Raw genomic sequence first — 103,007 nt, forward strand, 5'->3', positions numbered from 1 at the left:
CTCGGTTTAGTTACTGTCAATGCACGCATTTCTGGCTGTCCATGCAAGATGTTCAGATCCTCGGCTGCTGAGCTGTAACTTTGGTCATACTGCTAAAGGATTCCAAAACAATCCTTGAGATAGCAGACATAAAAATTTGAGAGCTCCGAATCAGCCGTTTTACCTGATGGTTACTTACAAAGGCAATATTGTGAGCATTTTGTCCAGACAAATAGATGAAACCCTAGCCTTGTAGGCAGAATGAGCAATAAAAGCTTCTTCATTCCAGTAAAAAGCTCAGTAGCTGTTACGAGGATCTTTTTGCGTAACTCAACAACTAAGCTGAGCAAATGGGTTATTGCAGCTCACATACACTGCATTTAGAAAGACCTCTGAGACCTCTTTTCCATCCATACATTGACTCCAATAAGGTGCCATTTTGTGAAGAGTAACTGTATGTCTGAAGTGTTCCCCTGACTGCCTGATTACTCTGAAATTCAGTATCTAAATTATGGCCCAACATAGAAGATTTAAGCTCTAAACTCCCCTTTTCCATGTTGTGAAACAGCTGCAAAACAGTAACAGTGCTGTTCCAAATTGTTCAGCACCCTATTGCCTTCTGTGTCTGTTGCATAGTTTGCAACAAAGCAAGGTCCACAGTGTCTGCAGTAGCCGTTCCACGTGATTTATTTTTAAAAGCTTTGGGAAGTACATTTTTCATAGCACAGTTGAGAAGAATGACATGACTGGTTTTGAAAGCGTACTCCAAATAGCTTTTCCAAGCAGGGCTATCTAGAAGATGAAGTTTACCGTTAGCTATGCAAAAAAGCCTCTAAGGTAGGAAAATTCCAGTCCATGACGTCTTTCTTCTTGGCCTTTACAGAAAATAGCTCACTAACCTTTTTTAATATTTGACTTTCCTACTCCAGTTTCAAATGCTTATAGCTTCTGTTTATGCAAAACACTCTCAAGTGTTTGTCACAGCTTGCTTTTTACTTGAAATTCGCAGGAACATTACATGGTGTACAAAACAATCAAGCTGCTGCTTTCATGAAAGATCCCCTTTGGATATTTTTTGCTCGTGTGCTTAACATTGGCATTTGGCACTTTGCATAGATATTCTTAGGTGCTTCTCTTAGACTATGTTGTGTGCTCCTGTGGATCCACAGGCCATTGGCTGAAAAAAATCACGTAGCCATACAACAGTATTATCATGTGATAATCTAATTAATTATAAAAAAAAGTAGTGAAGTGCTTTTTTTGTACTTACTTCGTGTACTTTTTTTTACTCATATCTTTTCTAATATATTTGCAAAATTCCACAGAATTTCTCCAATTTTTTTTGTTTTCCTGTGGTTGGGAGGCAGGAGGCTAGTTGTCATGTTGAAGCTGTAGATTTAGGTATTTGTTTTCCCAGTTTTATTACTCCTTATTTTACAGTCTGCCAGACACGATCACCAGGGCTGAATGTGTAGTCCCCCACACAGTAAGGTTTCACAGCAATTAAGAAGGGCCTCCTCTATCCAACTCAGAAAGATGGCACTTGACGTATTATATGATGAGACTTATGTTTTCTTGTCAGACATAAAAAGAGAAATTGCATATACTTAGGCTCACTGCTACCCACTTTTATGTTTCAGACACTGCTGAAATATGTAAAGAGTTAATGAGATATGGATCCAGGGGCATTTTCATATCCTGTCCAGGTAGGACCATAAGATTTTTGAAACTTTGGACTGTGGCTACTCAGCCTTTCCCAAACAGGGGACTAATTGTAGTGGTCTTAATTTCTCTAGCACAGATATATTGGGTTTGGGTAAGTTTTTAAATAAATTTTAGTATTCTGTGGAATTACTTTATAGGCTGAGTTGTTATAAAAGCACCTTCTGTGTGAGTTGTGTGGATGAGTTGTATAGGTACCTGCCTATGGGTGTGGATGGAGAAATGTTACCAAAAAGCAGGCTGAAGAAAGAAATAGCACATGCTGAGAGATAGCGTGTGAAGATCCCCCAAGAACTGATAAGCTTTAGAGACCAGCAGACCTGTTGAATTCACAAGAACAGATAAACTCAGTGCACCAAGGGTCTGCCAAATCCATACAAGGCCACCGGCACGCACAAGCACCAACAGGTTGTGTCACTTGGACCACAAGCAAAAAGCGGTGGCTATGGCTGCTAAATACCAATGAAGCCAACAGGGCTATGCATACAGCTGCTGATAAAAGAGGAGCCCTTCAAAGACTTTCTGAGCACCCTAGTAAGCAGGTGGGGTTGGCCTCCCAGCTGTTGCACAAGCGAAGTAACTTAGCGCGTGTGTGCGTAATCGAACCATGTGAATGCATAGTGTGGGTAGTTACCTGCTGTTAGCAGTAAAAACGTGATTCTGTGGATGAGAACAGCTTAAATAATACGCGGTGTCTTCAATACTGGTTGTGATTCGTGTCTTCCCTGACTTGAAAAGCCAATTTGGAAGTGACGGTACCGCTGTCAGATGCCACTAGGTGGCAACACCGACCTGTACTCGCCTGCGGCCAGCTGCGGGAGTCCTGACTTCAAGGTGATGCGGCAGCCTCTGTACTATTCAATACGAACCCTGCTCAGTCTTAAAACTGATTTGATCGAGAACAAGAGAAAAAAATATGTATATATAAGATTTGTAAACCATCTTTTACCTGCTGTTGTTTAATTACTTCTAGAAATGTATCATGTACATTCAGTATCTTCTCCCAGAAAGGCAAAAGTGTCTTCTTAAGAAGGGCCTTGGGCAGGTAGTATCCTCTGCGTTTGGGATCTGTTCAATCCCTTGTGCACATTCAGGAGGCTCTCCATTAAATGCCATAGTCCAAGATCCACATCTACTATGCTAGTCATTTCTAGCTTAAATGTACTAGCAATGAACTTAAACCACAACTGTGTAAAACATGTTAGCTGTAAGCAATAAACAGCTTTATAGCTCAGAAATAAACAGGATCTGGGAGTAACAAAAGTGCTCTCTCTGAGGTGTTTGTGAGTTGACTTGCATAGTTGCCACCTTTATCTCTGTAGCTACATTAGCCTAGCCCAAGTGTGAGCAACCACAGTGCGCTAACTACACGTTACCCTGACTGCAGTGTTACAATCTTGCTTAAAATGCTTATATCAAGTGTTGCTATTTAAATATTGCTTATATTAAATACTTGTCTTTTCATCTCGGTTGTTAACTGGTTCAGAGTTTCTCAGTTGCCTTGGTTAAAAGGACATCAGTGACAGGGCTGAGGAACCAAGTGTTCAGGGCCCTGGCCACCCTCCCTGCCCGTGGGGGCGAGGAGCCCCCGCTAAGCTCAGCCCTGGGCCTTCAGGGCATGTCTGAGCTGACTCCCAGGGCACAGCAAGGACCAGCTGCTCCCTGAAGGACAGGGAGACAAACACAGTAGCATGGCCACAGGGCAGGGGCCTCACCAGCTACTGTCCAGCCCCACAGCACCTGAGCGAGGAGGGCAGGTCTAGAAATGGTAGCCAGGCTCCACCGACGGTCCAGATCATCAAGTGAGTTTCTGGTAACAAAGCAGATTCGAGGTCAAGGCAATCCACAGGTCAGAATCACATCTGGTGAGGGCAACCAGGATCAGGCACAGTCTAGTGATCAGCAGGCAGGTCCAATATTAAGCTGAGCTGAACACCAGTCCTTCTACAGCACAACTCAGGCAGGGACTGAAGGTCCAGGGCTGAGCCCAAATGGGGCTCCTGGACCTATGGGCAGGGAGTGTGAGTAAAGGCCCCAGGTGACGCTGGCCAGGATTATTAAGGCCTATTAGTGCACTCAGGATGCTAGCAAAATCATACATCTCTTAACACAGCAGAAAATAGGCAATATTTTCCTTGTATTTCAAGCATCTTCCAGACAGTACCGCTCTCAAACAGCTCTCCCTAGGCTTTTTCTGGTGTCATGCAGGGTCCTATGAACGTGTCAGGGGTTTCCTTGTATCTTCTTTGTCTTGTTTCATGGTGTTTCTGCCTCTTACATCTCTTCCAAAATGTAGTTTACAACACAGCCTGTGCAAGAAAGAAATGCCATTCATCTTAACGCAAGGTGAACAATACCAGCAAGGCTGACCCAGCAGAAAACTAATTCCCGTCTTTTATAATTTTCCTACTGCTTTAATGCTCTAAACAGACTTGCTATATGGTCATAAAAATGCCAGAAGTGATAGAAGGAAAGCAATGGGAGGAGTTCATAGCTAGGGGCAGGAAGAAGAGCGAGGCCTCCCTTCCAGCAACAGCCGGCTGCTGGGATGTGAGTAAACCCGGACTAAGTTCACACCCTGGCATATAATCAAACTCCATCTACCACCACTATCTCTGTCTCTTGGTTCTCAAGTCAACTCACAAGGTGAAAACCTTCTGCCACACATTTCTTGATCAGTTTTGCTTATGGCCTGTGGTTTAATATGTGCCTCCTATTATTTAAGTTGTCTTAAGCATTTGCCTGCTCCCTCATTTGGCCTAAGCTAAAGGAGAACATTGTACGGAGAAGCTGTTTTCCACATCTCCTAAGAGGGACTTCTTTCAGTGAAGAAATGACTGTTGTTTCTGTGAAGCCTGCTGCCTGGTTGGAGTGGCTTGTTTGGCAGAGAAACTGTCTCTGCCGGTTTCCATTATTACGTCTTCCGTTGCTGAGAATTCAGAAATGCCACCTCCGTTCATACGTCAGTGGTTATGTCCTTACAAGTAACTTTGGTTATGTCCAGCGCCACGATTCTGTGCATTCTTGCACTTACCTGTGTAGCCCTGTTTCATTCAGATCCTTATTTTATAGGTTCCCTCCCAAGATTTATCCACTTTAGGGTTCCAGATTTTTTCCTTCCTCATAGGGTTAGAAAGAAACCTAGGCCTCCTCCTCTAGAGCTTACAATATAGAAACTACTTCTAAAATCACCTCTTGGTTTATGTGTCGCTCATTTGTAACCCAGGTTTTGCGGAAGATGTCATTTCCAAGGATGTCCCTTGCTGCAGAGCTTTGTGGCCGTTGAGCGGGTAAGAGCAGTCCAGCCCCTGCATGACGCAGCTCATGGCTACAACCAACAAGTGATTACCTGATTCTGCCTCGGTTACGGGCACAAGCCCATCCCAGCAACGTACTCTAAGAGGCTTGACATTAAATATTCTTATAGAAAGAGGATTTTTTTTTTTTTTTTTTTTTTTTTGTGGTGCAGGCTTCATATTCGTGCATCAAGTTTCTGTATTGAGTTTTCATTTTACTCAACAGTCTCTGGAGTTGCCAATAGGGTTTGCAAATACAAGACCTAATTCAGCATTGGAAACTATAACAAAATAGCTAATGTATCCTTTGTATCTGGTTCAAAGAGCTGATAGCTGTACAGATACTCATTGGTTTTTCCCATATTGTTTGCAATATTGCATTTTAATTCCAGGTGTTAGCTGTACTGCAATACTGCAAAGGCTTCTAATATGGCTGTATTTCCCAACCACACAGGTTTTTTGCTAAACCTTTTTTCACTTGGTATCCACTTTTTTTTGGCTGTGTATTCATTTTCTCAGTGGGAGAGCCAGAAACTTTCACAGTTTGGTAAATTACGAAAGTGAGAAGACTGTCATCTCTTCATGGATGTGATGAGCCAGGTTTATGCGATCACATTAGAATGTGTTAATTTACTGAACCTCATCAGGAACTTATTGCAAAGATACCTTAATTGCCTATATGGATACCTTTAGTCCTTTGCAACTTCGAACTTAAACCTAGCGGCTCCTTCCCCCCACACCATGTTTCTGTGTTCCTGACCCCTTGCACTGTTACTGGTGTTTCTGCAGGGGAGCGGTGGGTTAGTTCAAGGTTCTAAAAAGCCAAAATTGAGCCCAGCAAAGAGAGTTACCAGTTTTTTCTCAGATCAGCACAGCAAAACAACTCAACTGCCCACACACACAAGGGCCAGTGCCAAGGCAGCAGCGAAACAGATACATGGCAAGATGGAGGGTGGGATTGCAGCCACGCTAATTTGTATCAGTTTAAGCTACCATAAACCAGACTTTAATAAACAATGTTACAATTGTGTATTCTGTCATTAACTCCAGGTTTTGCCCACCTACAAGCAATGATGTCATGCAGATTGAATAGTGATCAGGGACTCCTTTGGAGGTCATACAATAATTCCTGATGTAATAAGCTACGGCTTTGCCAAAACGTGAAGTGTTGTGTCAGAAGAGCCCCTGACAGGAAGAGAGTAGTTTTGTTGAAAGTGAAAGGCATTTTAAAAGTGATTTTAGATCAAAGCAAAAGCTGTCAAAAGAGGTTTTTCCAACTGAAATAAATCTGAAGAATACTTTGCTGCTTACTGCAATGGCATCCTTTTCTCCCCTAACCTATGCAGTAGTTTTGCAATATTGAAAACCTGTAAATAACCTGCCCATAACAGAGACAGAATCTTACGAAATTTTGAATATTTGTGGGTATCCAGCAAGCAGGCCAGTGCAGTATAGCCTTTAACTCTCTTTAATGATGGTTGAAATTCTTTCTTCACAAATCCTCTCTTCACAAATTCTCTGCCCAAAATAAATTATCTCTTTCTTAAGCAAAAGCCTGTTTCTGTGGGTTTGATTTCACACTGTTATCCCTAAGCTGATCACAGACTATTTGTAAATGTAACAGTTCTTGTTCAAAGGTTTGAGCATGCACCAGGATTTCCTTTAAATACAGGAAATGTGCAGAAGGATGCTGTAAAGTGCTGCCTCCGTTAGCCTTGCAAACATGGCAGATGCATTGCATAAGCCAAAAGCCATCACTTCAGTTGCCACAGGCTTTATCCTGATGTGAAAATACTTTTAATCCCATCCTTTTTATCCATTTTTACTTCCCAACATTCATTCACTGTGGAAAACTAGACTGAACCTGTTATATTTTCCAGAGTACTATCCATTTCTGCTGAAGGATCTGTTAAACTAGAGTGGCTAGTTTTGGTTTATCCTAGTGCACATAGAATCTGTTTCTGCCTCTCCCCTCGCTCCCCCATTTTTTTGCTGTTTTGCTCCCCTGACTGCCTGGGCCTTCTTTCTTCCTCATCCTGTAATGATTCTTCCTTTTTTGTAACAGCCTTAAACACACAGCTGCCATCAAAACAATTCTTCCTTTCCTGCATTTACATTCTTCACACAGTGCAACCTTTTACACATGTAGTTCAGAAATCTGGTCTGTTTGATGTAATACCCTCTACTCAATCATAATTAAATGAAGTAGTATTTCTTTTTTCCTTCAGTTACCTAGAAGGGGAGGGTTTCTGTTTCACCCACTGTTTTGCCGTCTGCATGAAAATTTCTCACAAATCACAGTGTGAGAGGTAGGGCTCCTATAACTCTCAGTAACACATTTTGGGGCAATATAGAGAACAGAGGCAGACAGTGTCCCGCGTTAATTTTCCTGTGTTAATTTCCTCATCGCTCTGGAGTGTCCTCTGGTCTCAGCAAGAATATCTTAGGGAAGCCGAGACCCATCCTGCACTTCATGACGAGCCTTCTACATTTGTGAGTCTGAAAATAGCTAGGTAGATTTTTTTCTCTTAAACATAAAAGTACAGACTTTTTTTTCCATCTGTTTCTGCAGGCCTTCCTGAGACCTTTCTTTAAGCTTCACATCCAAACTTCAGGCTGCTCCGGATAGTTTGGAGTAAACAGGATTCAGCAAATCCTTGTTTTCAGGAGATTAAAATTAAAATTTAATAATAATTTGCTATTTCTGATCTGGAAGAGGCATGTCATAATCTCAATGTCAAATAGATTATTTTGGATTTCTGGCTGTTACAGATGTGACTGTCTCATATCACCAGAATCCATCCACTGTGCGCAGGTAAATTCCTCCAAATTGCCATATAAAGTTACTCAGTAGACCCTCTCATATGTGGGCTGAGTAGTATTCATCATTGTTATATATGAAAAAGGAAATAGATTTTTCTTAGCTTCTAAAAGTAATTAAGACAATTAGAAAATAAATTTTGGCTCTTTAAAAAAGCCATCTTCTCTAGTCCCGTATCTCCTCCCTCAGCCACAAGGATTATTGGCTGACCTTGAGGGACCATTGATAAAATCACCCCACAAGGAAATCCTCAGAAAAGGGTTGGCACTGATGCATATGTAGAGAGTAACAGCCATGACTTGCTTGACTGGCTACGTAGACATCATAAGATTTTTTGCTAGTCTGCAAACAGAAGCTGAAATCTAGCAAAAGGGCAATTTTTATTGTGTGCTACCATGGATGACAGAGAAGAGAGAAACCTGTCTTCTGGCAAAAGTGCCAGACCAGAGGTTTCTCCCAAAGTGGGGCTCTGTTTGTTACCACCCCCACTTTAGAAAAAGGCAGCTGTACATTTGCAAATAAATACGCTATTCAGTAGAACGCCGGCTCTTCCACCAGTTACTTTCCTGAACGGGAGACTTTCCTATGAGATGCTGGATGTCTGCTGCTCTTGCCCGAAGGAGATTAGTGCCAGAGGGCGTTGGTCTGTTTTCTGAAAGGGATTGACAGAGTTCTCCCTATGTGTCATGAGAGCTTTTGGTAAAATTAGATTCTGCCCTGTCCATAACAATAAAGGCCGTACCCACATGCAGCTTACATAGTTCATATACTTCCTGGAGCAAAACCACAGCAACGTTCAACTGTCTTGTTTTCTTTTTTTATTTTCACAATGGCTTCTGCTTCGAAAGCAGGTATCTGACCGTTGGGTCCCGCTGCCGCTGAGAGCCTGGGGGTGACCGCGTGCGCAGCAGGGTTCAGGCAGAATATATTCCTCAGTGTAGTGCAGACAGGTTCGGCATCGTTCTGTGCCAGTGGTCAGGCTCCAATTTTTGTCGTTAAGTGTTTAAGCAACACCAAATGATGGTGCTCTGATGATCTGCGCGCTTTCCTCTATTAGACCTGATTTGTGTTGTGAGGACAGGCTACTGAAAGGAAGAGCAGGGGTTGAATTATCCCCTGTGACTTTGCTGAATTTGTCCTTGTGAATGGAAAGAGAGTGAAATGTTTGTCTGCAGGGGGGAGTAGAGTGGTAACTGTCAGGAACAGCTGGAACATATATACTGTGTCATGTCTTTTTGTGATACTGGGCTTTTCTGCTTGCTGTGGGAATGCTGCAGAGGCATGTTAGCATTTTGCTGAGTAAGTGTGGTGCGAGCTCCATATGTAAACAGGGATCAGTCACTAGATGAGAGAAAAGGGCTGTTCTCCCAGGGCTGTGGCTGTCTCTTGCATGCACCTCAACCTTCACAACCCCTGCAGGGTTTTGTAAATTAAATGTGGGGCTAGATTCTGGGAAAAATATATGCTTGTGGAAATGTCAGTCTAGATAACTCCAGTGTCTCTTCCTGCTTTGATACCTACAAATTTGTGAACAAAATAAATCCTCTGGATTCTTCCCATCCTCTCCATCCCAATTATTCTTCTGTTCACAGGGGAGCAAGGACTTTCACTGCTCTCAATATCAGTAATAACACCACCAGTTGCTCTGCAACATGGAAATGGGCAAGCTTAAACAGCACACTTACTTCTTTAAATCAGTTGCCTGTAGGGTCATGAAGGAATTTCCCATCAAATGCAATTAGCCAATTTGTTCTTTTCTGTTTTATTAGTAGTCAAGTGTAGTTTTTCTCTGAAAGATCATTAGCCTAAGTTAGGAAAGGAGGGGAGCAGACCAGTACTTTCATGATGAGCAGAGAATTCCTTTTAGGTATCTGGCTGATGTGAATTGCACAGACATTCAGGGTCAAATTGCTCACGCCTACTCTGAGCTTTGCTAATGGCACACATGAGGTTAGTCTGGTGAGGACAAACACTCCGACATGATCCAAATAAAGACAGATTCCTGAAGTTGGATTGAGACGTATCAGAACATGAGTGACCTGTACAATTTGCGTAGAATAGAGAATGATTTTACCTTCTGGGGTTTCAATTTTATGTTTTACATTTTATTTATTTTTACTTTCTCTGTAATCATGTCTACAGTTCATATCTGTGAAGGCTTCTCAGCTTATGACTTTATTCTAGGAAGTGTCACATCAAGAAAAAACTCTCTCTTGTCAGGCTTTGAAGATTTGCTAAGACTGGCTCTGATCTCATATAGAAAGAAAGAGAATTTTATCCTAACTGCGAGTCATTTTGGTTTGGGTTTTTTCAGTGGTCAGTCATTTTTGAGAACATCCCTGTAACTCTGCCTACAGCAGATTTGGAGAGGCAGGCACCACTGGCTGATGTTATTGTTACCAAGCAAAACCTGATCTCCTTCAAGGTAACTATGTGATATGTATAAAATAAAAGCTTAAAAAGTGAGGCAAATAAACCTAAGTGAACATATGTAATTCTACACTTCCAAAACCTTTTGGCGTTGCAATAATATTTACAAAATAATTTTTGTTTTTAAACTTTTTAAATTGGGTTTTGCCAGTGATTTCAGCATATATATTCAAAACATACTTGAAGTCCGAAACTAAATGCTAATGGATAAATGCAAAAGCTGGAACTAAAATAGAACACCCCAAGGGTTTCGCAGAAATGTTCAGCCAAAATTAATTTTTCTTTGCTCTTCTTTCCCTTTACTTTTGATTCTGTTTCCAGCTTCAGCTCACTCTCTACCTATGTCTTCAACTGCAAGATTTTTAAAACAAAGACCCTGTCATTCACCATCATAATGAAGGACTTAAGCAAAGAATTTTATAATTTAAAAGTGGTTGAAAAATTTGTGCATGGAGCAGGACAAAAGTGAAATCCCACTTCTTCCATCAGGGCTAAATACCATTCATTTTTAAGCCTGCTATTGTCAAACACATACTTGAGTGACACATTATCGGCACAATGAAAATCATTAGAGTAAGAAAATAACTTTATTTGCTCTTTTAATGTTTGGAGCACAAATAGCAAGAAGGCACAGCAGCTTTCATAACAAACATGTTAACCCCCACATGCTCTGCTTAATTATGATTTCTGGCTTCCTGTCTTTCCCCTCAGGCTACTGGCACCATAAGTAAACTGGCACAGATTTTATTTATTCTGAATACGCTGAGCTGCAACGTGCATGTATTTCAGCAGGTGCTTCACAAGCAAGTGAGCCGTTCCAGCAGTGAGGACAGGAGCGGTCTGACAGATGAGGGACACAGCGAGCAGGGAACAGAATCGATGTACCCCTCCCTGTCACCATGGCTACCACTCAGCAGGCGTTTTTTGGGCAGAAGTGCCAATTTAAGCAACTGCTGATTTCTTATTACTGCCCCTGCATCACCCCCTCCGTTGGTCAGGTACGAGTGTGTAGTAGGCCACAGCATTTATCTGGTCAGGAAACTAGTCCTGATCCAGCTGGAAAATAATCTCTTTTTTTTTCCGACTCATTCTTTTCCAAACAGTCAGTTTTCTGATTCAATTCATCCTGTAGCCACACAAATATAACGTGCCTGTGTAATGGAGGAGAGGGCAGAAGGGCAGGGACAAGTGGCTAAAGAGATGGGGACTACAGGTGCAGTAAAAAATGGGTATTGTTATGACACTGCAGGGGTAACACATGAAGTATATCACAATTCATTGTATTTTGGCAGACTAATGTTTTAAAGCCTTCAGGTTTAAGGCTACCAAATCTGTCAGTGTGACACAGCCAAGTCACATGTGGAAGGAAAGTGTGACTTTCCTTCCCCAAATAAGTTCCATGGCTGGATGCATCTCTCCAAGGAGAAGTGTTGCAAAGCCTTGTTCACAAACCTGCTATTAAACATGTGAAGTTGTTAAAACATCACTGTGGATAAGGGATATACGGAGCTGAGTGAAGGTGGTAGTAGAATGTCAGGTTGGGAATTAAATAATATTACAAGGCTGCATGAAAGTCACTTACGCTGAAACAAAAACCTGTCTAGAGAAGTCAGAGCACATTTGAAATAAATTGTTTGTAGTTTCTTCATGGCAGTTTTCATTTATTCTAAGATTCTTTTAAGACCAGTGATAAAGGAAAGCACTAGCAACAGGGATGCTATGAGTTTATACAGATTTATTTAGATGGCTATGTAAATGTACATATATATTATACACCATTTATAGTACATATTGTATTAAATACGATAAATACATATTGCTACAACGTTTTTGCTTAAAATCTTGAAAAAAAACAAGGATGGTTTCCAGTTTGTCAGAGTCCAGCAGTGACGCTGCAAGCTGTTGTCAGCCTGCCCTGCCGAAGAGCTGTGAAAAATTCCGTGAAAACGTTGAACTCCTCAGCCAGGCCTGACGCCGCTGACCACACCTGGCAGAGTCGGGCTCCACCGCCGGTGCTGTGCCTAGGCAGAGGCGGAGGGGACTCTTCGGAAATTAGAGGCTCCTAAAACCCAGTGAGGAATCACTGCGTCCACTTTAAATCTAAGTCAAAGTTACAAGCAACTTCTTAAAAGTGAGCACAAGCTGCCCTGTCCTTGAAAAGCCAGGAGTTTCCCATCCCGGAGAGAGGCACTAACTCAAGGACATCAGCAATGTTACGCGCTCGGCGGTCATGTATCTTAGCGGTGACAGTGGAACGGCAACCTGTCTCCCTGAAGTCACTTCTGAAAGAGGCTGTTTCTAAAAAGTCGGCAGCGATGCGACCAGACAAATCCCGTTTATTCGTGGTAAATTCATACAGGGGACCAAATGGCGCTGCAAAAGCCTTTAAGTCCGCAAGCCGAAGGAGTTTGGCGGCGGCGGAGCGGGCGGGCGCGGCTGAAGCGGCCGCGGCGGTGCGGGCAGGCCGAAGCCCTCCTCCGGCCGCGGCGGCCGGCCCCGCCGCGGGCACCGCCGCAGCCTCCGCTCCCCCCGGGGCTGCCGGAGCTCGGCCGCCGCGCTCGCTCGTACCCCGCTCCCCGGGGCGGCGGCTGCCCGCGTCCGCGGGGCGCGGAGCCGCGGCGGTGCCGCAGCCGCGGGCTGCGTGGCGGCGAGCCCCGGCCGCCCGTCACGTGCTCGGTGTGTTGCATTGTGTTTGCGGCGGAGGGAGGGCTGGCCGTGTCAGTGATCAATGTCATGACTTCCTCCTCGGGCTGGAGCAGTATCAGAGCACAGCTGAAGGAAGCTGATTACTGCTGGTTTCAAATTGGCTGGGAACAATACACACACACACGCACACCCGCACACAGGCACGGGCACACGCAGGCACACACGCACACGCAGCCCGCACCCTGGCTCCCGCGTCGCCGCTCCGCGCCGGGGGGGGAAGATGAGCTCAGGGGACGTGGTTTGCACTGGATGGCTCATTAAATCACCCCCCGAGAAGAAACTCAAGAGATACGTAAGTGCAGAGGCTCTGCCGATATTTTTTTTTTTTTTTTCTCGCTAAACGGATTTCGGCATGTGCTCGGTGTCTTACTCTTCCCTTGAAATGTCTCGCCTGCTTCGGCTTCGCCTCGGACCAAAACAAAAAGATTTACAAGTCCATGCGCTTATGGAGTGTTTTAGTTTTCACCGATATTCTTGTGCCCTTTGGAATTAACCTTTCCCGGCTCGTAAGATTATAATACTTCAGTTGTTATGCAACATATCTTAGCTTAAAAACCACATTTCGGTTTCAGTTAATGTTGCCGTAACTAACAGAATTGTTGTAACAGAATTTCAGATGTCACTTTTCCAGGGAAGGGCAAGAACCTCCCGAAAAAAAAAAAACAACCACTAATGCTTTAAATTCTAAGGCTCTGCTTTGTTAAGATGCTCTGTAATTCCTATGACACTTGCTAAAGGCAACATCTGCAATAGTTTTATTTACCAATTTAATACGCCAGATGCCGTTGCTAGCAGAAAGCTTTACTTTTTGTCTGTGATAAGGAGGTGCTAGAAGATGCCATGCTGTAAAGTTCCTGATAGCTGGAAGGTGAAGGGGGCTGGCGAGGAGAAGCGAGCACTGCATGCATGGAGAGCTGCAACTGCATTATGTGTAAAGGGGGCCCCTTGTTTCGTTCTGTATCTGCCTGCCTGTTTTTCTGAAAAAAAAAAAAAAAAAAAAAAAAGGGTGTGTGTTGCAAACATAGGAAACTGTATCATTGCAGGGCTGCGAGGAAGGCACTCCGGGGAGAAAGAAATGACCCTTAAAAAATTGCTTGGGACAGCATTAAAAATGTAAGCCCATCGTGGGCCGTTTTGCATACTCATTTGTGATGGTTCTTCATCAGGCATGTTGTTACTGTTGTTACACTTTTGGAATCGGTAATACTCGTTTGAGTCACGCACTTCTAACCTAACTTACCCCAGAGCACTGCGCTGTACGAGGAGGATGCCACCATATGGGTCTGTCACACTCCCGAGCCATATACACAGCTTACATCATTTGTCGTATTCACTTCTGGTTATCAGCATTTTTTCTGGACTGCTGATGTTAGCTTTCTCTAGTAATATGAGGAATAACTGTCTCGTGAAGAATGTGGTAGATATCATTTGGTAGTGTCTTTTTCCTTTGCACTAAAAACTAGGAGAAAGGACAATTTACTGATGTTAGAATTTACTTTTAACTTATTCTAAGCCAGAGTTTATTCTTTTAGATCACAGTGTTGCATTGACATGGCTGAATATTTGCTTTGTTCAGTTAGCATTTTCCAGTTCTAAAATAACCACTATGATGTGTCTCAAGGGAGCTGCAAATAAAATATGGGTATCTAATTTTTGTTATATTTTGTAACGAGTGTACTAATAGCACTGTATAGCAGGCACTAGACAATGTAACAGCCACTGATTCACCCAGCTGGTATCATTAGTAACTCTGTCAGTGAAGCTATTTTTGATGACTCAATATTCATAAAAGGGCAAAGTAGAGAAAACAATGTGATAAAGCTGCGATTTGAAAGCCCCCATTATACAGCCAAGATAATAGTCACAACAGGGGCTCTGATCAGCTCACAAGACTAGTTGCAGTCTGCTCTGCTCAGATTTTGCACTACAAAACCTAGGGAAATTGGGTCTATGTTATTCTTCAAACGTCAGCCACTAGATTAGCCAGATCTTTGCAGATTAGGCTTTGTTTTCTAGTTAGGAGGATAAACTACTCCTTTGTCCATAATAAAGCAGAAAGAAATCTGCTGTAAGTACAGCAAAGATTAATGTCCTTTCTCGTGCGACTGGTTACACAGTGGATGCTACAAACCAAGTGGAAATTGTCTCCTACCCGCTGTAAACTATTTTTTTCCCCACTTTTTACATAGTTTCACCAGCATGGTAGCTTGTGCATCTTGCACTGGGGTGGCGGATAGCTCAGGCTGAACCACAGTGACTGCTTAAAAACAACACAAGCTTTAAAACAATGACTGTTTAAACTGACTTCAGTAGGTGTCAAGTGTCAACCGCTTCCACGAGAATGGTGTTGGCTCTGGTTCTGAACTGACAACATACAGAAATTCCCAAGCTTTACACCCCGCTTTGTGTTCAGCTGGCGAAACCCATGGTCTGAGCTGAAGCTTCCAGGGGGCTTCCAGTGCGGGTTTGGTCCGCTGCTCCTTGGGACCTCTCTTACACTGGAGCGACTCGGTTGCTCTCACGGGGCTGTCTCCCAGTTTACATTTTCCCGAGTTCAGCATCCGGCCTTTGTAAGGTCTGGCCTGAGGGTCTCGTGTTTTACACACGGATAAATTCTTAATCCTCAATCTATTACAATCACTAATAAAATCCAATTAATTTCAGTGGAATCTGTAGTTAAGAGACCAGACAAGGTGATGAATTCAGGTTGTGAGTCTGGGAACTGCAGATAGTCCCACTGAAGCCACTGAGAATATTTACAGCATTTATAAAATTAAACAAATACATCTTTGCGAGATTGGAGCCTAAAGACCAAAGTATACCTTAATTTATGCTTGCTCTCTGATGAAAGCAATTAGGTTGGCTATGCATAAACAAGTCAGAATTTGGCTCTAGGTAAGCAGAACGCTATTTTCAAAAGTTTGAAAAGCGAAAAGCAGGTGTTAAGAGTCTATATTTTTCCTGTAATGTCTTACAAAGCTGATGCTCTTAGTAGCACTATTCTTAGAAGTGTCTTATCATTCCCTAACAAAGGCTGCTCTCTTACATGTGCAGGAAACGAACATGAGATTAATTACCCAAGTGTAACTTTCTGTAAAAACAGAGAGCTTAATGCTAAATGCAGAGAATTCATTAGAAAGCACGGGGAGCTTCACTTCAGCAGGCAAATACTCTAATAGCGGCTTAGTAGCATGTACAATGCTTTTCCCTCTGATACTTGAACCATGAATCCACCACGTCAGCCTACCTAAAGAGGCAGTTGTGCAAGGAGTCTCCCGGGAGAGCATTTGGTGTGTGTTGCAGTTCTTTGTCCCCTAAGTGTGACCTGAAAGCTGTGCTGCTCTCATTTCCCCACTTGGTTCCAGCTTTTCCCACCGGTCGGGGCTGTGTGGGTCTGAGGGGTGCCGGGGAACCCCAAAGCTGTGGCAGAGCTGGGCATGGGGCAGGGGCGAGAGAGGAAGAAGCTGCTACCAAAAACTAGGAAGTGGTGGTGGTGGAGGTGAAGTCCATCATCCTCTAAACCAAAAATGCTAAGTTTCAGGCAGAGCTTGACACTCAGCCCCAGGGGAGGAAAACCTGGCCCCACTGGAGATTTTTGGTATTGATATTAGTGGATCATGAGTACCAGCCTCTGTAGGAAATTAGATGTCATGGGAGAATCTGCTCCAGGTCTGATGGGTTTCGCAGTGCCTTATATTAGTGCTGAATACATCCAACCAGGGATTTCAATAAGGCATTCAGAGCCGCAATGGAAAAGAGTGTTTATGTTTGTTAAAAAAAATGTAAAAATTCAGAAAGCTCCGGGTGATGTTGTTCACGTATCCCAATTCTGTAATGTCAGCCTTGAACAGCCGTCTTTTTGATACTTTTCATATGGAAAATGGCTCACTGACTGGTAATATTTATTTTCTGTTTATTGGAGAGGGGAGAGAATGGTTTCATGGCCTAGAAAACAAAGGAATTACTACAGCCAGTGCAAAAAGTCACTATGAGGGGAAAAAAGACATGGAAGAAGGCACAGAGGATGTCTAATGGAATAAGAGACTAGTGCCACTGAAAAGACACATTGTTCATGTGCTGATAAGGAGAAGGAGATAGGATTTTTAACAGGCAGCTGATTTCAACCTGTCCTCAAACCGCTGTCCTGTAGTTTGTCACACCTGTGAGGAGCAGCAGCGGTAGTAGCCAGCCTGCCCGCCAGCGCGGGTGAATGCCACGCCAGTATTTACTTACTGTTAGCGTTAAGTTACGTGGTTTGCAATAGTAAAGGGCTATATACAGATGCTTGCTTGTTGTGAGTCAGTGCAGCTCCATTTAAGTCAATGCTGCACAGCTGTACCCCAGCTGAAGAGCTATTTTTAACCTTCAGTACTATACAAATTGATGAGGGAAGACCACTTGCTCAAAAAAAAGAAAGTTTCCCACTGTACTTGAGTGACTGGTTTCTTCAAACATTATTGAAAATCAAAATTCCTTGTCAGCATCTCTAGAACAAGAGTCCAAAATGGACCCCGTGTTAGAAAATTTAGCCTTGCACTTCTTACCACACTTCTTCTTGGAGTGTCTGGTCTGGGAGGACAAACAGAGGTGTACATTAATGTACCAGATGCAAAAAGCTAGTAAAGCAGTGTCCGTTCCCGCTGTCTCTGGGCGAGGGGTAGTGAGTGCTGTCAGAAGGCCACAGCAGCAAGTAGCTGCAGACGGACGTCTCTGACTGTTGGGATCTGCCAAACTCGACCACAGCACACCGTTGCTAGGGTTTTACAAGATAAGAGAATCTAGACGACTTCTCCATTTTTAGCTGAAGTTCTGGTATTTATCAGGAGACCAAATGGGAAGTTACTGGCCACTAAGAAGAAAAAGTAAAGTAGAATTATGGAAGAGTGTGCTCAAGTAATAGGAACAAGAGTCCCACAGCTCTGCTAAGGGTGGGTGGGATATAGAGCGTCTGCTCTCTGATATAGCATTGGGCTGGTGTCAGCAGAGGACACTGCCACCCTCGCCTAAAAGAAATCCCCAAGTGCTGTGTGAGGTCAAGTACTTCTCTGCTGGTTTGGGATTTGGGGGAAGTTTCTGAAAAATAACTATCAAAGAGAAATCTGAACTTAATTTTTGTCCATAAGCCCTTTTATTTCCAAATGCTTCCTACGAAGGCTCACCTCTTGAGCTCTGTCCCCTCTGAATAGAGAGTTACGGCCACCTTTCATACCCTGCTGGAATCAGCATCCTGAACTCTCATTGAAATAACTGAGCTTATTTAACAAATTTGTGCAGGTTTTGTAACTCTAGTTTAGAGGCTGGGTAGGAATAGGGGTCCCGTGTGATGGAGAAAGTTGACAGAGTCTTTTAGCTGGTTCTAGTTGTAAGTTTTGTACCTACGTTTTTCTTGCTGTTACTTTATCGTAAAATCCAGCATATATTCTGTCTGGTTTGTATGTTAAGGAAGAGCTCAATAGTGAGAAAATGAAGACTTTCATACAGAAACTCCTGTGCTGCAGACTGCATGTTCCCTTCTCTGTGAAATCCTGAACCAATTGATCTCACTGGTAAAATAACAGCAGAAAATTTATTTTAGGGAGGAGTTTCCATCACTGGAGTTAAACATTTGTAATTAGCTAAGTGCAAATCAGACCATTTTCCACCACTTAACCTTGTTTTGGTAGGTTAAGTGCGGTGTTTATTCTAGACCATTTTCTTCCATTTTAACCATGTTTTGGTAGTTTAAATGCAGTGTTTAATGAGATAGGCTGACTTCTAAGAAAAAAATAATTTCTAAAAAACATTGCTGTTCTTGGCAACCTGTGTATCAGAATGTTAAGCAGAATAATTTCCCTTGGACTATTTATTTGGGTGGAGCCGTCATAGCCCTGAAGCCCCAGTTTAATCTTTGACTACATGTTTTCAGTGCACAAGAATGTCCAGCTATTGCTTTCTATTCAAAACAGAAACCTGCAAGTTATCAGGTCTTTGCATTCAAAAATAGAGACTTAAAAAAAAACATGCTAGTTTGAAATACAGAAGGAAATGTTAACTTGAGTGGTAATTAAACTAGTGATGCAATCAAACATGTCTTAGAGGAAAAAGCATTACAAGTAGTACTTTGGTGAACTCTTGGTTGTAGCATGAAAACTATAATATGGATAAACACATTACTTCTACCAATAAGGCATTAATATGCTATGAACGTGTATTATGCCAATTTGATAGGTTTTTAGGGAAAGGGACAAGTTTACTCCTATAATGTTACTCAGCAGAGAAACAGTCATTTTATTTGCTTTCTTGTCCTTTTCATTTGAGTTGGAAATGAATTAGTAATGTGATAAGACAAGGAAAAAATGCCATCTTTGAAATGAAATTTGCATGTCAAAACATTACATCCAGCCAGATAAAATAGATTTTCCTCTTTCTCACTTAATTGTTGAATAAAATGCAATACTTCAACTTTTTATTTTTTCTGCTTTACAATAATATCTTGACTTGTTTCAGGTTGTGTTGCATCAGAAAAAAAAAAAAAAAAAAAACACAACAAACATATAGCCATGCAAAACTCAGTTTTAAAATCGGCTGCAATTTGGTATTTGTTAAAAATAAACCAAAACTGATGTCTAGTCTTCATGGCAGGAAAATACTCCCTTTCTGAGGCTAACTCACTTGTAGCTTTGTAATTGTTAGAATGAGACAACTGCTCTTAGAGATTTTGTTATTCCCTTCCCTTGCGATGCCAGAAACCCCACCTGACCCCCGCAGTCAAAACTGCTTTGTAGCTTTCCCCAGAAGCCTTGAACGGCACATTTCAGTTATTCAGTATCCTTTCCCATAGAGCATTTTACAGAAAGGCAGTGAAATGTCATTATTAGTATGAATTGAAAATTACTTAAATGAAGGTGTTAATTTAAATGGAACTTAGATTGTCATCTGCAAGTTTTTGACTCGTTTTTGACAACGCTTTTGAAATGGCAATAGTTTCTGTGAGCCCTGTTAGTGACAAATATTATTCATCCTGTGACTCCCAAGTCTCGAGGACCATGGCTTATGTATCAATATTTCTGTTGGACAGAATAATGGCCATAATGGGACCCTGTCTAAATTTGCAACTGTTGGAATCTCAGCAGAGCGCAGAGTTTGTGAACAATCTGTTTTTACATACCAGACTTGGAAACTGTTTGTAGAAGTTCAAGGATTTCACAGTTGTGAAGCCATTTTTTTCAAGCTGACATGAGCTGGTCGTGCCAAGGAGAAGCCAATAGTTCGGAACAAGCGTGAACCATGTTTTACTTGCAGACCTTACAAATTGTGCAGTAAAGCCACTAAGTTTACAGAAGTATTGAGTTTATAAACGCTGGGAAAGCCGAACGTGTATGCCTGCTGTAAAGCTGCGCTTCCAAGATCTGTTGCCTATTCCACAGAAAAGCCACCGGCATTCAGAGGTGACTGTGTGCTGATCAAATCACTATGAGATGAGAAAGAGCATCTGAAGAGATGCCAGCTGAGTTTACAGTAGCAGTGAAGAAACAGTTTCACGAAGTCATACACTGCTTCATGAAGTGCTCACTGCAATTCCAGCTACTACATCCGTATTGTTTACTAATATTTATAGTGGAGCTTTGCAAGCTTAAGAAGTTTTATTTTTAATAAGTTCAACATTTTGAACGCATCCTAAGAAAATGATTGAGATCTCATTGAGGCCTTAGGTTTAAAAATAAGAAGCACTTACATAGCTCAGGGAATTGCTTTTTTGAGATACTTAGGCACGTTGCTCCCACTGAAATAGGATTTGCAAAATGTTTTCACTGGGTACTCCTCTGACTCCAGGGCTGTTTTTAATGGTCTTCAGTGGCTAACTTTCCTTGTAAAACAGTGGGATTTGGACTGTCAGCTGAAAAGGGGACTGTTACTGTTTCAACTTCACTTTCCACTTTTTAAAATGTTCCTTTTTGACAGATAGATAACTCTGAGCGTCATATCACCCTTGAGCAATGGATTATAAAATAATGGTGAACTGTTTTTGTGAAGTGAGGGAAAACCACCAGATAAATCCCATCATTATTTCAGTATCCTCCCCAAACTCCCGCTTTCGTCTGTGCTGAGCCTGAGAAATATTCAAGCTGAAACATCACTAAGACAAACAAACAAAAAGGTTAGGGGACAGCCTGACTGCCATAGGAAGAACAGGCTTCGTGACGGTGACGCTGCTTTGGTTCCCCCTGTGCATCCCTCTGCATTGGCTTTGCAGACTGGAAACCTAATAATACTGGCTTGTAAAGGGAAAAATAGAAGCATTTATTGAAGTGTTACTAGACTGCAATGCTTTAACAGTTTTCTTATGAAAAATAGGTTCTTTTCTTTTTTTCATATTCACAACTGAAAGTACTGTTGCTATGTTACTGTAATGGTGTGTAGGCTGCTAAATAAATAGAGGGAGTTCAGTCCATGCCAGAAATAGAAAGCCAGGTCAGAGGTGACATTTGGGACATGTTGAGAAAAAAGAGAATATATAATTATTTCTTTCCTTGCTATCATTCTTTTCAGTCTCATTAGCCCCAGACTACTTAGGAGGAAATTAGAACAGAATTTCTGGACATGCGAGAGTACTAAAAATTGACACTTCGGGAGTTCTGCTAAGTCTTTTGGCTTTGTTTTTTTTTGCAAGATCAAATTTGCAAGGGAAACTGATAAAGCCGTGGCACCTCACACACTTACTAATTCAATAGCTTCGAGGTATCACAGGGCATGGGAACTGTTGAAAATTCACTCTGCAAAGGTGTGCTCAGAAGGGAAAATCTGACAGAGGGAACAAACTTGGAGAAAATGTGCTCCTGTGAAGCCAGAAACAGGAAATTTGAGTCCATTGTCCTTTTTGGGATAGTCTGGCAGGTTACCAAGGACCAGATATACAAAAACGTGCTTAGGCTCTTGTGCGAGTAGCCCTGGGCACCTGCTTGCACCTCCAGCTGCCTAAACATCGCTGTGAGCCCGGCTTGTCAATGTGCATGAGTGCCTCGTTTGTACAGCAGGGTCATTTTTATCCCTCCTCTGCTGCCTGCAAATGCTCCTCATGTACAGACCTCGGCACAACGAGCTCTCGTTTAAGCTCCAGCGGCTGATTCAGTAAATGGTGGGAACTGCAAGCTGCTAATGTGAGGATGAGAGCCCAGTCCTCCCTCCACCCGTGTCAGTCGGAGCAGAAGCAGCCCTTCTCCTAGGAACGAGCACTGCAGCCTCCTTACTTGCAGGCAGCGGCCTCTGACTTTATTTCCAAACTGCTACCGCAGATGCTGGATGCTCTGGGCTGTGCTCCCCTAGCCACAGCCCCCTCCCGGCCCCTTGCGGGCGTCGCTGCGGGCGTGCACAGCACCCCGCTGCTCCGGTCCTGCCTTGCCCTTGGCCCCACGGCTCTCGTGTGAGCATCGCAGCCCTGGGCCCACAGCAGAGCAGCTGTGAGCTGTCAGACCTTCCCGCTAGCAGGAGGTGGGACACAGAAACGCGGACCAAGCTTGCTCATGTGCGAGTTAATTTAGCAGATTTGTAATTAATCTGGAAAATCTTCTCTTTAAATATATATGTTTACTTGTAAACAGATTATTAATGTGACACAATACGAGGCATCTAATTTCTTTGTGTATTAGGGAAGAAGCCCACAGCCATAACCTAAACCAGTTCAGTGCATGCAATCCCGTAGAGATTTCTTTGTGGTATTTTTGTAGTTCCACAAATCTGTTACTTTCCTACAAAGAAACAATGTAAATGTGCCCCCTACCCAAGAGACCTTTGGATCTGAGGCATTCCAGAAAATCCCACATTTACCATAAAACTTATAGAGAAGGATTAAATTAGAGGGTACAACAAGAGCCAGTGATGCTAAGTACAGTTATTCTTGTTCCTAAATTGCAGGGTTTTTAAAATTTTCTTTTTATTTGTTAACACTCCTTGAATGGAGGGCTGGAATTTGAATGGCTAGGAGTATTTCCTAACGTGATGGATGTGAATAGCTGGTTTGATATGAAACTTTCCTGATTTTCAGCCACAAGCCAAGCCCTAGTGCCTTAGACCTCGAGACATGTCCGCAGAATGTCTGAGGTTCTGTGTCAGAAAATGAACGACTAGTTTAGGATCCATCAGGGCTGTTTATTTACTCACATTAGGAGTTTGCTGCTGCTGCAATTGGAGACATTTCTTGTTCTCTAGCACAACCAGTATTCAGCCTCAGATTGAAGGAGAGGGTGTTAGAGGCTTTTTTGTCCCCTGTGGAGTTCAAACCCTCGTTTGGGCTCTGTCAAATCCTTTACTCTTGCCAGAGACTGCATTTATCTCAGACCCTAAAGAGCAATTATTATGATTTAGCTGTCTTCAGAGTGAATAAGATTTTACCAGGCACTTTCTACACAGAAATCTCCAGCCGGGAGAAGTGCAACCTACAGCCTGTCCTTTGCAGGGCTTTGTTGCCCATGCTCAGCAAATTGCCCAGTTTTAACCATCAGCAGCAGCATTGCTAAATGGAAAGGAGGATGAATTATACCCTCTGCAGTTCTGTTATGTTATCCTCCTAAAGGACCTATTTGTCTTTCATTATATTTCCAGGTCCTTTGTGCTTGAAATGATCTTCTAAACTTTATAAGGAAACTTGGTTTGCTGGCTGGTAAATTAAAGCTGTTTACCCATTAGAGTATTCCAAGTAGGCTGCAATGACTTTTGCCTGTGCTCTTTGTTGGGGCGAACAGCTTGACTGTTAAAACTGAATGAAATTATGTCGAGGCAGAAGATGGCAGACATGGCCAGGTTTCAGATAAGCTATAGTTAGCTAGGTGAAGATTAAATATCTTTACACTGCTGCTTTAAATCCCTAAGGACTCCCCTCACCGTGGCACTTACCTTGTCATGAGTTCGGAGATGCTTCAGTGAAACTTGCCATTCGAGAGCGGGCGATACACGTTCGGGAGGCGAAGAGCCAGAGCGAGCTTGCACAAAGCGGTAGCTGTGCAGTCCTTTCCAGAATACAGTGATGGAGAGGGATAGTCATAGAGATGCACCCCAGTGATATGTCTCAGGAACATTTCCAAGCAAATGATTTGCATGTAGTTTAGCAACCTGAGCTATGTGAAGATTTCAGCAGCGGTGGCCCTGATTCTCATATGCTCAGAACTTACTGTGCACCCACAAGCAGGTTTCAGTTTGACTCGTTCCTCGGGTTTACTGGATTTGGAAATGGAACTGGGATCTCTATATGAGCATATCGTTGTAGATTTTAGTTCAGAGATTTTTTTTTTTTTAAGAAAGCAACCATTTTATGTGCCATCTATGCGTAGGAATAAAAGATAAGGAGCAGAGGAAAGCACTCAGATACAAGACCTTGTACTATTAATGGTCATAAGGCCTAGGATCATTTTGTTGCAGGGCAGCTGGTCACTTCTGACTTGCACCTAGGGTTGCTGTGGTCAAGGTACCCGCTCTGAGTGGAAACATGGTCATGCAGAATCATTCCAGATCTAGTTCATGGTGCCAGTTCAGGGCAGGATCTTCATGGTTCCTTGCTGGGACTGACAAGAAAAGGCATATGACCCTATGGATACAGTAACAGTGGCAAGTAAGGATGGCGATGTAGCGCAACTAAGTCTATACCATCAAGCAGGAAACTTTTCCCTTCCAAAATAAAATATACCCACAATGGACAGAAAGGCCAAGTAGATATGGGCTTTAACAAGCTACTGGAATTGGGCAGGTGTGCAGTCAAACTGGAAGGTTAGATCTTTGGCTTAGAAGCTTTCATTTGCATTTGTCAGTTTGCACAAATCTGCTTGGAATACCTCTTCGTCCTCTCTGAAAAGATTTCAGATATAACATACTTAGACTCATCAGAAAAAAACAGCCTGAAATAGAAATGGCACCTCATGTTCTCTAGCAATATAGGAGCTTAAGGAGAAACCAGAAGCCAAAAAAATGCAGTCTCAAATTCTAACCCATTATGACCATATTTATGGGGAGCATTTAAATAATCTGAGCTGTTTCCCCTACATATTCCTTACTACTAACAACAGTACCTTATGACTGGTGATAGCTCGTCTTCCATAAAAACACTGAACTTGAATATCAGAGTTCAGCTTCAGGCTTCTCTCTTTAGCTTTTGTGTCAATTGGCTGGATGCAGATCAAGCACAGCGCCATGGTCCTCAGCAACAAGGGAATGGGGAGAGAAAAGCAGATAGATAGGAGGATTTTGCCTCCCAGTGGAAATCCCCAGGTCTGCCAATATCAGAGCTCCTGATAGCTCCAGTGTAACTGGGAGAGGTGGTATGTAGTATGGGAACTGCAGCATTTACCAGCTTGTAATTGGAAACTGAAGACAATGAATGGATAAGAATATGTTAAAATGCACAATTTCACATTATTTTGTGTAACATCTTTCACACAAAACTTTCCACTCAAAGAGATTACAGCCAGATAGAATTATGGCAAAAAATAAAAGCAGAGTTGCAGAGAAATTGGTAACTTCTTAAAAAGAGTAAACTGTCACTGAAAAATCTCACTTTCTATTTGAGAAAGAAAATCTATGCATGGTGCAGCCATTTTTGCTTTGCCTGGCATAAGATTTGCATGACTCACAGCCAGCAACATGCTGAGGACCTAGAAATACATAATACAAAAGCAGATGCTGGCTGCTGGCCACTGGCTGGGGAATTCCCGTACCATCTTTGAAACGATGATCCTGTTTGATGGGGCAACACACAGAGCGCGAGGCAAGTGCATATGATGTTTCTCCCCTAGGTGAGGTTATTAATCTGAAGGGTGAGAGACAGTGTGAAGGCTGCTAAACACCTACTATCGTAGCAGTCAGTCCCAGCTGGTGAGGATGGGTGATGTAATGGATCAAGCAGGAGGAGAAAGTTTTCAAATGGGAGGGTGTAAAATTTGAAAGGCTGCACGTAGGAATGAAGAGTCACAGTCCTAATTCGAGTACACAGGCAGCTCAGCAGATGGCCCAGCAGATGAGTTGCTATGCACCACGGTATGTGTGAGAACATGAGAGTAATGGCGAGGCTCCATGCAGAAACGTAGCCCTGCCCTGGGCATGGTACGGGGTAGCATCAGATGCCATGTTCCTTACCCCAGCTGGGCCCTCCGTCCACCATCAGGGCACTTTGTTGGCTTGCACACCGAGCTTTCCACAACAGTATTTCATATTGCTGTTCTGCATTACAGCAATTTCCTCCCCCGTGCTTCGCTTTCCCTCTCCAAACAGAGCAAGAGCCATCCCCAGAAGTGTAGGTCCTTCCCAGTCATGCTAACACCAACGTTACATCGCTAACTTCTCCTGCCTTAGGCTGCAGCTCTCAGGCTGAGCTGGCACGTCTCTCGGGGTGGAAAACCTCCCGCTTCGGGCCATAGAACAGCCTCGCTGGGATGTTTTGGGTTTTTTTCCTATAATTCCAGTTCCTCCAGCAGTAAAGTCCAATGGCCAGAGAGATTTCATCTGCATCCTATGTGACTTCCACCTTCCCTAATAACTGCAGCTCTTTGGGACTTTTAGGAAAATTCAGAATTCAGAAAATCTCTAAAAATCTGTTCTTTGTTGAAGAACTGACCAGTTTGCATCTGACTTTCTCCAAGAGATCTGTTTTGCAGCTTATTGTTTGTGAGGCTTTTGGGCTCCATTTGCAAATCACCCATGCACTTATAGCTAGATCCTGGAAAAAGCATCTTTACCACTAATAGCTTAGAGCAGCCATTGACACCTCACATTTATGTTGTGCTGCCGCTCAGCATAACGGTGTTAGGAGCTTTGGTTTTTTCAGTGGTTTTCTAACAAACCTCTGTTAATCCAGAGAATATATTCATATGGGAAATTCCAATAATCCATGTTTTGTGATACAGCAAAAATCTGTCTCGCTAGCCTGAGTTCATGTGTAACGTTGATGAAATGACTACTACAAGTTGTTTCAAGAAGCTCCATTTCCAGTGCAATCTACAGGAAAATTACATAGGTGTATAATGATGCATGAATTCAAATCACTATAATTATGCTGATAAACATCTTCTCAGATGTTCTTGGGATGAGTGACATCTTTTTCCTTTATCTTAAACCACTTCTGAAGCAATATAAACTAAACTGGGAACAATGTTCTTTTTTTCCAGTAGCAGAGTGTTCCCATGGCATACTTCGCCAGCAGATACATGGCAGCTCAGCTATGCTAGCAAAACTGCAGACAAGCCCTTAGATTCAAGCAGCAACGACACAAGCAGTGGTAATCCCTGCTTTCCCCCACGCTATCCTGTCAGATTCCTTTTATCATCTTGCAGTCTTAACAGCATAGTTCAGGCTTTGTGTCTCCTTTGTCCTTGGTATATTTACTTGAATTGCAAACAAAGAGATTCTTTAATCCCTCCTATTTTTGTTATGGCATTAAGACTACCAAACGCGCTGAGCTCGCCCAAGGGTAGGCTGTCATTCCCATCATGGGCTGGCCAGTCATTGGGGTGACAGTAATTCTGTGAGCCCCCAATGAAGGTTGTTTGGACCAGGTGGTAGACTAGGATACACGGTTGAGGATATTTCACTATTGGACCTTTAAAGTGTGTTTAGCAAGGAGAATGTTCTGATCTTCTATAATTAAATTCTGTATGTACAGCAGCAGACAAACAACAACAAAAAAAATCCAGGTCTGTATTCACTGTTTGTAAAATAAAACTCTCTGAAGTGTCTCTCAGCATAAGGACTGTGAGTCAAAGTGGAAGATTTTATGTTAGTAAAGGAAAAATTAAACATCATCATCTGTCTTATTGTAAAGAAGCAGAAGGATGTTAAAAACTATGTTATGCTGGCTCATATTTTTTCTACATAAATGAATTTTTTGGGCATCATACATGCTTACAGTAAAACAGTTAAATAGGAAATAGTGAAATCCACTATGATTTTTACATAACTTTTTCTTTCATAACATACTTGTGCAATAGAGCAGTCAGAATGCAATTATCAAACTATGTTTTTTCCATGCTTGAACATTAGTGGCCGTCTGGAAAACTGCATGCTACCTATATTCAGTGAATTGGCTGAGCGAGGAAGCCACCTCCAAGGACACTAAAATTAGTTCTATGTGTTTGGGTAAGTAAGTTGACTTTTGCCAGAAAGAAACATAGAGAGGACAAAAAAAACCTTGTTTGCCACCATTCCTCCTTGGAAATGGTGTCAGTCGGCACCAGGGTGCTAACGCTGCTCTCGGACCCGGCCCGCAGCCGCCTGCCTTGTCCAGAGACTGTCCTCACATAGGAACGGTGGCAACAGGCCCGACGTGTTTCTGGTAAAGACACTGGCAGAGCCTCCAGAGCAGCAAAGAGAGATGCTCAAGTGCTGGAAAAACCCTTAACCTTTTGTAGGAAGCACTGGCCACTTCTGACAATGGCTCTGCCATTGCAGATACCCTTTCTGCCTGTAGCACTTACAATTGTAGAGTAGCAACTTATTTGAAAAACTTTGGCTGAAACGGCCAGTTATCACTCTGCTAGCGCAGGGTGTTGCCTCTTTTCTTCCCAGTAAAAATGCTGAGCCGCAGACGGGGTCTGTTCTGGGAACGGGCTACAGGCGCTCTCATTAGTCAGCAAATACCAGAGCCCCAGGGCAGGGAGTCAGCAGCAGGGAACAGGGAGGGGGGGACACATCCAACGCCTGTTGATAATCCAGTTATTAAAAATAAATCTTGACTTGATGAACTTCTAACCAAAAAAACTGTTATGTCAGAAGGGGACACTTCCAATGCTCAGCTCCTAAGGTCAGGGGTGTAACTGTGATAAGGCTGGGGACATCTCAGCTGGGTGGAAAGAAGAGTTGAGCTATCCAGATAGTTACCTGACTACATGAGGCCTCAGCAGCTTTGACCCCTGTTCTTTTGAAACCCATGTCTGTCAATGTTACATATTTGGCTTACTATTATTACTGGATTTGCTCATTTTTTTGGTGAAAATGTCATTAATTACTGATTTAGTTCAGTGAAGAAAGAGTCCAGCTGTGTATGTGTAGTGCATTTAGTGGGTTCCATCCTTAGCTTATAATTGCTCTTTCCTGAATATGATGCTGTTGGTGTCATATTTTCACAGTGTCAAGCCATTAGTTAATCAAGGACCAAACCAGAAGCAGAGCACTGTGGAGAAGATTCTTAGGTATCGAAAGTCACTGATAGTAAACCTCTGTGGAAATGGTGCCTGGCTGCGGTTGGGGAACTTGCCTTCCAGTTACGCATTCCCCTGGCTGCAAACGCAGTGCTGCTGCTTTTTCCCTGCGCAAAGACAAGGCCCAGCCACCGAATGAGTCATGGATCTGCGCTCAGCTGTGTCTGACACATGAAACTCTGGAACAGGACAGAGGCAGCAGCTTTGTGGTGTGGGAATGCAAGACACACACACACACACAAAAAAAAAAAGGGTCTTATGCTCAGTGCAGCCCAAGACTTGAAGGACTCTTTTGAGGCCTTTGGCTTTGCTGCTTTTGACTGTATCCAGCCAGCCCCACCGCTCCCGCATTCTTCCTTCTGGTGGTTTTCATGGCTAACCCTCAGCATCCATACAAGTACCTCCCTGGCCTCCTTGGGTGGCTGTGACCCGTGCTAGCCCACAGAAAACCAAAGTAGCCTCAGGCTTAGGAAATGGCAAACAAACAGAAAGATCTCTCGTTGCTGTTTCTCTCCCTTGAACTGCAGCTTCTTTCATCACACATTGCAAAATGGCTTGTGGAGCGGGGTCGTTTTGCCTGTGAGTAAGGCTGTGGTCCTGCAGCTCTGGAGGAGCAGAGCTGCTTCTCTCAGAAGGTGTTTCTAACACAGAACACGAGGCATCTATCACGTAACACCATGACAAAACGGTGCTTCTAACACAGAGTTGAAGCAATTTGTGAAGTGAAATTAATTATAGGTATATGTCATGGTTATTGATTTAAATGTGGATTAGAAAGTATGTCTAGCAACAGTCTATTTTGAAAGACGTTGATTCTTTACTGCGAATGAGTGAAAGTGAAAACATCCTGAAAAACAATAAAACAAAGAGTACTGTAGCTCTGGCTCTGCAAAAATACAAACATTTCTTATTGGATGCAAGAAGTGGTATGGGGAAGGGGCATGGGATTATTTTAGTGCTTCCTTCAGCTTCAGCTTCAGTTGTATGTTATGGGTCTGATTTTGTGCCTGATTTTGAAAATCCTGAGTTCCCCTTTTAGCTGTCAAATAGGAATGAACACAGAATCAGCCATGGAGAAGGAGTCTTGGATTAAACAAATGCAAAGTCCTAATCCAGCTCTCTTTCAAGGCAATTGGATTACTCTGCTTTATTTTAGTAAGAATTGACATAAACTATAATGGAGAGGAGACTCAGGTTACAGGAACAAGGAGATGAACAAAGATGTCCTATGGCATATTTAAAACACCAGCAGGATAGTCTTCTTTATTGAAAGATAAGTACCCAAATATCCCCAAATTCCTAGATAGGCTTAAAACTCTGTCTTCATTTTTTTCAATAAATCATTGTGTAAATTATGTATATTGTAACTTCATGACAGTAGCAGTGTAATAATATTAGTAAGCACTGTAATTCTCAACTTTCCTTAAGTAATAAGAAAGTCACAGAATAGAATATGAACATATGTGATAGGTTTAAAAAAAAGAATTCAAACAATCAGTAAGACCAGAAGCTCTGCAAGTGCCAAATTATTGTTGCAGAAGTATTCTTTTTATCTATGGGTCATGATTTCCAAGAAACGAGTGAAAAATGTAAACACTTCCAAGCATTTGTCCCTTTGGGCACAGGGTGTATTAAACAACAACAACAAAAAATTCTTCATGGACAGAAAAGAATTGTTGGCCAGGGCATTTTAGACAGAAGCCAATAACGCCTAACTTGGTGACCAAGTAAGAAAAAAAACTTGCAAATGGTTTTATCACCTGATTCATGGAAGTTCTCCGTTCACCTGAGTTTTAAAATGAAGTCTTCTTCAAGTTTAGAGAAACAAACTGGAAACCTTTTTCTGCAGTAGAATTCAAAGCAGGAGATGGTTGTGGTGATTACTGGCAAGCAAATAGTAAATATTCTCAGAGGTGAAAACCACAGAGCTGGAAATCATGCCTCTGCTAAGCTGGGTCAGATTCTGTGCTTGATTACACTGCATGAATAAATTATTGGAAGACACATTTCAAGCTCTTTTTCCAGAAGTGAAAAAATAATCCGAATTCTTACTTGGCAGAGCAGGGCAGCAATATGCAGAAGAGCGTGGCATCATTACTTTGCTGCATTATTGGTTTAGAGGTGCCCTTCTGAGTAATACAGGTACAAATATGCCATTGCTCCCAGGCTAGATTGCAAGATTTCTAAGATTGTATAAGTTATTTAAGCATATAAATCCATTTTGTTTCCTATGTCAGCTCTTTGATGTTGGTTTGATCGCACAATAAAAAGTTAATCGGTGTATCAAAGATAGGCTGAGAATGCATGCTGATAGGGTGAATGAAAGTCAGCGGCACCCAGTCTTGATACGAACATTAAATAATGGCGCTAGGAGTGTTTCATCTAAAACAAGAAGCACATTGGAATGCTATAAAAATCAGTAAGGTCGCTTTTCTTTAAAATCTCCTGGAACCCAGCTGAGCAAATATTGTCACTTTTGGAGCTGCTGGCTGGCAATAGTAATGCTTCGTGTTTCACCTCAAGTCTTCGTCTGTCCAACTTCTGCTCTGATTGCACACAAAAATAGCTATGGCAGTGCCACAAGAAGGATGAAAGTCAGAGCAAAATTCTTTCAGTTGTACCTGGTATAGACCAAGACCATCAGAAACCACAGATTTCAGGCAGTGTTGAGTGCAAAACCAGAAAGTGGACGAGGCTTTTCTGGCTGTTGCAATCCTTGAAATTTCCCCAACAAAATACAGTTTGCTGGGCAAAGAGTCACGCTGTAAAAATCCCCCTTGCCTTCTTTGGAAGCTTTTTCAGTTTTCCTCCACATCTTACAGTCAATCCACCAGCTTTCTGGAAACTAGTTTTCAGCATACTTCTATAGTTTGAGACATTACATTGTATCGCTTATCTTTATCGTGCACAGTACGCATGGGTTTTGTATGTGTCTGATTATGCTCGTGACCTGCTGAAATCAGAAAAGGAATTTTTCCCCTTGTTTCACTAAGGCCAGGATGCCAGTCGTCATCTTCCAGTGTGATACTGTTTTCTCCCTCTACAGTCTTCCCTCTAAATCAGAGTCTTTGGGAAGAGAAGAGGCACTTCCCTTGGCATACCCCTGGGAAACAGCTCCCTGGTATTTTGCAATGACTTCTAACACAAACATCAAGGCAGCATCACCATATGATTCTTCCTGGGCTTTGTAAACTATTAATAAAAAATATTTTCTACTTAGGAATGGCTTTTCTATATGCAGAAGGATTAGACCAATTGTTAAACTTTCTCACGAGTTCACACGTATGCTTGCCTTTTACTGTCTCTCTCAGCCTGTCTTTTAAAAACCTCCTAAAAACATCAGCACCACGTCCATCTCCTCTGAACAGCCCGCATCTATGCTACAGCCACACTTACTCTTTGGCTGAAAAACATCCATAAGCTTGTATTTTAGAATCCACTTACTTCTGGCTGATTTAGTAATGTGTGCTTTTGTGACACAAATCTTTGTCCTGACCAGGGGGTATTTTACCTCCCAGTTGGCTTCATTTACATCTAGCAGTTAGATTTAACATTTTAGTAACCGCATCAGCAAGACGCAGCCTGGTTGGGTTACTGACTGCGGCATGCATGTTACTTTCTACACTGCATCCTAAAGAGTCACATTTACAAACTGCTTCTCTGAAAAACATGATAAGAAAGAGTCATAAGCGAAGGAGAAGAGTAGGAGTAATTCCGCATTCAGATCTAAATTTGTGTCAAGTGTGGGATGAAGTTTAAAATAAGAAAAGATAATAGTTGGGGTTCTGTTGTTTCTTTCCACCTCTTTGAAAAGCCATTTTTGATCATACTCTTTACCTCTTTAAAAATGTAAATTGCAGTGATGGACCTTTGCTAAAGTGTTTCATGAATTAAAATTAACCTTGAAAGTTAGCAGGAGGTGTTACTTGCTCTGCATTTATTTCTACTGTATTTTTTCGTTTCTGACCAGAAATGGGTAGCATGCAAATGTCTTTGTGGTTTAAACAAATAAGCCATGAAGTCTAAAAAAGGAAAGCAGTTACTGCTTTCTGTGTACAACCACTGCTTTCAGATGTCTCTTTTGTATCTGCTAATGCCTGTGACTATGGCTCCATTTTTACTCAAAAATATTCTGTGTTGTTGAGGCACGAGGGATCCGAGGAAGGGATTTTACTAGTTTGGTTTTCTCCTTGAAGGGAACTCCTGCAGTATCTCTCCCCTGGGAATCAGCAAGGACCTGGGGAATCACATGAGGATGAACACTGTCTTTCCCTACAGAACACGAAAGATTTGTTATTCAAAATGTCAGTTAATCCACAGTAGAAAACTAAAGGTTCCAAACACGGTGCCCATCCCCAAATGCCCCTGACAACATCCGTGGTTTTACAGACACCGTTGCTGTGTGTAACACCCAGACAGAAAGGGCAACACCTTAAAAGAAAATCTCTCTTCTCATTCGGGGCCACCCTTTTGGGGCAGCATGTGCAGGAATTATCTCAGCCTTCACAGGACAGAATTTCTCTCCCCTGTGCAACTCTGGCTTCAAGTCTGTAGACAGCACTTTGCATTGGTATGTTTTAATGAAAGCCAGAAGAAAGCAATAACTTCATTACATTTTTCCTTTTCCTCTTTAGTGTATTAGTTTATTTTTGTCAGCTTCAAGCTTTTGGATTTAATTTATCTTAGATCATTTTCAGTTAAGATGAGGCACATGGCTTTAGCAAACTGTGAGCTCTCACCAAGTGAGCTTTGCTGCTCCTGTTAGACATTTTCTTGGTCCTTGCTCTGCTGGAAGGTTTGATGCTTCCAGACCAGTGTTTTTCTCTCATGGTTTATTAGTGAATCATACAGGTCTTGCTCCACTGTATTCTGATCTGTTTTATTTACTGATGATACATACTTCATGGCCCTCTAGTTTAGCAAAATTGTTTTTATAGAGAATAAAACAGGAACACAACTGAAGGATCAATGACCGTTCTCTTTGTTTAAAGAATATATTATCCTCTATATTCAGAGTTGTTAGGCATTCCCTGCACTTTTACAGGTCTCCAGAGATTGGGTCAGACATTTATATAATTAAGAGTTAAGCATTCTAAAGTTCAAACCGCTTTGTTCTTCATTATTTGTGATGAATCTGGTTTCTCACATTGCACTTCAGCCTTTGGTTTACGTACTTGGAAAGTGTTTGGTTACTGAGCTGCCTTTTTTTATAATACCATAAAAAATCAAAACATATGGTAAATTTTGACTTTTTTTAGAGAGGGAGAAGAGTTGAAGAAACCCATTGTGCTGAAGCAGCAACACAATGAAGTCTTGCATAAGCAAATGTATTTTGGTTAAAAATAAAAGGTAAAGTTTTTGAGACACAAGGTAATTAATTTGACTGCATTCTGGCTTCTTCTAGAAGAGCCTACCCCTTCCAACTTGAAGTTTGTAATTACTGACACAGCTGATTGATAGTGAACTGACCGCTGCTGCAGGCATAGGAAGCCTGAAAGTGTAAAGGAGGTCTAGAGCTTGAACAAAATCTTTCCCATAACTTAAGAACATAGTAGTGAGAAACCCTGTAAAGAGCTCTCTGAAACATACGGATTATGAATACACAGAAGAAGAAAGATCAGTTCACAACATTCATACAGTCCATTAGCCTCAAGTGGATTTACAAAGTGCGTCTGGTGATATTCTGGTTGGGGGCTGCCTGTTATTCAAGGGGGCTGTGCAGGACCCACCCCTCCGCTAGCATCTCCCGTCAAACAGCATCTGCGCTGAGCTTGTCTGGCTGAGCATCTTCTAGGTAGCTGGGAAATGTACTGCCTTGTTGTCCAGACTTAAATTCCTTTTCATAACTATAGGTAAAAAATAAGTGTGTGATTCAGAGTTTGGCTTCAGCTGACCCATGGGTCGAGCTGCTGTTGTTTGTTGTTGTAATTTCTATAGTTACACTGGAAGCACTCTGGGCACTTAGGTATTTTGACTGCCGAAAGCCAGAAATAACTAGTTGGAATAAAAGTGTTAATAGTCTGATGGCTGCGTGTGAGTCATAGCCACAGTGGCCTTTGAGACAAAAGAGAGATTGCTCTGAGTACAGCAGTGGAGAAAGCCCTTCCTCTGAGCAGCCTTACACACTCATTGCAGGTCAAATTTAAACTTCCTTACTCAGAGCACAAACAGCTCTTCTATTTATACAGTCCGAGCTCCCATACCCCAAGATCCCTGTGTCATAGAATCATAGAATCATTTAGGTTGGAAAAGACCCTTAAGATCATCGAGTCCAACCGTTAACCTAGCACTGCCAAGTCCACCACTAAACCATGTCCCTAAGCACCACATCTACCCGTCTTTTAAATACCTCCAGGGATGGGGACTCAACCACTTCCAAATAAACACTTAAGGGACCATTGCAAGGTTTGCAAAAGCAAACCTTGCCTCACTCTTCGCTGCTGAACCCCAGGAAGACTTCTTCCCAGGCAGCTCCCGGACAGGGAGAGGTTAATCGTGCCTGCTGGTTTTGCATGGCCCACTTGCAAATCAAAATTAGTGGGCATCCAATGTTCAACACCCAAGATTTCCATGTACCTCCCATGCACACATTCATGTGTGGCGCTTACTTGCCTCTCCTCTTGCATGGCTTTTGCATTAGAAGAGGAAGTGTCCTCTCAGTTTCAGGCTATACACAGCGTGTATGTCTCAAAAACAAACTGTGAAATAGCATTTTTCAGAAAGAAAACCTTCACTGTCTTTGAAGTGAGAAGATAGTTAAATAGGAGCACATCACTTAGTTGGAGTCAAGATTCTCACTCCATCTTGCCAGGCACTGCTCAGACTGTGGGCAGTGAAAACGGCAGGGAAAACTTGGACTATAGGCCAAAAAAATGCAGGCTCAATTCCTTAAAGTATTTTACTTTAAATGAGGTCAAAGACTATTCCTGAGCTTGCATGCGCTCAAGTACTTTCTGGAACTGGGATCTAAACTTGGACAGCAAATGATTCGGTTATAAACGATTCGGCTTTTTTTGGTATCCTTAGGAAAGAGCCTGCAACAGAAGAGGTTCTGTCAGGTTGGATTTGGGAGGTTAAATCTCATCCTTTTGGACTTGAGAGATAGGGTCTTTTCTAATTGTGCTAACCATGCTGAAGTCTCAGGATCAAAGTGCTCTACGGTGTTTGTTTGTTGGCTCTGTGCTCAAACAGCCCTTATCTCACATCACTTTTTGTGGCGTTCAGTTAGCAAAACCAGCGACTGTGAACTTCACGCTTCTGCTTACAGCTCCTGGCAGGATCGTTGCTCTGTAGACAGAGCAGATCGTGTTGAGTGCCGTTGTCAATGTGAAGATGCAGTACCAGGGGCTTCGGCATTACAGCAGCACAGCTTCCTGCTCTGTGGGCAAGCCTGGAACTGGGTCAAACAACAAAAGCAAATCATTGTTCAAGTAGTAGAAGATGTCTGTCTTCAAGGAATGGGGCAGGAGGCTCTCAGCTCTGTAGCCAACCTGTAGACCATTTTTTGCAAAGACTTCCAGGAACTTCATGAGAATGCACGTAGAAGTTGGGGATAATCTAACATTTTTGCTGACATGAAATTTGTCTGTTACCATGAGAGAGCATTTCGATGCGGAAGGACCGCACAACGCCATGGTGTGGGACGCCTGTCTGGGTTTGTGTCGCAGTGCGGCGTGCCTATCTGGGTTTGTGTCAGAGGCCCAAGAGCTCTGGATGGAAAAATGAACAAACCCTGGGATGCCTCCTGATGAGGAGCGAAACCGTGCAGAAAAAGAGCTAAAGTCTGAAGCAAGTCTGAGTAACAGGCTCTCTCTTCTGGGGATTTGTTTTTCTGGTATAGTACAGAAACAGCCTAAGTCTACAGGGAGCTGAGCTGCAGTGTTTTGCATCTTTTTTTTGGTGTTGCTTATTTTGGGGATTTGTTGTTGGTTTTGGTATGGTAAGACTGCTCTCACACCTACACACTGAATTATATTATGCCTAGATAGACATCCTCATCGCTGGCCTACTTTACACTTGCTCACCAAAGTGTGAACTATTACATATATACCATGACCTGGTCTTTTTAATGATAAAGTGATATCAGGCATATTTGCATATTTGTTCCTAAATAAAATTCTAGATGTGTCTGAATTGTGACTTTAGTCACCAGCTCAGAGTCTGCTAACAGCGAGAGCAGTGGGGAAAACCCACGCGTATGAGAAGCTCAAAAGAATGCATTATTCTCTTGGTCCTTGTGAAGATGTGTGGTGGCTTCTTACTGTACAGTAAGCAAAACTGTTGGGCTGAATTCTTGGAATTAAGGTATGGTGAGAAAGACAAACTACTCAGCCCTCAGATACCTTTTAAACTGTGGGTGAATAGATGCCCCGTGCTGTGACAGTCCCTCACTGCATTTTTGATGGATGTGATTGAGGGTAGAAAAAGAGCATTGCATGCAACACCGTTGATCGCAGGCTACAAGTTTTTTTCAGTCTGGGAATACTAGTAGTTTTATTTTTATTTTCAACGGCTCCCCTCGTGATACTTCCTCAAACGAGTCCAATCACCTTGAGGAAGTTTTCCTACATAAAGCATTAATTTGCGTAGAGCAGTGATATCACTGATTTTTAGAATAATTTAAATGAGAAGGTAGAAATCTTTGAATTAAATTATAGTTTCTTAATCTTATTTTTTTTCCACAGGTACTTTTTCATTTATTTCCTTGAAATACACTTTCATTAGTTGCTGTCTAATGATTTACCACTAAATGGAGTTTTTAGAATAAGTGTGGCACTTATTTTTGCTAACAGGGATACTCTATATCCGTCCATAAATATCTAGGCATTTGTGTAGCTTAATATACAATTAGTCATGTTCTTGATGTTATAATTTTGCTATTAAAGAGGTACCATTGCTTTCCCCCAGCAGCGATTACTTTATGTGATTTGAAACAAGCTGCATTTGAATGGAATTGGAATTCAGCAAAAATGCACAAAAGCATTTTAAAACTTTTTAAAAGGATTTAAAATTAATTAATTATGTGAAATTACCTACAAATAAGCTAGGTGGGGTTTTTTTGTGGTAAATTTTCCACTCTGTTTTGATTGCAGGGGTTTTATTTTGTAAAAACATATTCAAATACAAAATTTCAATGTCTTTGACACTACCTATGTAGAAAGCAGTAAGTGAAATACATGTAGGAGTCAGAACTTTAATGCAAACTGATAAACTGCACAGTCCACTGCCACTTCCTTCTGCTAGTTAAGAGAACTGCTGTGCGCTGAAGCTTAAAGGTGTGATGTTACCCTTCTTACCATATTATACAATTATATGATAAATCACATATGCTGATACATATCAATAACACACCCAAATTCCCCTGAAGCTGAAAACCTGTGAACGGTGTCCATGCATAGAAGCGTTAAGTATGTTGAACGTGTGTGTTAGTGCTTATTTGCAACAGAAATGTGACTTGGCTTTGGGACAGCTCTGCTGGGCAGGAAGAGCCGAATCTTTTATTTCTTACCCACTATGAAACACACTCATGATCAGAAACAGCACAGATACAACCACCAGCTGCAGAGGTGGGGAGAGCTGTTGTCCCAGTCCTGTCCAAGCGGTGCCAAGCAGGGAGGGCCGATGCCAGCAGCAAATATCTGCAGAGAGCCAACCGGGGAGGAGATGGGGCTTACAGCTGGGCTGGCCTGGATATGGCCTGAGTATTGCCCAGTGCCAGGGGATCCCCAGCTGGCACTGCTTGGAGCTTGTTGGACAGAAGAGTACAAAATTACCCTTTTCAGCCAAGGATCCTGCCCACCAGGTGATAGATGTTCAGTTGTTCAAAGGAATATCAGTACAAGGCCAAGATCATTCCTACTCCAAATTTTAAGAGCTGGAAGTAGCCAGTCCGCGGGTGAGTCACACAGGAAAACACTAGCCCACATGACTTGTACATAGTGATTTTGCCTACTGATGAGTAAAACACAAGAAACAACTAAAAGCTTGCTTTGAAAAGCCTTTGTTTGAAGTACATGTTTCCTTAATTCTTTGGGAGCTCCCAACAGCTCTGCTGAACGACAAGAGACCATCTAGGTTAGTTCCTACCTTGCCTTTACCAGCAGTGGCACCGTGTCAGAGCTGGTGTGTGGAAGGACGGTAATGACAGCTCGAGTGCTGAACAGTTATGTGAAAGCTTCATCTGGGGCTTACGATGGAGCATGGCCTGGTTGTGCAGGCTGGCACTTATTTACCTGGGAGAAACTGGAGCTCTTGCAAGTGCCATTACAAATTCCAGTGCACTAGTTGCGATTGTCAACTCCTTGGATCAAAACCCATCTTTTTTTGGGTTTAATGTTTTTGTCTAGTGCAACAGGGTCATGGATGAAGGCCATGAAGGAGTATTACAATACCATGTCTGCATCTAGCCCTTTTTTGGATTCCCAGGGATGCACGGGTTTGTCAGACAGTAGCTATCACCTTCTTTCACGGTTGGGAAGAGAGCGGTGCAGTGCCTATCTCCACGTGTCCTGCCACCCCAGCCAGTGCCGGAGCCTCAGCCTAGCAAAGGCAATGAGGCTCCTCCTCCTCTTCAGCCAAACAGTTGTGCTGAAAACATCCGACCTGGCAATGTCACTTTTAAAGGCTGCTAAAAGTCAGTTAAAGGTGTAACGAAAAAGATGCAGAAAACTGTTAAAGATGCAGGGAAAGCAGAGCAGTCCTCCCTCACCTCAGCCGCGGCGTCTGCCCAGCATCACTGACTGTGCTGGCTGCATTTACAGGCAGAGGAAAGCTGGAGGAGGAGGGGAAAGCTTGCACAACTATTACTTGCTCTCATCATCCCAAAGGATCAATTTTCAGACCATTACCTACTTTCCCACACATGCAGACACACATACTTCACTGATCTGGAGAGGATTTATAAGTTAGCATCTGAGGAATAACTATCAATATACAGACACCATTTGCTTTAGGGGTTGTTAGCAGTTCTCCAGTAATGGCTAATGCTGAAACCCAGAAGCAGCCCAGGCCCAGTTGTCCTACTGCAGACAATGTACGGTGCTATCAGCTTATTTTTCTCTAAGGCACATGTGGTGTCTTTGGGATCTTTTAAATCTGTCTTCAGCTTAGTCACAGAGCAGAGGCTTTCTTCGTTCCTAAGCCAGCTCGACAGACACAGCTATCTAGCAAGCCAGACTAGCCCTCTCCAGCACAATCGCAGGAAGTTATTCCAAGCCTCAGACAAATCCCATTTCTATCTCTGGAAGAGTAAAAGGTCAAAAAACACCAGGCTGTAGCTCTGCCAGCAATAGCAGCCCCAGCCGTCGCAGCGCCACGGCGGGGCTGAGCGGAGGGGAGCGCGAGCCCAGCGGCCGCGTCCCGCCACGGCTCTGCCCTCCTGGCAGGCCTGGTGGATCCTGCCCACACGTCTCCAGGAGGAGGTGGAGGTGCGTGAGGCTCCAAAGGGGCTTCACAGGCTGCATCAGTCCACAAGAAACCCCCCAACAGGGAAGAAGGAAAGCCTAACTACCACGTTTCCAAAGCAGACTTTCTCTGGGAGTCAGCGGAGCCCTCTGATCCCGCCTACCACAGTACTGGTGGCGTCCAGCCACATCCCCATCCTCTCCCAGCAATAGGCAGCTTAATTAGCACGAGCCCTGATTAGCTCTTGCCCTCTGCTTGCAGTGTACTAGCAAAACAGGCTCTCTGCAATTGTTTAGCAGCAGCCAGGTGCTCCAGAGCCAGCTCTCCAAGCTGCCTTGCCCTGGCCATGCCTGCCACACAGTGCTTTGGACACTTTGCTGTTGCAGTGGCTGCTCCTGCAATCAAAGCAGGGACGTGAGGCGTAGTCTTTCATCATTCCTCACTGTTCTCGTAGGATTTCAGTAACAGCCTCTTCCCTCCTGTTGCTTCACTGGCTTTTCTGCTTGGCTTTAGCAAAGAAGATACCTCATAACAATGCATACAATGGCCAGCCCACGGCCTGATGATTCAGAGCATGATGGGGCTACTCCACCCATAGTAAAAACTTGGGTGTGATTTTGAGAAACCCTTGCCTAAGGAGCTGGGAAGACTGCCGTGCCGGCCATGCCTCCCTCATCCCGGGGCAGGAGTCTGCTATCAGCGCTCTGTGGGTCGTGGTGGTGTGAACCGCTGGGGAAGGAGCTGCTCCTCGCTGAGGTTCTTCCTGCTGGGCTGAAGAGCCCAGTCCTTTCTCTGCATGATCCCCGCAGTTCCTTTATTTGCCCTTTTTCCTTCAGCTTTCCTGCTCCTCCCATTCCTGTCCTTCCCATTTTCTTGCCCATTTGGGGCTCCCCTACTCTCCCTTTGTAGCTCTCACTTTAACTCTCCCTTTGAAAACACTTATTACTGCTCTACTGTTGCTTTGCTCCTAGGACATAAACACTTGTGAAATGACCCCTGTTTAAACACAGCCCTCATCCCTTCTCCCGTCGCTACCTGCAAGCACCAACAGGCCTGTGATACCCACGTGCTGTCACTCCTAAATTAACCAGGCCGGAGTCTAAGTGACAGAACCAGGGAGCAAAACATTGCCTGCCAAAACAGAAGCGGATTTGAGACCTGTTAAAAAGAGAGACCTGTAGTGACCTATAGCTCCTGTGTGCATGTGCAGAGCTACAGAGAATAGCACTTAAAAACAATGGTGGCTAAGGGCTGCATTGGTGCCAATGCAGCCGCGAGCTGCGCTGTCCTCGCTGCTGTGGCACGCTGGCACCTGCTGGCACCCAGGTACCTCGTTTGGCCTGGAAATGTGTTTTAGTCACTTGCTGAAAAACCTTGCAGCTCTGCTCCCCACCAGTGCCGGACAGCTTACTCTCCTCCAGGATACGGTATTCTTTATAAATAGGGCTGAACTGATCCACATGACTCCCAAACACCACATTTCAACTGAGGGCAGCAACAGGGAAAGTCGTCTTTGTTTTTCTCTAATAGACTGAAGACTGTGGGTTCAGCCCGGAGCCGAGGATGTTTCATATGGTTTCTTTGTTGTAAATCTGTCTGTCTCCACACCCTCCCTAAGACAAATGCTCTGAGCAGCGGTTTCTTTGCTAGTGCAAAGGCACTGACTGTCAAGAACTGCAGTCTTTGAAGCAAGCTGAAAGCAAATTGTTGGGCACAAAGCTGCAGTAATTTAACCATTCGGCGGCTGGGGCATCGCTGGTGGGAAGAGGAGGAGACTTTGGCATCGACTGGGAAGGGAGTGTAGTGCCCTCCGCACAGGCAGGAGAGCTCTGTGGATTAACTCCACTTGCACATTCAGCTGATTAGGAAATGGCTCTATCTGTGGAGAGTTTGGAGTTTTTATGTGTCTGCTTTGTGCTTTGAGCAGATCTCGGTGTATAAGGCTGTCTTGGCATTTCTGCTGTTAGTTTTTCTGTCTTCATTGGTCTCTCCCATGGGATTAGAAGCAATAAAGCCCACTTAAAAACTGAAAATGAGGTTATATGATTTCAAAAATCAGCAGAGGAACTCCAAGGCAGCCTGAATTTCACTTCAGCTCCTCTTTTGCAGTTCAAGTTGACGGTGTCATGTTAGCATTAGCATCAGCCACGTTTACATTCGTTTCCTTCTGAAGCATGTGCAAGTACTGCAGACTATGCAGAGGACTGTACGCTTTCAGTTTTGAAGATTTATGAAATTTGGGGTGGGTGAGGTATGGTTTTAAGACCAATTAACAAACTCTTCCCATCAGAGGAAAGCAGAACGCAGACTTCGTGGTCATTACCAAGGTCAAGAGGGGGCCCTCTGCCCCGACGCAGCGCGTGGCCTCACCAACTGGTTGGGATTGCGTCATCCCGGGGAGCCCTGCAGCCTCACCAGGGCTAGAGCCAGATGTGCTTCAGGTGCCCCAGATGTGCTTCACGTGCTCCCCCCTGTTTCAGAGCACAGGGGGAGCAAACGTCCAAGTATTTACACAAGGGCAGAAGGCATGTAGGTGGCCGTTGCACAGAGCTGGTGGCATTGACCTGCCGTGACCGGCTATGAGGGGCTGCCCAAGGCACAGGGGGCTGTGAAGGCATCGTCACTCGCAGGCGTTCAGGTGAGGCAGGGTAACAGGGAGGAAAGGGGAAGGCCAAGGAGCTAGTGGAGCTCTTTGTATTCCCCACTTTCTTGCAGCCTTGACATAGGAGAGGGAGGCTGGGTGGAGGCGTGACAGGCCCTCCCAGCCTCATGCTTGCAGGACACAGCAGCCTGGGTCCAGAGGATCCCTCATTTCTTTAGCTGCAGACATTGGGAGGGCGTGGGGAGTAGCTTCTCCCTGCAACATCCCATTTACCGCTGGGGAGCACCGACGCCGTGTGTCTCTCCAATGCCGGTTCATTTAGTGCCAGCAGCAGAGGTGGTGGGACATCCCCACACAGCAGCAGGCCAGTCTCCAAGCCTTCTCCTCCTCCCCGGTCCTTTCCCTCGCCGCCTCCAGGGAGCCCTGGTGCTCCCGCCCTGACCGGGGCGTGCAGCAGGGAGGCAGCCGGCAGAAAATGATGCAGTCACAGACTGCATCCACGTCCTTACTGCTCCGTGGTGACCTCATTTTCTGGGTGTAGCTCAGAGTGCAAAAACCACAAAAAAAGGGGATAGGGAAGGGAGAAGAGAGAGAGAAGAAGTTGCAGAAAAGCAGAAATAAATGCTGTAGTTTTGAAAATTACTGTGGAAAAACCCAGCTGGCTCATTATCCTCACTTTTGTAACAGTAACATTGATCCTATTTCACCATCCCACAAGCACATACTCTTCTGATAGTTTTACGGTTTAAAAAAGATTAAGATCCGGATAAGCTGCACAACACCACTGCCTTCAACCGCGTCTACCAGTTTACATTTACTAAGAATCTGGCTTTTGGTGTTTCATAGATTAGTGTTCTGACAGGCTGAAAAATGATAGAAAGGGAGCTATTACCCTTCTCCCACATTGCTCATATTTAAGATATTGCTGAGCACATTAATTGCACGTTGTTCCCAATAGATCAAGCTGAACTTTCATTTCTGAAATCTGTTTTTACTCCCAAACTGTTCCACTATTTGTGGAGTTTGGCAGAGAGTTTTACTCCTGCTGTACTCGCAAAAAATCTGCATTACAAAATACTGACAACTGGCCGAACGTAACCCCAAAGAGAAGGCACCTGCTCAGGAAAGCTGGCTCATCCTTTTGCAAGCTGCAGCTTCGCAGAGGAACTGGCACATTTTGGCCGTGCCTGAGGAGGCAGGCAGCGCGCGAGGGCTGGCTTGCCAGCTCCCTCCAGCCTGGGCTGCTCTGGGGCAAGCCACACCACTCGAGCCGCTCATGAGGCTGATACCACAGAAGCGTCATCGTGCCATCAGTCACCTCATAGCAAGGAACTGCTCTGGATGTGAAATCCATGGGGTTCTGCAGAAATGAGCGCTTCTTTTCTCTTTTTCTCTCCGTTCCATTCGGAAAGCACCCGTTGCCCTCCCTGGCACCCAGCAGCCCTCTCAGGATTTCACGCAGATGGGACCTGGCTCTTCACGGCGCAGGGAGGACTGCGGCCAGCTGGTGAGGAGCAGCCCCGCTCCTGCCCTTCCCTTTCCCCATGGCCGGAGTGGGGAAGTTCAGGCGCTCACTCCAGCGCGGGGTCAGGGTGGATAGCGGGGAGGCAGAGGCGGATACACAGCCAGGCAGGGCAACGCAGTGCATCGCACCTCACCATTTTAGTGCCACGTTGAATTTGGGCTTTCTACACCACAGAGACAGCAGGACACCACCCAGTACTAGGTGAGGCACATTCCTGAGCGACACCGATCTGCTGCCCGCAGGCCAGCAGGTAGGAAACTGGTTTGGGCATCCTGAACTTGCTGCCTAGGTTGTGCACTGCTGTGGCCACCTGAAATCCAGGCTGTCCAGGCAAAGCTGGTGTTTGGCAAGTCCAGGGGATTTCCTAGGAAATAAATCATGGCACACAGTTGTTTTTAATGCTGCTGTGATCAGAGTGCAAGCTGGTAAATATGAAGGGATACCAGACTTTGGAGTGTTAAGGATAAAGCGTGCAATGTGCCAAATGTAATTGTTTTCCTTCTGCAGCCCGTTATATTCAGATGTTGAGGAAATGATTTAATATTTCTGAACATGTTGTGATTTCATCGTTTGGTTCAGCAAGGGAAGTTTGAGAAGTCATGCAAATTAAGATAAACATTAAATGTGCTGCTAGTACTTTATTTGCCATGCTGATGTTTTTCTATAGCAGTGCTATACAGGGTACACCAGCCCAGGGCACATAGATGTCTTCACATCGAGATAAAAGTTGCAGCAGTAACAAGGGACTGAAAAAACTTAACCGATATGTGACTCGCGATTGGAAGGACCCGTCTCAGGCGGTGAAAAGAGAAAGGACTGAGGATGAGTGATGCAGCTCGGGACCCGGGCACCGAGTCCGGAGCCTGTGCCAGAGGCCACTGGGTTTGCGCCCTGGTGCTCATTCCCAGCTCCGCTGGAGCGTTGCGCTCCGCAGGCCGGTGTGAACTGGGCAGAGCACGAAACGATACACTGAGAAAAAAAGCGCAGGTCTGCAGAATTTCACAGGCAGCACTGCCTTCCCACAGCGGAGCGGTGAAACGTGCAGTTATCTCCTAAGCATGGGAAGTTTACATGACGAATGTTTGGATACTCGAGCTGACTTTAACCAGCTGACTTTGTGAAATGCACCTAAACCGTGAAGGAAAGCGGAGCTCGCAGGGTGTTATTTCTTTAAACCCTTAGCCCCAAAACCCCTGTTTTCTCGAACGAGACGCAAGGTGCAACAGCAACAAAAAAAAATTCTGAAAAGTCAGAGAGAATTCTTAAACAAACAAAAGAAAATCTGGCACAGGGAGCATTGTTTATATATTTCCTAGCACTTATTTATTTTAAAATAAAAAATGACAGGCAGTGGATGCTGTATATTATGAGCCATATGAGTGATGACCACTTTTCCACAAACTAAGTAGAATGAAAAAATAATTCTAAAAATGTTTAAAAACCAGCTCAGCCTCATGTGAATTGTAAAGCAGAGATTAAGACAGCTTTTAAAGAAGAAGAAAACCCAGTTCTGGAAATGTAACACTGCCTAGCAGAATACTTAAGGGTAAAACAACACAATTTAGTTGATGAGAAGACAGCTGAAAACAGCAGAACTGCAATCAAAATATATTTTTAAATTCCTTAGTGTAGCTGATTTTCTAATATCGTACTTTGAAATGAGCAAATGGGTGTAAAACCAGCTATTGAGCACTTAGAGCCTCCTTCAGTGTTGTTGAGGCTCAGCTCAGCCTCCTCTAGAGGTAGCATGAGCCGCCTAAGATACCCCCGTAACACACATTTGTGCTTGCGTACGGGCGATATAGGAACAGACTTCATCCAACGCGTTTCACCATGTGTTTTAGTTTGTGTCTTACCCACACTCTTAGTGTGCTCTTTAATGCAATTATGATATTTACTAAATAGGTCTGACAAATAACTCTTAGTTTATAATCTGGTTTGTTTTCTGTAAATATTCAGTGAGGGAATCTGGCCGGCGATGACTGGCTTCGGCTGAGCATCTGAATCACCCAGCACCGCTTCCAGTTTGAGACTGGCGAGACCCAATTACTTGAATTGCGTTTCTGTGACAAATACAAACCTTTCCAAATTCCAGCTTATTTCATCATAATTCATTTGTTTGCTGGTCGTATTCTGACAGCTCTCGCAACGTGCCAGACACTCTCGGCTCCCGCAGGAGACCTGGCACCCTGCCCATGGCACCCAGCCTCGCCTGAGCCGAAACCCCGGCTGGCTCTGCCCCGCGTTGCTGGAGGAGCCGGTGGGTGTTTGCGCTGCGTGCTGCCTGCCCTGGCCAGGCATGGCCAGGCTAACAGCTATGGGGGCAGCCTGCCTTCCCCCAAAATGAGGTCTTTTACCATGCCTGAAGCCACCAGTAGATGTTTGCTCTCTGGCTGGAGAAAATTCAGTGTTGAGGGCAGCCCGTGTGTAACCCACAAAAACCAGGCTAGACCCATGGAGGGAGAGTTCATCTTCTGATGTGGTTGATGATAGAAAAGCTCCTCGTCAGTCCAGAGGCAGATTTTCTTTATTCAGATAATTCCTTCATACCGTGTTTCCATTTTGGGGAATCTCTGCGTTTCTCAGAGCTTCCTGTCAAGAGGAGGACCTGGCTCCCTCAGAGCAAATGGGAGCTTTGCCATTTGCATCAGTGGAGTTTAAATGTCACTGCAAAGGCCGGGTGGTTCCCGTGGGACTGATTTCAGGCCAATACATAGATCCCAGCAGAGATCTTCAGAGTCTGTATAGCTAGGAGCGTGCAGTGAAATCAGTGCCCCCCTTCCACGTGCCTAAATACAGAGCTCGTCTGGATACTAGATAGTTGCTATTGTGATATTGGACCTATTTCTATTTTTCTTTCTATCTTTGTACATATGTCCAGAAAGGTTGGTTCTTATTTTCAACAAATGTGACCTGCTCTCTAAGACAAGTCCTCCCACACACGTGTGCCTCCTCCCTGTTTTTCTGCTTGCCTCCTGCACACTTCCTTTCTCCAGGCAATTTTAGGATTGAAATGAAGTGCAAAGGTCAAAGCCTTTGCAGCACGTAGCCGTGAATTCACTAAGGATGTAAAAAAGAACAGTCCAGATTTGGCCCAAAGTGGATGTGGAGGATACGTCTTTTTACTCCTGCGCGCACCAAGCTGGGAGATCGGCGGAGCTGCTGAGCAAAACCCTGAGCGCGGGTTCATTTCCCTCCATCGAACCACATTGTTATGATCAGGCAAAAGTGTCACAGCGTAAACATTTGCGGCTTTTATTCTGATCCTACTCTGGTTTTCTTCATTAGGTCTGACAGCGTGTTGTTGAAGGATTTAGTTTGTTTTGTTTTTTTTTTTAAAAAAAGCGGTATTGTGGTCCCCTACTAAAAGAGTCACTTTGCCCAATTTCCTGTTTATGTTCCTTCTCTTCGGAGCTGTCGCATCATGTGAGCGCAGACAGTTATAGATAGGCTGCGTGACTGTTGCTGACCTCACACCACATGTTCAGTTAACAAGGTGAAACAGCAAAATTTGTTCTGTTTGTGTAAAGAATACTGAGAAAACTGCCAGTTCCAAGTAAAAGAGAGGGAGAGGGACTCCCGATAGCCGGAGGCAGGGCGCAATCTCCAGGCAGTTCTTTCTGGTCTTTAACTGCTTTGCACATCTGTATTTACATCGTGCTTGCAAGTTACAAGAAAGGGGATTAGCCCCAGCTCTATTTCTTTCCTTAGCGAAACAGGTTTGGAGTCCTTCCATAAAAGCTATTAGTTTAGCAAATTTGCTCAGAATTTGTCCAAACTTCAGTCCTTTTGGTATATACATTTTCCTATACTTGCTTTCAAAAATGACTGAAAACGCCTGTGACTTAGCTAGCTTCAGTCATCCAGCAGATGATTATACCCAGCATTTGTGTTTCAGAGCTCTCGTTCTTTAAACAACCTGGGAGCAAACCTAATTTTTATTAAGATCTCAAGGATCTGTGCAGACCCTTGCAAAAACCCTTTAAGATTATGCAAGACTTTCATATTAAAGCTATTCTAAGAAATCAAAAATTACCACTATTCAAGATGATATCGTATTACTATGTTGGTATTAAAGAATTGATTGTGAACGAGTCAGAAAGATCTTATCGGTTTCCAGGCCATTTTACACAAGTAGTTTTCATGTAACAGTAGGAATCCCTATCATGTGGCGTGAGGTCTCAGTGGCACTTTTCCCACTAGCAGAAAATGAAGTTATGTTCTTAAATCTAGGAAGACCTGTGTCAGTGTGTTAGTTTCCCCTTTCTCCCTGTTTTCAACTCGTTTCTGTAAAAAGCCCAATCCTCCACCCTGAGAAATCGGAATTTTATTTTCTAACTGACCAGAGGAGTGGCACTGAGCCAGAGCAGCGGTTTTCTGTCCATCAACCTCTGCCACCTTAAACAGGTAAATAGGATTCCAGACGGGAAAGTTGCACCATCGATTGGTGGAAGCCAAACGCACAGACGTGAGTGTGTACCTGCGGGTGTACGGGTGAGCATCCTGATTATCAGGAACGCAGCGTAACTTCAGAGGCAGGTGTATCCCTGTGGCAGGTGAATGAATCACAACATCTGCGGCGTGTAATGAGCATGTACCCGTTGTCAAGTGCTTTAGGATTTAAAGGTGAAAAAAAGCACTCCAGAAATTTAAGCTGCGTTCAGGATGATAATAATAATGTCATTTTAGATACTACACATAAACATGCTGTGAGGGAATATGGAACTAAAACTCTTGGCTAGCTGGTGAGGCTGTAAACATCCTCATGTAAAGAGTCCTGCCTGTAAGTCTTCACTGTCAGGGAGCTTAAATGCCTGCAAAAATGTAGCAGCAGTCAGAAGGTGTCATTTGGGGGGCAGCTTAAAGGAATTAATGTTTCACTGTGCCTGCCCTCAGGAAGGAAAAAACGTGCCAGAAGAGAGGAGGGCTCGGGGTGGGAGGAGATCCTTGAATGACTTTAATCACTTTAGTGCTGTCTTCAGCTGCTGGGACCTCTACTCTGAGCCGTGACCTACTTTACATCCCCATTAAAAGTGAAAAAGACAGACAAAATGAAACAGAAAGGAGAGCATGAGGATGCTCATGATCAGAGTCAATGCCCCTGGCTGCCCCAGCAGTTTGATACCCCCCACCCGGCGTCACGGCTGCTCGGGCCGCAGCATGCAGGGATCCAGGCGGGATGGGGTCCGCCTGTCTGCCTGCCCTGGGTAAGGGCAAGGCCAGCTGGCCAAAATCAGTTTCCCTCCACCCAGGGCTTTTGCTCACTCAGTACAGGTTCATTTTGATGGGAGCTGGTGGCCCAGTGGAAGCTCGGGCAGCCCAGGCAGCGGGTGGCCAGCCCGGGGCCGAGGCTGTACCAAGAGCATTGTGGCTGCCTGGGGTCTGCCCCACCTGGAGGCTTCCCGAGCTTGTGTGGATCTCACACCGCAGCTGGCTTTCTTTTCCTTAGCTTGATTTTTCATCAGTTCTCCAGATCCCTTTGGGTGCTGCCTTATAATGATGCCAAGTCACAAAAATTTCGGTTGCTTCCTGAAAGCATGTGAGACTCTCTTTACCGTCTCGCTAGTCCCAATGAAACAGAGCCAAGTGCAGTGGGGGGAGTTTATTTATTTATTTATTAGTACCAACTGTGTCTTTTCACTGGCGCCCTGCAGATGCTGTCGAGATTGCTGGCTGGCCCTGGTCGCTGGGTGCTTCTCACAAACCCCACTCGGCCACAAGCCTCTCCCTGGGAGATGCAGCCCTCCAGGGCACGGCTGGATTTCTGCCCTGTGGTGGCAGTTAGCTGTAATTTCATAATGAATGATCCTTATGCTTTCTATAAATGAGCTCAAAGGGGCCTGCACATATTTGCAGGGCAGCTGTTAACAAGAAAAGCTCCAAGCTTTCAGCACCACTGCTGTCAAAATAGGAGGAAGAATAGGGAAGTCATGCCCTGGGCTGACAATGGGGCGGGTGGCTTATTTACTTCATGCCTGGGGCAGGATTTCACTGTTAAATGAATCCACTGAAAGAGGATCACCATCCTGCCATTCCTTCTTCGGTGTTTCGTTGCTATGGATTTCACAGGTAAGGCTTTATCCGCCCGGACGCATTTCCATAGCCGCGGGACACCAGGAAGCAGTGAGCTCTGCAAAGCATTGGCGGGAACAGTCGGATCCTGCCTGCACCATCTGCCCCAGCGCAGGGCAGGCAGGCAGCCCTTCGAAGCCATTTGACACATTTCAGTCCCCCCAGGCGGCATGGAGCCACGGGGGTTTTTCTGGTGTGCTAGGGTTTGTTGTAGCCTAGATCAAAGCTGGTGAATTCTTCCCCGCAGCAAGATCTTGTGGGATGAGATGCCCCATCAGCATCTTCCCTTGCAAAGCTCGGGGACCCATCCAGGGGGCATGACCACAGCACCGGCATTTCTTTCTGCGGGAGAGCCCCTTGAGACCCACCTGCCGGGAGCCATGGGGAAAGCGAGGAGAGGACAGCAGCACTGCTCCCCCTCAGCCAGCAGCGTCTTGTCGAGCAACTCCTACTTGCATGAGGAGCTAGGGGATGCTCTGTCACCTTGCCAGCATCCTCGGAGGAAACCTCTAATCGAAATGTTCGTGAGAAGCACAGTTCTCGTTTCTTTACTGCTCTTACTAAAGGATGGAGGACATGAGTGAAATGATGTTTCTTCATCCAAGCGTCTGCCTCCTTCCTCCCTCCTCAAAATGCAGTGGTGTTATTATTAATTTTACTTTCAGAACTTGTTTTCTTATCTTCCACAAGGTTTTTAAGAACTTAGAACTCCCAAGATCTTGGGTCGCTATGACTTTGACCCTTCATGCCCAAACGAACCCATTAGCTTTACAAAGAATCTGCATGTTTATTAAATAGCAGTGACTCATTCTGTTGCAGATGTTTGTATATGTAAAGCACCATAAATATTATGGATTAGGATGTAGACCAGGCAATGGGAATGTGTGTAGGTTAGCAGGCAACATACACTCTGGGACTTTTTTTCCGTTTTTTTTAGTGTGTGTCATTTTTTCTTCACAAACCACGGGTTTCTTTTTGTGAGAAACAGAAACTAAGGAAACCTCTCTGCTTCTACAGGACGTCATCTTAGATGCTTTATGACAAAGCTTTTATTGCACTTACAGCACAGGAAATTTTTTGGTTAGTGTTTTTAGTCAATTAATGTATCTGTATCACCTTCAAAGGAAGAAGGTATTTCCCCTTCCACTATGCACCTGTTGCATCTCCTCCGAGGAAGACTCATGCTGACTTTCTTGAAACAAGATTCATTTAGTCATACTGAAACTACCGCAATCAGAAAGACAAGTCACTCGATAAATGACTCACGACTTAGCAGATTGAAATACAGTCTTAGGCTGTAGTCTATCCTGAACACATTGTGTGTTGGTCCTTTGCACAGGATGAGCCAGACCATTTGCGCTAGTCTGTGTTGAAAGTTGTTTTGTATGGGAACACTGGTTAGCTCAGAGCTTTTTCCCACCATAGCTGAGCCCTAACCTTGAGAAAACAGAGCTGTAGGGGGTATGAACAGGCAGGGGGAGGGAGAGCTGATGCCTTTCCAGCACCCACAGGAATGCACCTCAGCTTCCAGGCACCCAAGCAAAGGGAGACAAACTACTGCAGAAAACTTCTCCTATTCTCTAGGTTAATAGAATTACATGCCTGTGGAGGCAGAGGAAGGCCCTAAGGGAGGAGTATTCCTCTCTGAAATTGAATATTTATTGATTTTTCTTTCCCAGCCATAAACCATGACTTTCAGTCTCTCACTGCTGAAGACCTTCATGAGATCTGAGTAGAAAGTAAGGGAAACCAGACAGCAAGGGAGACAAAATCCAAGAGAAACGTTAAACCAGTGGGTGATGGGCAATGAGCTCAGCTGCTCCCAGAGCGCTGCACGGGGACACACTGGAAGGGACAAGCAGGCAGCCTCATTAGGGAGAGATTTATTATGCAGAGCTGATGGGAGCTGCAGACCAACAGCCACAACTGAAATAGCAAAGCCATAACTCCAGCTGTGGACAGGCTGGGTGGTTTAAGAGGTCTTTTTCATCTCAGATTTCTGCAAGTGAGTTAATCGAGCACTGTCACTGAGCAATGCAGGCTACAGAGTAGAAGGCATGAGCCCTTCTGCAAGGGTCTCGCAGTCCAAGGAGGGTGAGCTGCATGGGGCTGGCCCTTTTCTCTTGAAAGCGTGGCACGAAGAAGAGCTCCCAACAATGTCCTCGGTTCTTTGAGCACGAGGATGCTTGCTGGGAACTGGGCCTGACTCCTTCTTCCCGATGCACAGGTCCCTCTTGCAGGGACCGTACTCTGCGGTTCCAACACCTCCCGCTCTGTGCAGGCAGGGGAAACTCTCTTAACTTATATGCTCTTAATAGGCTTAGACATCAGCTGCTTACAAACCTGTCTACATATGTATTTGAACTTCCTCTTTTAAGTCATTTATAGGAAATGCTATAAAGTTCCGCCTAATTTTTTTCCCTAAAAATATGTTTAAAAAATGTTCTTTAAAAAAAAGACAAGCTTTGAAAACTTGCGTCTCAAGTGCTGGCACTCTGTGGGACTATTATCCTGCAGCTCTGCTAGTTTTCTAGCCCCGCGGATGCCTTGCAGCTCAAGGCAGCAGAACCGCAGTGAGTACATAGGCACACAGGCGCTTCCAGCCCTCAGCCAGCCGTGGGGAGGGAAGCCACGCCAGACCCTTCTCTTGTGGGATTTGCTGCTTTCTTTTTCCAAGGGAGTTTGCAGGATGAGAGCAATCCCAAATGTCAAACCTTTCACAGTCCTCCCCATCACTGAGCTCTTCTTCACAGCAGGCCTGGGGACGAGCACATGTCCTTTGCCCAGAAGCACGGCTGCAAGGCCGCCAGGCAGGCGAGGAATCAGTACACATCTGCTGTTCGTTCTGCTTCCCCTTGCCATCCCCTGTGCTGCATTCTGTAAAATGAAGATTATCCTCATGGGGGAGTCGTGAGCATTAATTTAGCTGGTAAAGAATTTCAAGTTTGTTGGCTATTCTGTGTTTTGTTATTAAAACCAGAAAAAATCAAAACCCACAGGACAAATTATATTTCAGGCCAATTTACCTCATTTAGCATGTATGTGCTCTAATTAATTATTTAGATCTCAGATACTGGATATTTTGTACATACAAATGAGAACATGGTCCTCAGACAGAAGGTAAATGATGAAGGTCCTTGGCTAAACCTTTCCCACGCAGGCGCTCAGCTCCCATTCTGGCCTCATTTACCAGCTAGCTGTTTTTTCAGCACATAATACGTTTGCTTGTGGCCTGTTTTATCTGACACAGCCAGGGCAGAGCAAACACTTGCGTGTAATAGCAGCCCTTTTTAAACCTCACACCACTTATTCAGCAGAAGCAGAGACATCAGATTGTGGAAGTAGTGATCGCTTTCATAGAAACCCTACTGAAATGGAAACAGAGCTATTCCTCTTTCCTTCAGAAGTGGCTCTGGAGTTCCCAAAGTGAAAAATTCAGGAGCAAGAAGAAAACACTGATAGCTTGTGTTGCACAGAGCAACGTGCTGGCATCTGACCAACGCTGCTGCAAATTCTTTCTTCCTTTTGGCACCAAACTATTCCACTTGCGAAGGGGCAGATGAAAATTGTTCTAGATTTATGTTGGCTCTTGTCTGACTGTAGTTGTGCTTTTCTGATAAAGCCTTCTCTCTAATGCCAGTGAAGCTTTGGAGGACATGTAAACATATCATCATTGTATCATTCCTTCATCAAGAAGGAACTAATTTCAAAAGGCCCCCAAATAAATGTAATATTTCTTCCGGATGCGTAGATCCTTTCCATAGTGTAAGTGAGGGGCCTAGGCTGAATCCCAGGAATCATCTCCTATTTAAGTATATAGGCTACTTCATCTCAACCAGGGAGTGCAATCTTTCACCCTTAAATTGATCCAAATTCTCTTGAAAATTTGGCAGCGTGTGCAGCTCCAGACTAAATATTGTCAGGTATTATTGGCTTTGATCAGCTGAAATAAATCCCTCCTCGCCACAGCCCCGCCACTCTGGCCCCGCTGGCTCCTCGGGTGCCCCCGCCGGCCTCGAGCCGCTGCGGCGGCTCAAAGGTGCTCTCTGGCCTGCTACCGGCACCCCGCAGCAAACACCGAAACTGGTGTCCTCTGGGGACAGGCTCACGGTAATAGCGACTGTGCCTTACAAACCGTGAGGAGGCAGGTATTGCAGCAGCACGGGGTGCAGGCTGATTGTGCACACAGGGCCTGCGACTGGAGGGAGCAGGGAGCAGAGCTTCTTGCTGTACCACGGGTTGCTGGCACAGCCACCCTTCCCCAGCGAGGGGTCCGCGAGCCGTGGGGAGCCCCCTCCAGCCCCGGGCAGGTGCTCAGTGCCTTGCGGCGTGGTGCCGGCACGGGCACAGCTTCTCGTTTGGGTGAGTGATGGGGAAGGGGAGGAAGGCACACACCACACCACACTGCGTACTGGTCTGGGGGCGAAGGTCTCGCTGCAGACACAAAACCAGGGATGGTGGGAAGAGTAACAGGGGAAGGAGGAGGCAGCCTTGTGACTGGTAAATGGTAAAAAGAAAACTACCAAGAGCGTACAACTATGTAAAACCCCACCACGCTCTGCCATGGGGCCAGGGCTGGGGTGGGCACTGGAGAGGAGGTGCCATGGGGCACAACTGCCTGCCTTGCAGGGCCGGGGCTGGGAGGTGCCAGGCATCTTCTGCGCCTCTGGCCCGGGGCTGCACTCCAGCAGAGTGGACTGCGTAGTACACGAGCTGCCTGGGTCCCTGCGAGCTAAAAGCTGCTGCTGCCGTCTTGTCTGGCCAAGGCCTGCCACAGCTGGGCTCCCAGCAACTCCAGTGTGCTGCATCCCCTTCCCCTGGGGAAACAAGACATGTAGCTCATTGCAGGCAAATGCGAGGAAAATGAGGAGAGGATATTTGACTCTTGGAGATAAAAGCATCATGCTGAAAGGTGTGCCAAAACCCCTGCTTTGCCTACGCCACGGAGCAGGGCGAGTCCTGTGTATTTGCAATGGCAAACCTGCTCGCGTTTGTTTGCAGGCAAGCTGCGAGTGTCTCAAAAACTCAGCGCATTGTACACTCAGCATTGTAGGATACGCAAAAATGTTTTTGTGAGTAAAGGCACATATCGATGAAAGTTTCAGAATGGAAATGAGCCATTGGGGGGAGACAGGGATGGCACTGGATATGTCAAATGGGAGAAGAGGTGCAAAAGATGGTCCTTCAACCCTACCCATGCAGGTAGCTATGTCGGTAGCCGATGCCATTTTCCTCCTAGAGAGTGGAAGAAAAAAAAGGAGCTCGGAGAGGCGAGATGCAAGTGCATTGTGTGTGTGCGGATGCAGTCTGATGGTACAACGAACGTGATGTTAAGAGCGAGCACCCAGGGAAGAGCTGGTCCCATCCCCTCCCACCCTCCTACCCCCTTCCTGGTGATGGCCTGCCTGCGCCCAGGCAAGGCTGGGTGCTGGGGCACCAGGCTGGCAGCGTTCCCATTTCCCAGTGTAGGATGAGGCATTTTCCACTCCTTTTGCTCCCCAAGACGGCTCCCTTTGGTGGCAGGCAAGGAGCAGCCCTGGCACGTGGCAGCAGGCGAGCTCACCGGGCAGCACTGGCAAACTCCCCATCGGCCAGGCTGCGCCATCGCCCTGTGCCACTGCCACCCTGCTGTGGCACCCGCACTGATTTCAAGAGAGGTTGAGTGCTTAAACGTCTTTGAAGATCTGAGCCTGCGAGTGCTGATTCACCCATGCTGCTGACTCAGGCTGCGCCTATATAAAAGCTGCCGTCCCTCGGCACCTCTGCCTCCCCTCGGCTCCAGGTCCAGCAGCGGCTGAGCACCCGCAGGGTATTTGCTCCGGTCTCTGCAGCTCACAGTGAGATACCACCATCGGTTTCAGAGCACTTTAATGTCTGGGGCAATGAATGGCAGCAGCCAAGGGCTGTTAGCTTGTCCAAACTTGTGATATCACCAAAGGACAGTTCCCCTGTCCCTCTCCGCCCCCGACCTTCCTGCATGATTCCAACAGCTCACATGTTGCCCCCACAAGAAGAAATTACCCTGCTTTCAGCCAGACCGGGTGCTGGCTGGCTGCACGGGCCCTGCCGCGAGCCTGGGGAAGGCAGTGAGATGGAGAGGGGAGGTCCACCCTTCTTAAGGGCAGTGCAGATTTGGGCAGCTATCTGGCATTATTTCCCCTCAGCCCTGTTTTCACGGCTGCCCAGCTATGATAGCCAGTGTTTTCTCACACAGCCTCGGCCCTGCTCTCCTCTCCCATCATAAGCTGCACTGACCGGGCACCTCTCCATCTCCACTCTCACAGTGCCAGCCAGACGATAAGCCTGATCAAATTGTGTATCTGCAGGGAAACAGGTTATCAGGCAGCTTCTTGGCTAGTACAAAACCAAAAACAGCAGAGCCACAGCCACTCGCACCACACCGAAGCCAACCTTCACCTCCAAAGGGAGGGACCGTGAGCTTTTCTGCAAAGCACAGCTGCAGTTTTCTCTTTCCTCTCACCAGCTGCCTGGATTGTGCTGACACTACAGACTCCTTTAGACTCATGGAAATTAAAATGCTAAGGAAATGGGGACAGGTACGGGGCCATCCTGCCTAAGGGTGCTGTACCAGCACCAGCAGGTAGCCCTGAGCTGGCCCCAGCCTCAGGGCTGACGTCCCACCTCCCCACAGCTGCGTGGGTGCCAGCTAGGCAGGGTGTCCCCAACTGCTCTCCCATCCCATCCCATCCCATCCCATCCCTCCTCATCTTGCTCATATGCAGGTGATTTCCATCCAATATCCATCAGAAGGAGCCAGGTGTATTTAAGCTGCAGGGCTGGCAGCCTTGGGAGAGGAGTGAGAAGTGGTTTTAAAAGAGATCTGATGGCTCCTTCCTCTCTTTGCCTTAGCAGCCTGCTTTTCTAGGAGGCAAAGGAGCAGGTCTCGTTTGGCTTTACCTCCTGAAGTATTTCTCTTTTGTTGTTTAGGGATGAGAGTGTGTTAGGGGATGTGACCTTTCTGTCCTGATGCATCTGTGGGGTGTGCGTTAAGCCTGTGTGGCACTGGGATTGCTGGTGGCAGAGATGTGGACTCTTTCTGGGACTGTACGTGTGAGATACCTGCTGGGCTGTGTTCTACTGTTGAAGCTTGCTAGTCAGGAAAGTGTTTTCTCCATTAAAGATTTTTCCTTTGTTTCTATTTCCTTTGGGGGGGGTGGTGGTGTTCTTTTTTCCTGGCTCCCACAAAATTAGACTTGTCTGAGATATCTCAGTAATCTGTTATCTCTAGCTACGTTCAACAGAGAGCAAATGTCTTTCAAACCTCAACAGGTCATGAGGGCAAGACTTAATTTTCTTTGTGCAATACACTTTGCACCTCACCTCTGCTTTCTGTTTATTCCTGATGTGCCCCCCTCTGAAAACCTCTCCTTTACACAGGCACCAGCTTGTTCAGCCTTGCAAGAGCTCCCTCTATCATATTTCATTCTCTGGTCCCTGTATATTGACGAATCTTTTGCTTCCAAAATAGTTTAAGGTACTGCCAGGCTGAACAAACTGACTTCTAGATAAATTTTTGGATGAATGTCAACAGACTGTGAAAAGCTTGCTGTACTGCAAGGAAGTCTTTTTTTGAGTAGAAAAAAAAATGCTTTTTCTTGACAAATGATTGTTGCTATTTTTTGTTGATTGTTTTAACTATCACCATGCCCATGGGAACTCGGTGTCAGTGAAATCTGTAGTGCCTATATTGATCTTAAACTGTGCCAGTAAGGGCTCTTACATCTTAGTGAAAACATCCTGAAATCAGTTATTTTGCCTTGAGGCTGAATGGTTGGCTGTCTTTAAGCTGACAGGCAGATCCACTCTTTGCAACGTGAGCCTGATTTTTAACTCGAACACAAGCTATCGCCCAGGTTTACATCATTATGACAAGTCATTTTGCGAAGAGCACTTGAATAAGATTCAGGGAGGTAGTGGTTGTTGCTCAGATGCGTAATGAACTTTTAACTCTTATGAAGGCAATTCGAACAAGCAGTGGCTGTATAGCTATTGCAGGTACCTGGGCAGTGTGTGAGCCCCTGCACCTTTCTTGGGCTGCCATCAGAGCTGGGGCAGCTGCAGCCTTAGCTTCAGCTGCTCCCTGGCAGCCACCCGGGCCTTGCTGGTTTGGGCATGGCTTTATCCAACACAGTTTTTATAGAGTTTGGTAAGCGGGAAGCTCCTAATGTCTTATTTCAGCTCTTCGCTGTGAAACAGAGCTCAGGGTGGATTTCTTCTCGCCCTCGAAGTAAGTGTGTTGGTGACAGCTGTAATCAACACAGAGGCGCTTATACTGTTGATGAACAAAAACAGCTGCTGGAAAAAAGGGGAAATATGTTACTTTGTTCCTAGAAACTTGCATATAGCTTTATAAAGTGATGCTGCATCTTAGTCCTGCCAGGACTTCATTTAAGCCTGTATGGGACCCGTACCTTTAGTCACGAGGGTGAAAGAAACATCAGTGCTTACCAGTTTGGTCTGGGTTGATGGTCATGAAGCAGTGTCTGTGTAAGACATCCTTCCGTAAGGTTTGGAAGTTTCCTGTTTAACTTTTTAGCACTACAACTCCCTTAAGGTTTGTTCTGGGCTTTCAGAAGTAACTGGCAGCTCATTAACAGCTTCTTATTAGCACTGAAAGCCATGGGAGGGAAGCTGCTCTGGTCATCCGGAGGCCTTGTCTTTGCTGGGCAAAAGGTGTTTGTTGCCAGATATTAGCTCATGTACTGCAACACAGGGTGCAGTCCTAGGTGTTTTCATTTCACAAAGAAAAATGTGTTATAACATCTTCTGTAGATGAGGTGGTGAAGTATCAGATCATTTCGATTACACCACGCTGGCAGGCTGAGGGTGAGAGGAGGGGAGAAGTCTTGCTCCTCTTGACCTCCAAAGGGACAACCCTCTGCCTTTTTTCCGATCACAAATGCAAGCTGATAGCAAGCACTTCAAATCAAAGTCACAATTTGGCCAGCTTATCAAAACAACTATAAAGCCTAAAGGAAAATATGCATGTGTGGGCTGATTGATATATTACGTGGTTGGCAGTAAAAGGGCCCCGTTTGTGCCATTTGCAGGCATGGCGGAAGCGGTGGTTCGTGCTGCGCAGAGGCCGCATGAGCGGGAACCCCGATGTGCTGGAGTACTACAGGAACAACCATTCCAAAAAGCCCATTCGGATCATCGACCTCAACGAGTGCGAAGTGCTGAAGCACTCGGGGCCCAACTTCATCAAGAAGGAATTTCAGAACAACTTCGTCTTCATTGTGAGAACCACCTACCGCACCTTCTACCTGGTAGCCAAAACTGAGGAGGAGATGCAGATCTGGGTGCACAACATCAGCCAGATCTGTAACTTTGGACATCTAGAAGATGGCACAGGTAGGATCATGCTTATGCTCATCTTGGGGGCTGGGAGGATGATCTGTGTCTGGGCTCCTCCACAGCTGCACGCGGGGTGAGAGGAAGCATGGACCTTGCTGGCGGGCTGGGCTGGGCTGGGCCGGGCGGGTGGTGTGGGACTCTGTTTCCTGCAGCTCCACGCAGGACTGAGATGCTGCTAAACCCTGGTTTGAAAGTTGTCAGGGATCTCGCTTCTGCTGGGTAGAAATAATAGCTGGCTGCTTGGTCTCACTTTGAAGCAATTCCTGCTAGAATAAACAGCAGGTCCTTAATAAGAAAAGGTACTGTTTATGTGAAAAGCTGACTGACTGTTATCTTCTGGGGACGTTTATTTCATTACATGTCCCATATTTATTTAGTTTGGCTTAATGTAAGACACCTGTTCTAGGAAAGCGTCCTGCAAAACTCGCATTTTCTCAGGCTTTGCTGGATGTGGAATGTGCGCAGACTTGGGTGTATATGCACATACATAAATCAATGACAAAAATACTGAGCTGTCTTAGTCTATTAATGAGAAGAAAAATAAAGAAAAGGCAGAGGACAGGAGAGTGTTAGAAGTGTGTGTCTAGACTTAAGAGATGGTCCTGCCAATGAAGCATAAAGTCGGCCTGTTCTGCCAGGACCTACACCTGTATGTACTCAGTAGGGTGAATGCCTTGGAAAGCTTCCAAGAATTAACCACTCCAAGATGGATGTAGCCAGTAATTAAAGTCGGGACCTGTATCATCATTAACTTACCTTTCAAATGAGACAATCGGGCTCAGATAACAGCAATCTCTCTTTCCCTTGACATTTCCAAGGGGCAGATAGAGCAGCAATTTGAGAGCTTCATAGGAAGTGAGTCAGAATGAAGTCCTTCGCTGTGATAAAAGGTAGAGCAAGAGCAGAAGATGGTGGTGATGGAAGGACTTGATCCCAAGGGCAGTAATATGTTTGGGGGTATCATAGTGTGGCTGGGCAGATTATCCTGCTGTGGTCCCTGTGCTGTTGTGCTTGGACTGCTACTGGTGTCTGCAACTGCCACATAGCCATACCATCACCTTGTAACTTAAAAGAAAACAAAAGACTGTGGTGGGATGTTTTCTTTTAATCTATCATGGTTCCTGGCCTTCTTTAATCTTCTCTTCAGTAGTTTATTCTGAGGGGATATGGGAGTGGAAAGAGCACTGCAGCAGTCCTGTTATAAATGTGATGTCTGCTCTCTTCCCATTCACTTTAGAGACCACCATGAAAATATGCTGACACATTTTTATGTGCCAGTACAAGCTGCCCATGAATGCAACTTGCAAACTAGAGCTGGTAGCTTTGAGGGACTGGACTCAATAGCCCTTTGGAGCTTGGATGTAATTAGGGATATTCAGTAACCTCCTTCCTTCTGCCCTTGTTGACACTGAGATGTTGGTCTTGCATTGCTACTTCTGGTGCAGTATTATTTTAGATATAATTTTACCAATTACTCTGAAATGAAGGTAAATCTTTCCATGCAAAACAGAAAAGAGAAAAATATTTTTTTTCTCTCAAATGTGTATGCAGACTTCTGGCACCGTGTTGAGGATGTGCATAGGGAGATGTGATCTGTGACAGAGGAGCTAAGGCAGCGGCTGTCCCCAGGATAGATGCATTTATACTGGGAAATGTCTGTTGTGTTATGCTGGTACAGCACAGCATTGCTTGTAAGAGTTACACGTGGGCAATACTCAGAGTATTACCCAGTGGTATTTCTCTCCCAGCAAAGATTGCTGGTGTAGACACTGACGGACGAGACATGACAACTCTTGGTGCGGCAGTTGGGAAAGCTGATATCCCAGCTTTCCGCTCTGTTCAAGGTGGATATTATCCCCCAAGAAGTTCAACAGTGTAGAGCATTTGCCTTGGTTCAGCATAAAGTCTGGCACCTGAACTTACAGCCCTCATCGCAGACTGCGTAAGCGAAGCTTCCAGACATGCACTTACTGTATCTCTAATGGCTAATAGCTCGTAAGATCTTCTATTTATCCTGCAGCTCATCCTGGTGAGGTCAGGTCAGGCTGCAGGGCATGTTCAGATCCTCTGATTTAAATCTGCACAGTTCCACAGGTTGCACATCGTATTTCAAACAGTTGCTAATTGCTTCAGCTTTTTAGAAGCACGTAAATCCCCCAAGAGCCTGTAGGTTTAAACAAATTACCCTTAAAAATTAACATAAGAAAAGAAAAGCTCTATTAAATGCCATATGCTTTTTTAACTTGAATGCTACTGTGTTAAAAAAATAATAGTCCCTGAAATGAATCATCAAAAGAAAGACACATCAATTGCAGGAAATTTTAATAAGCTGTTCCGTGTATTAAAATGAATCTTAAAGCCAATATTATATTGTGAAATCAATCACTCTTAATCTTTGCATCTCTGAAAATTTGCTGTGACTTTGAGGCCAAAACCAAATCTGCTGCTTTCTCCGCTTAATGCACAGAAAGTGCAGCCACAGGTTTATGCAGTGACTCAGCTGTAAACACCGTCCTGTTGTTCCCAGTAGCAAAGAGGCTGGACACACAGCCAGGTCCTACTCATCAGAGGCCTCCGGTCTGACATGCAAGCAGCCAGATGCAGACCGAAGTTAGCAAAACCGCGGCTGGCCCTGTGAGGACAGCTTTTTAGTCAACAAGAGAGGGGACAGCTGAGAGACGGAGGCGAAATGCAAGCTCCAGGCAGATGTCAGGAAGCACCTGGGAGGGTGGCTGTCGGGAAGGACTTGCCAGCAGCAGTCATCGCACTGCAGCACTCGGCTGCCACAAGAAACCCTGCCGCTGGCTGTGCTGAAAATGACAGGGGAGCTGGCACCTTCGGCGCAGTCAACTGGAGGAGAGGCCTCCCGCCCTATTTTCCTACCATTTCTATGTAAAATCTTGCTTCCACCTCTGGTGAAAGCTCCCGATAGAGCAGTTGTTCCCCAACCTCATAGGACTCGTGGCCATGCAGAGGACCGAGAGGATGCTTGGGCCAAGTAGCTGGGCAGGGGAAGGAATGAAATGAGGTGGCTGTGGGACATCATGGGCACACTTTATCCCATATGCAAGCTGAAACCGTGATTAATTGACACAATGCAATAGAGCAGCTTTTCATTGGAGAAACTACTGTGAAAGTTGTTTCGCCTTTTTCATTAGGAAGCCTTGCTTTTAAAGATTGTAGCTGTGCATTGAATGCTGCCCTAGGCTGTGCCCTGGCAGGCAGCTCTTCAGCCCAAGAGGGACCTTTTGTCTTGGGTTCCCTCTTCGCTTCTTCCACAGGCTCCAGGTATTGTTCCACATCCCATGGAAATGCCTTACTCCTTCCGGATGCAGCCCCTACCTGAAGGTCCTTGCTGATCTCCATCACTCCCTGGTTGCCCTACTCTCTCCCACAGCACCCAGGGCCACAGTGGAGCCTGATGTCCCTGGGCAGGCCCCCTCACTGGTGCCCTCCCTGCACAGCACATGGACCAGGACGTTGGCAGAGTCATCCTAAGTGACAGGTCACCCTTGGGTCCCTCTTGGCTGCTCGCAGTTGGATTAGAGCATTTCTGCTCCTCCACCTCTCCCTCGCCTCTGGTTGCTCTGTTGTTCGCACCCATCCTTGCCCATGGCTGGGATCTTCTCCCTTTCTGCCTGCTCCTCTGATGGTTTCTTTGCCTCCTTAAATGTCTCTCCTTTTTTTTATTTTGCCAGTGTGCACAGACCCTGCCCCCCATGGCATGGGGATCGTTTGATTCCCCAGGACCTTGCTGCAGCCACACTGGGGAGCATCTTCCCCAGCCAGGGCAGCATGCTGGGAGCAAGGGGAGCCAGGACCACTGCACTGAGGGGCTACCTGGAGGGACTGTGCTCTCCTCGCAGAGACACTTTTCCCCTGAGAGTCTTCACTTCATTTCCCTTTCTGTTCCCATACAAAGCAGGGCAGGCAGCGTCCTGCCACGTTTCCTCACTGCAGCTCCTGGCCCTTGCACAGGAGCTCAGGGGAGGTGCGACAGCTCCTCCCAGCCCATGCTGGAGGACAGGCACTGGGGCTACTCCCTCCAGACTCCTCTCTCAGTGGGAGGAAATCCCTTCTCAGCTGCACGGACTCAAGGCTGCTCTTTAATGTCAGGCTCTGGCCCCTAGCCAGAAGCAGTAGGTGGCATTTCTACCTCCTTGGTATGGCCATGCAGCCCAGCAGGGGGTTGCTGTGGGCAGGCCCTCCCTATTTCACTATGTCCCTGCACTCCTGTTGCACCATAACAATTTCTGGGGAGTGGGCTGGGGTCTGTAGCAGGAGGGAGAAGCCCTCTGTTCCTCCAAGGAATGGCTCTGCACTGATGGGGAAAGTCACTGCAGAGGATGCTTCTCATCCTCCATGGTGACTTTCCCTGTTAATGCAGGGCGGAGATTTTTTGTGTTAGTACCCACCGAAGCAGTTATTTTGGCAGCCGAAGCCTCTGTCTCTCTGGCAAAGGGGAGGGCAGGCACCAAACCTATTCTCTGCCTTCTCACTGTTGAAAGTGGCCATGCATAATTTATTCTCCCCAGCTGCTGCCGTGGTACAACTTTAATGCACGCTGATTCGGTTACCAGCAGAGCTGGCAGGGACAGGGACGGTCTGTTAGGAGCTGGCTGCAGGTCCCTGAGCCCCTGAAGGTTAGAAAAGAGCAGGTCTGTGCTGTCCCCATCCCTCCCTCCTGCTCACAACGGTTGCCATGTGGTCTGCAGCTCGCAGCCTTTCCTGATGGGATAATCCGTGGCTAAACCCTGTGAGTACCAGATGGAGTTCAGGCCTGTTCGTTCTCTGTGTTAATAATCCAGAATGTCATTAATTTCTTTCTTATGCATTGTGGCAGTTTTTAGTTGGTTGGTTGTTTTTTTTTTTTTTAAATGTGGTCAGATGGTGACATGAACGTGCTTTTCCGAGATCCCTATGGAGTTAGCCCGGTGCATATTTGATCATCCGCAGCTTGCAAGACATCTCTGAGTCCAAGATTTGAAAGCAGAGTTACCGTCTGAGCCAGTGCAATGAACAAGAGAAGTTATTTTTCAGATGCAAGGCTGCAGCCCTCAGCTCTGCTTTGCAAATGTGAAACCTCATAAATGCCATTCCTTCCAGATGCTTGCTGCTGAAATCCCGCTGCTCTAAGCACCTGCTCAAAATTAAGCAAATGCTTTGCTTAAGCTCGAATTTAAGCATGTGCTTATGTGCTTTGGTGACCTGGGGTCCACCACTGCACCAGACCTCCAAAGCTAACAGGAGGAAGCAGCAGTGAGGCAATACTGGTAGATGGGAAGGAAAGAGGCAGCTCCCTCCCCAGTTTAAAGGGATGAGGTGTGGGGTAGTGCAGGGAGAGAAGATCAGCTGTTTTACTCTTCTGGCTGAGATCAGAAAGATGATGGGATGACGCCTGGTGTGGCTGGTGTGGAAGTCTGGGTCACTAGCAGGTTTTGTGTTTAGTGATGTTGCTGTCTAACCATCCAAGCAACCCTCTGCATCCCTCCCGACCTGCTTGCACATATGCCTAGCACCTCCCAGGGCTGAGAAGTGACTACAGCAACCCAGTGCAGTGCCAAGGCTTGTTGGTGTGTTGAGCCGAGGACTAGGTAGAACCTGCCAGAGGATCTCGGGACCTCACCGCACAGTGCAGGATCTGGCCTGCAGCATGTACGCAGATGGTCAGGGGCTGGTTCCCAGCATTTCCAGCAAATTCTGGATATCAGCATTAGAGAAATCTGCCTTCTTGCTATGCTTTGAAGGCATTTTTATGCTTGGTTTGGTTTTATCAGCAGTACCTGGTTTCTTGTGTTTGTTTTTGCTGTGGGGTTTTTCATTTTGAAGAAGGGTTTTGCAGCTTTGACTCAGGCAGTGTCTGCATTTCAGCCAGAGAGATGGGTACCCATTGCCAAGCCCCACAGATGTTGGGGGCAGCTGGGGCACCCAGTGAGCCCTGCCTGGTCCCCGCACAGCCCTGGTAAGGGAACTGCCACGCAGCAACCTGAAGCTTCATTAGAAAAATAATATTCTCTAATTGAGGGCTTGTGCTCCTGGTGCCGCTGGCTGACCTTGCTGCCAGGAGCAGATGCCTTTGGAGAACTGCTCTGCAAAGACACCTCAGGCCCTTCCCACTCCACAGCTGCCCATGGTGGGAGGTCTGACTTGCACTAAGGACTCTATTTTTGAGTTGAAATGCCCCAAAACCTGGGCCAGAGGCTGTGCTTAGCCTTAACTCTGTGTGGCTCAGCCATCACTCCTCCATCCCTCCTGCCCAGCATCCCCAGCTCTCTAGCAGGGACGGAGGCTAAGAAAGCAACAGGACTAGATTTGTGTCTGCTGCCCGGCACTGCTCGGGCCAGATGGATGCCTTGGCCGTATGCTGCCAGTGAAGGGTGGCCTTGGTGGCTGGAGGTGAACCCGGAGCTGAGCTGGTGGCCAGCTCTGTGCAGCCTGGGCCAGACCTGCTGCCCGCAACCCAAACCTGCTCCTCTCCCCACCGCCACCCTTCTCTGTGTCGGGGGGGGCAGACTGGAGTGTTATGCCCAGGGAAGGTGTCGCTGAGCACAGGCTCCCTTGTGCCTTGTGGCCTCCAGAAAAGCAGTGTCCCTTTTCCCAGCAGAGCCAACAAGCCTCCAGCTGGGCAATAACAGCTACACCACAGCTCTTGTGGCTTTGATGTCCAGCCTAGAGAGGCCTAAGGAGTTTGCAGACAAGTTGCCATGCAGAGGGACCTTGACAGGCTTGAGAGGTGGGCCCGTGCGAACCTCATGAGGTTCAACAAGGCCAAGTGGAAGGTCCTGCACGTGGGTTGGGGCAATCCCAAGCACAAATACAGGCTGGGCAGAGCATGGATTGAGAGCAGCCCTGAGGAGAAGAACCTGGGGGTGTTGGTTGATGAGAAGCGCAATGTGACCCGGCAATGTGCGCTTGCAGCTCAGAAAGCCAGCCATATCTTGGGCCGCATCAAAAGAAGCGTGGCCAGCAGGTCGAGGGAGGCGATTCTGGCCCTCTGCTCCGCTCTGGTGAGACCCCACCTGGGGCACTGCGTTCAGCTCTGGGGCCCCCACCATAAAAAGGACATGGACCTGTTGGAGTGAGTCCAGAGGAGGGCCATCAAGATGATCAGAGGGCTGGAGCACCTCTGCTGTGAGGACAGGCTGGGAAAGCTGGGGTTGTTCAGCCTGGAGAAGAGAAGGCTCCAGGGAGACCTTCTAGCAGCCTTCCAGTACCTGAAGGGGGCCTACAAGAAAGGTGGAGAGGGACTTTTTACAAGGGCACACAATGATAGGACAAGGGGTGATGGCTTTAAAGTGAAAGAGGGTAGGTTTAGATTAGATAAAAGGAAGAAATTCTTCACCAGGAGGGTGGTGAGGCACTGGAAGAAGTTGCCCAGAGAAGCTGTGGATGCCCCATCCCTGGAAGTGTCCAAGGCCAGGCTGGATGGGGCTTTGAGCAACCTGGTCTGGTGGAAGGTGTCCCTGCCCATGGCAGGAGGTTGGAACTAGATGATCTTTAAGGTCCCTTCCAACCCCAACCATTCTATAATTCTGTGATAAGGCCAGAGGTGCAACAAGTCTGGCTACGCCATGAGCTGCAAAGCTCAGTTTTGTCCACTGAAATCTAGAAAGTGGGAAGAAATCAATCCCTTTCCTTGTCGACATTAATTTGAAATGTTGGAGATTAATAATCAATTATTTGCATTAGGTCCTAGAAAATACTGGATAAAACAGACTGCTCTGCCTCAGCACCTTCCTCAGCAGAGGTTGTATTCATCACTGTCTGCTACAGCCTTGCAGGAGTGGGGGACCCCAGAGCAAGGGGGGTCTGCACCTCCTGCAGCCCCTCAATTTAGCAGCTGGCTTGCCCAGCCTGGGCAGGGGGAACAGCTGCAAAATCAGCCTCCCCTCTCCCCAGAATCAGTTTTTGCATGACCCACTGCCACTCTGGGGTAAAACATCCCTGGTGCAAAAGCAAGGTGGCGATGGCCAGGAGAGGCAGCAGGACAGGGTGAGTCAGAGCTGTCCCTCAGCCAGGGCCATCCATTCCTATTGCAGGTTCGGTGGAGAGCCTGTCTCACACGACCTCGTCCCCGCAGCCGTCGCCGGCCGCCTCCACCCACGCCTCCCGCATTGCCGATCCCTCCTTCTCGGTCGACCACACTGCTGCTGATGCGTCTGCCGCGGAGGAGACCCCCAGCGAGTCAGAGTCGGTCTTCCTCCCCGACTACCTCTTCCTCTCCAACTGCGAGTCAGGCAAGCTCAGCCACAACAGGTAGGTCTGGGCTCTGCCAGATGTGTTGGGCTGGAGCCACCCTCTGCCCAGTGATGCCCTGGGAAACTGGGGCAAACTGGTCCTTGAGCCCTGCCACTCACAGTAGGATCCCGAGCACAACAAGGGACCATCAGCCTAATCCAATTTACAGGGGGCTTTTCATAGTACAGATTAGCAGTCAACCATTGTATGTTGGTCCTGTCCCTTTCCAGGGTGGGGGGCTGGGGACCTCACATATGGCCTCCCTCCAGACACCCTTTCTGCCTGCTGCTGCCCAAGGTGCTCCACAAAGTGCCCCTGCCCAGCTCAGGGGGGACCTTCCACAGCCATAGGGAAGGGACAGATTTTTGTCCTGAACTGTGGGGTTGTTTTTTGGTTTGTTTGGGGTTTTTTTGTTTTTTGTTTTTTTTGGTTTTTTTTTTTTTTCTGTGTGCTTGTTCAGTTGCAACCAGGAGAAAAGGAAAGCACAGGTCCTGACCTCTGTCTCTGTGCAGGTGTGACAGCTGGTCGAATTCGGACAGATCTCTGGAGCAAACCTCATCGGACGATGTTTTTGTCGACTCCTTGCAGTCCCAGCCCTCCTTGTACCTTGTACAGCCATCCAGCACTGGCACTGTGCACCAGGATGGGGCCCTGGTGCCAAATCCCAGCACTGTGTCCAGGAACATAGACATTAGCGGGCCACCCAGTGACTTTTCCTCCTCTTCTCCACTGCTGGGGACGCCGCTGACACCAACCTTTCAGATTGACAAGAGCCAAAACACGCTGCCCTATGGTGTAACCCAGCTGGACATCCTGTCCAACACACCCCCGCCACGGCCGCCCAAGCCAACCCACTTCTCAGACAGGAGAGGAGATGAGGTGGGCAGCGGGGCCCTCCAGAACGGGCACGCAGGGATCTGCCGGGCTCAGGTCGCTCTGGTGCCCAGGAGGATCTCCTTGTCCAGCTTGGACAACGTGAGGAACTGGAAAGGTGAGTGCATTTCCAAGAGCCAGTGAAGCAGGAACAGTGTGAGGGATGGAGCCGCCCATCAGCGCAGAGCTGGTGCCCACCTCCACTTGTGCCTCCCTGTCCTCCCCCCCGCAAAATCATCCACCACCCAAAGCAACCTGAAATGCTTATTTCAAATTAGTTAGCGAGCAGGATTCAGACTTGTCCCTCACATTCAGCTCCTGCTCTGTGAAAGCCCCTCAGTGTGTACACATGGGCAGCAATTTGGCTGTGATCTCTTCAGGCTGCCTCATGACTTGCTAGTTTTCCATGCCCCCTCCCTCTCCAAAATAGAAAGCAGTAGAAAAACAAAAATGAAAAGCCAACCACTGAATCAGGCAATGCCAAACTCTCTATTTATGCAGGTCAAAACGTGGGCTTGCACATGGGAAATGCCTTTGTAGCTGTGCTACTTCACTACATCCAGTCCTTTCCATAACAGCAGCATCTCTTTTCGCAGCTTAAAGAACGGGAAGCCAGGGAGACGCTGGGGATGGGATGTAATCTCAGTTGAACCGGGGACTCTGTGTGTCCTTGAGCAAATCCTGCTCTGTCCTTGTGCTTCAGCCGGGGTAGCCTGAAAACCCACTGCAGAGCAAGGCTCTGCTGCGAAGCGAGTTCTGCTCTGAGCTGAGGTGATTTTTCCACTGGTTCTTGAAACACCATCATTGCAAACAAAAATAACAGTCAAAAACCCAGAACATCAAGCTGTCAAAAAGCAGCATATGCAGTATGAGAAAGTTTTATTTTGTGGAGTCACAGAACAGAGGGAGATAGCTGGAATACCGGGCTGAAAATCACTTGAGTATTTTGCAGTGATGTGTCATTTTTGATGAGGAAGAAAATGTATGTTTTTAAGGACAAGCGTCCTTTAGACTCCTGTAGTTTGAATGACCAACTGGTGTTTGGGGCCATTAGATCTTGCTCTTAAAGCTCAGAAGTTAAAGCAAGGAGACCTCTGTCCAGCCTGTTTATCAGTGTACAAACAATTCTTGGAAGGTTCCTGGAGAAACGCTCATCAGTGGAATTGGTATTCTTAATTATCAGTTACATTTGGTTGGTCCCTGAAGGGTGCTGCTCTTGTTTCTGCACATGTGCCGCTCTAACACCGCCAGCACACTTGAGACAGTTAATGTTCCTCCAACCCAATTTATGCCAAAATGTTTTTAAGAGGATTAAGTGGCCAAATGTCATGTTTTACTACCGTGCTGCAAGGTTATCTCTGTCTGACAGGGGGCAGCAATGAATTAATAAGTGCTGCTATTTTTTCTTACCCTAAGTGCAGCTGAAACTATTTGAAAGGTCAAACTCTGAATTAAAATGTGTTTAACAAGAAAGATTGGAAAAAGAAACAGGGAGAAAGCAGCTGTTCCTCACCAGCTCCCAGAGTGAGCCCACTCGAGTTACTTCATTTTTTGCCCTTGGCACCCTGTAAAAGCTGAACAGATGTAATTAACCCAGTGCAAAGGCAGCGCATGCTGGTTGCAGTGCCATGAAGGGGAAGGAGCTGTACACATGTAAGGCACCTGTATCCTGGCATCTGCCGGAGCATTGTGCCTGAATGTCTTATTGCCAAAATAATAAATAAATGTAGCTGTTCCAGGACAGTGACTGTGTCTACCTGAATATATAGCCGCACTAACAGTATTGCTTTGTTCTTGTTTAGCACTTTTGCCTTTTATGCTGATACCACCACAAAGACCCCCCCAGTTACAGTGCAGTACTGAGATCTCCACCATAAGAGCAGGGAGTGGATTAACATGGTTGCAGGTTTTTAAGGCAGTCCCACAGAAAAGCCATTTTCAGAAAAGGATGGTACTTGTAAGCATCTCCCACTGCTGATCTTCTATGCACTGAATGCTGGATTTCAGGTTTTTTGCCTTTTGCTTCAAAAATAAAATTGACCTCCAGCAAGACAAAGGCCAGCCTGCACAAGGGGACACTGTGACTGGTGACCTTTTCGCTGGCTGTTTGTTCCCCATCAGCTTGAGCCACTTGCACCACATCAGCATTTCTGGGTGACAAAGAGAAGACTTTCTCTCCTACCATTAGGTTCCCCCATGCACCCTCTGTACAATAGCATGTACTTCCCTGGTACCTTACAAACAAGGCTCCCAAACGACTTTCCAACTAATAATGGATTAATATTCCCTACAGTCCCATTTCATATAATTTCACCAGTTTGACAGGTGGGAAAACAGAGCAGGACTAGAGCAGGAGCTGGGTTTAAATTATTGCTTGGTTGCTTGCTCTCCACACCATACCTGTCTTTCTCCCCAACTGCTTGTGTTACAGGAAGCATAAGTTACAGCTGGATTATACCTGAATGTGTTCCTTGGTTTCATCGTACTTAAAATAGATGTAATCGCTCTTGAAATGCTACTGAGCTGGTTCTGGTCTTAAGTGTCATTGGATTTCCTCATTTAGCATAAATACTAGGAGTTATGGAATCTTTGTAAAGCTCTAATTATTTTAGAGCCATATGCTTTACTCCAGAATTATCTCTGTAAAGTTGGACTGCCTTATCACATTTTTAATCGCTTGCTTTTCCTTGCAGCAGACATGGAAGGCAGTTCCTTAAGAAGTCGGGATAAGAGGCTTAGCCTGAATTTGGTAAGTACTCTGCTTGCATAAATTTAAAAAACTGGCACATGACAAACTTCAGAAAGTGAATCATTTCACATCATGATATTCAATCATTCCTCTCCTGTGTTCAGCAGAAGAATAAAAAAATAGAAGAAGCACTTGGCTTTGGGCAACTTCTGTGCCGCATCTTCACAGCTGCAGGAAGCCTTTGAGAGAGGAGGGAGGGGGAAGCCACAACACTGAGCACCCTGCTTTTAAAGCAGGTGAAGCCAGGTCTGTTGTGAAAAAAGGATACCAGTAGCCTCGAGAATTAAACTGTTGACGAAGAGCACCTGAGAAAACTGGTTATCTCTTCAAAAAAGGGTCTAAAGAAGCCTATCACTTCATGATCCTGAGGAATATCTCCTCTTTGGGACATAGGAAAGTCTCTTCTCTCAAAGCGCCTGTGATTCAGAGCTCTGTCAGTCCAAAGCTTCCTGACTCAGCCTTTGACAGGCATGGTTATATGTAGCACCATCACACATTGCATAGCCAGTCTTCTGCCTGGTGGTGGACACTGTCTTCTGCGTGGGAGATCTTTTGCTGCTTGTATTTAAGTTCTGGTGGTGGGCAGCTTACATTTTTCTCCCCTTTGAATGCTTGCAAGGTTTGTAATTAATCCTTCTCACCACTCAGCCAGCTCTAACCTGCGTGAAATGGATTTCTAGTGTTTATTCTCAGCTATCAGAAGTGACTTGTATGTCTGTGTGTCTGCTCTCTCAGCTTCCGCATTTGCAAAAATCTAGTTCATCAGATGTTCTCCTTCCAGATTTTTTTTTTGTATGAAGGAACCTCCTTCATTTTATAGGTCAGGATTACTGCTGGGAGAATCAAGTGCAGCCTCACTGAAGTTGGAGGATTTAACCTACTTAAGTGACGAATAAGTTTAGTCCTCATTTCCAGCAGTGACTTGTGAAGCTCAGAAGTGGACTTCTCCAAAGCTGGAGTGCACATCTGAACTCATGAGTTTGTCTCGTGTCTGTCCAGCTTGCGTCTCTCAGAAAGGTCACGTCAGGACTCTCCTGGCCTGGGGCTCAGCTCAGATCTCTTGCCAGCTGACAGCACCTCCTGGCTTGCAGGGGGTTAGCTATTCATTTATCGACCCATTTCTCTTTCTTTTCCTCTTTTGCTTCTGAAGCCCTGTCGGTTCTCCCCTCTCTACTCAACTGCTTCAGACAGCACGGAGGACAGCTACGTGCCCATGCGCCCCAGCACCTCTCCCTCTGCGCCCAGCTCCGACTGTTCACCCGACGGCTACATCCCAATGAGCCCCGGCTCAGCCACGTTTACCTTCCCTGTCGTCAGCACTGAAAAACTCACCAGCCCGTTACCTGAGCTTCCCTCAGACCTGGAGCCCCCTCCAGTGAACCGAGACCTCAAGCCTCGTAGGAAATGTAAGCCCAGACCTAAAATGCAATTGGCAGCCAGAGGGTCCTGATAGTGGGGACGGGGGTGACCTCCTTTGATAGTGTCCTTGGCACATTTTAAAAGGCTTCCTACTCTAGAAGAGGGACTGAATTGCTGTATAAGTGGCTTACAGTACTGTAACATAGGATGCATCTGCAGGGTCATTTGCAAGCAGAGGAAGAGCATCCGTGCCTATTTTTGCAGTCGGAGACTGGGTGACTGCATTAGCGTGGTGCATGGCTTCAGATCCACTCTGCAAATCACCAAATGGATGTAGCCTTGGAGAGACAGCAGACTAAATCCTGCAGCTCTAAAGTACATGTACTGCTGTCTCACCAGCTCCCTGACCTTCCAGGAACAGGACATCCAAACACTCAAATAGTCAAACTTGATGTGTGGGCTGTTGGTTAAACCTCTGCTGGGTAGGCGCAGCTGTCTTGGTTTAATTAGGAATTTCCTGCAGATGCTTTTAGTGATGGTAATTTTCCACTCCTGCTTTTCATGGCATCTCCAAAATCTGGGTTGCACTTCCAGAGGATATACTGGGGACAGAATTCAGCTTTGCAGTGGAGAAATTGCCTAAGCCTAGCCTACATTAAAGTTCTTTGGGCTGCAGAGCCACAGGGCTACTCAAATTGGTTCAGGAAATGCTACTGTGAAGTGGGGACAGAAATTTAGACTGTTTCCAGGAAGCAAAGCAAGCTCAGTTCCTTTCTTAGAGGGTTTTGAGAACGGGGTGGAAAACGCACATGGACTGGTGAGAGCAGTGATCTTCATCTCCACGTGTAGGACCTTTTTGTTTAGAAGAGAGCCCAAAACCTGTTTTGACCTATAGGCTGAACTGGCCTCTTCTCTTGAAAGCAGCATATGCAGAGCAGATTTGAGGCGAGCACACGGATCTTGTGGCGCATTTGCTCTCCTTGTGCCCATTGTATTTATTCTCTTATTTTAGAGGGACTTTGCTTTCCAGCACTGACTGAAGTGGGCATTTGTTTACTGATTTCTCTTTTGGTTATATCACTTATGTTCCGTGAAATACTCTTGTTACTTTCTTGCTGTTAATATAAAACTGTGTTTTTCTGAACAGTCTGTACTTTTCATTAGCGCTGCTATTGGAAATGTAGTTCCTTTTGTATCTGCTTGCAGCACGGCCACCTCCTCTGGACTTGAGGAACCTCTCCACAATCCGGGAGCATGCTGCCGTGACCAGGATGTGGACTGTGCCTTAGTAAGTCAACAAGAAACCTGCCGTTCCAATCTTTTAAGCATCAACATTGTGGAATGGAGTTAAAAATAACTTATTGTGTCCCACAAGAAACAGTTTCCTGGCAAAGTCCACAGACAAAAATTCCCCAGGGCTCCTTCCAGCATCCCTCAGGCTTTTGCTGTCTCTAAAAAGCAAGGCTCCCTTTCACAATGGGCAGCTCCAGTGCGTTCAGCATCACGCAGTGATGCTCAGTCTGTTTTGAAAGTTCCTTTTGAAAAGGCTGGAGCTGGTCTGCACTCTGGTGTGGCTGCTGCAACAGCTAAAAGCTTCACATGCCTTAATTATTTTTTTTTTCCAAAGTGATGGAGCCATTTTTGTTCCTGAAAATTAATATAGCAAAGGAGAACCAGATAAGATAGAGATCTGCCTGACTTGTAGCTTGGGTGTAGACTTCTGCACTGCCACGCAGCAATTCAGACTTGATCTGTTGGTGTGACCTTTTGTCCCTGGAAATGAGTTGTGGGGTAAAACAAATGCTTTTGGTGCCGAAGCAAAGTGTGAACAGATGATATGGTTGGGCTCCAAGGGCAGTGAAAGACTCATCTTCAGGGAACTCGTGAGCAGGGGAGGACTGCAGCCTGCTGGCTGAGGGGATCTCAGCACTACGGGGAAAGGCTGACAGGGGAGCCAGCTGTGCTGAAGCGTGCATGCAAAAGCCAGGAATTCCCACCAACGTCCTCTGCATATCCCAGGCACTCCAGAAAATGTGGTTTTTCACTAGCCTGAGTGCCAGACGGGACATTTCCACACCCCCCCGCCTCAGGTAGTCATTTGGAGGGCAACAGGGACACGAGATGGGCAACTTCTCAATTGCAGACCCCTCTCAGCTGCACAGCCTAAAGCCGATTAAGCCCTGCGGCACTGCCTGCCGCGTGCTGCCTGTTAGGGAAACCCCAGTAGCCTGCCTCCCAAGCATCCCTGCCAGAGCGCTGTGGTTAATTAGTGCTGACACAGTGCAGAGTCCTGAAGGATAACAAGCTCAGAGGGAGTTTGCATGTTTTACATTAGCAAAACTAAAAAAGAAGTATGCCCGGAACTAATAAAGCAAAAGGAATTATACTGTTCATGCTGCACAAAGTGGCCGTCTAATTTCCTAATAACTAACCCCATTGTGCCGGCCTGCAATAGTTTACTCACGATATACCTCTGACGATTATGTTAGTGGTAGAGGTTTCCTTGTACAAGGGCTGAGTCGCAGCCACCTCTGTAGCACAGATAGCATGTGTTTACACTGTGTTCAAAGCCAGACAAGTTCCTCTGCATGCACCTCCAGCAGCTGATTAATTCACAGCAATCATCTCCAAAATGTGGATACCCGCACAGCTAAGCAACTGCTTCATCAGCACGTATTACCTGGATGAATGATATCTGTCTCTGTGCCCCTTGTTGGAGAATTGCTCCAATGGTTTATGCTTTCTGTCATACCAGAGATGGCAAACTTTCATAAATCCCAGAAAAAAAAAAAAAATCAACAAAAACACTCATAGCGATATAGCACACTTTTTCTAGAACTAAGGAGTGGTTTTGGACATCCTCTCCATAAAGGCTGCAGCGTTAGTGTGAGTTTATTCACCATATGGACTGTGTCAGGCTTTGGCTTCATTTCAGAGCATCTGTAAGATGCTTCCTTAACCTCTCCTGTGTTTTTCTTCATAGCAATCGAATGAGCTTTATCTCACCAGAAAGAGACGGTATTAATTCAGCAAGAATATTTGCCAATTCAGTTTCCGGAGAAGAGGAAGAAAGTTACATTCATATGGTAATCTTCATTTTCACACAGCCATCCTTTGCTTTATTCTGCTCTGTCACATTGATGGAGAATGCAGAAGTTTGTTTTCTAAGAAAAAATGTTGAGGAGGTTGGTCCTTTGCCTTCTGTTTTTTTTTAAAAATGATGAAACGGTTTTAAACCAAAGACACTGGGACCAATTTACAGAGAGATAAGGGAAGCCCTTCTTCTGCTCTGCAGAACTCAGCTGTTCGCCCACGAATGTTGCTGAGCAGTTCCAAGAGATCACAGGGATCAGCCATATTTACATGAGAACTCATTAAGGCAAAGGAAAATTAAATCTTTTCACCTTTTAAAAGTGTGCCCTGCAAAATCTCCTAGGAAATGACAGAAAGACGCTAGTGCACTTCCTAAAGAAACACACCAAATATTGTGCAGAAACAGAACTCCCATTAAAGTCTCTTATTGCTTCTGCTTTGGCTGGTGGCACTAACCCCACTTCCCATCCCATGAAAGAAGAACATCTGGCTTTGTGGCTTCCTTTTCTTCATTCACTCTGTAGCCATATCTTGCAAAAGACCAAAGACCAAAATCTCAGTTTCTTTTGAATTTTAGGTAGAAATGGATCTCAAATCCCTTGATCTGAGCCAATGTCTACAGATTTGGCTCCATAGCCAAAGCCCCATGGCAATGGCTATAGAAATATATTGCAACACTGACCACAATCTCCATGAACCACAGTCTCCAATTTTAGTCCACACCTCTGCTAGATCAAAATCTGCGCAGGAGGGCAGTTCTAGTTGTAACTACTCCCTAGTTGATTTTTCTAGTCAAATAAAACCTTCCAATACATTTGTGGTCATCTGTGATTTTTGTGAGATTAATTTTCAGTTGCTAGATTTGAACAGAATTACCACCATATCTTCAAACTCATATAACAATGATGGTTAAGAGGGCACCCCTGCAAATCTGAGCCTTCCAAGGGCTTGGGTTGAGAAGCTGGGCACAGGTCCTTCCTGATACCATTGAATGAAAATCAGCCCAGTTTGCTGTTTTGCCATAATTACTGGGAGAAAAAGGTTCTCACGGTTTCTTTATGCCATCCTGCAATTAACCAGTGTTATAGAATCATGGAATCGTTTAGGTTGGAAAAGACCTTTAAGATCATCAAATCCAACCGTTAACCTAGCACTGCCAAGTCCACCAGTAATCCACCACTTATCCTGTGGTTAGTCACCAAACGCACCCTTGCCATAGAAAACTACATGGGTGCTGACCCTCCTCACTCGCTTTCTGCCAGACGAGTCTCCCACCTTACAGTTGTAGTCCTCCTTCCTTTTGGGATCATGTTTTAAGAGCATTAAAAGTTTCTCTTCTTTCCTGACAGGAACACAGACAGGCAACATCTCCATACAGTGGTGCTTTCCCATGGACAAGGAAATCTAACCTTGATTACTTAGCATTGGATTTTAATTCTGCTTCCCCATCCCCTGTACAGAAGGTACGAGTCATTTGAAAAACCCCACAGCCTCCTATCTTTTTTTCTGCTGGGAGGAAAACAAGACAGAGAGTCAGACTCTGCTAGGTGCCCTAAATATCATGATGAAGCCAGTCATGTTTCCAGCTGACTGCATTTGTGGCAGGCTCAAGATTAATATAATAAAAGCACGATTAAGGTGATGACAAGGTGTCCTTAGCGTGCCTCATAAGGATGTCATTAACACGAGCTCGGCAGAGGGCACGAGACTGCGTTGGGATGTGCAGCCATGAGGGCTTGTGGGCAAGCTCGTTGGTGCTTGCAGGATCTCTGCATGCTCTTTCATTTTCATCAAGTCTCCACAAACCCTTTCCTGCTAGTTTTCCCCCAAATCTCTTTGCAGTAACAAGTTTACAGCCCATGATAAATTCACAGGGTAAGGCTGTACCATCTCTTGTAACATGGCAAAATGTGCATCTTTATTCTTGCATCACCAAAAGCATTTCGATTTCCTTAGCAATACTGAGAAAATACATTCCTTGTTCCAAAGAGCTTATAACCTGCCCAGGTGGTGGGTAGGTACGATTGCAATGCAACAAATTGTTGTCGGTTTGGGCCATTTTATGTCCTGTGTATCATTTTCCCCATCATCTAATAGTCCTGGATGCAAAAGACTCGAGACTCCTAAGCTTTCTTAAATTTAAACCCTCCCTTTAGCCGTTATGTTATCCCTGCAGCAGGATCACTTGGATGAGAAGAGAATTATTATCTGCATGGAAATAGCCAGAACAGCACGTTTCTCTCGCTCGCTGTGCTGGGCTGAGTGACAGGGTGACAGATGGATAATTATAGCTAAAGCAGGCTGTAAAGCAATACTTTTGTCAGCTGATGTCACTGTGAGCTTCAAGGTGAAGTGAAGCAATCAAGAAACAAGGGAAAAGGAAAACAGAAAATCAAGCCAAGTTTCACTAGCATCCCTTTTCAACCCTAAAATTAATGTTGGTTTTTTCCTCTCTCCCACAGAAACCTTTTCTCTCTGAGGAGCAGAGAGTGGACTATGTCCAGGTAGATGAACAGAAGACTCAAGCTTTACAGAACACTAAGCAGGAATGGACAGACGAGAGGCAATCGAAAGTCTAAAGGAAGAAGATTTGGGATCTGGAGGATTTTTTTTTTGCACTGGAACCACAATGTTGATGAAGCAGCTATCACAGTAGAGTTCAAAGGCAGAGAGAGTTGTAAGATGCTTACGGTCTCTAGAGGAATGGCATTTTTAATAGAAACCTTTGATTTCAGCTGGAAATAGTATGTCGAATGAGTGAGTGGTTCACTGATGATTAAAGTAATGCATTACCCTTTTTACTGCCCTTACCAGTAAGCTACATGGTACCATTTTCTGGCATGATTCTGCGACGAGTCATACACTTAATGTTAACAAATCCACTACATGTTGCATTAATCTAGTTAGTCCTGCCTTCTCCCTCTGTTGCATAATTCCCGGTTGCTAAAGCTATTTTTTGATATTCCTACAAGTACTGCGGGTGCTCAGAGTGCTTTTATGGCAGCGGGCATCTGACAGGTATTGGTGACTAATCAACTAAGGGCTAAAATACTGAAACAATAAAAAGAACTTTTTGAATATATAGTGCTTAAGCAAAGAGAATTTTGGAAAATATTTTTCCCCTGTGTTTAAAACGTCTGAACTGATGCTGTCAGAAACTCAAAACAGGACTATGTACCAATGGGACTGGGACGCGTGGTCTTTGACCCTCTGGATGACGGCCATCGTATTAAGCTTCTTCTCTCCATTGTGGCTCATACTTGTCGCCTTTCTGTCCGATTCCTACTGATATTTTCTCCCCTATCTTGAGGAGTGTCTTCAGCACAGCACAGTACAGCTGCTCCTCTAGCAGGAGGCTGCAGGCACACAGCTCTTGGCTGGCCAAAAAATAGAAAGGGACGCTGTGAGCCTGTTTCTGCAAGTCTTGGGAGAACTGGCAAAGGATCAAGAATGCTTTCATCTGAACTGCAGAAGAAATGCCATTGGAATTGCTAGTAGCAGTCATCAAACTGATTGTTTCACTAGACCCACCCACGAAAAAAAAGAGAATTAGGAAGTGCAGCGTGCTCCGAGAGAGGCTAGCAGGCCTGCCAAAATAAAACAACAATGCACTTACGCGGCATGAGGACCTCTGGGTTCAGGAAGCTTATCTACCTTGGGACTTGTTACAGGCACTATCTCAGGATCACATATGTGTATAGTTTATAACATATTTAACTTTAAAAGCTTGGCTGCAATCTTTATTTTAATGTGGCACACAGCCACTTGAATCATGGAAGTATGCAGTACCGCTGAGTGTCCCACACTGGATTTGATCTTGCAGGCTTTGCTCATGCAGGTAAGTCCCACTAGCCATAAGAGGTCTGATCCTGCCAGCAAGGACAGACAGCCCAGGACCCTTACGAAAGATTTCCTTTGACAGTGCCAAGTCGCTGGCCTCCCTTCACGTGCCTGTTGCAACCACGTTGTATTACTGTAATCTGACATCCCAAAAATGCTGATTTACCAAACGGAGGTTGTAGAAATGTCATTGCAGAAACGACTGGCATTTCAAGGCTCCTACTTACTGTCCTCCATGCACCCATTCTGCTTCAGCCATTTGGGCACTCTGGGAGGCTGAGAGACACGGCCGAGTCGCATGTCCCGCTGGGAGAGGCAGCGTAGCTAACAGAAACAACATTTTTCTCCTACCTCAAGAGAGCTGAAGTGCTTGCAAGTCTCGCTGCTTCTTTAGAGCAAATACAAAGCTGGGGATCCGTGGTGACCAGGCTCTTACTAACTTACCCTGCAAGAAAAATGAGCCTCACCAGCGCCTTTATTGACTCGGGGGCAAACTGGGCACCCAGGCCTGCGGGCATAAAGTGTCCTGGACTAGAGCTGCTTGGAAAACCGGGGTTGATACTGCAGATAGCTGACCTGCTCTTTCCTCCTACTCTGCTCCTCCCCCTGCAAAGCTCTAAAATGAAAGTTAATGTTCCTAAAAGTTTTGAAAAGAATTCAGATTTTTCCGTATAAATCTTGTCAGTCTGGTGTGAAATTTAGTTTGTTAAAACCCAGTTGTTTTGTCCTAAAGCTGATTTAGAAGAGCTCTCAGCAACCGTGCCCTGGGTGTGGTATGGCAACAAGGGAAGTGGGTTTGGGGAGAGGCGGCGGCGAGCTGCGCCGCCACGGCGGTGGCAGAGAGGGGTAAGCAAGGAAGGGCCGCAGTCACAGAGACGTTTGCCTTTCCGCTCAAAAGAATTGCCTTTCTTTCAAGGTGTACAAGCAATACATGTCACTGAAAGCTTTTGGTGTATGCCGCAGTACTGAGAGAGTTAAAAGACCAGCTAAGACGTGTATGACAGTAGGGGACAGAAAACATCCACAAAGGGCAGGTAAAATTATGCTATGCTACTGCAGATCCCAAATTGCAGAGTGATGGCATGGCAGCCTCCAATGCAGATTGCAACAGCATACAAATCAGCTCATGTTTGACTGGAGTGTTTCTTTTCATGCTGTCAGAAAAATCTTCTGAAGTGGAAAAACACCAAGTTACTGGAGACAACTGACTCGCTTGTTATTCTAGTTTATTGTAAAAATATTTAAACTTTGACAAACCTGGCTAATGGATCATTCAGAAGTTTAGAAAAGAAAGAGTTCTTTTGGATTTTTTTTTTTCCCCTAAGAGGACATAAATATATAGCTTGGCAGGGACTGTCGTTAGATCAGAATGATGCCCTTTCAACTTCTGCGTGTCCCCTGCTTGCCCCCACCGCTCTCTTATCTTGATCAAACGCTGCTCACTGGTTTCTAGCTTTCAGTTTGTAACTAAAAGCTAAGTTTGGGGGTTTATTCAGGTTTTTCATTTAAGGTCTGTTTTTACCCACTGCTCCAGGGTCCGTGACATGCATTCTTGCGTAAGCACAACACATGAAACAGGAGCAATTAAAAACACACACACAAAAAAGTTTTAAAAGCAGAGCCGTCCTCCCCCAAGGCTTTTATTTTTTTTTTTTTGTTTTAGTCAAATTCCACAATACTCCAAAGAGGGTAAAGAACGGGAAGATGGTAGGAGGATGGCAAAGGCCAAATCTGCTGTGGCCACCCCATCATTACAGATTTTGGTGTGAACGGAGCCACGGCAGCCCCTGCTGTGGTACGCGACAGACGTACCTATGGGCTGCCCCGCTGCCAGCTGCAGCAGCCCAGGGCCGGCGCCCGGAGAGCCTACTGGTGGGCGAGGAGGGATGCTACGGAGCAAAAAGGAGTCACTGTTTAATCAAGTCTGTTCTTAAATACTGATCCCTTGGCCAAAGAGGAAAGAAAACCTGTGAAAGCACCTGAAAACTGAGTCAGCTTTTGACAGCATCATGTCTGAAAATGTAGCCCAGGCAAGAGCCCGTGGTTAGCACTGGCTTTGGGGTCAGCCAGGCACACTCCTGGTAGCGTCTTCTTTTTACTGTGGGTCTGTTATGTTGTTATTTGTACGTATTTCTTTAAAAAGTATCGCAAGAGCTGATGCAGAGAGAGGCTCTGCACCTGAATGAGCATGGGGTGGCCAGTGGTCTCTTAGGAAACTCTTGTCTCCTGGGGGAGCTGGCGTTGCCCGGCTCAGGACTTGTAGTGCCTTCTCCAGCACCGCTGGCATTTCTTGTTTAAAATGGAGAGGAGCGCTGAACGAGCAGAATAGTTTCTGCTTAATTGGAAATGTCGCTCTGTGGAGTTGCCAGATGAAGCTCGGTTGCAGGACGATGCGGAAAACAAACCAGCGCAATGGTTTTGGTCCTGTGGTTATTGTTAGGGTGATCGGCTGGATTCCCCCCGTGGCTGGCACGGCCGGTGAGTGAGCCGACGTGCCAGCACCCAGGCACGGGAGAGAGGAGATCAGAGACGAGATGGATCTCTTTTACTGGAATGGTCTGTGGCCACGGAATACAAAAATAGCCTGCGTCAAACACCTGCTTGAAATACATCCTAAAGAATCATAAAGAAATCAATCTGTCTGAACGTCTTTCCTGGAGCGAGCAGGATTTCAGTACTCCCTGGGAGCTGCACGCGTTCCCAAGGTCTTTACTCAGCGCGGGTTTAATACGGCCTTACTCTGCAGTCTTTCGATGATCACCCACTTCAGCAAGGCGTAGCAGGATCCAAGACTCGTTTGCTTTTTGGACTAAACTGTATTTTCCGTTTATAATTCCTTTATTACAAGAGGCAGCATTAAGTTCCTTACTGGCAGATAGGAACACTCTACCTGAGAAATGTCAACAGCCATCTAACTCGAGCCCGGTGTTTTCAACCAGCTCACTTTTGCCAACGGTAGCGCCCGCTCTCTTCTGTGTCACGAATTACACCATAGATGTAGATTTTGGAGTTGCATTCACTTGAAGTGATTCAGTGGTTTAGTAATTCAAAGACCATCAGATGCTGTGATGAGAACGAAGCACAGGGCAATGCCTTTCCTTTGTTCCCCTGTTCCGCAAAACTTGCTCAGGTTTAAAAAGAAAAAAAAAAAAAAGCCACCAAAATAGCAGACTTTTGCCATGTCAAAGCCAGAATATTTTTTGTTCAAATAAAAATAAACTTTTGTCTTGTGCAAATGAAGCATTATACATTTTTTGTATTTGTAAATCTGTAGGGAAGCGTTAAACAGTCATCTCTGTTATGAAGGAGTCATTGATAGAGGGAAGGCACCTTCCCTCATTGACAGAGGGACGATACCTTCCTGATGTTTCATCGTAATGTGTTGTATATATTTGCACATTAAACTATATATCTCTTTTCTAATAAATTAATATAAAACGTAGCTGTGATCTTAATTATTTTGATAAGCGAAGGTGCTCATGGGGAAAACTTCCACTTTTTTCATTTAATGCTTTTTCCATTTTTTAAATCTTTTATTAGACTGTGACGTGTTCGTATAAATTATTTGGATGCAAATTCAAACAAATTTGCAAATTCATTTCGTACACCTATGTATCAGGAAGATTATTTGCAGGTGACTTGAGAAACAGAGAACGATGAAGTTGCAACCTGGGCTCGTGTCTGCGTCCTCCTGGGGCCCGGGAAAGTTGCAGCCCCCCAGCTCCTGCCCCCGCCGTAGCCGAGGGGCAGGAAGGGGCCGCGCTTGCTGCCTGAAGATGTAGACCATAAGCACGAATTTGTTCAGCATATGCTCTGGGCTTGGATACAAAGAAGAGTTGTTATTTAACCTGATCCTTTAATTGCGCTGTGCTGAGGAGCGTAGTTGCTGTTAATGTAATTTGCAGGTGCAGCGAGCTGGGGACGTGGGCTCCTTTCCACACCCGCATCTCGGGGTTTTGAAGATGAAAGGAGGCAGTCCACGGGAGCAGAGCTGAGCAAGCCTAGCTGCTAACAAGCACGGTAGTTTGGGAAATAGTTTATTTACTGCTTCAGGCAAGTGTCACTTCTGGATCTGCGTGCTTTGTAATCCTGGCTGGATACTCACGGCGGTGAATCGAGGGACTTGTAGCGCTTACAGAGCCATTGATGGAAACTTGGCTGCGCGACTCAAGAAGCACAGACGTGTAATTTAGATAAGCCTACGCCTGGGGACTTGATACAAGGGAACCGCGTGACATTTTGCATTCAGTCTTATAAGGAGGGCAGGTCGGATAAATAAAAGGTCAGATAAAGTCTGACTGCCGGTTCACAGGCTGCTTCCATGTCCTCTCTCCAGCGGAGATGGGAATGGCCCTTTCGGCAGGGAGTTCTCCCCAGAAAAGTGCCTTCTCTCGCCTGCGCCAGCTCCCAAGCCCTCAGAGGGAAGCAAGCGGTGCCGAAGCCACTGCCACCCCTGCCACGATGGCCCGGCGTGTCCCCTCCGTGGGGGGGACTGCTTCCCAGCGCAGCGGGGGGGGGTGTCGCAGAGGGTCCCGGCACCCGGAGCATCCCCGCAGGCAGGGACAGCCCGGCCCGGCGCAGCCGAGGCCCTCTGAGCTTGCGATCAAGAAACTGGGCTCTGCGAATAAACGGCGCTGAAAGGAAGCAGTATGAGGCTGCACAAAATTCAGGAAGCTCTCAGACTTCTCACGCCTCTGTGCGAAGCACTTCGGTGATTAGATAATAGTAACGGGAAAATACTGATAGCAAAAAGTATGACTGTGTAAGCACTTGGTAGAGGTTAGCCCTTCTAATCACGTCTGCAGTTTCAAAGCACGTAAAACACTTCCCTGAAGCCAAAAGCCGCAGAGCAGCCAGTTACCAAACCCAGGTCATCTTCACAGGGCGTGAAACCCAAACCCCTCCAAAAAGGCAGGAATTCCCTGTCGCTCCAGTGCTTTTTGCCTCTCTAACTCTTTTGGTTAAGAGCGCAATTGCTTGGGTCTTTTTTTAGCCTGAGATGCTCAATAGAGCACTACCTCAAACGTGGGCATTCCTGTGTATCGTGTCCAGGCTGGGGACTGTACCAACGCGAGGTTACAGGTCTTGGGCCACAGTGGTGATCTCTCATGTCTCTCCAGTAGATCTCCAACAGCTTTCGTGAAGGGACCTGTACTTTATTTCTGATTTTTCGTGTGCGCTTTGAGGGACAGTGACTCCCCCAGGGCCGGTGGCAGCGGCAGAGACGGCACCTGGGTCTGCGAAGTCTTAGTCCTGCCCTTTTGCCAGCAACTAATGCAGGCTGCACGCTGTGTTTTGACAGGTCTTGAGATCTGCATTTCCCCATCAAACAGCATCTAAAGCTCCTCTTCCAGTTGTTTAGGGCAGAGAGCGCAGAGGGACTTTGCTCTACCGGCTGTACGTATTTATAGGAGCGCTCTGGGTGTCAGCAGCACCGCATCCAGCACTTAAACACGAAGGATGCGTCTGGCGGAGGCTCAGCCCCTTCCCACCTGGGGAGCTGATCCCGGGCCCTGTTGTAACGCAGGAGCGAGCAGGGAGTGACCCAACCTTTCATTCATTGTCCTGTTTTGTTCTACTTTGATATTTGATTTTCCTTTCAGATCCGATTTTAGCATAAGCTCATTGTTATACAGCCCCAACGCGCCCTGCTCTGACAGCGCGGGGAGCTCGGCGTTGGCAAATTCATCACTGGGTAAGAGCCTGAAAAGCCCTTGCTCTGCTGGCGGGCTCTCATCCAGGGCTTTAAAGTTTAACGCAATTTGGGGGTGTTTTCCCTGCATGTGTTTGTGGTGGTTTGCTTCTTCATTCGAAAATGTTCTGCGCTTTGTCTGGGAGCTCAGCTACATGGAAGTGCCTCTGCCTGTGCCGCTATCTACAGAGGCTTGGTTTTGCTACTGCTGCAGTTATTTCTTAGCTCCCTTCCCCGCATGAACAGCACAGAGCAATGGGGAAGACCCACTCCGTATTTCTCCCCACAAGGAAAAAAACCACAGATCCCCCAGGTGAAAGCGGCAGTTCTGCCGCCCGCCCCCGGAGGACGTCGCTCCGCAAGCGCCTCGGCTTTCTCGGGGAAGGCACAGAGCGTTTTGTAGAGTTACGGGATGATGGAAAAGGCAAAATGTCAAATGAAGGCAGTGCTGGAGGGTGTCTGCCAGCGCTGGAGGAGATGCCAGAAGGCAAACATAGGTTTTGCCTTTAGGTTTTCAGATCAAAGTCCAGGACGAGCTTTCAGTGCGCCCTTTTGTACAGCCTGAGAGAGACAATTCCTCTACAGAGAGAGGAGAGGGTTGAGTAATAAAGGGATTCATAAAATCTCTGAGGTCTCGGTAACTCTTTGGTCTCTCTGTTTTGTATTAACGTAGCTTTTGGGAAGCAGCCAGGCTTGCCAGGCAAAGGGAGCCAAGGTTTCCAACAGGAGTCCTGGTGGGGTTTGGGTGCCTCCACCACTGGGGCTTCCCGCTGAGACCCCCTTCAGCAGCCGGGGCTTCAGAGGCGCCGAGCTGTTCCCCTCCAAAATCGAAGTGCCTCAGGACCCGGGCCCCTTGGCGCCCCAAAACTCCAGACTGGCAGAGGTTGAGAGATTTGCCCTTGGCCACGGGAGCAAGTGGCCCTCCGGCATTTGCATCTTAGGGAACATTCTTTCAGACTATGAACGATTTACTTAGAAGCACTGAGCAAGCCCGACGTACTGACGGTGGCAAAGAAAGCTCCCCAGAAAGGGTGAGTGCTTCCCAGCAGAAAATGTATCTTGCCTTTGGTGTATATTTTATCCGTGAAGATGAGGCAGTCAGCAGGGTAGTAGGCAGGTTGTTTACAGTTCAAAAATAAGACATGTTGTTTTTAAAGTTATTTTTTAAATAAGAAATGAAAGATTCATCATTTTTTGGGTTTGACTTCCTCCACAGTTAGTCAGAAATCATCAGGAAATGCCCCTGAAGGAAATCCGTCCTGTTCTGCCCGGTCAGCACAAGGAACGTGCCCACGCGGAGGCGGGCGGCGGGGGGCTTTGCTCTTCCCGGGCCGAGCTGAGGGACGCAGCAGGGACGCTCGGGAGCGAACTCGCACGACATGTAAAGCAAAAATGACAGGGAGACAAAATAGAGATGGATTCAATCCACAATCAGCACATCCAGAATCTGACTTTTGCACAAAATGAATATTTGGAATAACTCCAGAAACGTCAGCAATTTTTTTTCCATGTTTATATATAGCACAAAAGCATCTTCTACCATCCATACACCTCTTCAGACTTTGCTTTTCTCTTCTACCATCCATACACCTCTTCAGACTTTGCTTTTCTCTAAACAGCTCTGACTGTTAAGTGATACACAAGGCTCAGCAAACAGTTTTATTTCTATTGCAGACTTGCCCATTCCCCAGTGCTCCTCTCACCGGTGACCACACCGTTCCTCCCTCCACGACCTGCAGCCAGGCTGGCTCAAAAAGCGCTTGAATGTTGTTATTTACCTCCAGCCTCTCTGGATTAAGTCGGGAGAAAGGGATGGTTTGGTGTTATTCCATCAGGTATGGTAGCCTATACACTTGTGGCTGCAAAAATGGAAACATCTCAGGGAAAGCACCGTTTTTTTCCATTGGCAGTGTAATATTAATCCTCCTAAAGAGCTCTTGGTGACTCTGCTGACCGCAGTTGTTCATTGGAAAAGTAGAGGGAGGAGCGCATAGAGTGGCTGGTCTGTATTGGGAGGAGGTGAGAAACACACGCAGGAGTTTGGAGCAAAGAGAAGAGCAGCTGTATCCGTGAGATTTGTTTCACTCCTGTAGATGAGACGCTGCATAGCAAAGGTTGTGTAGGTGAACAACCCCAAAACTCAGTTTTACAGGTTAGTACAAAGTCTGTATCTTTCCTAGAAAGAGATGCTCTTATTCAGAACAGTATGCCCGTATTGCCTTATTCTATAGCAGTGAGTGAGATGCGCCAGGTAAGGCAGCGAAGCATCGTTCGTTAGCTCTTCGCATCACTCTCTGACTTGGGCTTCTCCGGAGGAGGCAGACACAGTCAGGGTCCCAGGGAGCGGAGCCCGACCCGTGCCGGCAGGTCCCCAAGCCGCTGCACGACAGATAAGGAAAATCACCTTTCCGGGCAGAACAGCAGGGGTGCCCCAGCCCTGCAGATACCGTATCCAAAAAGTCAACAAGCAAAAAGAGGAAATGGCTCTGAACCGCCTCTCATGTTTATTGGGGTTATTTTTCCTACGGGTGCCTTTGATCCCGCTTCCCAGGGAAGCAGCAGGTTCAAAGAGCTCCGTGGCACAAGGAAACCCCCGAGGTACTTCTGCCGGGGAAAGGCTCGGTGGGTCCGGCTGTGCGGCAGCACGGAGCCCGCGCCTGGCCGAGGGGGTGGCCATGTGTGCCCGCCGGCTCTCGGTACGGGGGCATTGGCTTTCTTTGACAAATACGTAGGCCGTCGCTTTACCTTGAAAGCCCTGTGCAAGCTCCTTTTGCTGCATGGATCAAGAGGAGAACACACGCAGCTGCTTGCACCTCCTCCCTTCCTAAGCACCCAGGGAAGAGTCTCAGCCTTGCACCCGGGGAAGGGAAACCTGCAGCCTCAGGAGGAGGAGGCAGAAAAAAATCTCACTCGGCTGGAAGTCCTGCTTACAAATACTGTATCTGAGCAGCGGTTGGGGTGTGCTTTCCCAATATGCCCCATGCAACTATGAATGGTCAGAAAAGACTTAAAAGTCGGATTTCCCTGCTAACTCTGACGCTTGCACTGCAGCCAAGCAGAGTCCTCTGCCTGGAAAACATTGACGCAAAGGCTTCCCAGTGCTGCAGAGCAGCGGTCGGCGTGAGATGGGATCAGTAACTTCAGCCCAGGGTTGAGCAACCTGTTTGTGAAACCGCGATCTGGCCGCTTCCCGGGGCGGTGCTCGCTTCCCCTCCGCGCCAGCCATCGCAGTACAAAGGGCCAAGGTCAGGGCAGGCAGCGAGAAACCCAGTGAGAAAAGCAGCTGGGCACAGGGTGAGATGGTGCCGAGCAAAAGCAAGCCCTACCCTGCCGTGCCCAATACCTAGCTGCTGCTTCCCAGGGAAATGACAGCCCAGGAGCCTCCAGCACGTTCAAGCACACTTTCACGGGAGGCTGGCAGGAGCTTGAGGATGTGCACAAGGCGTCCAAAGACATCTGTAGCTGAGTGGGTGGGAGCTCAGGGGAATACAGCTTCCACGTCTCTAAACATTACCTTTTATTTTGGCTTGGAAAGCATGCAAATAGCTGTCCTACAAAAGGTCTAGAGCCTCTCCTTATCTGCTGTTCACATCGTGCGTGGCCCCGCAGCCGTCACCTCGAGCAGGCAGGGGGAAAAAAGGGAAACTGCTTTGGCGAAAGAAGGCGGTCGGTGCTAGCGAATGGCCTCCGTAAAGATTTTGAGTCGTCATGGGATCTACTTTGTGCCGTGACTGGGTTTTTTTTAGTAACCAGCCTCAGGAAACATTACAAGGCAAAGCCAGAGGGGAGAGCCAGTGCCAAGATCTGGGGGCCACAGGTAACCTCGAAACGAATCTCTGCTGCTGCCAAGGCAGAGAAGAGGAACCGCCGCCGCTGCCTCCTTAGAGGCTGATCTTCCATCTCGGCTTGTGAAACCTTTCAGGGGGAAGTGGGCGATCTCTAGCTGCTGTTTGGAGTCATTTTCATGGAAGTCTCCAAATAGCTGTTACGCCTTAATGCTGAAGAGGGCATTTTTTAGAAAAGTGAACAAAGTGCTGCTGCCACAGACCACATTTTGTTGAGGATGGTACTGAAAGTGGATGAAGTTCAGCTGTATTCCTCTTGCTCTCTTTCTGCTCACTTTCCCGCCTGCTCACGGCAGAGGGGAACGAGCCCAGCAGTAACTGGTGCAGCCTAGTGCAAAGCAGCGGGGAAATCCAGGACTTAGACTCTCAAGTACAAGCAATTCACCCGGATTTCTTCTTGCAAAATGGTGTTTTTCATCAACTCATTGGCAATGAAATCAGTCCCAGTGCTGTTTTGGCTGATGCTAAATTGACTGAAGAAGTCGCTGCCTGCGGTTGCCCGTTCCCAGCCCCTGCGGTGACCCTGCCAAAGTCCACGAGGTCCGGCCCGCTTCTGCCAACACCAAATAACCCGACTCTTGGATTTACCAAAGTAATCCAGGACTTCTGATGTGGGTTGGTCTTCTGTAACACCGAGTTAGACAGGTAGGAGAGAGCTCGAGGACGGCCAGCAAGCAGGGCTTGCCTCCGCCTCCCCGGGACGCTGCCCCGTGCCTCGTGCTGCCAGACGCCCTCCCCACGTGCTTGTTCTTCACTTCACAACCCATCTGGAAAGGACGCCCAACCCCGAGGGGCTGCCGATGAAATAGTATGTACTGGAATTAAAAAACACACACATGTATCTGTATAAATACTATTTATATCTATATAGTGTGTACATATCTATAGCTTGAGGACATGTATATGTATATATTCTTGAGAAGCACGAGACATCTGTCTCTCGCGCTGGGACTCGGAGGTGTGCGGGGGCCGGCCTGGAGCCGTGCCGGTCCCGCGGAGAGACCAGAGTTTCTATTTCGGTTCCCGCCTCGCTGCCCGGTGCCGGTTCTGCTGTGCCGGTGGGCACCAAAACCTGGGAGCCCGTGCGCGCACCAGCAGCTCCCTGTGCTGACAGAACGGGCAGGCTGGGGAAAGGGAGAGGAAAACGCTGGTTTTCCCTGTCGCCTCCTCCCGTGCAGGGCTGCCCTGTGCCAGATGTGACCGGCACCGGCAGCGGGAGCTGTGCCGGGGATGCTGCAAAACACACCCGGCCGTGGTGACTTCTGTCTTCAGCTGCACAGGGGGGAACGGCAAACAACTTTCTATTTTGATATTTTTATTTTATTGCCATTGCAAACGTGCTCTCTCACGCTCTCAGTATCTTGCAGGTCTGAGCCCACGCTGTGCCTCCTGGCGCTGGGGTTTAAAGGCCCGTTAAGGCAAAGCTGGCAGCGCAGCCTCCTGCTTCCAGCCACATGACTGCACCCTGCCGAAATCCCCGGTGCTACAGGTGGGTCACCAAGGGCAGAACTGGCCCCGCTCTCTGCAAACCCTTTATCTTCACCCGTATCACTGTTGTCTTTGGGAGATTAAGGTGAGCTATGGGTTACAGAAGTCGGCAGTCGCGCCACCTGTAACGATTTCGCTTTTGTTCCCTAATCAGGTCAGTAGATGACAACGGCCAGACTTCACTCATACCCGCACACATGTTGCCTATGGGATTTATTGCAATATTGGTTGCTGGTTTTGGTTTGCCAGAAGTGGGTACCAACGCAGCGGTCGCTGCCGCGCTGGGATGGGAGCGGTGGCACCGACTCGGCAGCTCCTTCCCCCAAGCAGCGCAGGCGCTGCCGTCCGAGCGTTCGGTCACGCAGCAGGACAGAGGGCTGAGCGCTGGATGAGCTGGCAACACAGGGCGGCCTCCGTACAAATACCTCCCCTCCGGTGCCCCGGGCTCCTGGTCCCGGGGAGATAACGCAGCCAGCGGTATCTGGCTGTGCCCAGGCGCAGGGCTGCTCTGCACTTGTGTGCAGGAGCGTGTTGGCAGGGGTGGGAACCTGCCAACACCCCGTGGCTTTAAGGTGGAGGGGCTCTGAGCCTTGCCGCGGCCATCCGCTCCAGGACTCTACTTCCCGTTGCTCTTAGCGTTGCATGCAAGAGGCTTTGAAGTCCCTCTTCTTGTTATTTTCACCACTTTTTCCTTTCTGAAGCAGGCAGACAACTGTCCATGTTAATGCAGCTGTTTTCACGCTGTGGCACGTGGACTTCTGCGGCGTTTGGACGGTTCCCCCCACGCCCCGTGGAGGGTGGTGTTCCCGGGTGATACCCATCGCCCTGGGAACACGGCGCCCGTCGCAGCTAATCTTGGGCTGAGGTTGGTCCGTTGCCCCCCACTCCCAACCCGTGACCTGCTGCCTGTTGGGCACCAGCCCTCGACCCGCCCCGGTCCAGCGGCCAGCAGCACCGCCACCGAGGACGGTTTGACCGATGGTGCCCGCGACAAGTACCCACCCCCGGCTGCCCGGCAGCCTCTGCAGCCCATGGCCTTCTTGGCCGCCATCCGGAGGAGAAAGCGGTGCTGTTTCCTTCGTGAGTTGGTGAGCTTCGATTCACACATAACCCTGCTGCAGCTGTGCCCATGCCGGCTGCTCTTGCGTGGGGTTTTGTTGCTCCCCACACGTGGGGACGCTGTGGCTTTCCTGGGGGTGCAAGAGGGGACTCAGGGACCACAAGACTCTGTTGTCTGGGCCACATCAGCCGGAGTTTTCCATCACCACCTCTGGCGCATCTTCTGCTGGCCGCAGGGACGCCTGCAGAGGAGGACCCCCCCGTTGCACAGCACTGCAGAGCCCAGTTCCCTTCGGTGCTTACGAGTGCATCGCCCTGTAATAGCGGCCCCACCACTGTCTGAGGAACAGAAACTTCATCCAGCAATACGAAAGTGTGCGTGCTTGCAGATTACATCACATACTTGCATTCAGCAGATAAAAACGCTGTCAGCAGTGGGGATGCATTAGGGGTTGCCAGTACTCACTTTCCATTTTCATTGATTAATTTTACAGATAGAAGGGGAACTCTTGCAAAAACAGGACTGCAGTTGTGGTGTGATGTTTAAGGACATAGGGATGGTAAGACCTGTAGTAAGAGGTGATAGTGTTTAATAGCTACTCCTTCAGCCTGCGCAACTTTAATACTTCAAAATAAACCAGGAGCCAAAGCAACGGATTATAATGCAAAAGCCAATCCATAACTGGCCATAGTTAAGTAATAACATCATGAACAGCTAATGAAAGCTTTAGTTTTAACTTACCACAACGAAAGGTAAAATAAAACCACGCTTGCTGAGAGCGGGACGTGCACATGGGCTCATGTTGTTAATGTGTACGTGTTTCACACTTTGGAAATGTGCGTAAAAATCAGCCACAGGGCTTTCAGCAGCCAGAGCAACCTTGTGCTGGCTGCCTACGGAGCACGGGGCGCTGCCCTGCGCCCGGCGTACCTGTGCCCTAAAATGTTGCCGTCTGCTAGCAAAGAGCAGGTGTGATGGAAGAAGCGTTGCTCTGTAACCCCTTAAAAACACCGTACAGAGGAGTAAACAGCTCCTCTCTCCCCTGAGCCGGCCCTGAAGCCTTGCCATCATCAGCTGGCTAATTAATTTGCCGTTGCTCTCCTTGGCTTTTCTCCAGTGCAACCAAAAGCAGGACCCGGCGTCCTGAGCCCAGGCCCACCCGACGCCGTTATCGCCCGGCTGGGTGATGCTGTGAGGCTGACAGCACACGCTTTCCGCTGACCTCATCTCGTCGCCAGCAGGCAGAGCTGTGGCAATACCCCTCTGCTCTGCGTGGCCACGCACCCCGGGCAGCCTCTGCTCCCCCTCCCCGCAACAGGGACCCCCAAAAAAACCCCAGAGAGGTTTGTGCAAGTTGTTTGCCATTTTTTTTCTCCCAGGCAATGGAGTGGATAGCAAAACATCACCTCCGTAGCGATGCTAGTTAGCGAAACCAGTTATTTTACTGCTGATATTTTGCACACCCGTTCTGACCCCTGGGATGACGACGGCTTGTGTAAAAAGAAGGCAAGAGCCTAGAAAGGAACGTGGCACTGTCTGCTTGGCCAGCTTTCTGAAAATACCGTGCACGGCTCTGTCATCCGCACGGTGGGCACGGCAGCTTCTCCCGCCGCTGCCGGGCCGATGGGATCTGATTTTCAACTCGTTTTCCTGTAAGGTCACACTCCGTCTGTCCCCTCCCCAGTAATTCTTGAATGCGCTGCCCACCTTCCTCTCAAAGGAGTGAATGTCTGGAAAATATTAAGGTCTTGCAAATTTTGTGAGAACAGGTAATCAGGCTGAGAAAAGAGAGAGGCGACAGAATGAATTAAACCTTGGGAAAAAACTTAATGGGAGTCTGTGCCTTATTAGACACCAGAAAATCCACTGTTCAGTCAAGGTTTCTCTCTCATGTGGATTCGCTGGTGTTTAATGAAGCATGAACTCCCATTAAAGCTTTCCTGTGGTTAGGACATGCTCAATGTGTGGCTTCTCTGAAGTCTTATAAGCAACAGAGCTGTGCTGCAGCCTTGGAGAACTCAGTCTGTCAGTCCCGAGGCACAAACCCACAGAAAGTTATTTACTAGTTTATTTACTAGTTCTGTGGCACATGGGGCTCCTTGTCAGATCCAGCATTTTCCCATAAAAACAGATGAAAGGACAAGAGGGAAAGGCAGGCTGCGTACGGTGGGAGCCATCATGTCCCATCCCGTCCCATCCCGTCCCGTCCCATCCCGTCCCATCCCATCCCATCCCATCCCATCCCGTCCCATCCCGTCCCATCCCATTCCATCCTGTCCCATGCTGTCCCATCCCATCCCATCCCGTCCCATCCCATCCCATCCCATCCCGTCCCGTCCTGTCCCATCCCGTCCCGTCCCATCCCATCCCGTCCCGTCCCGTCCCGTCCCATCCCATCCCATCCCATCCCATCCCGCCCCATCCCATCCCATCCCGCAGCACCCGCTGCAGCACCAGCTCGGGCTCCTTCCCACACCGTGCCCAGCCCCTCATCTGTCTCTAGGTGTTCTCAGCTACCTCGGTGAACACCCCGGTTTTGGTTAAATTCTTAGTGCTGCCAGTATCTTGATTGGGTTCATTTTACCTTGTATAAAAAAATCAGTCTTGTATAAAAAAATTCCATCTCCTGGACGATTTTGAATCCAGTGTGTTTCAATGGCATTGGCTCAGTGCTTCTTCCATCAGCAATGACAGGTAATTCAAATAAGCATTTCGCCTTCAAAACACTTGTAACTCTCTACTGTTTACATCTACTTCCATTTCTCCCTTTCCGGATCAGCTGTTCGGAGGTTTGTGAGCACCTGGTAACACAGCAAGATGCCTCGAGGGCATTTCACAAGTGCCTTAGCTGTTTGTCCATGTCTTTTTCTGGTTTTTGCAAGTCTATATAAAAGGTATGTGCTGGTTTGCCCTTATCTTCTGTTTCACCGACACACTCCAGGAATTTTATAACTTTTGAGATGGAAGATTTTCCTTTATAGACTTCTGCAGCTTTGTCCTTATTCATTCATGCTTAGCCAAATGTCTCATGTTTATTGTCACTTTTTGTCACCATTCATTTATTTGGTATGAAACTAATGCCCACTGGGCTGTGATTTCCAGGACTGCTTTAAGCTGATTTTAATACAAGATTGTTTTTCATTGTTTTTCATCAGCACCACTGCCCCAAATCCTTCTTCCCAAAACCAGGTACGCTCCTCATCCTTGGCAGGGATGGAAACATTGCGGATCCTCTTCGGTCCACAATTTGTATAATTTTATTGGGCTGCTGATGTTAGCATTCTTGCTTCTCCAGGGTTAGTGAATCTGTGGCTAAAACGGCCAGTGTTAGAGCAGGGAACGGCTCTCCTGGTCCTGACCAAGGGTTCTCTGAGCTTCAAATCTTACCTCTAAGCACAGCCAGAAAGCAAACAGGCACCCCCAATGCTGACATCACTGGCCAAAATAAAAATCCTCCATCTACAGACTGCTTTAAAGCACAAATTGCATTTCTGCCCCTTCCTTTCCTGCTCTGAGGGGCAACGTGGATTGCTCTGCTCTGAAAATGGGACTTTTTCAAACCGGCGGTGCCCGGCTCGCTGCGGGTGGCCAGGAGTGGTTCACGGCCCGCGACAAACCAGGCTCCGCTCTCCTGCTTGGAAAGGTTTCCAAAACCTCACTGGTTACGGCCAGCATGGCCAAATCAGCCCCAGGCGCAGGCTGCAGCACCTGCACGACACCCTTGTCTTAGCACCCCGAAAAGCCTCTTGCAAAGAGACCCCCTGAAATGAATGCCAAGGTGTTGGGAACAGAATGGATTCATACATTGGTCAGCTGTCCAGGCAAACCCTCTGAAACGTCTGGAGCAGGGCTAGCTGTGCCATTTTCTCAGACGACAATTACATTTCATTAGGTGCCTGCTAACGCCGGCAGTGACTGTCCGTATCAAAACTGCTCACATGTATGTACAGATATGCACCCGCACGCACGCACATACGGGGTTCTGGCAAATAAACAAGACCCGTCCTGGGGCAGTCCCACAGGCAAAACAGAGCTCTGCCCCACCCCACCCCCTTAAACCAAGCCTAAACTTCAGATCCTGAATTTGCATGAGATTCCTCACTCAGGTCCTGCCTTTCAAAACCCTTCTTAAACTCATACAGTAACAGACTCATAGAGTAACAGACCAAACCGGAACAGGTTAAAGTAATTATATTACACCAATTACATCATATTGTAGTATTTATTTTGGTTTCTCTTTTAAAAAAATACTAAATTGTAACGTCAAGCAGAGAAGTCAAAGAAAGGGGACTTTCATGAACCTTGGTTAAATGCTCGGCAGTACGAATCAGAACAGCTTCTTCACCAAACAGAAACTCTTTTACAGGGAAGTACTTCAGAAATAATAGAGAAATATTCTCAACTCTGCCATTATTGACAGCAAAACACCTGCAGGGAATACCATTAGTCTGAGGGCAGGGACGGCAGCCAGCTGCTCGCAGCAGGAGCCGCGGGGCTCCTGCCTTTCTGCCTCCCAGCACTTTTGCAACCATGGCATAACTCCAGATGATTGTTTTTTCCTTCCCCTTCTTTCTTTTCCTCTTTCTTTTCTCCCTCCTCTACGCAAAGTCAGCAATTTAAAAGTTCAAACTTCACCAGCAGTTTGAGAGGCAGAAGTTGGAGATGGCTGGGAGGCAGAGGGCTGCCGGTGCCGAGCCCTGCCCGGGGCCACTGCTCGCCAAGGGGGCTGGATGGCAGGAAGGGGCAGGGGAAGCATGACTGACCCTCATGTGACGGGAGATGAGAAAACCAACGTGTGGCTTTTCCCAGTCGCACACGCTCGAGCACTAATTTCACGTCTGCAGGGCACTTGGAAAAGGGGCTTAAACTCTGTCTGATTTTGTGCATCTTGTGGGCTCCAAAACCCGCCCTGGAGCAAACCTGATCGCAACTCAAGGTCTCTTGATTGTCCTGGAGGAAAGGGCTTTATCTGGGATCCATACAGGATGAGTCTAGCAGGGCTCACGGCGTTCACAGGCCCTTGCACTGCACCCCAGCGCGGAGCTGAGTCTCCCCCGGGAGCGGGGCCGTTCCCAGCTGCGGGAGCGGGCTGGGGCGGCACAGTTACCTTTCACGGTTCCCTTTCTGGAAGAGCTGCAAGCTCCTCTCGGCACCGTTTCATCAGCCGTCAGTGTCTCCTGGTGCCAAGCTTTTCAACGAAGACACATTTTAGCTTTCTGAGCATTGGCCTGATTTCTGGAAGCAAAAATCCCCCCTTTTTTATTCCAGAAACCATACCAGATACTAGACTACATGGAGAAAACGCAGTAAGAAAGTGCAGATAAAGTTCATTAAATATTTTTACTGCAGCCTTTTTTATTTCTTACTTGTTCCTTATGATGCATGACATCAGTCATAAAACTTCTCGGAAAAACAAATGCTCCATTTTTTGTGTTAAGCACAATACACGGGCAGGCAGCTGCAGACGCAGTTTTTTCTAAGAGTAAATTTCCTCCAACCGATTTCTCTCTTGCCATTTTGGGGCCAGATTTATTTGCCACTCTGTACATTTCGGAAACTTTACTGATGTCAATGAAACATAAAGGTAAGTGGATCTGTTCCAGATTCACACAAAAATAAGCAAGCTCCATTAAAAAAAAGATCCTTTATGGTTTACTCTCCCAGCAAATTTTTCTTTCCCCCACCTCTCTTTCATGATTCCTCTCTACGTCGCTTCTGTCTCCCATACAGAACGTGAGCCATGAACTCCTCTCCTCAGCACTCATGTTCCTTTGCATCTTCACTTTTTTCCCTCGTTTCATTATTTTTACACTACAGTTTTCTCTTAAATTATTCTATTAAAGGGCTGCTTATTCAGGCCTTATTCAGGCCCTGGAATTCTCTCTGATCCTGCAGTAAAGACCCAACTCAGACATAACGCCGAGTCTGACTTTCAGCCAGGCGATCTCCAACGACAGACTCATGATCTGATCTTTTCATATTTTGCAGTTATGCAAGGTTTGGATTAATTTAGCCATAGAGAGTCCCAGTTCTGGAGCTATACTTCTTAGCCACATTTTACAACTCAGAGCGAAACGAAGATCTTTAAAAGAGTCTGGCAGAATATGGTACCCATAAATCCAAGTTGGACAACAGTGTGTGGGGCTTTTTTTCTCACATGTTTCTGCTGAGGTGAGAATTGGTCTCACCTCTGCTGAGGTAAGAATTAGCATTGAAACTCATTGAGGTAAGAAACGCATTGAAACTCATTCTGGCTTTAGGCTTTTTAGATGATGCTCATGCCTCATTTCTCTCGCAGAAACCCTTGCACCCCGTAGCCAATTTCAACCACATCTGACAGCAGTAAAGATCCCCAAGACACTCTGCTTTGGCAAAAGCCATGGAAAACAGGGAGCCAGGCAGAAAGGACTCCTGGTGCCCCGCAGGGAGAAAGGCTGGGGCAGGGGCTCGCCTCTTGTTGAGGCCAGGAGCACCGGAGCAGGGATCAGCCCCGAGCCGCCGTCGCAGCACCCGGGAAGCCCGGCTCTGCCGCCGCCACCGCCGCTGCTCGCCGAGCTGCATGTCCTTCCCTTGCGGGCAGCCGTGGAAGCGAGGCATTTCTCAGACACTTCAGTGTCCTGAACTGTGCCAGAACCAGCTTCGCTTACAGCTCGCCCTTCTGTGCAGACGCCTGACTGTCCACCAGGAAAAAAGCTAATGGCAACAGTTTAACTCTCCGAGGTTTAAACTGGGATTGAACAGATCAAATTTAGAGTTTTATAATTTTTAGATAACAATCATAGAATCATAGAATCACAGAATACCAGGTTGGAAGGGACCTCAAGGATCATCTGGTCCAACCTTTCTCGACAAAAGCATGGTCTAGACAAGATGGCCCAGCACCCTGTCCAGCCAAATCTTAAAAGTGTCCAATGTTGGGGAATCCACCACGTCCCTGGGGAGATTATTCCAATGGCTGATGGCTCGCATTGTGAAAAATTTTCCTCGTGTCCAATCGGCATCTCCCCAGCAGTAACCTGTACCCATTACCCCTGTTTTCCATGTGACTCCTTGTAAAAAGGGAGTCTCCATCTTCTTCGTAGCCACCCTTTAAATACTGGAACGTGGTGATCGGGTGTCCCCTAAGCCTTCATTTCTCAAGGCCGAACAAACCCAGCTCCCTCAGCCTTTCCTCATACGGCAGGCTTCCCGGTCCTTTGCTTGTCTTTGTGGCCCTTCTCTGGGCCCTCTCCAGCCTGGCCACATCTTTTTTGCATAGTGGGGACCAAAACTGAACACAGCATTCCAGGTGTGGCCTGACAAGCACTGAGTACTATCAATTTCATTATTTAAAAAAAATATATATTTAGTAGTGATTTTTATCTCATCTCTATCTAGCAAAACAACAGCCACCGGTAAGGTAGGTTCTGCAATGTTTTGGATTCAGTGCTGCTGAGCAGATGGTATTTATTGACAAACCTGCTGCTAAACTGTTTGCATTCCCGGGGCTGTAGGTGCAGCCAGCCCGAAGCACGTTCACTGCTCATTACTAAAATACTCATTTCCCTGGAAAACCATCTGTGTCATTCAGCCGTGGCAGAAGCCCAGAAACATCCCATTCCCTCCGTTGCCACCACCTCCCCAGCACTATTTATAGGTGTCCATGCCTGGAATATGTTTCCTGTCTCCTTTCTGAAGCCCTCATCACCCACCCTACAGTAAATACAGCACAGCAAGACAAATGAGGTGTAAATTGTACGTATCGTGTCCAGTTTTTCATCCTTACAAATAGGAACTAAAGTCCATAGGTGCAGGAAGAGTGGCTAAAAGCAAGACTTGCTAATGGAGCAACCTAAACTACATTGTATAATGTACTGCTTTCACATGAAAGGGATGAAGGAGAAAGAGAGAGACGAGCAAGGAGTATTACAAAGAGGTACTGATGTGGTGTGAACACAAGAACTGCCAGCTACCTCGTGTAAGATGTGCTGTCGTCCTGGCTGTAGTCTGCCAGAACCACAGAGGCAGCGACCAGCGGACAGGCTCGGACCGCTCCTGCAGAAACACGTGAAACCTCGTCTCCCTCTGCCGTGCTGCAGGAGCGAGGTGAGGGAGAAGCTTCAGCCCTAAAAACATCGACGCTTCCTTGTCTCCTTGGGACCAAGGACACATTTGGCATCGCGGAGCTCAGGGACAGGTGGGTAAGGTATCGCTCCATCACTCCCTAGGAGCTATTTACATACCTCTCAATTAAATTTCTACGCAACAATTTGTGTAGCTAATTGGGCATCTTTCATGGTGTCATGGCACAACCCTCTGTAAATACATCTTTAATTTAGGATGATGAATACACCTTGCCGCTCCACCCTAGGGGGTGGTAGCTTGTACTTCTTTGTCCTTATCTGATTCAAAAGGTGTAGAATTTCACCCAGAGACACTCTCGCTATCAAAATAAAGTTTTGCATTGCATCAGACATGTAGATGTGTCTCTTAAGGCGGATAGATGATGGCCCAGATTGCCTTGTCACTGATTTCCTCCTCTCTATACTGACAAGAATCCCTTCTCCTTCACTAACAGATTCATAAGACATCAGATGTCTCAACAGTCTCATATCTGCATAAATCTTGAACGATGTGAACAATACCAGACTGACAATGGATATGAACACAGAGGTTGCCCAGAGAGGTTGGAGAATCTCCTTCCTTGGAGATCTCCATTGCTGCTCTGAACGGGGACCTGAGCAACCGGATCCACCCTCAAGGCGAGCCCTGCCTGGAGGTCCAGCTCTACCGCATGACCTCCAGCGGTCTGTCCCAAAATACATTTTCCTATGCTTCTATGACCATGGCAAATGCACCTATGGTACGTTTTACGATTTGGAATAATTCTTTCGAGTATCCCATCCCAGCATAATTTGTTGTCTGGAATAGGAATTACACAGGCACTCTCTTTGATTAATGAATTCAGCCGAAAGAAGGCACATCTATAGAGTGCTCCACTGAGATGGCCTGAACGGCAATAAAGAACTGACTTGCCTTTCCCACTGGTTGGCTTTCAGGCTGTACAGACTGCGCTCAGTTTGCCGCGTTAGCCTGGGCAGACGTCGGTGCTGAGGGGTGAGATCTGCAGCCATCCACGCTGCGCACGGGCGGCTTGGACCTGCAGCAAGTCAGCGCGCTGACTGAAGAGGGCCATTTGAACTCATACTTGGGCCTGACTGGCACATTGAGTCAAAACAGGGCCATAGCAATGGGGAACACTCAACTCAGGCACTTTTATGCAAAATTTAGGCTTTCTGAAACAGAATAAAATAAGAGAGTCCCTGCTGGGGGTGGAGGTAGCACAGAATAGCTGCTGTGCTTCAGCTCACACCCTCACTTATTGCAGAACAGCTTCCCTGTTTAGACAAGTCCTAAGAGATGTAGACATTTATAATGCGTATTTAATCTTTCCGTCTCTTCTTTTCTTACTGTTTTGATGTTTCCTCAGGCTTTGAAGATTCAAGATAATATTTTTTTCCAGAAACTACAAGTCTTAAGGCAAAAATAAAGCAGCTAGAAATGGCCCGCTGCCAGGCGGACTAAAGCGTTTGTAAGTTTTTCCAGCACTGGAAATGTTCAATATTTTAATAGCAGTGACCATGTTTTAATGCATTTATGACTTTAGGGTTCTAGAAATCCTTCATTCACAACATTACACACCCCAGATCATAGGACTGCTAATATTTGTACAGTGCTATCGTGCTTTTCAACGACAGACAGCTCTGCCTGGGAGCCGGCCCTGCTCGCCTTTGTTGTTCTGTTTAAGCCTGTATTGGGCCTGGCTGGGACGGAGTTAATTCTCCCCACAGCAGCCCTCACAGTGCTGTGCTGTGTATTGGTAGCCAGAAGGGTGTTGATAACACACCAGTGGGCTGCCTCCTGCTGAGCAGCGCTCCACAGCATCACGGCTCTCTCCAACACCCCCCCTCGCCCCCAAAGGCCGGTGGGCTGGGGGGGGGGCAGGACCTCGGGAGGGGACACAGCCAGGACAGCTGGCCCAAACTGACCAAAGGGATATGCCGTGCCATATGACGTCTGCTCAGCAATAAAAGCCAAGAGAGAGGAGGAGGAGGAGGTGGGGGGTATTCGCTATTACGACATTTGTCTTCTGGAGCAACTGCTACGTGTACTGAAGCCCTGCTTCCCGGGAAGTGCCTGGATGTCCAGCAGTCATGCACCTGCTGATGGGAAGTGGAGAATAAATCTTTTGTTTTCCTTTGCTTCCTTGCGCAGCCTTTGCTTTTGCTTTATTAAACTGCCTCTATCTTGACTCACAAGGTTTTTTCCATTTTATTTTCTCCCCCCGCTCCTGCTGAGGAGAGGAGTGATGGAGCGGCTTGATGGGCACCTGGCGTCCACCCAAGGTCAACCCACCCCAGCCCTTTTTGGCACCTAATGTGGGGCCCAAGACAAGAGCAGTTTTGTATTAAGCATGCTACAGTTACAGTAGCTCTTAAGTGGCAAGCTCCTGTGTGGGTCATGGAGTTTGTTGGCTGCACTGCTTATCTCTTTATTTTGCTGAGCTTGGGAACGAGCTCGACTGGGGGAACCCAACCGCTCAGGAATCCTGGAAGAGATCATGAACTGGCCAGAAGGCAGAAATTTTGGAGCATTGCCTGGGGAGGTGGCTCGTGCCCAAAAGGCACCACCATATAATGAGT

At 46.6% G+C, this 103,007-nt stretch overlaps 1 protein-coding gene across 3 annotated transcripts; it reads left to right on the plus strand.

Annotated features, from left to right (window-relative positions):
* The first annotated feature begins 12,887 nt into the window (after window positions 1-12,887).
* GAB3 (GRB2 associated binding protein 3) lies at window positions 12,888-83,404 on the plus strand. Of its 3 annotated transcripts, XR_014229396.1 has the most exons (11): window positions 12,888-13,246; window positions 59,782-60,085; window positions 68,128-68,344; window positions 68,839-69,317; window positions 71,893-71,948; window positions 73,099-73,354; window positions 74,514-74,595; window positions 76,291-76,393; window positions 77,750-77,863; window positions 78,863-80,238; window positions 81,904-83,404. XR_014229396.1 is itself a non-coding variant. In XM_082323399.1 (10 exons), the coding sequence occupies exons 1-10, from the start codon at window positions 13,175-13,177 to the stop codon at window positions 78,977-78,979; spliced, it is 1,800 nt and encodes a 599-aa protein (XP_082179525.1). In that variant the 5' UTR covers window positions 12,888-13,174; the 3' UTR covers window positions 78,980-83,404. The 3 variants fall into 3 exon arrangements, 2 of the variants coding, with proteins under 2 accessions (XP_082179525.1, XP_082179526.1); XM_082323399.1 differs by having other exon boundaries at window positions 78,863-83,404; XM_082323400.1 differs by having other exon boundaries at window positions 12,889-13,246; window positions 71,896-71,948; window positions 78,863-83,404.
* Window positions 83,405-103,007: the final 19,603 nt, after the last annotated feature.

The sequence above is a fragment of the Platalea leucorodia genome (assembly GCF_965183815.1).
Source record: "Platalea leucorodia genome assembly, chromosome: 10".
NCBI classification, from domain to species: Eukaryota; Metazoa; Chordata; class Aves; order Pelecaniformes; family Threskiornithidae; genus Platalea; species Platalea leucorodia.

Excerpts from the sequence above, each read along its gene's own strand:
- GAB3 (XM_082323399.1), top strand. The coding sequence starts at position 13,175 with ATGAGCTCAGGGGACGTGGTTTGCACTGGATGGCTCATTAAATCACCC. Across the intron at positions 74,596-76,290 it reads AGGATGTGGACTGTGCCTTA|CAATCGAATGAGCTTTATCT; the intron begins GTAAGTCAACAA and ends TTTTCTTCATAG. Across the intron at positions 77,864-78,862 it reads CCCCATCCCCTGTACAGAAG|AAACCTTTTCTCTCTGAGGA; the intron begins GTACGAGTCATT and ends TCTCTCCCACAG.